Genomic DNA, 122353 nt, shown 5'->3' on the forward strand with positions numbered 1-122353 from the left:
GTACCGGGGGGTCACAGGGGAACCCGCACCCGCAGGGATCACGGTCGGCACAGGTCCCGCCGACACGGGTCCCTGGAGGCTCGCAGGTGGAAGCCACATCCGCTCTTATCACGGTCGGCACAGGTTCAGTCGACTCGGGTCCCGGGAGGCACACAGGTGAATCTGACATCCGCTCCGATCACGGTCGGCACAGGTCCAGTCGACTCGGGTCCCGGGAGGCTCACCGGTGAAACCGACATCCGCTCCGATCACGGCCGGCACAAGTTCAGCCGACTCGGGTCCCTGGAGGCACACAGGTGAATCCGACATCCGCTCCGATCACGGCCGGCACAGGTCCAGTCGACTCGGGTCCCGGGAGGCTCACCGGTGAAACCGACATCCGCTCCGATCACGGCCGGCACAAGTTCAGCCGACTCGGGTCCCTGGAGGCACACAGGTGAATCCGACATCTGCTCCGATCACGGTCGGCACAGGTCCAGTCGACTCGGGTCCCGGGAGGCTCACCGGTGAAACCGACATCCGCTCCGATCACGGCCGGCACAAGTTCAGCCGACTCGGGTCCCTGGAGGCACACAGGTGAATCCGACATCCGCTCCGATCACGGCCGGCACAGGTCCAGTCGACTCGGGTCCCGGGAGGCTCACCGGTGAAACCGACATCCGCTCCGATCACGGCCGGCACAAGTTCAGCCGACTCGGGTCCCTGGAGGCACACAGGTGAATCCGACATCTGCTCCGATCACGGTCGGCACAGGTCCAGTCGACTCGGGTCCCGGGAGGCTCACCGGTGAATCCGACATCAGCTGTTGTTGGAGGAGGGAGAGGCAGGCCTTCTTCCTTCCACGGCTGTGTAATCAGTGCAGAGAATGTGTATTCACTTTGCAGCTTCCCGGATGGGTGTGTACGTGGAGCAATCAAACGCAATCTGTGTATTTTAAAAACCGCGCGTGGAAACACTGGCTTGTCAGGAATCAAGATGGCGCAAGTGATCCAGACTGGTGCTAAAACAGAAAGCAGTATTGAAGACTCTGAAACCGACAGCAGCGGAGATGTCTTCCTACCGGGCATTTCTGAGGAAAGTAGTTCGGAAGACTGCAGCGGGGATGGTACACCTTTTCACGGTAGCAGCCTGTCGGAAGAGGCTGCGTCTCCCCCACCGCTGGATGGAGCGTTCAGCCGTGCTGCGCCCGCTGTGTCGGCCCATGTCATTACCCGAAAATCGGATGGATCGAGAGGCTACCGCACAAAGAATTTTTGCCTGTTTTGCGAGAGGCCGTACTCAAAATTGGCAAGGCATCTGGAAGCTGTACACGGCAGCGAACGTGAGGTATCACGGGCTCTCAGCCTTCCAAAGCGATCGAGGGAAAGGTCAGTGCAGCTGGGCCTGATTCGGAACCGTGGAAATTATGCTCACAATTTGACTGTGCTGCGTGAGGGCCGTGGCGACCTAAAACCAAGAAAGCAGCCTCCTCAGGCAGCTGATCCCAAAAATTTTACCCATTGTGAATACTGCCATGGCCTTTTCTCCAAGAGGAATTTGTGGCGACATGTGAAGCGGTGCCGGCAAAAAAGTAGGGGTGTCCACCCCAATCCCAGCAAGACCAGGGTGCGGGATTTGTCCAGTAATAATATACCTGTTCCGGATGGCGTTGGCCTTGGCCTCTGGAAGTTATTATCTGAAATGAAATCTGGTGAGGTCGTAAATGTGATAAAGGCCGACCGCTGCATCATGCAGTTCGGGCAGCACCTCTACAACCGGCTGGGGTCTGATGTTGGCAAACACGGATACGATCGCCAGAAGCTCCGGGAGGTTGGTCGGCTCTTGCTGCATGCAAAGATAATTTCACCGTTGCGGACTCTAGCAGATTGTATTAGCCCACCCAACTTCATGCATCTTGTGCATGTCATCAGAAGCCTGGCCGGCTACGATGAAAAAATGAATACCTACCGGGTCCCATCGCTCGCCCTGAAGATGGGCCACAGCTTGCAAAAAATATCCGCCATTGTGGAGTGTCAAGCCCTGATGGACGGCAGCCCTTCTACCGTGGAGAGTGCTAAAAGCTTCCAGAAACTGTATGAGGCGAGATGGAGTGAACTGATTTCGACTGCCGCCCTAAAGACCCTGCGTGAAAATAAATTTAATGCCCCGCTCCTCCTACCCTTCACGGATGATGTGAAGCGGCTGAACCTGTTCCTTTCAGACTGTCAGAGGGAGTGCATTGATGGGTTGTCCACCCAAAGTTCCGCAAAACAGTGGTCGATGTTGGCCAAGGTCACGCTCACACAGCTGATCCTCTTCAACCGCAGAAGGGAGGGTGAGGTTTCAAAGATGCGGCTCTCGGTGTTTGAATCCCGGCAAAGAGAAAATCTACAAGGCGATGTGGTCCAGACCCTGTCTGAGCTGGAGAAGGCTCTCTGCCGTCACTTCTCTCGAATCGAGATACCTGGCAAAAGAGGCAGGAAAGTTCCCATCCTGTTATCCCCGTGTATGAAAAGATCCATGGAGCTACTGAGTGAGAAGCGGGCAGAATGCGGGGTCAGCCCCAGCAATGTATACATGTTTGCCAGGCCGTCGGCCTTAACCCACTTCAGGGGATGTGACTGCATTCGACTTTTTGCCCGGCAGTGCGGTGCCAAGCACCCCGAAGCATTATCATCTACCCGCCTCCGGAAGCATGTGGCCACCCTTTCCAGGGTTCTCAACCTGAGCGATACAGAAATGGATACGCTGGCCGATTTCCTTGGGCATGACATTCGGGTGCACCGGCAATACTACCGACTTCCAGAAGGCACGCTCCAACTGGCAAAGTTGAGCAAGCTCTTCATGGCCCTTGAGCAGGGGAGATTGGCCGAATTCCAGGGACAAAGTCTGGATGAAATCTCCATAGATCCAGACGGTATGTGTGTCCGGGCCGGTCCAAAATTGTACCCACCGTATCTCAGTGGGCTGTGGTGACTGTCTTATCTTTCCCTTTTCTTTTTACAGAACCTATCCTGGTAACGAGTGAGGAATCAGCGGAGGAGCTGGAGAAGGAAGAGGGCAGCACGGTGGTGGAGCAAGTGGAGGCTCCGACAGGTGGGTGAAAACTGTCCCTCTGAGGAGGTAATCCTTGGTGCATCGGTATGTGTGTCCGGGCCGGTCCAAAATGGTACCCACCGTATCAGTGGGCTGTGGTGACTGTCTTATCTTTCCCTTTTCTTTTTACAGAACCTATCCTGGTAACGAGTGAGGAATCAGCGGAGGAGCTGGAGAAGGAAGAGGGCAGCACGGTGGTGGAGCAAGTGGAGGCTCCGACAGGTGGGTGAAAACTGTCCCTCTGAGGAGGTAATCCTTGGTGCATTTTTGCGGGGTGACTGACCTTTTTATCTTGCACACAGGTCAGGTTCGGGTTTACATTAAGAAACCATGGACACCGGCAGAGGTGCAGGCTGTCGAACGCCATCTGATGCAGTTCATTATCTCTTCCAAGTTGCCCGGGAAGAAAGATTGTGAAGCTTGCCTTCAGGCGGAACCACAAGCGCTGGCCTCTCGAACCTGGATGACGGTCAAGTTTTATGTTAAGAACAGGATATCTTTAATGAGAAAGAATGTGGCTTGAATATGTTTTTTTTGGTCCGTTTAATAAACTCCATGAATATCAGTCATCCCGAACTTGTGGGGCCTAGTTATTGGAGGTTGAAAAAATGGTGTCCCCGTGAGGTACTTATTGCAAGGGTCCCCGCGAGGCAAGGGTCCCCGGGAGGTAATTCTCGCACGGGTCCCCGCTAGGCATGCGTCCCCGTGAGGTATTTATTGCAAGGGTCCCCGCGAGGCAAGGGTCCCCGTGAGGTAATTCTCGCACGGGTCCCCGCTAGGCATGCGTCCCCGTGAGGTATTTCTTGCAGGGGTCCCCGCGAGGCAAGCGTCCCCGTGAGGTAATTCTGGCACAGGTCCCCGTGAGGCAGGCATGGGGTCCCCGCATGGTAAACGCGTATGTGTGTGTGTGTATGGTTATGGTTATAGGCTGCAGTGTGTATGGTTAGGGTTATAGGCTGCAATGTGTATGGTTAGTGTTATAGGCTGCAGTGTGTATGGTTAGGGTTATAGGCTGTGGTGTGTGTGTATGTGTGGTTAGGGTTATAGGCTGTGGGGTGTGTCTATGGTTAGAGTTATAGGCTGCAGGGTGTATGGTTAGGGTTATAGGCTACAGGGTGTGTATGTGTGGTTAGGGTTATAGGCTGCTGTGGGGTGTGTGTGTATGGTTAGGGTTATTGGCTGTGGGATGTGTGTGTATGGTTAGGGTTATAGGCTGTGGGATGTGTGTGTATGGTTAGGGTTATAGGCTGTGGGGTGTGTGTATGGTTAGGGTTATAGGCTGTGGGGTGTGTGTGTAAGGTTAGGGTTATAGGCTGTGAGGTGTGTGTGTGTGTGTGTGTGTGTATGGTTAGGGTTATAGGCTGCGGGGTGTGTGTGTATGGTTAGGGTTATAGGCTGTGGGGTGTGTGTGTATGGTTAGGGTTATAGGCTGTGGGGTGAGTGCGTATGGTTAGGGATATAGGCTGCGGTGTGTGTGTATGGTTAGGGTTATAGGCTGCAGTGTGTGTGTGTGTGTGTTTGTATGGTTAGGGTTATAGGCTGCAGTGTGTATGGGTAGGGTTATAGGCTTCAGGGTGTGTGTGTGTATGGTTAGGGTTATAGGCTGCAGTGTGTGTGTGTGTGTGTATGTGTGTATGGTTAGGGTTATAGGCTGTGGGTTGTGTATGTGTGGTTAGGGTTATAGGCTGTGGGGTGTGTATGTGTGGTTAGGGTTATAGACTGCGTGGTGTGTATGTGTGGTTAGGGTTATAGGCTGTGGGGTGTGTGTGTGTATGGTTAGGGTTATAGGCTACAGGGTGTGTGTGTGTGTATGGTTATGGTTATAGCCTGCAGTGTGTATGGTTAGGGTTATAGGCTGCAGGGTGTGTGGTTAGGGTTATAGGCTGCAGGGTGTGTGCCTGCATGGTTAGTGCTATAGACTGCTACGGGTGGGAGAGTATGGGTTAGGGTTATAGGCTGCAGTGTGTATGGGTAGGGTTATAGGCTTCAGGGTGTGTGTGTGTGGTTAGGGTTATAGGCTGTGGGTTGTGTATGTATGGTTAGGGTTATAGGCTGCGTGTTGTGTATGTGTGGTTAGGGTTATAGGCTGTGGGGTGTGTGTGTATGGTTAGGGTTATAGGCTACAGGGTGTTTGTGTGTGTGTGTATGCTTAGGGATATAGGCTGCAGGGTGTGTGGTTAGGGTTATAGGCTGCAGGGTGTGTGCCTGCGTGGTTAGTGCTATAGACTGCTACGGGCGGGAAAGTATGGGTATGTTTAGGCTGTGGGGAGCGGGATGGGTGGGGTTAGGCTGCAGGTGGGTGGTGAATGATTGGGCTGTGGAGGGGGTGTATATATAGGGTTAAGTCTATGGGGGATGTATAGTTAGGGCTAGGTTACTGGGGTGTGTATAACCTGGGGTGGGAGGGTTAGGGATTGTGCCCCTATTACATTTTTAGTTAATTTATTTGCGCCCCCCCCCCCCATTTAATATAACATATTTTTTTTGCCTCCAGCTTCCATTTTATTTTAACAAGTTTTATGCAGCGCCCCCCCCCCCCCTTATAATTCCCAATGTTTCAGCAATGTATAATGCCCCCCCCCCTCCAAGTAACTTACCCCTGGCACGGCAGCGGTCATTGCTGCTGTGTGTGACGCTCCGCCACTCCTCCTGGAGCCCTCCGTGCTCAGCCTCAGAGCAGACAGGAATTCACTTCCTGTCAGGCTCCAATACTGAGAGCAGCAACAGGCAGCCTTGCGATTGGCTGCCTGTTGGAAGGAGAACGTTCACCGCCGGACAGAATGGATGCAGGGCGCTGCTGCCTTTGCTTCTGCATCCATGTCTGCCCCACACATACGCGCACCTGCTGCCCTGCCATGTACCCCCCGCCACACGCGCGCGGCCATGCACAATATAAAAAAACATGGAACTCTGTCATGCCGGGCAGGCGGCAGCACCGGGCCCTTTTAACCCCTTGGCCCCGGTGCACTGCACCGTCTGCACCGGCGGTAGTTCCTCCCCTGAATGGCAGGTACATGAGAGGGGGCCATGCTGCATTCTGCAGTGATATCCGCCATCGTCCTGCATGCATGGGCGACGGTGGAAGGTAATAGCAGAAAGCTGGGAATGCAGATCAGTCCTTTTAGCTTCCAGTCCATGTTTGTTGTTTATACTAATGGTTCCATTCCTAGGCTGGCAATCAGTGCTTCTTTCAGGCCATTTGCAATAGTGAGATTTCATTTTGGGAACAGATAACCTAATAAGCTGGCACCTATATTTCTTTTGCAGGCTAGCAGTTCCACAAAGAGCATCCCTGGGCGAACATGCAAAGGCTGAAGGGAATTATTCTGCAGTATAGGAACAAGAAAATAAATGGTATCCGGTTGGCTATTAGGCAGTATCTAGGTTATGGGGAAATTTACTAATATGAATTTGTGGGAAAAAATCGTATCTTCCTAGGAAAATACGATTTTTTGGGGTGTATTCGTATTTTTGGCATTTACTATGCCAAAAATACAAATATTCATATTCATATTGATGGGACATTCGTATTTGTATTTACAAATACGAATGTCTACACAATCGTTAGAATACAACAGGAATCACCATTCAAAAGACTGGTGGTTCTTGATTTACTAAGCAGCCATATTGAAAATACGGCTGCTAATTGCCGTGAAACAGCCACGAATATACGGCAGGAAAATACACCTTATTTTCCTGTCATATTTGACTTTAGCCTGCACGGATCAGTCAGATCGTGCAGGCTTTATTGTAAAAAAAAATAAACATAAATAAATAAATGAAAATAAAATCAGCGTGGGGTCCCCCCCACGGCTGTAACCAGCACCAGGCTGACAGAGGCGGGGCCGGTAATTAAACATCAGGGAATCGGACAAATAGGGGTTCCACAATTTTTAACAACCAGCCCCAGGCCAAACCAGCCAGCAGGGCAATGTCACAGCCGGGGGACACTTATTATATAAGGTCCCGCGGCCAAAACATTCATCCCTACTGACCAGTCAGCCTGGCCAGGGGCCCTGGGGGAGTGGGGACCCCCCCAATAAAGGGGTCCCCCCCTCCAGGACTTACTTGACCAGGCCGAAGCCTGATGCTGTCCCCGGTGGCCCTGTGCGGTGGCCACCGGGCTGATTTCAGGGTAAAAAAATAGATGAAAAACTATTGTTTAAAACTGTGGAACTATGAGTCCCAACAAGCCTCCCCTGCAAGCTGGGACTTGGAGAACCACAAGTCCCAGCCTGCGGGGCATTAAAGGACCCGCTGGCACTTGTAGTTCCACAGTAATAAATATAGTAAAATAAATACACACTGACACAATGAAAATAAAACTTTAATTCACCCAAAGCCCATACATACTGATACTTACCTATCTTGAGCCTGTAGGTAGCCCTCGGTCCTGGTGTCCTGGTCCTGTGTCGGCATCCGTGTCGTCCTCCAGGTCCTTGTCGGTGGTCCGTGTCGTCCTCCAGGTCCATGTCGGTGTCCGGGGTCCGAAGTAATCCATGGTGGAGCTGTGGAAGGAAATCCTACTCACCTGGTCCTATGGCGAAGATCTCTTCTCTTGATCCGCCGTAGTCCAGGTATTCTTCAGCATGTCGGCGCTCCCCGCATCGGACTGAGGAGACACGCAGAGATGTTTCATCTTCTGCGCCTCTTCTCAGAATGATTTCTATTGGCCGCCTAGCGGCCAATCAGGACCCAAGAAAGTCGGCTCCTGATTGGCCGCTAGGCAGCCAATAGAAATCATTCTGAGGAGAGGCGCGGAAGATGAAACATCTCTGCGTGTCTCCTCAGTCCGATGCGGAGAGTGTGGGGAGCGCCGACATGCTGAAGAATACCTGGACTACGGCGGATCAAGAGAAGAGATCTTCGAAATAGGACCAGGTGAGTAGGTAAATCCCCCTCCGGAACACGACTTTGCATACGAGGTATGCAGTCGTATTCATTCGTAGCTAGAATACGAATACAATTATTTGTATTCGTATTCTTAGTAAATTTCCCCCTAAGGGTCAGTTTGTCAACACAATATGGTGTAAAGGTAGACAAAAGCAAAAAAAGCTAACATGACTATAGTCAACACATGGAAAGATCGACATGAGTTTTTTTTGGTTTGTTTGTTTGTTTTTGGAGGGGGGGGGGGGGGGTTTCTTAGTTTTTCATATTTTATTTTGTCAACCTGATATACCGCCCCTAGTTTTCAGAAAGCCGCTTTTACCTTGTGTTAGGCATGTTTCTGAGAGTAGGTGCAATGCAGAGTTTGCTCACAATCAAGCGAGCCATATCACATTATATAGAGCTCAACATACTATACGTTTCCAAAAGGTTCAAACCCTTTATTTTTAGAATTGCTGTTGCTTACTATTTGAATGCTGAATTTGTATTCCTCGGTCTCATCTTAGATACAATTCATATATAGTGCATTTGCAATCTCAGTTTTGATTTCAGGGTCAGACCTGTAGTCTTGCTAATGACTTTCACTGTAGGCCCATACACACCAGAAGATTTTCATTTCAAAAGACTTTGCCAAACCAAAGTAGTTTGTACACACTGAGCTATTTTCCCCAAAGAGCAAGAGATTTTCAGGTGACGAAAATCTTTTATTATAAAAGGCTATTTACATAATGGGTGGTGTTTAAATACCAAGGTGTGGGAGCAGGGACCATATTATTCAGTGCATTTATGAGCTTGGGTCCTGATTCAGAACTGATCGCTGTGCTGCATATATTCAGAGCCCAGCGATCAGGTAAACACCACCCCATGCTGACCCGTCCGGGCAAAAATCCCACCATGTAAGGAGAAATCTATTCACCTGCACCAGCAATGTATGTGTTACCGCCATAATTTACATTGGCTGGCAGTGGCGGCAGTAATGCATACATTGTTGGCCTGCGCCAGCAATGTATGCATTACCGCCATGACATAATATATATTGGCGGGCAGTGGTGATGGTAACGCATACATTGCTGGCCTCCAGCAACAATGTATGCATTACCACCATAATATACATTGGCGAGCAGTGGCAGTTGTAACGCATACATTGCAGGCCTACGGCAGCAATGTATGCGTTACCGCCATAACACAATATACATTGGCAGGCATCCATAACATAATATACATTGGCGGGCAGTGGCGGCGGTAACACATACATTGTATGTGTTGCCGCCATATAATATGCAGTTTTGTGTATATTCTGTATAGGATACCATTTTATACTATACACATTGGTGGCAGTGGCTACTCACTAAACAAAGTGAGTTTTATTTATTTTGTCATTTATTTTTACATTGGTGGCAGTGGGCGGGTATGGACATGCGGGAGGAAGAAATGTCACTTGCTTCTGCGGACGAGGGCAGGCGAGCCACAGACGGCGGACAGCTGCGGATGGGAGGGAGGTGACTTTGCTGCTGCGGGCGATCCGCGTACCGGGATGACAGCCTCGGCCGGGAGCTGACTGCTGCTGCGGCGGGTGAGTCTGGCGGACTGGGGCGGGAGGTCGGGGAAGGATGGGCTTGCTGCTGCGGGCGGGGGGGCGATCTGTGTCCTAGAATTCCAGCTGCGGCTGGCTATGGACGGTCGGGAGGTCGGGGAAGGACGTGCAGCCGGTCAGGTGTGGCCTTGGGGTGGTCCGCGGGCTGAAAGTGTATAATCTTTCAGCCCGGCGGGGTGTACACACACAGCGATGATGGCTCATAAACCAGCCATCATCGCTGGCATGCTTGTAAAACCAGCAGATGGGAGACTTTGCTAGCAATGATGCGGAAGCGCGCATCATCGCTAGACTCCCACCGGTGGCCCATACACACAGACCACTGTCAGATCTAAGTGTCCAGCCCAGTAAAAGGGGCAGTGCTCGAAACAAGCCCCGGGTCCACCCCAGTGGCGCACACAGGGGGACTTTCTGAGTAGCCAGAACCCCCCCCCCCCAGGAGTCTATGGGCCCTAGGCTGAAAGCTGAGAGTCCCCTCTTTCCATGGGTACAAGAATTTTAAAAATCAGCCCTTGGGAACCGGAGATATCTGACTTCAAAGCAGTGGTCCCCATCCAAGCCTATTAATTGCTTTTCCCAATTTAGTTTAGTTTTTCTGAGGAATTCTCTAGTTTTCAATTCCATTAAGAAATCTATTTCCAGGAACTGGAGATATCTGCAGTCAAGCAAGCTCTCCTCCCACCAGAAAATTATGAATAATAAGCCTACTCCACTATACACCCCTCCTCTGCATATTAAACCTCCTCTACCACTCTGGAAGTTATGTATTAGGGCCCCTTCATTCAGCCCAATACCCCCTTCTCCCACCCCACCTCCCACCATCTGTGCAGAAAGGGGTAATTAGTGGAAATTACTGATCCAGGCCCTAGTGGAAATTACTGATCCATATATATATATGTGTGTGTGTGTGTGTGTGTGTGTATGTATGTGTGTGTATATATATATATATATATATATATATATATATATATATATATATATATAAAATTTATATACATTTGGTCCATCTATAATACTTTAACTGACCCGGCATATACTGGGTCACATAAGTGCTTTGCTCCGCCCCTCTGGAAACCCCCTTCTACAAGTCCTGCATTTGTCCCTGCACCCACATGTGCCAAAGCTCTTACTTCCCACATCCAGTGTTGCCAAATTTCCACCAGCGATCACAGTCACACCCCCTACCCCAACCCTCCTTTCTCCCAAAGGCAGCATCTCTGAGGAAACCAAACAGAAGCTGAAGGTGAGCAGTCTCCACATGCAAAATAAACTGTGGCTTATGCACAATTACTTAAATTAGGTACACATTAGCAATGGTGTAGCTGGGTGCCATGGTGCCCGGAGCAAGGGCATGTTTCGCACCCCCGATTTGTAGCAGTGAAAAGGGGGCATGGCCTAAAATTATACCACACAGTAATGCCCATTACACATTTTTGTGAACTTTGTAATACCCATTACACATAAAGCCACATGCCGTAATGCCAATTACACATAAGGCCACACATGATGCCCATTACATACTATATAACAAACCGTAATGCCCATTACACATTTGACATATAAGTGCCACTTACCTATATGCTCATTGCTAGGAACTTCATGCTCGATGACAGGGGCTTCATGCTCGTTGCTATAGGGGTCTAAAATTGCTCGTTGCCAAGGGGGACTAAAATTGCTCATTGCCAATGGGGTCTAAAATTGCTCATTGCCAAGTGGGATTGAAATTGCTCGTTGCCAAGGGGGACTTAAATTGCTCATTGCCAAGGGGAACTAAATTGCTCGTTGCCAAGGGGGACTGAATTCTGCAGCAGCCCGCTCCCCGACACTATTTTCAATTCAAGTCTCCTGATGGACCACTAGCCAATAGGCACTCACAGTCCAGCAGCCACCAATGCTGCTTCTGATTGGCTGCTGGACCACAAGCGCCTATTGGTCCAGCGGGTGATGTGAACTGAAAATAGCAGCGGACAACACTCCACCCTGACACAGCGGGGAGCTGGATATGCAGGCACGGCTCTGGGGACCTGTGATCTTCCGGAGCTCATGGTCCGCCCTCGCTATGCCCCTGCACATTAGACAATGTGTACGCAGCGTGATATCAGAAGAGATAGTACCCGACTGGGTAGTCAGTGCTGGCAAATGCATACACACTTGCCGTTGCAGGGTGCAACAAACAATGGGGGGGAGCAGTGGCCTTGCTGCATTCCACAGCTTGGCTGTCGCTAGCAATATCCAGATGACAGAGGACATAGTTAATGGCCCACGGAAGTGTGCATCGTTAACGATCTAGTGCATGAATAAAATGTTGACAATCATTTCTAGTTTGATAGAAATGCGTACCAATATTTAACAATGGTACGCATCTCTAACAAACTAAAAAGGATTGTCACAATTTTATTTTTTGAACACTGAAGGCGCAGAAGTCACACCATCCTTTGTAAGTCTTCTATGGTCCTATGGAAATTAGGCCAATCTGTTGACTTTTGCTGACACTATTTTTTAATAATAGATTAATACAGTAGATATAACTATATACAACTATATAGATGGAGCTAGTTTCATCTATCCGGCCTGGAGCTCTGAAACGGAGAGATATGGCGTGGGTATCGGCTCTTTGTCTTACCAGAAGATATTTTTTAGCTCTTTGCCTCTGATTGGTTGGCCATCCATGGTGTAGTGTGGACTCACCTTTAGAAATCTCTTGTGGAAAGGGGCGTGGCTTGGCAGCCATTGAGGATGGCAGCACTTTCCCTCAGCTCCCACCTCCCCAGTGATTCTTTCCTATTCCCCCATTACCTGGCCGCCTGAAAGTGTCACCGCTGCCCTGCTGAGAACTCCGGGGCCCGGGCGGTGCTTGTCGCGGAGCCAGGGGACGGCTTCCCAGCCCTCCCGCGGGTTGCGGCCTAGCACGCCGGAAGAAGCCGGGGACTGGAGTTTGGCCGCGACGGAGGTACGCGGCGTCCCGGAGGCTCCCGGATGGTCACGCTGCCTAGCAGAGGCAGCGATTCTCTGCCCACCACCTCCAGCCCTTCCTCCAGCACGCTCCCACCGCTGCCCGGAGCCCGGGGACAGGGCCGCAGCCGGGGACTGGATTTCGGCCGCGCTCGTGGGGGCGGACACCCGCGGGTGGGCTCCCGGGGCGCATACCTGCCTGGACACCCCTTCAGTGCTGCAGCAACCAGCCTGCATCCCCCTGGCTCTACCCCATCGCACCAGAAAGTGGACCCAGCCTCTCCCAACTGGGTTTAGCCCTCTACTGCCTCCATGCCTGGCTGACCTCCTTACAAATAAGGTACCCAGTATCATCAGCTAAGGCCCTAACTGTAGGGCCCCAGGTGTGCTTGTGTGGGCTGGGCTTTGTGCACTGGGGAGGCCTGGACCTCATTTCAAGCAGTGCTTACCATACCTCCAGTCTTAGACTTTGCTCACTACTGCATTATCTGCTGTTGGGGCTCCAATGTTATCAGGCACTGGCTGTGTACTGCCTGGATCTGTATTATTTGCTGCAAACCGATAGCAGATATCCCAGAATTTGTACGATACCCCTCTATAAGGCTGCCCCCCCTGCTGTGCACAGCCTGTTTGATCCATCCATCTCCCTTGTTGAGGGAGAAACGCTGTGCATCAACAAATATTTTGATATAAATGACTGTTCCTTCTGCTTTTACACTTTCATACTTTGTGCATAACATCCAGAAAGAATACATAATGTAACCTGGTCTGGTTTTTCAAACCCCAACGGGCCTAATGTGACTCTGCTACATCCTAGTCAATAATGTGACCATCTCCACATACATCATGCAACCTTAACCCCACACGGATAGCCTTCATACCACCCTGTTTACGCTCCTCTACCTATTACCGGTACCCCAGTGCTCTCTCTGTATATGAAAAAGTTTTTGGTACCGCTTCTAATGTCCTCTGCGGATCCTGCTTTAGCCCCCTCTGACATTACTACTTGTGGACTCTCCACAGACTCTGACCGCTCCTCTACCAGATCTACTTCCAAAAACAAGTGCAAATCCACCGCCAAACCCAAGCAGGCCAAAATGAAGCCAGCTGACATCGCGGCAGTGCTTGGCCCTTTGCTGGATGAGAAACTGGCTGGGCTCAAGGAAGCCATTGACTCTACCCTCGCTCAACTGACCCACCATGCCCAACGCTTAGACGAAGTTGAACAGAGGGTTTCGTCTCTGGAGGATGATCTTACTGCGAGTCAACATATTGATGACACCCAAGCCAGAGACATTGCGGCCCTCCAGGAGAAAATAGACGACCTGGAAAACAGGAGCCGTCGCAACAACTTGAGGGTGGTGGGTATCCCCGAATCAGTGAGGGGTCCTGAACTCCTCCACCTCTTATCCACTTGGCTTCCTGAACAACTGGCACTAGATCTCAAGGGGATCCCTCTAGCCATAGAGAGAGCGCACCGCATCGGCCCGGATAGGCCCAACCGTGGGGGGCGGCCACGCCCTGTTATAATGAGGATTCTTAATTACGCAGACAAAATCAAAGTTCTGGACCACTACCGTAAAACAGCCCAAATATCCTATAATGGAGAACGCCTACTCATTTTCCAGGACTTCTCAGCTTTGGTGGCCGCCAAGCGTAAAGAATTCACACCAATCTGCAAGCACCTTATTGACTCCAACGTGAAGTTCTCCCTAATATATCCGGCTCGTCTTCGGGTGTTTGAAGATGGAAAACCACGCTTCTTTGACTCTCCCGACGACGCAAAGGCTCATTTCTCTATCCCTGATACCTGAATTTTGCTCCTCCCTTTCGTAGGGTTTTCTTCCTTTTTGTTGGAGCCTAACGGGGGCGTTGTCAACTATACCAGCTGGCCCCCTTGTCTATATCTATGTCTACATTTACATCTATTTAAATCTAATTGTATGATGGCTATGTTGTGTGACTGTTTTCACATGCTGTTCAATCAATAGGTGACCGTTGGGTCTATGTTTACTCTATTGCCAATGTTTTCTATGTTAGTTTATAGGTTATTTTTTGTTCTAGTCCGCTCTGACTCCGGGCCCGCCCCCTCTATGGGATACCCCCCCTTTGCTCGTTGGGACGGAGGGGGACTTCCCCTGTCATATACACCTTTCTTGATGATCCCGCCTACAGGCATTGGCTAGTATAACTGACCATATTTCTGCATCTATATCCTCTGAGAGGGATGTTCCCCTTCTCTCATTTAATGTTATTTCCTGGAATGTAGAGGGCTTAAATCACCCAGTAAAGCGACACAAAGTTCTCACACATTTACAACGTATGTCTCCACACATTGTTTTTTTACAAGAGACCCACTGGGTTGATGGCTCACAGCCTACACTTGGCTAGTGTAGGCTGTGAGCCTTGGCTAGGCGAATGCATTTCTGCTTCGTTTACCAACAAGACTAGGGGAGTAGCCATTCTATTCAGCAAAAATCTGCAATATTCTATAGTAAGAAAGTCTATAGACCCTGATGGTAGATTTATCCTGCTAGATGTACTTATTGATAACATTTCATATACTCTGCTCAATGTTTATGCCCCCACAAACCCCACTGATTCCTTTTTTTCCTTAGTCCTACAGAAACTGCTTTCATGGGAACATACCAATCTCATCCTTGGAGGAGATTTTAATGCAGTCGTCGACCCATCCATGGACAGATCAGGGGTAAGTGCACGCCAGCCTCTAGCGTCTTCTAATCTTCTTTCACCTTTATGCTCTCAGCTCTCTTTGACGGACCCTTGGCGCGTCTTTCACCCCTTACAAAAAGACGATTCATTCTACTCTCACCCACACTCGACCCACTCCCGTATAGATTATTTATTTCTCTCAGACCACCTCCTTCCCAGGGTGACACATACCTCCATTTATGACATTATCATCTCTGACCATGCCCCTATTTTGTTATCTATCAGACTGTCACTTCCCCAATCCTTCACAAAACATTGGCGTTTTCCGACCCATCTCTTCCATTCTAACGATTTTCTATTACACCTTAAACAATCATGGTCTCACTATACCACTGATAATGCTGCCCACGCTAATGACCCCCCACTGTTTTGGAATGCTTCGAAAGCAGTACTCAGAGGACACATCATGTCTTACGTCTGCTCTACTCGCAAACAGTTTACACTCCGATTGACGAAGTTAAGTAAGACTTTAACTGAGGCCTATAGAACATATAAACACTCTGATACTCCTGCTAACAAAGAGGCATATCTCTCCTCTAAACTGCTTTACGACACATTTCTTACAGAACAAGCTCAGTCTAGCCATAACCATTTTAAAAATAAGCTACATAGATTTGGAAACAAGTCTGGCAAGCTTCTGGCCAACCTAATTAAAGGGCCACGCTTTCGAACAAGGGTACATGCACTCAAAAAATCAGGATCACTTATCACCGACCCCAATGCCATATGCACAGAGTTTATGGAGTTCTATAAATCCCTGTATTCAGTAGGCCCAGATAACGTGGCTGAAAGTGAGGTTTTTTTAAAGGCCTCTAATCTACCCACACTCTCACAAGAAGAAAGTGATATGTTAGATAGCCCTATCACGGAAGAGGAAATATGTTCCACCATTAAATCCCTCCCTAACGGCAAAAGTCCGGGCCCAGATGGCTTTAGTGCTGAGTTCTACAAGCTACTTTGCTCTGAGATCTCCCCGACTTTGACCCTCCTTTTTAATCATATTCTGACCTCGAGAACCCTACCACATAACTTTAATGAAGCCCAAATTATAGTGCTCCCGAAACCCGACAAAGACCCCTCTCTAGTCGGTTCATATCGCCCCATATCTCTTCTAAACCAAGACTTCAAAATCCTTACGAAATTAATTGCTAATCGTCTGCAGAAATGTCTACCACGTTTGATCTCGCCTGCCCAGTTGGGCTTTGTAAAAGGGAGACAGTCTGTGGTGGGCATCCGAGCAGCTATTGCCGCAATCTCTTATACCCGTCTCCATCAAGTTCATGACAATATTCTACTAAACTTAGATGCTGAGAAGGCTTTCGACCAAATTGCCTGGCCCCACCTCCATAGAGTTCTGGCTGGCCAGCTATTTGGTGAGTCTTTTCGCGCTCTTGTTAAATCCCTATACACCAAACCCATGGCTAAAGTTACAGTCAATAATGTTACATCCCCCACCTTTCCCCTTGAAAGGGGGACCCGTCAGGGCTGCCCTCTCTCTCCCCTACTTTTTAATTTGGCACTTGAACCACTCCTCCGTTTTATTTCATTATCTCCCCACTTAAGGGGTATCTCCATAGGCACTAGGGAGCTACGTACGGTGGCCTTTGCTGATGACGTCCTCCTTTTTTTATCTGATCCCAAATATTCGGTCCCTTTTTTAATCGATACAATTAATAGATTCTCTTCCTTCGCTGGATTCTCAATTAATTTTCAAAAGTCCGAAGCTCTGGCCATATTTGGCCAGTCACGTATAGGATGGTCCACCCCTTTTCCTTTTAAATGGGCCCCCTCTCACATCACTTTTCTAGGCATTGTCCTTCCACAACATCCCCATAACCTATATTCCTGTAACATTACTCCTGTCATTCAAAAAATAAAACAGGAACTTGCTCTTTGGCAAAATCTGCCTCTTAATTTTCTGGGGCGCTGTAACCTGTTTAAAATGGCTAGTTTCCCTAAGCTTTTGTATGTTTTACAAATGACCCCAATCCTACTTACTAAATGTGATCTGTCAGCACTGAATGCTATGATTTCTAAATTTATTTGGAATCTTAAAAAACCTAGGATTAGCCTTTATAAATTAATGCAAACCACCCAAAGAGGTGGTGTCAACTTGCCCAATATTAAATATTACAATCTGGTCTGTCTTCTTCATTTCGCAGTAGATTGGATTACTGACTCCAATGTATTTACAGATTTATCGCTAGACTCCCAGTTTTGCTACCCACTCTCTCTCAGCTTTATTTTACATGCTAGACCCTCTCAATTACAATCTAACCATTATGACAACCTCAACCTCCTCATTTCATCTACTGTCTATGCATGGAGGCGTGCAAGGAAATCTCTGCACTTAAACTGTTATTACTCCCTATCTCTCCCTTTGGTTGGTAACCTAGAATTTCAGAATGGCAAAGCCAGGTCTCCCTTTACCTCTTGGCGCTCTTCTGGCATTCTATCTCTACGACACTTATTGAATACCTCACACAAACCACTAACTTTCGACGAAGCCATGCCGCGCTTTAATTTGGCCCCTCAACACAAATTTGCCTTCCTCCAAGCTACGCATTACTTAAGATCCATTTTGCCCAAGCTAACACCTCAGGACATTACGAATCCTCTTGACTCCGTCATTCACACCCGTACACATACTATATCTACACTATATGCACGAATACGCCCTGAATTGGATCCTGAATCAGACCTTCCGGGTCTTCAAAAATGGGCCTCACAGACCACGACCCTTGACCCTGACGCCATCTTATCCACATTCCTCTTAAATCTGAAACTCATCCCTGCTAGCTCTTATCAAGAAATGTCCTACAAGATTCTGCATAGGGCTTATCTCTCTCCTGAACGTCGCCATCTGATAGGCATCGCTGATACTTCTGATTGTCCAAAATGCCACTCACCTGGGGCGGACCTATATCATTGCCTATGGTCCTGCCCTCATATACAAACATTCTGGAACACCCTACATAATTTTGCTGCCTCCTCATTGAAACTGTCCTTTCAATGTAGCGAATCCTGGGCTTTATTTGGATATGTAGCAGATCAAATAACCGTCCCCAAACATGATAAAAAACTTCTTGTACTCTTATCAGCCGTGGGTAGGACGGCTGTGTTGCAGCAATGGATACATGATGTTGCTCCCTCCTTAGAGATGGCAACCTCTCGATTACTCTTCCTATTTACCATGGACTGGCTGGAGGCATCTCTTCATAAAGAATCCATGACCTCAGTCCTGTTCCAAGTATGGAGCAAATATATTCAGACTTTGCCCCCCAGGACTAAGGAGGCCATCCAGACTTGCTTCCAGTCCACCTCATCGTACAATCTTCAACTTCTTCAGAATAAAACTCCTATAACTATCTAACTACTGGGCCTATGCCACTTTTCTACATGCTCTCTTTCTCCTTTGTGTATCCCCTTCCATCTCTCCTTTTCTTTGCTGGAAGGCTGGATCGGTCCGTGGATGGGTCATCGGCTTGGAGCTAGAAGCGGATTGTTGAGGTTGTCCTTTCCCTTTTTTTTTTTTTTTTCTTTTGTTTGTTTGTTCTTGGTTTTCCTTTTTTTTTTTTTTTCTTCTGTTTATGATTATATTTGATATCATTGATAGTTTTGGGTAACCCCTTCTTTAGCGACTGGTGATACCATTGATTTTATACATGCCATTATCATTCCTGCACCAGTATTATGTCCGATACTATATTGCCACTAGAGTTACCATGTCATGTTCTATCCATTGTTCATGTATGTTATAGAAAATTTGAAAATGGTGAATTGTTCCTCTCTGGGTGCCTTTGTACTAACCTACTGTATGTACTCATTATGACTTGTGAGGATCAATAAAACATATTTTAAAAAAAAAAAAAAAGAAATCTCTTGTGGAGTGTAGCAGGGGAGGTGGTCTGACAGAACTTCTCTCAGCGCAGATCTCTCATCTTATTTCCCTTCTCACTTCCCACAGTCTGTCATCCTATCTTCTCCGTCTGCTGCCAATTTAAAGAAAGAGACTCTATGCCAGCCAGCACTCGAGATACTGGACACCTCCAGCCAAGAATCATCGCTGGAGAGTGACACAGATGAGGATGATGACTACATGGACATCTAAAGACACTACAGTGATTACTTTTTACCATCTGCCAAAAGACAAGTTTGTATTTGATTCCCAGCAAACCAAGCTTGCATGTTCCAGCTCCCGGCAGGTTGATTGTTTTTGAAGCTGCCAGTAGCCAAACCATTGTATAACAGTATGCCTGTGCTCTACGCAGTTCCCCACGACTTTACTGGTTTGGGAGCAGAGTTGGATTATGAAGAACTTGTTATTCTCCACCGTTGGTGCTGATGAGAACTTTTGTCTTAGGTGGACTTGCTGAGACTGACAGGCTTTATAGCTGTCTTTTGAGGTCCATATATTTCAATTTTTATATAACTACAGAATGTGATGTTTGTAAAATAAACACAAGTGTAAATGAAAAATAACATTTGAGATAAACAATATTCCAAGACGATATATGTTGCACAATTTTTGTAAAAATAAAACTATCATTTCCATGAGAATTTATGAAAGCGGTTTCCACTAATGTGTATTCAGTTCAAGTATCTTACATGTATAGCATTCAGAACTATAGGCTACCTACCCACCCAGCTGGTGGTCCATATAGCACATGTGGAATACGGATCTTGGTCACTATGGAGAAATACAGCATGTTCTTACAAATGAACACTGTTCGGACTGGACACATGAAACACTGGATACACTGCTTAAAATACTGGTGTCCTACTGATTCCCGTGGGGCTGTAAAAAAAAAATCGTGGATATAGTCACCGCTACAACATCAAACCCTTAGCCAGCTCATGACAAGTAGTGGGGGGTCTAATTCTAACAAGCTAAAGAACTAAACTAAGCATTTATGTTTGTGCTTCTCATTTATTTTTATGAAAAACAATATTACAGTATATTAGTCATTCTTTGCTTTTTCTGTGTTTCTTCTTTTTTTTGATACAGTGGTATATTCCAATAAGAAGTCATACCTGCTAGTCACATGCAGTACAAGCATCCCATTGGGATGTGTTTCCTAACTCCAGTACTGCTAGACCATGCTACGATTAGCAAAGAGCTGGCTTCCTATAGGCAACCATCCCCTGCCTGATCGTCAGCCCTAGCTGGCTTCTAGGGACTGCAGCTGATGCAGTCCCTAGAAGCCAAGAGTTTCATAGAAGCCAATGCTTGATTGCATATGTGCTGCTCCCGGTGCCTCTCCGCTCCATTCTGCAGTTGCTGGGACCCGGTGGCAGCACCTATCCAGATCACCAGGCACCACGGACAGCCGGAGCCTCTCTCCTATGATAGGAGCTGCCCCTGGCATCAGGCATCTTTTTATGCTGAAAAATGAATCTTATTTGCGTTGCTATGCACATGCAGACTGGTTTAACTTGCCAGGGGGCTTATATGTATGTGGACACATTTGTATATATAAAAAGGGAATATCAAAAGTGACATCTCAAGATTCTAATACAGTGAAGTTATGTGATAGGGACATGAGAGAGGAATGACAGAGTCACTGGATATCAACGGTGGTGGCGTATTATGGGATGGGACCACCACTGTTTGGCACAGCTGATAGCTGATATACAGTATTGGTCCGCTGAGCTCCCATACACTTACTTGGAGGTGGCTGAAATCACAGTTGGCCGGGTAAATGCCCACCAAGCTTGGGATCCTGACTCGTTGATAGTCTGATCGTTATTAAAATACTTACCTTGAACATCTACTTGGACCTTGCAACATTGGTTCCGGAGACATGACATTCAGGTGTGTACCCAGCCTTAGTGATACTGATTTGCAAAGAATCACAGTAAGTCCAACAACAGTGTCAGAACCGCAGATTTCCACTAATATATACAGGTGTACATACAATACTGCTCTTTCTCAGCCTCCGCATTCTCAAATATGAATTTAACTACTGAATATTTTGTGGAGTGGAACCTTGGGCTGCACACCCTAACAAATATTATATAGAGGTGCTATCATTCTGAGAATTGTAGTTTCACAAAGAAAGATAACATATAGGGGGAAATTTACTAAAGGAAATAAGGAAATTTGTAAAAAAAATAGGTGTATTTGTATCCAGAAAGAAATACACTTATTTTTGACATTTACTATCCCGAAAATACGGCAATTTGTATTCGTATTGATAACACATCAATACGAATACGAATTGCCGTATTTTCGGGATAGTAAATGTCAAAAATAAGTGTATTTCTGGATACAAATACACCTATTTTTTTTTACAAATTTCCTTTAGTAAATTTCCCCCATAATGCCCATGCAAACTCTTTTGTACTGAGCACTGCCAATCAGAATAATTCTAATAAACTCTGCAATCTAACATAGACTACATTTGGGGGTGCTTGGCATACTTTCTGGGCAAAAAACATTTTGTATTTTGAAGTATCTTGCATTTATGCTGTATAAACACATCAACCACATGAATTACACACAAATATATTTTATTTGTTTAAAAATCAAGGTTTCAAAATCTGAAACAAAATTTGTGTTGTATCTCAGGCACTGAATTTGAATGCCAAGCAATAATTTTCTTGCACATATATAGTGCCAGTTACATATCATGTCCTCAGTAGCGCTGTTACAGATGTCCCAAATAAGTTTTTAGCGTAAAAAAATAATTATTTTCAATTTCTGGAATGTATGGTTTTTGGAATAATTCAGATAACGGATATTCGGATACGGGATACTCAACCTGTACTACACAATTTGGGCCAGATTTCACCCAATTTTGGCAGATTGGGACGAGAAATTGGGCCAAATTGCAAGTGTATGACATCAGATCCAATGTGCGGTCCCGTGCGAATAGGCTCGCAGTTGCTGCACATTGTTGGTGCTAAGCACCTGCAATGTATTGCATCTGATACAGAGAGGGGTGCAGCGGGTTGGGTGCAACGAGCAGAGGGAGAATTGAAAAATCCAGTACTTATGTATTATCTGGGCTCCCATGTTAAATGCACCCCATTTTTTCATACCCCTACTATCCAACTACGCATGGAGTTGATTTTATATAGTGTGGCGAGCGCAGGGAGCCCCGCGAGGGGACGCGGTGTCATAAGAAAAACGGGAGCCCAGATATTACATAAGTACCAAAAATCCTATTCAAAAGACTGGGCAGCCACTGATTAGCTGAGAGAGCTCTCAGACTGGGCAGCCACTGATTAGCTGAGAGAGCTCTCTCAGCCAATCAGCGGCCACCCAGTCTTTTGAATAGGATTTTTAAATTCTGCTGCTTCCAGGGCTTACATGTGATGAATTGCATGTTATTTATCACATGTAAAATAATGGCACATCAAGTGCCACATCTAGTAAGCTTTCCCAGGGAGCTCAGGGGAAGTCAAGGTTACCCAACAACATGACAAACTCTAGGAGGGACAAAATTCTTTGTTCCTCCTGGAGAGGGTCATGTTGAGAGGTATGCCGTAAGACAAGTTGGCTTATTAGATTATTAGCGCTAATTAGATAGCCCTGGGCAAGCTGATTAGCAATCAGCGATCACTATGTTTAAGTGAGGGGCGTGGGACACACCAAGCCAGTACACTAGTGAGAGGCTCGGTGTTAGTAAGTGTTAAGAAGTAAAATCTATTTGTTAATGAGTGTTACAATCTGTAGGTGAAAGGAATTCATTAAAATACTAAAAGTGTTGTATTAGTAAAAAAAATAAATTATGTAATGTGTCATTCCAATGAGGCCTGTCCACACCAACTCAGGGGAACCCAGGTCCCAAACTCACCTCTAAAACGGATATATATATATATTTTTACCAATACAACACATAGCCCAGTGGTTCCCAAACTGCCAGGCTTTTGTAGGGGTGTCTTATAGTCAAAGTGGTAGGCAAAACTAGGGCTGGTGGCTGCAAATCATGTAATATGTAGACAATCTGAAGCATAACTGTCCATCACCCCATAACTGGCCCTGAGGGTGACATATAAGTAACATTTACTTATTTTTATTTTTTTGCAAACTTACCAAATTTTAACCTAGGGTTGCTGTGAAAAAAAAAAACACTGATACTCTAGGCCGCCGTGAGTTAAGAAAGTTTGTGAACAACTAATTTATATATCGCATCAAGGAATAAACATAAGAGGTGAAATTTAATAGAATGAGAGATTCAGAAAGTGCCAGATTTGGGAAGAAACCTCCAGTTGTTTTTTTAAAGCAGCAATCATTTACACTGCTAAATCAAACTGGTTTTGCAGTGTAAATGATTCTTCCAAAATCTTGCACTTTTTGAATCTCTCATCCTATTAAATTTCACCCAAAGTTTTTATCATTTTAAACCATAAAAGTTATTCTTTTTTGGAGGAATATACCTTTTTTAAATGTTTGTGAGTCAGCATAAATTCTGAAAACCTTATTCATGTTACATCCCAAATTAGAGATGCTCTGAACAAAATTATTTTTTATAAATATCTTAATACTGGAAGGATAAAATTATGTTATATTAGGCTCACCAGTGGCAAAATTTGTCAAACCCTTGTTGTGGGTACACATTAGACAACATTTTGATCAATTTGCATTATTCAGACAGATCGGAACGACAAATCATTTAAAATGTCGGTACTTATTTAATATCTAGGTGACCAATTTTTTGATTGTATGCCTTAACTTAAGGCATACAATCAGATGCGATGGACCCGATTTTTTTTCTGAAAAATTGGGTCGATCGCATTGCATGCGATGCGATGGACGCGATTTTTACTTTGGATTCAATGTTAAATGGACCCTGAGACCCGATTTTACATTGGGTACAATGTTAAATGCCCCCCAGACCCCATTTTTTATTGTATACCGACCCTGTTCATACCCCAACTATCCAAGTGGGCATGGAGTTGATTTTATATAGTGTGACGAGCGCAGCAAGCCACCGAGCCCGAAGCGTGGCGAGCGCACGCGGATTACTTAACATGTATTCCGCGTCCCCTCGCCACAATTCGGGCTCGGTGGCTCGCCACACTATATGAAATCAACTCCATGCCCACTTGGATAGTGGGGGTATGAACAGGGTGGGATGAGCGGATCCGGACGGCGACAGCGACGGTCGACATGGAGGCAGAAGACGACACAGGACCAGAAGACGACGACACAGGACCAGGGCTACCTACGGAAAGAAGATAGGTAAGTATTAGTATGTGTGGGCTTTGTATGTATTAAAGTTTTATTTTAAAAGTGTGTCAGTGTGTTTTGTGTACTATTTTTTTAACTGTGGAACTACAAGTGCCAGCGGGCCCTTTAATGCCCAGCAGGCTGGGACTTGTGGTTCTCCAAGTCCCAGCTTGCTGGGGAGGCTTGCTGGCACTTGTAGTGCCACAGTAAAAAACAATAGATTAGTCTTTTTTTTACACCATAATCAGCCCGATGCCCACCGCCCAGGGGCATCGGGGACAGAACCAGGCTTCAGCCTGGTTAGGTAAGTCCTGGAGGGAGGGGACCCCTTCATTGGGGGGGTCCCCACTCCCCCAGGGCCCCTGGCCAGGCTGACCGGTCAGGGGGTTAATGTTTTGGCCGCGGGACCTTATATTATAAGTGTCCCCCGGCTGTGACATTACCCTGCTGGCTGGTTGTGCCTGGGACTGGTTCTTGAAATACGGGGGACCCCTAGTCATTTTGTCCCCAGTATTTTGGGAACCAGCCCCGGACCTCGAGCCTGGGGCTGGTTGTTAAAAATCGGGGAACCCCTATTTCTCGGGTTCCCTGATTTTTAATTACCGGCTCCAGGCTCCGTCAGCCTGGTGCTGGTTTTGGCTGTGGGGGGGACCCCACGCCGTTTTTTTTTCCATTTTTTTTTATTTTTTTATTTTTTTTACACCTTGCACGGATCTGACTGATCCGTGCAGACTGCTACAAATAATTTGTATTAGCAGCCGTATATACGGCCGCTAATACGAATTCCTACGACATCGTGGGTTACAAAGCAGTCGTATCTGACTGCTTTGTAAATGACCCTCCGGAACACGACTTTGCATACGACTGAAACAGTCGTATGCAGTCGTAGGGAAAATACTAATACAAAAAACTCGGTTTTTCATATTAGTAAATTTCCCCCATTTTGTTATGTTAGTGTGTCAAATATATTTTTACTGAGTGAATAGTGAATATTTGCCCACCAGCATAGTATTGATATGGAATCAGAATATGGAAGCCTAGAGACAAGAGGTAGATGTATGAAACAGTGATAAGGAAGTAGAAGTGATAAAGTGCCTGGTACTTTATCACCGGCCAATCAGCTCCTGACTGGTAAGTTACAAGCTGAGTTTAAAAAGGGGCAGCTAGGAGCTGATTGGCTAGTGATAAAATACTAGGCACTTTATCACTTCTCCTCCCTTATCATTGCTTTATACTGTACATCTTCCCCTGAGGTTCTTATGTCAGCTGATAACAAGCAGTTAGTACTGGCGACTATCATCAGGAGGATAACTCCATACAAGGGCCCTAATTCAGATCTGATCGCAGCACAAATTTGTTCTCAAAATGGGCAAAACCATGTGCACTGCAGGTGGGGCTGATGTAACATGTTGAGAGAGTTACATTTGGGTGGGGTGTGTTGAAACTGAAATCTAAATTGCAGTGTAAAAATAATGCAGCCAGTATTTACCCTGCACAGAAACAAAATAATTCACACAAATCTAACTCTCTCTGCACATGTTACATCTGCCCCACCTACAGTGCACATGGTTTTGCCCATTTTGAGATCAAATTTGTGCTGTGATCAGATCTGAATAAGGGCCAATGTTCCAGGGGTAATGGCTAAGAAATATGTAGTACGAATAATGAATAATGGGTATAAGCCCAGTATTTGAAGGTGATTTATAACCCTTCCCAATGTGACAAGTAATCTGATGTAATAAGTATAATTTTACTATGTGGCGTTGCAATATTATCCCTCTGTTAGGAGCAAGGTTCAAACTCTTGTTATTTAAAAAATCTGACTAGGATGGACAATCAGTGTATACATATGATTACATAGGGTGCCCGAATGTCACCCATATAGATTTTTAACTCCTTTTGTTTCAATGTTATAATTTTTGCAGTAAAATTAATTAATTATTAAGTTATATTGTTTGCAAAATCTATGGTAGGGGCGCCTCACTGTCCTCTATAATTGGTTTTATTGTATGTGGTGTGTGGTTTTTTTCCCCCTGTGATGTATTTTTCTTGTATTATTTGTAGTATTCGGCAAAAAAGTAAAAGGGACTGTCATGCGCACTGTGTATATTAATTATATAACTTAACTTTTTTTAAAAGCCATAATTAGTAATTCCCTAATTAGAGTGTGGGAATTTAAATTCGAAAAACAGTGAAATATAAGAGTTTAAAACCACAAAACAGTTGTTTGTAGTATTATATTAATCTGTCAACTGTCGTTAACCGTACATTTTATAAAAACTAAAAGAAAAGGAAGCGAAAAAAATCCTTCTTTTAGATTAGGATTTACATGCTATATTAGAAAGTTTGTGATTACATGATAGCATGCAGGCAATGTTCCATTACACAGTAACCTGCAGGCAATGTGAAGCTGATTGGTACACGCAGCCTGTGATGTCACAAAGGATGCCTGCAACATGCAGGCAACCTGAAGCTGATTGTGACACGCAACCTTTGTGATGTCACAAAAGATGCCTGCTAGAAAAGTCAGTGCTTGGTATAGGGACACTCATTTCTTACAGTTCATGAGAACGCTTGGTATCTATCTGGATACTGTTCCTTTTCACTGTAATTCTTTCTACGTATTTGACGTCGAATTTTGTGGCTAATAGCCATGGATGTTCAGAAGACCATAAAAAACATCCTGCAAGAGCACCCAGTGTTCTTATTATATATATATGGGTTCTTTTTCTACATGAGACCCATAGAACCATTCTACACAGAGTACATGACTGGGCCTATCAAGAACTTCAGTATGAAAGAGGTCAAGGATCAGCTCCCCCAAATATGGACATACAGCCTGCTGCTTTTCCAGCTGCCAGCTCTCCTCTTTATTGACCTCTGCAGATACAAACCAGTCATCATGTATCAGGGCCTGTGCCAAGTCATCACCTACGGACTACTGTGCTTTGCGTCCAGTTTCCAGGCCATGCAGTGCCTTCAGGTTACCTCAGCTATGGTCACTGCATGTGACATTGCCATCTTTTCTTATGTATATAGTGTGGTGACAGCTGACCAGTATGACAAGGCCTTTATCTGTTGTAGAACATATAACTTGCTGGGATACACCATAGGAGCTCTGAGTGGTCAGCTCATGGTGACGTATGGCCACTTCTCCTACTACCACCTGAACATTATTTCCTTGGGAAGTGCGTCAGTGGCTTTTATCATTTCCATTTTTTTGCCCACGCCCAGCATGAATGAGCCAAGTTCAGAATGTTTAAATGACCAGATCAAGCATAAAGCCAGGAATGCTGTGCACTGCTGCTGCAAGGCGGTGGTCAGGTTCCTCAAGCAGCAACGGCAGGACATCTGTGACTGCTGTACTTCCAACACCAGATACTGGTCATTATGGTGGTTACTTGTGACAGTTGGCTCCCACCAAGCAACAGAGGCTTCCCAGACACTCTGGGAACATCTCTTAGAAAACACCGACAGCACCCTTATGCTTAATGGAGAAGTGGAATTTGTAGCAGCTGTGCTAGGACTAGTTGCATTCTACATAATGGATCGTATGACAGCAGATTGGAGCTTCTGGGGAGAGCTGGCTGTGTCTGTCCTATGCGCAGTGGACGGTTTGGCCACATTAGCCATGGCCATGACAACATCATCTATCTGGGTGGCCTATGCTGGCTATATTGCAATTAAGATATCCTACATGATCAGCAACACAATAATAACGATAAACATCGCTGTGACGGTCACTAGGAGCAGATACGCTTTTGTATTTGGGATGAACCACTTAGCATCCACTCTGCTGAAAGAACTTGTGACTCTCCTAATAACTGGTCTCAATCTGGGGATCTACGATCAGTTTGTCGCCTACAACTGCTATTTTAATATACTGACAGTGACTTTCATCAGCATCAAGGTCTGGTCACTGATTGCCAATTTGAGGAGAAGCAGCAGTCTCCCAACAACACAAGTGTAGGATGTACAAGGAGGAGAAGCAGCAGTCCCCCAACAACACAAGTGTAGGATGTACAAGGAGGAGAAGCAGCAGTCCCCCAACAACACAAGTGTAGGATGTACGAGGAGGAGAAGCAGCAGTCCCCCAACAACACAAGTGTAGGATGTACAGTACGTGCTCAGTCAGGCACTAGATCAAGATCCTTTATGTGTTATTGATAAATAAACACAAATTGACATAAGAAAAATTCTAACGTCACTCACATTTGTTATATAAATTCAAATAAGAAAGGATGTGTAAAAAAAGATTATATTTGCTATATAAGTAATTGGATTTTGGGATGTCCGCATAGACCACTATATTTCTTATTTGGTTATTAGTCATTTCCTATTGTTATACTGTTCTAGTGAATAAAATGACATTCACCAAAATTCTTGGAGGTGTTCCCAGGAATATTAAATACTGGTAAAAAGCAAGACAAGGGAAAAATTATTGGGCTACGAAAAATCGTAGGGCTAATAATCGTCTTGTAAATTCTTAGTGGACTTTAGGAATTAATTGCAGACTGACACGGTTAAAATGTATCTTTTATTGATACTAATATAAAAATAATTTGAAGTTAGCGAGATATAAACATTGATTTAACAAAGATACGAAAGTGAATAAAGTGTAGAAAAAACAAGTGAAAAGATATAAAATTTGTGCACTATGTTTGAGTTCTGTGTAATTCCACTCTGTCCTAGGTATCCTCTTTACAAGGTGATTATTTGTAATTCATAATAAAGTACTTCCACTACTAGTTACATTTGTATGTATGATTTACTGGTTTTAATTAAATCATTTATTAATATATTGCTATGTCAGGGTAGATTGGACAGCCCATTAGATCATTTCAAGTGATCTCAATCTCATGGTTTCTGACAGTAACGTGAAACTTCCCATAATTTATTTGCTCTGTACGATCACATTTATATGCCTTATATTGCAAAGGTGTGTGTTATATACAGCAACCCTAACTCATGCCCATTTCTATCTGGCATGTACATTTCTCTGTCTATATCACAGCAGAGATATGTTCTTTTTATTTAACGTGTATATTAAATGTAATAAACTCCTAGTAATCACGGGTTTCGACTTCCCCTACTCTCTCCCAGATACGCTGTAAGTCATGTCTTAGTAATGATAAATCACTTTGCACCTGGCCGATCCTGTCTGTAAGCCGCATTTCGGTGCCAGCAAGGGCCTCCAGTATTTGTTGTAATGAAACAGGAGGAGACGGTGAAGCCCCTGGGGCAACATCGGAGGTAGTGGGATGTTGTGGTGGTCTGTGTGGTAGAGCCGCAAGCAAACTTCTCCAGCTTGGCAGCAGCCTGCTGTGCCTTCCCCATGATGCGCCGGGGAGCAGAGGAAATGGGCAGAGAGTGTGGTATATAGTATATGCAGGCCTGCAGCAAGCAACAGGCTGCACACAGGGGATCTGGGCTGAGATCACCACTCCACTACGTGGAGGGAGGATGTATGGGAGTGGAAGTAGAGGCCAGGGTCTAAGCAGGATACTCCAGATGTAGGCCGCGCCGCTTCCAACAGCTCCCCAGCGCAGGATAACTACAGGCAGATCTCACAGCAGCGGTCCCGGGGGTCCCGGCGTGGCAGGACAGCAGCAGGTGAGGGGGCTCTGCGGGCAGGCAGCAGTGCAGGGATATATTTCAGGATAGAGGACCAGGGAGCTATGAGGTTTGCTTCCTACGTCCCCGCTGCCGTGGCCACACCTCCAACTCCCAGTAATCTAGGTGGATGTAAATGATGTATGCTCTGGTGTAAATATTAGGTTATATTTTAAAGTAATTGCTGTGAGGATTTCAGTCAGCAAATAATACAGGGTTTGTACAGATCATAACATTGTTCTTCAAGTCTTCGACTGGTAAAACATTAACATGAATGTTGCCACAATGCCTAATATTCATATGATATGTGGCTGTATTTAGATACAGCTGTATCTTCATATAGTGTTGCCAATTGTTAGTTTATCCTTTATGTGTTATCTGCTTAAAGGTAAACATTACAGTCATTATGATGAATACAAATGTTTAAGCATAGGTGATTTGAGTTAAGCAAGGGGAAAACTTAGAATGCTATCGCTCGTTTCAGGAAACACGGGCGATGTGCAGTCTCTGACTAGATTTATACTGCATGCAATCTCTACATCTCCCGACGATAGCGATGCGTGAGGCCGCGTATTGCTATTGGTGCTACACATAAAGCGATGTGTGCTTAATGTCTAAGTGATCTAGTCAGATCTACTCAGATCGCTTAGAAAATAGGCCAAAATGGCTACGTGTGTAGGCCCATAAAGTACAGTATATGTGCAGTAGACTGAGAGATTAAGCCAAAGAAGATGTTTATTATAGGTTTATTTTTCATTTGGTTACTTTATTCAGCTGTAGATTCCCACCAGCCAGTCTATAACATAGAAACATAGAATTTGAAGGCAGATAAGAACCAGTCTGCCCCTTTTTTAAACATGTTACCTCAAACCATATTTGATCCTTATTTTTTGTAAGGATATCAATAAGCCTCTCCCAAGCATGTTTAAATTGTACTACTGTATTTGCATCTACCACCTCTAATGGGAGGCTATTCCACTTACCTACTACTCTTTCTGTGAAGTAATTCTTCCTCCCTCTAGTTTCAGTGCATGTCCTCTTGTTCTGCTGCTCCTCTTCCTGTGAAAAATGTCTCCCACTTGTACCTTGTTAAAACCCTTGATATATTTGAAAGTTTCTATCATGTCCCCCCTTTCCCTTCTCTGCTCCAAAGTATACATATTAAGATCTTTTTGTCTTTCCTGGTACGTTTTGTGATGTAGGCCATGCACCATTTTAGTTGCCCTTCTTTGTACAGTCTCTAATGTATTTATATTCTTCTGGAGATATGGCCTCCAGAACTGAACACAGTGCTCTAGATGAGGTCGTACCAATGACCTATACAGTGGCATTATTACTTCTTTCTTTCTACTGCTGATACCTCTCCCTATGCAACCAGGCATCTGGCTTGCCTTCTTCATTGCTTTGTTACATTGCCTACCTGCCTTTAAGTCCCCTGAATTAGTGACACCTAGATCCCTCTCTTCCTCAGTAGTTTCCATTATAGTGCCATTTATACTATACAGTATTTAGTTTTGGGATTTTTGAGACCCAAGTGCATGATTTTGCATTAAACTGTAGTTGCCATGCTCTTGACCATTCCTCTAATCTACCTAGATCATCAATCATTTTTTTTACCCCTCCTGGTGTGTCTACCCTGTTGCATACCTTTGTGTCATCTGCAAAAAGGCACATTTTACCCTCAATTCCATTTGCAATATCACCAATAAAGATATTAAAAAGCAGTGGTCCAAGTACAGATCCCTCTCTTTGTTTTAAGAGTGTTTACATCAATTTACCTACTACGGATGTAAGGCTCACTGGTCGATAGTTGCTTACCTCTTCCTCTCTTCCACTTTTTTGCAGTGGGACTACATTTGCGTTCTTCCAGTCCTCTGGGATTACTCCAGTAGCTATTGACTGGTTGAATCATTCTATTATTGGTTTTGCCTACTCCCCTTTAGTATCTTTTAGTATCCTTGGATGTATCCCATCTGGCCCCATTGATTTATCCACTTTTAGTTTTGAGAGTTCTGTGAGGACTTTCTCCTCTGTAAATGTACTTGTTTCTCCCTTAGTTTTCTGACTATACTTGTAACTTAACTGTGGTCCCTTCCCTCTCTTTCAGCAGTGAATACTGAGCAGAAATAATTATTAATATGATCTGCTATTACATTGTCCCACTCAAGAAGACTTCCACTCTCTGGGTATTCAATGAGGCTGATTCGCCATGTTCTACGGCAAATGTGTGCTATTTTCATGCTCTAAGGTTAATCTATTTACTGAAAAAGTGAATCAACGTGCAATATTCGCCGACAGCGAACAGTGAATGATGGACAATTCACCGGCTGATACTCTCCACAATTCGCTGTGGTTTTTCAATGTGATTCACCGTGAGTGTATTCAATGATCAGATGGCGAATTGCTTCCTAAGTGATTTTCGCCATGTGTCACCATGTAGCAATCGCCATCTTTTTATGGTGAACTGGAATGTGAACTTTTAAAATAAAGGTTTTTATTTTTTTAAATTTGGTGTAAAAAAAATCAGGAATTTTATTATGTGAAGGAGCATGCTATTTTTATTCATGTGCTTACAGCACATGAATATATATTTAATTAAAAAATATATATTTTTTTACACATAACAGCCAGCAGAGGGCCGAGAGCCGCTCATTAAATATTCATATATTCACTGCTCCCGATCATTACATATGCATGATTAGGAGCAGTGCAAGCGGCTCTCTACCCGGTCCCCTGCTAGCTCTCCCGGGGGGCAGCTTTTGCTGTCTGGGTCCTGGGGAGCCCACCTCCCCCCACATACATTCTGGGTCAGGCAGGGAGACTTCCATCTCCCTGCCTGCCGCCATCCCCCAGCTTGCCGCAGGGGTTAGGAATCGCCGTCAGGGGCAGCGAGCCCTGCGGCATTGAATACTGTGACAGCGAGGGCTGGAAGCGAAGGCCCCAGCCCTCCGGAACACGGCGATTGTGCAGCGAATCCTAAACAGGATTCGCTGCACATGCCGAGTATTGTCATTGAATACTGCCCTCTGTCTTTAGTCTTATTGTTCCACTTTTTGTTTTTCTCCTTTCACTTATATACCCCAAAAAAGTCCCCCCCCCTTTACCCACTAACTGTGCCATTTTCTCTTCAGCCTGTGCTTTTGCACATCTGATTACCTTCTTAGCCAACTCTTTTGCTTTCACAATACTTCTTTCACAAACCACAATGGCTTCCTTTTCCTTGTGTTTTTCCTAACTCTTTTGACACAAAATTCTGCTGCTTTCAGTATTGCACTTTTAAATTTTTCCCACTTCTCCTGCACTCCTTCCATATTCCTCCACTCTGCCAAAGAATCCCTTACAGCAGTGGTTCCCAAACTGTGTGCCGTGGCTCCCTGGGGTGCCGTGGGACACTTGCAGGGGTGCCACGGGTTGTGGGTCCAGGACCAATTCAAATGATTTATGATCAATTATTTATGGACAAAACCAGAGCTGGTGACTGCCAATAATAAAATATGTGTACAAACAGAACCACATTATGCCCTTTACCACATAATGGAACCTAAAAATCACAAATAAACACAATCTACTTCTTTTTATATTTATTTTTCTGCATTTTTGGGGGCCTAGGGATTCCCTGGAAAAATTCTGATGCTCTAGGGTGCCGTGATTCAAAAAAGATTGGGAACCCCTGCCTTACAGAGTTTCCCATCTCTACAAAATCAGCCTTCCTAAAATCTAACACCTTTGTTTTTGTGTGCGATGAGTCGGTCTCTGTCTTTATTTTGAACCATACTGCTCGATGGTCACTGGATCCCAGGTTTTCACCCACAGTGCACATAAAGTGCGCCGATACCACTTGTCCCCCTCAGAACAGGTCTTTGTACATGACAGTATATAAGCCTAGTAGTAGCAGGAACTATTCTCCTACATCAGGGGAATGCTGATCCTGTGCAGCTGAAACGCAGTCACTTAGTGACTGGGTGGCGTTACAGCAAAAGCCAACACAGCAGGGGAACAAACATACCGCTATAAAGAAATCTGAACAAATCCAAAAGCACAAATAGCGCCCGTGGTTTGCAGGAATACTGTAGATGGGCAGACAAGGTTTCTATTAGGAGACAAGACAGTAAAGCACCAACCAAAGTATACCTGTGGCAACCTTGTACAAGACAGGGTAATACCACATAAAAACAGTCAATTTGTACCTGGATGGCAAGAATTTCAGCAGCAATTCTTGAAAATCAATTCTCTCCTCCTTCTTGCATTTGGTGTTGCGTACACGGGCAGAGCGTCTCTTGGCTGTCTCCCCTGCATCCTCACATATCCTCCTCCTATTAACACCCTTCTTGGTAAACCAAAATGCAATGGCCAGTAAGGTGACCACGAGGACAAACACATTAAAAGACATAGGAATTTACAGAGAAACAAGAAACACATTCACATAATGCACAGAAAATAATAATAATAATAATAATAATAATAATAATACGATATAAGTAAACATTGAAAGTTTGCCATGCATGTCTTTCCTTGTATCAAGTATTATTATTATTATTTTCTACACAAGAAACATACAAAATACTACTCTACATTGGCCCGGAGAGGTCAACTTGCACCCTATTTATTGCCAGATAGTTCACAGTGTTTCATTCGCTCTAACCTTGTAGAGTTGCGGCATCTATAATGTTTTGGGAAGATATAGCATTGCCAGTAGAGGAGAGGGAAGGGAACGGCTCAGGTACAGACACAGATGGTGTTGGTGGGGTTGAACTGCTGGGTGTGTCTGAAGCTTTGTTTGTAGGAGAGGAGGAGGTCTGGGAAACATGAAGAAGATGCTCCGGAGCTTTGTATTCTGTGAGGTCAATCCTTTTCCCCAAACTAGGGCGCGGCGGTTCACATGTTGTAAGGTGTCGGTAAGTAGTCAGCAAACTTTCCCCAAGACACTTCCATCTGGGAACAAAACATAGGCCAGATACTAATACACTGCATACAACAATTATTGTTCTTATATAATTCACTTTATTAAAACATCTTTCTCACGTTAAAAATGGGAGGGGATGGACCAGCTTTAAATCAGGCTCCTGCTTTTTTACAGTCAAAGCTTGTCTCTTCTTCCGCAAATCTAATGCTTCCTCCAAAATTCTGTTTGCCTCCTCCTCACTTACATGTACTTCATGAATGGACATGTCACTGAGCAACACAGGAATAGAAGGAAAATGATTGTGACCATTAGAAACGATCTGATAATAACATATTCCACATTACTGTCCCTGACCTATACGAATGGTCTATTTGCACGTTCTGTATTTATATCTTTGTATATCTGTTGTGTAAAGGAGAATTACAAAACATATGGAAAGAGCTGGACACCTCATGGAGAATAGCTGTAATAAGGGTTTGGGTTGATTTAAAGAATGAGTGTGCTGTATTATTAACAGGTAATAGATGAGAGCATCTCCCAGTGCTGGCTGTTCCATTGCAGTAAACAGGTCCCAGATCGCATCGACCTTGGTTACCTGTCTATACTGCACCACGATCCGGACTGAACCCGTGTTCTACCCTGCTCGCCTACCAGGTTGAAATGTCCGGTCTCTTGACCTGGCATCTTTTAAATTGGTGCATTTACACTACCTGCAAACCCGGGGTTTTTTTGACGTGCTCTCTGGATATTCAGGTCGGTGTAAAAGGAGTATTAGTAACATTACAAACTTATTTAAGTCTCTTGAAAACGGTGCTACAAAGTGGATCACTGGCATATTACAGAGAACAACCAGTTACTTATTCAGTTACCATCCTTAATAAACTGATAGACTCTGTGTTAGTGACATTGGGCTTACAAAGTGTAATTTGGTCTGATGTAACCTTCGCTGTGCTGCCATGACAAGTATATATATCAATAAATGTGTATACAGCAAAATAAAGATCAACAGGAAGAAGCCTTAATACTCCAAGGCACTAAGCCCATTACTGCAGTCTGATTCTGCACAAATACCCTGAGGAAGTGGTACTCACATGAATAAAATACACAGCTTATTATATTTATTCATACATGTTCTAAACTCACCTTATTATTCAGACCTTATCACTGCTCTGCGGAATGAAAAAGCCCTGCGATCAGGTAATCGCCGCCGCGCCCTGTGCAGACTGCGAATGGCCTGCAAATATCGCGCTGAACAGCAAATAGCTGCAAATCCACTCTCAACTCACTATCTGATAAGTTTCCAAGTCTGTGCATAACCCAGGACCTAGTCCCAAAAAACTGCAGGGTGACACCCACAAACAACAGCTTCCTGTCAATCAATTTGCTGACAGCTATCGATCATAAAGACCCTGGATTTTTTCGCTAGGTGGCCTAGCGCAGTCGGTTGATAATCGTCCATCTTGCAAAATCATAGAGCTGCGATCAGGTCTGAATAACCCCTTATACTCCAACCTCTACTTCTTCTAAATACAGGGTATGTATGTTCCAAATTATTACCATGATATATCACACTGGCCAACTCCAGTCTCTGCACTGACTCAAACACATGAGTATTGCTCTGCACCCCTTACCACCAGGTATCACGCAGATTGTATACACAGGCTATTTGTTTATCATGAATTGAGGTCTGCGAGCTCACTGGCCCTTTTCAAATCCCTTAAGATCCTTATGCTTGCTCATTATTCCGGCTGCCAGCAACTTCAGGAACTGACTGGTCACTTGCTGCTCAATATACCCCACTCTGACTAGTGCCATTGTAATGAGATAAAAGTTGTTCAATTCACTAAACACACACACACACACACACACACACACATATAGGTTTAAACTCACCATTTAACCCCTTCCCGACATTTGACGTATATATACGTCATGGTCGGGAAGTACTTCCCGACACATGACGTATATATACGTCATGACTTCAAATTGCCACCCCGTCTCGAGACGAGGTGGCAGAGGGACAATGTCTGCTGTCCCTGACAGCAGACATCCTCCCTCATTGCCCAGGGGGGGCAGCGATGCCTCCCGTCTTGGGCGATCGCTGCTATTGGCTGTTAAAAAGTGAATAGCCAAAACTAGCGTTGAAATGCATGTAGTGTAAAATTTAGAATCTGCTGCCCCCTAGCGTCCAAAAAAAATAAAGGCGGTTTAAATAATGATTTAAAAATAAAGAATAGATATGGTCTTTGTTAGTTATTAACTATTGTGAGTGATATGATTATTTGTCTCACAAGCAGAAAATGGAACATTTTGCAAATAGCAAAATGTTCCATTTTTTCACGACACTTTGGTATTTCCCCCCCCCAAAAAAAAACTGTATCTACCAAATTTCACCACTAATTTAAAGTACAATGTGTCACGGGAAAACAATCTCAAAATCACTGGGATAAGTAAAAGCAAAAAAAAGTTATACCCACTTAAGTGATACATGTCAGATTTGAAAAAAATGGCTCTGTCAGGAAGGCAAAAACTGGCTGCGTCAGGAAGGGGTTAAGGAACATATGGAAAGAGTCCTTCCTAAGGCAGGGCTGCTCTTCGAAGATCTTCTCTTTCAATACCAAACCTTTGCTATAGCGACAGTCTCTTTCTAAAGCCTTGCAAATGAAGTACAGGCAGTCTGGGAACAGAGCAGAAACTTTATTGCTTGGAATACAAAATCTATTCTCATGCATTGTTATTCTTTTTCCTCCAGAGTGCTACTTGGTATACTGTACCATTAGCTAGAATACAATAAACATCAGATACATGTACTGCCAAACAATTTGTTAACTGCACTACTATGTACTGCTTACCCTCTCTTCAAACACTCCCCTATTTTACTACAGGTTGAGTATCCCGTATCCAAAATGCTCGGGATCAGGAGAATTTTAGATAACGGATTATTCCGTATTTCGGAATATTTTTATATTTCAATGATGTATTTTGAAGTACCTTGCATTTATGCTGTATAAACACATCAAACACATGAAATGCACACAAATAAATGTTATTTGTTCAAAAAAACAAGGTTTCAAAACATGAAACAAAATTTGTGTACTATCTCAGATACTGAATTTGAATGCCAAGCAATCATTTTCTTGTACATATATAGTGCCAGTTACATATCATTCCCTCAGTAGTGCTGTTACAATTGTCCCTAGTGAGATTTTAGCAAAAAAAAAAATTTTCTTCACTTTCTGGAATGTATGGTTTTTGGAATAATTCGGATAACGGATATTCGGATACGGGATACTCAACCTGTATTGGGTCAATTCTATTTAGAACAATGTGAATAGCGCTGGGAGGGAGCTGCCGACGCTATTCTAATCAGAGAACGACTAACGCAGACTAGTGGATATCTGCTCGCTCCCCAGGAGGGTCTGACAAACCTAGCATGGCAAAGCTGTTTTGTGCCCTAGCATGGCACAAACAGCATCATGGGAACTTAACGCACTGAAAGCTGGAAAATGCGGGTACTAGCATAAACACCTGCAAGTACTGTCCCTCTACGACCTAGCAGAACACCGATTTTAATAGCTCCGGGAGCTCCATCCCGGCCCTATTCACATCATTCTGAATATAATTGACCCCATGTGTTGTAATTACTTACTGCCATAATCACTGATTGTATACAGGACAGTGATCAGGTTATCCAGACATGGCCAGTGATCAGGGTTACATTGTAGTCCTTCTTCAAATGCATGCCGTGCCAGTGGAATGCGCACTAGACGAAGAGCCAACCGACCAATCTTGTACCATAGATTAACATCAGTAGAGTCCAACATGACGGCCTGTACAGATACAAGCAAAGTAACAACGAATTATTCCTTTTGTGAATGTGCACTTTATTTATTTGAACTCCTTGAATCAAAGACTAGACTGTTATAGCATTTGGTTAGGAAGTTTATGGTGCCAATAAACACAAATATCAAACCATTTCATTTCAATTTCATATAAATATATATGAGCAATTTGTCAAAATATGTGGGCAAACAAACTGGACGGATTCAGTATCTTGGCACTCAGACCAAACAATTTAATGCTGGGGTTCAGTTTGATCTGACAGCCACTGAGTGCACACTTGAAAGAACTCTATGATTAGTCCCTTATCTGGAAAACTTAATTTCCCAAAGATCCTGAGCATGGCGAGTTGGGAGTATTGCAAAAAAAACACATTTTGGAAAAACCATGTTGCTTTAAAAAGTCCCAAACATTCTCCAAACTCAAACCTAAATTGCACTGAAAAAATAAAGCTGTCCTGCATTTGTGGGCTATGGGTCTGATTCAGAGATGTGTGAAAACTAATGGTTTATGTCTGGGGTAGCCAACCCTAGTCCTCGAGAGCTACCAACAGTGCATGTTTTGCAGGTCTCCTCACAGAATTACAAGTTAGCTAATTAGCTCCATCTGTGTATCTTTTAAAATGTGTCAGTGATTAATGAGTGCAGCAGCTAGGTTGTCTGAAAACTGTGAACTGTTGGTAGCTCTCGAGGGCTAGGGTTGGCTACCACTGGTTTATGTAATACTCCAATGTTTACTGTGTTGTGCAGGAGACTGGTTCGCACATGTGCAAATCGGGTGCTGATTCTTGCAGGAGGTGACCCCTAAGCCACAGCATGATTAACAGGCTACATCCTTTTGTGAACATGGAATGTTCAACGATAACTAGAATTCCCAAAAATGCAAGTGGCAAGGCTAATGTCTGTGTCTACCAATGTAGATTTACTGGCCCAGCTTATGGAGCAGAGATGGCCATTCTAAGCAGTCATTATCTCACCAATGCAGAGATGCAGCACTCGGATTTGCAAGGTCGGCAGGGAGCATCTTTTGTTCTCAGATGCAAATAGCGTCCATCTTTGAATTGGGCCCTACATTCAAAAATAGCCATACATGCCTTTGTACTCCTTGCATTGCAAAATGCAACTTATTGCTTCAAACTCAGAATCACCCCCAAAATGATGGTTGTGTTCTGGAACTGTCCAAGTAGGGACTGAAACTAATGAGTGGGAAGTAAATGCTTCACTATTGTCAATTATTTTTATTAAAATAAAGGCTAAATTTCAATAAATATGTCAAAAACAGTAAAGGCCACCTTACATCAAGGTTGTATTCCATTGCAGTCTCCAGATCATCTCGCTGGGCTGCAAGTTGTGCCAAGTTCTTATACGTTGAATATTTCAGCATTAACCCAGGGTGCTTTAAGCCTTCCTTTTCATCACTCAAAGGAACAGCCTGAAATTCCAGAAGAATATTTTATGAAATATATTCCACAAATCACTACAAATATATACCGGTATATAGAAATTATGTTTAAATGTATCCTTACAATAGCAGGAAAAAGTATAAGCTAGCAATTTATTCCATTCCATGAGCTTTGGAACTAATGAATAACAAATCATCAACATATAATGCACAACAGAAACCATCTAAACGTGACGAGGTAAACATACCGTGTTCCCAACAGTCGAAGACCAACAGCAGGATCCGATGGGAAGTCTTCTGACTGTCAGGATTATGCCTGCTGGGATCTTATAACCAACCCAACTATACACACAGAGCCAGCTAAACAATGGGGTGTAAGGAGCTGCAGCTGCCGGCCGCCACATAAAAATAGGCCCATTACCATGACAGCATGATGATCACGAGCTGGCCACATGGTTGGCCATAAATCATATGTATTAAAATCGGTACTTGTTTCCTAGCACGGCGCCCGACGTTAGAGGTCGTGTACCTTTGTTACGCCGGGTTGTTGTGGATCCACGGCGGTGGAAGGCCTCGGCACGGAAGAGAGGGGAGGCGAGAGGATGGCAGGTTTGATATACTGACGTCTCATGCAAGAAGTCCTTTTGGAATTTGGCGTGACTTCCAGGCAGAGGCGCGGAGTCTAACTGGGTGGCGGTTTTCGCCAGGGACCCCCGCAAGGAGATTTGGACTTCGCGGCGTCCACCCAGCAGGTCGCGGCCCTCTTATGGAAGCTTCCAAGGGCTTTGCGTATGTCTCTGGAACAGGACAGATGATAACGTAACTTAGGAGCACACTTGGTGGTATAACGAAAACTCAGGATGCTCACTTGGCAGGAATAACGGAACTCAGGAACACACTTGGTGGTATAACGAAACTCAGGATGCTCACTTGGCAGGAATAACGGAACTCAGGAACACCCTTGGTGGTATAACGAAACTCAGGATGCTCACTTGGCAGGAATAACGAAACTCAGGAACACACTCGGTGGTAAACAAAACTTAGGATGCTCACTTTGGCAGGAATAACAGGACTTAAAGATGCACTCAGGAGAGGACAGGAATCCCACAGGATACACAGCGAACCAACAGAGCACACTGGCTGTCAGGCAAGGACTGACCAGAGTCAGAAGTAGCAGCAGCACTGAGGGTTAGGCAGCCCTGCCTTTTATTCCCCTAGCCTGTGATGTCATGAGCCCAACCTCCATAGGAGGTTATATCAGACCCTGCCCCTAACTAGCTTTGCCACAACCAAGATGGCGGCGCCCATCCCGAGAGCCGGCCACGGACCTAGCCGGACCCCCGGGGGAATCGCCCCCAACCCTGGAGGTAGCTGAGGCGGCGGGGACCGACGGGGAGCCAGAGCGCTGATGCCAGGACAGGAAGGCACTCCTGCGTGCATAAGGTACACAGCGCAATACTCTGCAGGCGACGCGGCGCGATCCCCTGCAGGCAGCGCGGCCGCGCCAGGACCTGACAGTACCCCCTCCTTTAAGAGTGGACCCTGGACACTTATCGGGATTGTTCTTCCAGAATTTTTCAACTAGTCGTGGAGCATGGACATTAGAGGAATCGATCCAGGCCCTTTCTTCTGGACCGTATCCTTTCCAGTCCACAAGGAATTGTAGTTTTCCTTGACGTCGTCTGGCTTCAAGGATCTGTTTCACTTCAAATTCGACATCACGCTTGACTCTTACCGTAGAATTCCTCTGTGGTTTTCTCTGAAACTGGTTGAGGACTAAAGGTTTTAAGAGAGAGACATGGAATGTATCTGAGATCCGTAGGGAAGACGGGAGTTTTAGACGAACAGCCACTGGGTTGATCACCTTCAGAATTGCATATGGGCCGATGTACCGTGGGGCCAATTTCATGGAAGGTACTTTGAACCGCATGTGCCGGGTTGAGAGCCACACTCGGTCACCTACTTTATAGAGTGGGGCAGCACTTCTCCTCCGGTCAGCGATGATTTTGTACCTACTGGAGGCTTGCTGTAACGCCTTCTGGACATTCCTCCAGATATTTGAAAAAAACTTAACTGAAGACTGGACTGCTGGTAGTTCAGTACCAGGGAGCTTGGAAAAGTCTGGTACACGAGGGTGACGCCCATACACCGTGAAGAAAGGTGTGGTTTGACTGGAAGAATGGTAAGTGTTATTATGGGCAAACTCTGCCCAGGGTAACAGCTCTAGCCAGTTATCTTGGGATGAGGACAGGTAGAGTCGGATAAATTTTTCCAAGTCCTGGTTTACCCTCTCAGTTTGCCCGTTTGTCTGAGGGTGATATGCCGTTGAAAAGTTCAGGGTAATTTGGAAGGCTGAACACAGAGATCTCCAGAAACGGGCCACGAACTGTACACCCCGATCTGAAATGATTTCTGATGGCAATCCATGTAACCGGAATACTTGGGCGATGAAGAGACGAGCCAATGTTGGAGCACTTGGGAGACCCTTTAACGGAATAAAATGGGCCATCTTCGAAAATCGGTCGACCACGACCCATATTGTGTTGTACCCATTAGCGGAAGGAAGGTCTGTGATGAAATCCATCGATATGTGGGACCAAGGCCTTGATGGTATAGGAAGCGGCTGGAGTTTCCCTGCTGGAGACTGGCGAGGGGATTTATGTTGGGCACATACTGAACAGGAGGAAACAAAACTGTGGACGTCCGACCTCATAGAGGACCACCAATATTTTCTTTGTAGAAATTCTAACATCTTTCTTGCCCCTGGATGTCCAGAAAACTTAGAAGAGTGGGCCCACTGTAATAATCTCTTGCGAATTTTTGGATTCACATAGGTCTTGCCTCGGGGAATACTGATTATCCTGGTGGCAGCAAAAACTAAAGGGTCCAAGATAGGATAGGGCTGTTCCACATCTGAGTCAGAAGAGCAAGAACGGGACGATGCGTGGGCCTTGACGTTCTGAGATCCGGGACGGAAGCATAACTTGAAATCAAAGCGAGTGAAGAACATTGCCCATCTTGCCAGTCGGGGGTTTAGACATTGGGCATTCCTGAGATATAGCAAATTTTTATGGTCTGTAAAAATTTGGATTGGAAATTGTGCCCCCTCTAGGAGATACCGCCATTCTTCAAGCGCCAGCTTGATGGCCAAGAGTTCCTGCTCCCCTATAGCGTAATTTCTCTCGGCTGGTGAGAATTTCCGAGAGAAAAATCCACAGGGATGAGTTACACCATCTTCATATACTTGGGACAGGATCGCCCCAACGGCCTCGGAGGAAGCGTCTACCTCCAATATGAATGGTCTAGAGAGATCTGGCTGATGGAGAACAGGGGCGGTAGCGAAGGCTTGTTTCAGTTGCTGAAAGGCGGACAATGCTTCAGGAGACCATACTGCAGGATTGGCGGACTTCTTCGTCAGAGCCGTGATGGGTGCCACGATGGTGGAGAACCCTCGAATGAACTTCCGATAATAATTGGCGAACCCTACAAAACGTTAAACCGCCCGAAGTGTAGTAGGTTGGGACCAATGCCGAATGGCTTGAACCTTTTCCGGGTCCATCTGCAAACCTTGCCCTGAAATGATATAACCTAAAAAGGGGACCGATGTTTGTTCAAAGATGCACTTCTCGAGTTTACAGTATAGGTGATTTTTACGGAGACGTTGAAGGACCTCCTTTACTTGCATCCGATGAGACGCTAAGTCTTTTGAAAAAATAAGAATATCGTCCAGGTAGACCACGACTGACTGATATAGCAGATCTCGGAAGATTTCATTGACAAAGTTTTGGAAAACTGCAGGGGCGTTGCTTAGGCCAAATGGCATGACCAAGTACTCGTAGTGGCCATCCCTGGTATTAAAGGCTGTTTTCCATTCGTCCCCTTTACGTATACGAATGAGGTTATAGGCCCCTTTTAAGTCCAGCTTGGAGAAGATAACCGCTCCTTTAATCCGATCAAATAATTCCGGGATCAACGGTAACGGATACTTGTTTTTGATCGTCACTTCATTTAGGCCTCGATAATCGATGCAGGGTCTTAAAGTCCCATCTTTCTTCTTAACAAAAAAAAACCCTGCACCAGCCGGAGAGGAAGAAGATCGAATGAACCCTTTCTGTAAGTTCTCGGAAATGTAATCACTCATAGCTTGTGTCTCGGGAATTGATAGAGGGTAGATTCGACCCCGTGGAGGCATCTTGCCTGGGAGTAATTCAATGGGACAATCCCATTCCCGTTGTGGTGGGAGAACATCCGCTGCTTGTTTGCTAAAGACATCAGCAAAGGACAAATATGCATGCGGTATCCGAAACTTCTTATCGGTTTCCGAGGATCTCGGAGGAGTCACTTTAGCCAGGCAGTTACTAATGCATGCCGACCCCCAGGCCATTATCTGCATCGTGGGCCAATCGATTTGAGGATTATGTCTCTGCAGCCAGGGAAGACCTAGGACCACTGGAGACGTGGCTCGAGGGATCACCAAAAATTCTATTTCTTCCCGGTGTAAGGCCCCAATGCTCAGGGATATGGGTGTCGTGCAGGATAGAATTAGACCACAAGGAATGTAACTCCCATCGACAGCAGTCAGACGCACTGGGTTTGCAATATCTTTAATGGGCACAGAATGCAACTCAACAAAAGAAGATGAAATAAAATTCCCCGCAGCTCCGGAGTCTAGGAGAGCCTGGGTCGTCAACGTCTGACCTGTGAAACAAAGTTGGATTTGAATAACGGAATCAGATGATACAGAGGGGGTAGAGAGTTGTCCCAATCTTACCTCTCTATTCTTGCCTTGGACTACCGGATTGGGACGGAGAGAGCACTGGGCGACTTGATGCCCGGAATCTCCACAATACAGACATAGTCTTTCCTGGAAGCGGCGCTGACGCTCTTGGGGTGTGAGCCGGGCTCGGTTTATTTGCATGGGTTCGTCCGATGGAGGTGAGGTTGATGCTTGGAGTAGTGGAGGAATGGGACCTCTGTAGCGATCTCCTCTAGCTTTCTCTGCCTGACGTTCCCTGTACCTCATGTCGATCTTATTACAGAGGGAGATAAGGTCCTCCAGTGTGGCCGGCAGGTCCCGAGATACCAGGTCATCTTTCAATCTATCGGAAAGACCGCTCCAGAAAGCGGACACCAATGCTTCTTCGTTCCAGGCAACTTCTGAAGCTAAAGTCTGAAATTGGACGACGTACTGTGCAACTGAGCGATTTCCCTGCCTCAGGCGCATGATTTCTTGGGCCGCCGAGGTAGAACGACCAGGCTCGTCGAAAATCCTTCGAAATTGAATTATGAAGTCGTCATAATTTGACAGGAGTGGGTCGTTCCTCTCCCAAAGGGGAGACACCCAATCCAGAGCTGCACCCGACAAGAGGGATACGATGTAGGCTACCCTGGATTTATTGGTGGGAAAACTGGAGGCCAGCAGAGAGAACTGTACGTCACATTGGTTGAGAAACCCTCTACACAATTTAGGGGTCCCATCAAATTTACTGGGCGCAGACAGATGTAAATGTCCGGGAGAAGGTGTTGGCAAGCTCACCAGTCGAACCGGGTCTGGAGTAGGCGGAACAGGAACCTCACGGGAGACAGAAGCTTGCATTACCTCCTGACGGTGGGCAATATCTTGAAGACCTTGGGTAAGGTGTCCTTGCGAAACCTCTAGGCCCTCTAGACGGGCCACAATCCTTTGTAGTAACTCCGTGTTGAAGTCAGCCCCCGCTGTGGAATCCATTTGGCTGCTGCTAACTGTTACGCCGGGTTGTTGTGGATCCACGGCGGTGGAAGGCCTCGGCACGGAAGAGAGGGGAGGCGAGAGGATGGCAGGTTTGATATACTGACGTCTCATGCAAGAAGTCCTTTTGGAATTTGGCGTGACTTCCAGGCAGAGGCGCGGAGTCTAACTGGGTGGCGGTTTTCGCCAGGGACCCCCGCAAGGAGATTTGGACTTCGCGGCGTCCACCCAGCAGGTCGCGGCCCTCTTATGGAAGCTTCCAAGGGCTTTGCGTATGTCTCTGGAACAGGACAGATGATAACGTAACTTAGGAGCACACTTGGTGGTATAACGAAAACTCAGGATGCTCACTTGGCAGGAATAACGGAACTCAGGAACACACTTGGTGGTATAACGAAACTCAGGATGCTCACTTGGCAGGAATAACGGAACTCAGGAACACCCTTGGTGGTATAACGAAACTCAGGATGCTCACTTGGCAGGAATAACGAAACTCAGGAACACACTCGGTGGTAAACAAAACTTAGGATGCTCACTTTGGCAGGAATAACAGGACTTGAAGATGCACTCAGGAGAGGACAGGAATCCCACAGGATACACAGCGAACCAACAGAGCACACTGGCTGTCAGGCAAGGACTGACCAGAGTCAGAAGTAGCAGCAGCACTGAGGGTTAGGCAGCCCTGCCTTTTATTCCCCTAGCCTGTGATGTCATGAGCCCAACCTCCATAGGAGGTTATATCAGACCCTGCCCCTAACTAGCTTTGCCACAACCAAGATGGTGGCGCCCATCCCGAGAGCCAGCCACGGACCTAGCCGGACCCCCGGGGGAATTGCCCCCAACCCTGGAGGTAGCTGAGGCGGCGGGGACCGACGGGGAGCCAGAGCGCTGATGCCAGGACAGGAAGGCACTCCTGCGTGCATAAGGTACACAGCGCAATACTCTGCAGGCGACGCGGCGCGATCCCCTGCAGGCAGCGCGGCCGCGCCAGGACCTGACAACCTTAAGTTAAGGTACACGACCAACGCAATGGACCCGATTTCCTTTGAAATCGGGTCCATTTAGCTGGCAAAGGCTAAATGCGTTGATCGGGTCCGTCGTGTGCCGTTAACATGGCACACGACGCGATCAACGCGATTTTTCCATAGGTCTCAATGTTAAATGAGCTTTCAATGTTAAAATTGTGTTCATCGCGTCCGTTGTGTGCCATTATAATGATTAACGCGATTAACCCGATTTTACATAGGAAACAATGGGAAATGGGCCAATATGGCCAATTTCTCATTGTGTATGCCCCTGTCATGGGTATTAATTAATGCCCCCCCATTGTTAACGCCACCACGCTATTGACGTCAACCCGAAGCGTGGCGAGCGCAGCAAGCCCGCGTGGGGCGGCGGTACGCGTCCTCTGACCTTTTCATACCCCCACTATCCACGTCGGCGTGGAGTTGAGAATAGATTAGTGTGGCGAGCGCAGCGAGCCACCAAGCCCGAAGCGTGGCGAGCGGACGCATATACCTGTGAAGTTATGCGCTGCACTCGCCACGCTTCGGGCACTAATCTATTCTCAACTCCACGCCGACATGGATAGTGGGGGTATGAAAAGGTCGGAGTACGCGTACCGCCGCCGCTCGCCACGCTTCGGGTTGGCGGCAATCGTGGGGTGGCGTTAACAATGGGGGGGCATTTGACCCATCAGGGTGGCTGAAATTGGGGTCTGGGGCCAATTTAACATTGAATCCAATGTAAAATCGGGTCCCAGGGACCATTTTACATTGGATCCAATGTAAAAATCGGGTCGGTCGCATTGCATGCGATTTGGTATGCACGCAACGCGACCTACCCGATTTTTCAAGCCCCGATTAATCCGACCAAAAACGTGGGCGCCGTGCTAGGAAACAAGTATCTTAAAATCAAATTTCTAATTTCCACACAAAGTTATGCAATTTTTATACTTTTATATATTTAGGGTTCTACATGCCACTAGCCTCACCTGCTCCACTTTTAAAAATAGGCCCTTGGACAATTCCAGCTCCAGGCCCATGAGGCCCTTAATCTTGCTCTGCTTACACATAAGCATTTCTATTGGACAGATCACAGATGAGGGATGCTGTGCGATTCTCCCTTATGGAGAATATCCCCACTACATGCAGGTGCATTTAGGCCTCCAATGCTGTAGCAAGAATGCAGCACATAGTACACTAATATCTACCCACGAGACACTGTAGCATCTCTAATAAGTGTAAGATGGATCATGTATATACTGTATTACTATTTTCTCCCATTCACTATCAGTGCTTTCATGTTAGGCTTATTTATCACCCAGGAAGGACCCAGAAAGTGATAGCTTAACACCAGTGGTTTATAAAAGAATTACCTTTCATGTATACTCAATATGCCATAATGAATATCATGCAAAAATCATACAAACCAAATCCTACATAGCTTTTCATTTTAAAACCAAATAAAATAAAAAATAAATTGCCAAGATAAAGGCTGCCATTACTGGTATGTAACACTACTAAAGATCCCAGCCGGTAGGAACGTTTGTATGCTAGTGCTACTGTACTGTATAACTAATTGCAGTGTTCAGCAGAGGATGAGTGAAAAATATAGCTAAAACTTGAATCTGAGGTAATAACAGGCCATACAGTACATCAGAACAATATCAGGCCCCAACGAACAATTTTGATTGGTCGTGTAATAGATTGTGTGCACATTGGCCCTTATTCTGGTTGATGCGGTAATATCAGCGTGCATTCGTGCCGCCGATGTTTTGTGTCTGCGCATGTGCAGAGGCGTCTCTGTGCATGTGCGAGCGGGGCGTACGGCCAAATTCCGCATGAAATGTGAACACTCCGAACAGGGGGTGGAGAGGGGCGTGAAGGGCTATTTGGGCTCATTACCATATGCATACGCCCTGCGTTTCATGGGCGTTCCCATGCAAACGCTGGGCGTACGTATGGTAATGCAGTCGTGACGCACGTGTAGGGGGCGGACATATGACATCGCCGGATGTCAGCTGCCCGCCCAGATCCCTGCTTTTGCACGGAGAAATGCCCGTGGGGTCTGAGGTTGCGGGAGCTGGTGGACCACTCGGTCCTGCATTCGATGGTCTGCGACCATCGAATGATGGGGGAAGTTCCCTGAGATGGAGGAGGCGTATTCCATGAGAAATACACGTGCGGTCCGTTCGGACAGCTTCTCACCATGTACGGACGGAGTTGGCGAGCCGTATGGAAGGCGGGGTTTCAGACGCACGGTCCTGGCCGCATATCCGGATCCGGCCGCACCGATCAGAATAAGGGCCATTGGGGCAGATGTATTAAGCTTTAACAAGAGATAAATGCAATGGTGATAAGGAGAGATAAATGTCCAGCCAATCACCTGCTAACTGCCATGTTACAGCCTGTGTTTGAAAAAAGTCAGTAAGGCGCTGATTGGCTGGACGTTTATCTCTCCTTATCACCCTTGCATTTATCTCTTGTTAAGGCTTAATACATCTGCCCCATTGTGAGGTACATCAGTACAATGGCCCTTATTTTGATCTGAGCGGTACGGCCCGCGTGCGGCCGTACCGCCGATGTTTACACTCTGCACATGCGCAGAGGTCACTCTGCGCATGTGCAGGGGAATTCGCCGAGTAAAAAATTTAGACGCCGCAAAGGGGGCGTATAGGGGTGTGAGGGGCTTAATAGCCTCATTACCCTATGTATACGCCCAGCGTTTCATGGGCGTTCCCATGCAAACGCGGGGCGTATGCATGGTAATGAGGCTATGACGCCAGTGATGGGGGCGGAAAGCTGACATCGCCGGATGTCAGCTGCCCGCCCCAATACAAGCTTTCACACGGACGATTGTCCGTGTGCTCTAAGCTTGCGTGAGCGGGGGGAGCGTGCGGCCCTGCCTTCGATGGTCATCGACCATCGAATGCAGGGGGCAGCTCCCAACATGGTGGAGGCGTACGCCCCGCCATTTTCATGCGGATCGGCAGCCGTCCGTGTACGGACGGCCGTGCCGATCCGTCTTGTAGGCGGGGATTCGTCTGGTGCGGTCGGAGCCGCATATGCGGCTCGACCGCACCAACCAGAATAAGGGCCAATGTGCGGTCTCACAGTTCGAGAGGTCGATCCTCAGACCATACCTGCTGCAATTATGAGCCATTGGCTTTTGCTTGCGATCGTAAGCAGATCGGATGTGCTTTTAAAGCACATCCGATCGCTCGCTCGATTGCTTGTACGACCTGCATACGAACAGGTCACATGCAGGTCGTTCTAATGTATGGCCAGCTTTACTTACCTGGGTTAGGTTAGGAAATGATACAATACTGTTATTTCTCAGCTCACTCCAAGCAGTAGGGTTTTTGTGATAACCATAAATCCTGGGAAACATCCAGCTTATCAGGAGTGAGGAGAGTTCCTTGGTGTCTAAGCACTTTCTATGCCACTAGCTACCTGTCCTTTGTTCAGACAGGCGCTGTGTTGTCAGTGAGCTAAGCAGTAACAAGTACACAGAGGACATCAGTGGGACCATTAGAGTAATCTTTGGTGATCAGGTTTTACTTATTTTATAAAATTTTGGTTAGAATTATCCTAAACTTAGAAAACACCAGAGAGCCAATTAACCAAGATTCATCAAATGAAATACAATGTCCACTGTACACTATTGGTCCTATGAAAATAGTCAGTGTTATCATGAATAATTAACGAATAAATGTGAGGTAAATATAAACACTCCAAGAGTAGCTGATCTTTAGACACTTGCATCACTGTACCTCCTGCAGAAGACGGGTGTCCAGTAGCTGGTGATAAGCCTGGGAGGACTCATCGTAGTGGTCAAGCTTCTGCAGGTCCAAGGCCTTGTGGTAAATGTTGCAGTCTTATGCGTATTAACATGCCATAGACTTCAATCTCAACATATTAATTAATGATGAAGCTCATCTCACCTGAGCCTCTTTTGTCTGCGTTTTGTGACTTTTGAAAGTGTCTTCATGGTCTCCCTCTACAGCAGAAGTTGCATTTAAGGCTGCTATGCGGATCTAGAGGAAAAGAACACCAGCAAGTTATCTATAGCTACAAACATTTATTTAAAAGCATTGTTACATTTGAAATGTTTAGAAGTTTACCATTCTGGATAATTTAGTGTTAATACAGCAGCAGAAGGGTATCTATTCTAAAAAGAATTAAGAGAAGAGGATATGTTATTAGTTATTATGTGGAAGCAACTAAATATTCATGCTACCTTATATATATTTTTTCATACATGTTGTGAAAGTGACTGTATATTTTGCATAAAGTAGAACAGCTTTGTAGCCTAGTTCTCCTATTGTTACGAGCTCCTGCAGGTTGCTATTGACCCTACCCCCGGTAGTCTGAACCTGCAGTCAAATTATGACTATATCACCAACAACTGCATGTTCAGCGAGGGCCAGATGATGTCATTGAACAATTTAGTGTGTTTGCCCTTCATCACCGGATGTCAGCTGCCCGCCCCCTTCCCCCAAGCGAATCATTAAGAATAACCCCCCATGTGCAATATCCAATTAGCTGTGCTAAATTATGGCAGTAATTGGATATGATTGGGGATATCAGTTAATCCCGATAACAAGGCATGTATCCTGGATTATGTTTTGGGTGCTACAAAGCATAATCCCAGCCAGCAGATCCGCAATAACATATGGGTCCGGTAGTTATACTGGATCTCATGTGCTATCACCATAAAATGGGACCTATTTTGTCCAAAAAAGGGGCAAATTGGACAACACGTTAGTGGCCATTGGCCATACATCATGCTATCAACCCATTTTTTCAGGAGAGAAAGCATTGGGGATAATTGGATACTGCGTTAAGGGCCGATTGAAACTTGCCTCGCTATTTAGCAATTCCTGCATTTCTGCGATGGACACTAGCTGGAGCACGCATGTGGAGGACCTGGAACTGCGATCATGGCCCATAACAGTTTCATAGCCAGTGGCAGGACTTTCTGTGGGAGTGATCCGGGCAATGCAAGATTGTCCGGACCGCTCGGATGGAGAGCCGCGGCAGCTGCGTGACATCATACACAGCCGATGCGGACCAAAACATGGTCAGCCTTCATCGATTTTGCAGCTAGGGGGCAACCAGTGATGTGCAAGCATGTCGCTATGTAGCGAAGTTCTCGCACTTTTCCAATGTGCACACGGCGAGCGGGTTGGCCTGGCTTTGTGCTGGGCAAACCCCACCTCCCCGCAGCTAAACTACAACAGACTGTAAATCAGGCCCTAGGTCCATCCTGTCACAAACAAATTATATTGTTTGTCTTTTTTGCTTTTTAAATTATTATAAATATTGATACAGCTACAGGAAATCTAAAAGGTCATTATCCAATTAGATCTAGTGTCTAGGACAACAGTCAAAAGAATGACAACTATAGGTTGACATGAGTTTTTCTAGTAAAAAAAATGTATACCAATATATAATTGAGATAAACCTTTAAGTGGCAACGTCTCTGTGAGAGATGCAAAATATCTGCTAAAAATGGCAGCATAGCTCACATTTGTTATATAATTCAAATAAAAATGTTGTCTAAAAATAGATTATAATCAGATATCTGATTTTTTATGTACAAGGATTGACTAAATCTTTTTACTCTTCTGCATTCTCTTTTAGTTATAATAACTATAAACTACCTCTGATATCCTTTTGAATTTCCCTGATATACCGATACCGACCCAAAAATTATTGGGATCAGCAAATTTTGTCATTCAGAATATCCACAATTTAACACTGGAGCCCCAATCATCTTTTTTCACCAGCAAAACAGACTGGGAATCATGGTAAACTGGCGCAGATGTATTGGGAATTTTTAAATGGAAATTTATTGAGGTGTATCCAATCAGCTGCGATCATTTTTCGTCTGATAGCGAGATTTTTGACCAATGGCCATTATCTGCTTATCCATTTACAGACCATTTGTATCGTCTGAAAAAGGACTCACTATCATGTGTTAGCACATAAGATCAGGGATAAATTCCCAGACCTGTGTGTTTTCCCGGCGGTTGTTGCTATCAGGGATTATACTTTGCATGCCTGAGGCACCTGAAGCATAATCCCCGATAAGTGCCTGTTATTGAGGTTAACTGAATACCTCCCTTAGATGTGTAGTAGGACCATCTAAACAAGGCTATATAAACAATGTCAGTTTAATCAGAATTACACAATACTTCATTATATTTTGATCACCACTTTTGACAGTATTCAGCCCAACAATTGTTTAATGAACAATAAAAGACAATAAGGGGGAATCTGTTTGACGGCAAAACCTGTGCCAAATGCTGCCATCCCCCACCAGTGTCACTAGGTTTCTTGCAATTAGTCTTTATCAGGGGACCCTTGCTTCATTATCATACTTAGTTATTACACTGCTACCTGTATCTTTGCAACAACAACAAAAATATGAATAATAATAATAATATTATAAAAATAATAATGGCTAATGAGAAAAACCAAATACAGAAAGTAACAGCAACTAATATACCATATATATACTCTTTAAACATAAAGAACGTTAAAGTGCTGCATGGTATACTGCCACTATATAATGTCACAATAATATAAATAAATGCAATGCTGATGCAAGTTACTCTGTAAACGTGGTTGTAAAACCTTAGTCTGCAGCCCACATTGCAAGTTGTGCAGTTACACACAATGAATGAGGCAGACACTGCAGATGTAGCTAGAGATGCTGGCCCTCACAGATAAGTGTCCTTCCATAAGGGATTGTCCGCCTGTGAAGATCACACTGCTGAGCCTGGGCGCATATCCTCTCTGCAGCACATCACAGTGGGGTCACCCGGGGATGCAGAGTACAACCCCACTACCAGCATGGACGATTACCGGGAGGAGACCGTGGCACTCACCTATGGTCACCAAGGCAACCGCCTCCTCCAGGTCCCGCACTCATCCCCCCGTGCAGGACCTCCTGCACCCAGCAGTATCATTGCCACCCGTAGGCTAACCTCACCTCCAGCTGCCAATCACAGGATTCCTTTTTACCGAGAGACCTGGCTGATGGGTGGAGGCGGAGCATAGAGGAATTTGAGCAGCTGCGTTTTTTAGAAATACAGCTACTATCGAAGCGCCTGGATATTCCCAGGGACCATAGAGGGAGCCTTGGAGACCAAGAGTGGACCCGGCGGTGGACGGAGCGCACTAGCGCAGCAGCACTGTGTGACTGACAGGTAGTACTGTAGTGCCTCCCCCTCCTGCTATGAGGATTGGTCACCCAGGGGATTGGAGGAGGGATCCGGGTTTATGCGTAGGCTGTCACTCACTGACCAACTCACTCACTGCTTCCGGAGGGACAGAGTAGGTAGGTTAGAGCAGAGGACCGTCGCTTACTCTAGTAGCCGGGAGCCCAGCCAGGACTATGTGATGTGAGTGCTGTGTGTGTGATTCAACGGCCTGGGGGGGGGGGGGGGGTTGCGCGGTTGGGTTTCCTTACTACGCAGTAATAGACTGCTGCTCCTCCATCTCCTGCTTCAGGCTCTGACCATTACCTACCTAACCTGCTGCTGTGTGCTTCACACTGCTGCCTCAGCCTGGTGCATCTATTTTGTTGGTGAGTTAGTAGTACTCCTAGTAGTATGCTGCAGAGAACAGAGAAGTTATTTCAGTGATGTGGGGCCTGGGAGCAGCAGTATGTATAATGTAGTATCATTGGTGCCTGGGGGACTGGTTTAAAATGGGTCATTTGTCCAATTGTCTTTGTCATATGTTTATTAATGCTGGTTGGGTGTGGGATTACATAGATGGGGAGGGGGGGGGGGCGGAGTAGCCCAAGTTGGTTACTGACTGTAGGTCGCTCAGGGGGAGGGCTGAGGAGTGGGTCATGCTGTGTCTCACGGGGGGGGGGGGAGTAGATATGATCACTGGGGTAGAAGGGGTAGCCCTTTCTACCCCCCATGATCATATGTACAACCCCCCCCCCCTCCCCCAGTGACATACAGCACCCACCCTGCTACCCCACCCCAGTGACATGCACTACCTCAGGCATGTCCACACTATGGCCCTTCAGCTGTTGTGAAACTACACATCCCAGCATGCCTTGCAATAGTTTTAGCATTCCCTATTAGCAAACTGTGGCAAGCCATGATGGGAATTGTAGTTTCACAACAGCAAGGGGTTAGTGTATTTCGCTGTGGAGGGGTTAGGGCTGGTGCGGTATGTTACTTGGGGGGAAGGAGCTACTGTAGTGGTTCCCAAACTTTTTTGAATCACGGCACCCTAGAGCATCAAAATATTTTCAAGGCACTTGAGGTTATTAGCATAGTAATGGCCATTAGTATGGGCTTGTCCACCGCATCCAGGGTACCTCAATAGGACAAGTCCCTTTTGAGGTAACCTGGATGCGGTGGACAAGCCCATACTAATGGCCATTACTATGCTAATAACCTCAAATGCAATATAGCAAGATATTAAAAGGTCTAGCATATATATTTAGTGTGCACCTGCAAACTCCTCCTCCTGCTTGCTGCACTACAAGTCTCAGCAGGTAGCACCTCATATGTCCAGGGTGTGCAGTTTAGGGCCCCTTCCCCTATGTATTTTCAAGGCACCCCTAGGCCAAATGCTTCTTATCGAGAAATTCAGAAAAAAAATTGAATGAAGTGCATTGTGTTTATACAGATGTAGCCATCCTCATCTAGCCCTGTAATAGGATTAAGTAAGTAATGGGATTACTCTGCTTATCCCGCACTGTATTGTTCTATGTATTGTGTTGCAGCTGAGAACAAATAGGCCTTGGTGAACCATGGCTATCCAGAGATGGCTAGATGAGGATGGCTCCATCTGTATGTCACAGTTATCTTGTGAGGGACAGGATTTGCTTCTATTTGTCCACATATATTATGATTGGCAGCCACAAGCACTGGTTTTGCCTGGTACATTGACCATAAATAAAATGAATTGATCTTGGTCCACCAACCCAAGGCACCCCAGGGTGCCTAGGCACACAGTTTGGGAACCACTGAGCTAGTGTATATGATCACTGGGTGTAGAGAGGGACAACTTGTCCTTCATTAGATTGCAGTGTTGTCTGCTCCACTCACTGTTTACAATGTCATTGTCACCAGTCACCATTTAAATGAACATTTCCATAATTGTTCTTTTCATGTGTGAAAGTATTCCTTTGGTTCTGCTTATCCCAAAAGAACAAAAAATGTTGTGCTTAAATATACATGTGCTGCTTTATTCCCATGTATGCTGTGTTGCTTTAGCACACCAAAATTTAGCATGTGATTGCAGAAAGCAGTGAGAGTAAAATATTGGTGGCAGCAGATCATGCTGTTTGGTGCGGCGCTTTGTTCGCACGGGGACCTATGTTAGAGGCTGGGGGAGGGGGGGGCAGCCATCTGACATCACTGGATGTCAGCTGCCCGCCCATTTCCTCCCCAGCGTGCACGCATATGTAAGGTTTCACAGAGCAACCTTACATATGCGTGCACATTCCACATCATTCGATGGTCGCCGACCATCGAATAATGTGGATGTTCCCCCGCAGCATGCGAATGGATGTTTGTTAAGCATCTATTGGCAGCCTGTGCATGGGAACATTTGTGGTGGGAAAGGGGTAAGTTTGTCACGGTGTGGTGCACCTTAAGAGGAATTGATACGATACATAAAATATAGCTTTTATTGGAGATACATTAAAATTGCGAAATAGGACATACTACATAAAACATGTAACATAGACAAAGGTGAAGAATGTGCTTTAAAAGGACACATACAGAGTCTCCCTGTGTACGTTGACTCCTAAATAATGCTGATGGTCCTTTGTTACTCACAATGTAATCACTTTAATTGGAGGGTAGATGGAAGTGACCTTTGGCGCACTGGGTATAGGGATTTCTTCCAATTAATGGTGGAGTAGGTTGGTTGGAATCCAAAATATGTTTTATTGAGACACAAAATTGATAAAAAACAATAACAATAACATCAAAATATCCTTCCTCACCCAGCTAGAGAGGTGGAGCCAAGGATGGCAAAGACAGAGTGCTCCTAAGGGTGCACCCTGTAGGCTCCACAGGCTTTAAACTGGGTAGTATTAGGCACAGAGTAAACATCAAATATAGTGAGTATTTGTGTCTCAATAAAACATATTTTGGATTCCAACCAACCTACTCCACCATTAATTGGAAGAAATCCCTATACCCAGTGCGCCAAAGGTCACTTCCATCTACCCTCCTATTTCAGTTTTTCGGTGCCTTGTGGGAAGACACCAGGAAGTTCTTTGACCCAGGCAGCAAGGGGGTGCGCAGGAAACACAAGATCATCACCCTTTCTAGAATGTAATCACTCTATTAGTTACCAAATTGATGGCTCTGACCCAGGGCTGGGCAACCCCGGCCCTCCAGATGTTGATGAACTACACATCCCAGCATGCCTTGCATCAGTTTCAGCGTGGCCACATAGCAAAACTAATGCAAAGCATCCTGGGATGTGTAGTTCATTAACATCTGGAGGGCCGGTGTTGTACAGCCAATATTATAGCAGGAGGTAGAGACGTGTGAGTACCATATTCAACTTGTTTATATATAGACTTGAATTGGTGCGGGGGCCTGGGGTGTGGTATGACACACCGACAGTCGGGATTCCGACAGTCATTATACTGACGTCGGGATCCCGACTGCCTGGTCTCAGACAGCGTGGCCAGTGCAACAAAGCCCCTTGCGGGCTCGCCACGCTGCGGGCACGGTGGCGAGCTACGCTCGCCACCTATTCTATTCTCCCTTTATGGGGGTCGTGGACCCCCACGAGGGAAAATAGCCGCCGGCCGCCTGTCGTTGTTTTAACAGTCGGGATCCTGACGTCTGGTTAATGACTGTCGGGATCCCGACTGTCGGGACCCCGTCCGGCACCCGGGGGCCTGTGCATCTAATGCTCTCAGTCAGTTACTTTCAGTATACTAATTCAGTCATCTGCAATTCTTGAGTCACAGTGTGATAGAGCCACAGTGTGTGCACTATCCAAGATTGGCACTACACAAAATTGGTGCAATTTAGCAATTGAAGCAGCTGTATACACACTTTGCTCCGAGTGGGGGGATCAGTATCCCTTCAATATCTCTATGGATTGCCACTTCAGGCTAATGGTGCTTGCACTGTTGTGTGTTGGTGCAGAACAGTATCAAATCAAATTATTGGGTACTCTTTACCTAGAAGGGCGCCCATCGCGGTGATCGCGGGCATCGCGGGTAGTACATTAACGGCACCCGCGATCACCGCGATTTCCCATAGGGTTCAATGTTAAATTTATTGGTGATCGCGATTTTACATTCAATGCTTCAATGCCCGCGATTTGGACATAGGAATCAAAGTTAAATGGGCTACAGAGCCCAAATAGGCACAATTAACCCTTAAATGTCCCCCCAAATTTTTAACGCCACCCCACGATCCACGCCAACCCGAAGCGTGGCGAGCGCAGCGAGCCCGCGAGGGGCGGCGGTACGCGTCCTCCGACCTTTTCATGCCCTACTATCCACGTCGGCGTGGAGAATAGAATAGTGTGGCGAGCGCAGCGAGCCACCGAGGCCCGAAGCGTGGCGAGCGCAGCGAGCCCCGCGAGGGGACGCGGATACCTTCAGAGTTATACGCGTCCCCTCGCGGGCTTCACAGGTGTCCGTGGCGACGCGGACACCTGTGAAGTCCGCGAAGGGATGCGTTTACCTGTGAAGGTATCCGCGTCCCCTCGCGGGGCTCGCTGCGCTCGCCACGCTTCGGGTCTCGGTGGCTCGCTGCGCTCGCCACACTATTCTATTCTCAACTCCACGCCGACGTGGATAGTAGGGCATGAAAAGGTCGGAGGACGCGTACCGCCGCCCCTCGCGGGCTCGCTGCGCTCGCCACGCTTCGGGTTGGCGTGGATCGTTGGGTGGCGTTAAAAATTTGGGGGGACATTTAAGGGTTAATTGTGCCTATTTGCCCATTTAACATTGATTCCTATGTCCAAATCGCGGGCATTGAGGCATTTTACATTAAAATCGCGGTCAATCTGCCTTTTTAACATTGTTCCCTATGGGAAAATCGCGGTCATCGCGGGCACCCGATTTTGATGTACCCGCGATTTACCCGCGATGCCCGCGATGACCGCGATTTTTTACCCCCGACGCCCGCGATTCAAATCGCGGGCGCCGTTCTAGGTAAAGAGTACCAATTATTGTTTAGACGCTGTGAGTGGGTTTCACATTTGAGTCCTAAACGGACTGATACCTCAGCAATATGCCGCAGTCTATATGCCGCTCACAGTGGGTGCTGGATTCTTAAGTAGCTTACTATAAAGGCATTGTTGCCAGTGATCGCGAAAAAAAAAATGTGGGTCCCTGGGACCCCTCACTTACAAAAATCGGGGGTCCTACCTGACCTTTTCTGGGTCCCAGCGGAATAAAGCCTCCTCTCTCCTCCCCCTGTTATGCCCATTATGCCACACACCATTATGCCCATTACGCATTATGCCACACACTGTTATGCACATTACGCCACAAAGTTATGCACATTGCGCATTATGCCACACCATTATACACATTCCAAAACATGGAATGCCCAGTACATATTGTGCCGCACACCATAATGCCCCAGTACTCTTATACATCAGGGTTCGCAAAAACGCGCTATATCGCGTATTTTGCCCTAAAACCGTCCCCGGGGACTCAGATTTTAAAACTAAAGGGGTCCCCGAGGACGCGCTGTACTAAACCTGTGAGCCGCTGTGAGCCAATCACAGCAGCAGCCACCGGGACCAGTGAACAGTGGCCGCCCGGCAGCCAATCACTGTAGGTTTTGCGGGTTGCTGCTGCTGCGCACCCTTAAGCCGCGCGCCCTGCATGAGAGCAGGTTACCGTGTCAGAGTCACTGTGCGTCCTTCGGCCGCCCCCCGCCATGTAAGTTAATTCCGCTGCTGAGAGCGGGGGGGACAGGATGGGATGCGGCTGTAACAGAACTTATTTTTTTTCATTTGGTGACCAATATCTGGGCAAAGCTGGGGTGTAAAGTAGTCTTTTTCAGCAAAGCCACACCCCCTTCCAAAGTCCACACCCCTTTCGGTGGGGGCGCAATTTTGAACTTCGCCCTGGACAACAAATAGTCTAGAAACAGAGCTAAGCTCCATTATCCTCTCACAGTGCATGACTACCGTATTTGTGCCCCTCCTTAATGCATGAGGCTCTGTTGTTTCCATAGTTGTTGTTGCTCGTCATATTGAAAGGTTCAGTGACAGATTGAACATGTGACTGGCTGAAGTTGTCCCTTATACCATAGTTCCATTCATGTTATTATTTTGTATGGTACTAGTTTCCCTGCACGGCGCCTGTCGGGTCCCATCGCATACCCTAACTTAAGGTATGCGATGGGACCCGACCGACCCGATTTTGGGCTTTTAAAGAGGTTTCCTTACAATTTTAAAATCGGTTGCATCGCATGCCATTATAATGGCATGCGATGCGACCGATGCGATGGATCCGATTTTGCATAGTACCCAATGTTAAATGCCCCCCCAATACCCGATTTTTGATTGTATACCCACCCTGATGGGTAATTTGTATGTGACATGCCCCCCCCATTGTTATCGCCACAATCAACACCAACCCAAAGCGTGGCGAGCGCAGCGGTACGCGTCCTCTGACCTTTTCATACCCCCCACTATTCACGTCGGCGTGGAGTTGATTCTATATAGTGTGGCGAGCGCAGTGAGCCACCAAGCCCGAAGCGTGCCAAGCGCAGCAAGCCCCGTGAGGGGACACGGAATACATGTGAAGTAATGCACGTCACGCTTCGGGCTTGGTGGCTCGCTGCGCTCACCACACTATATAAAATCAACTCCACGCCGACGTGCATAGTGGGGGCATGAAAAGGTCGGAGGACGTGTACCGCCACCCCTCGCAGGCTCGCTGCGCTCGCCACGCTTCGGGTTGACGCTGACATAGTAATTACCGTACTTGTTTCCTAGCACGGCGCCCGTCGAATGTGATCGCATACCTTAACTTAAGGTATGCGATGGACGCGACCGACGCAATTTCAGGGCTATTTTTAGCCTTTTCTATGACAATTAAATAATCTCGTCCATCGCATGCCTTTAGTTAAGGCATGCGATGCGACCGATGCGATTTTACATAGGGAACAATGTTAAATAGGCCAATGGACCCGATTTTTCATTGTATACCCACCCTTATGGGTATTTGACATGACAAATGCCCTGTGAAATCAAGAAGCCGGCGCCTTACCATCTGAGCCATAGCTCCTTGTACATACAAAGGTAGAATAATTTGGTATACTCATTCCTCCAAGAGAGGTGTTTTTATAACTTTGAATGCTTATAAAAAATGTTACAATTCATGCAGTGCAGTGATTCATATATCAAATGAAAGAGAATTTAATGCTAAATTCAAAACAATAAACAGAGGTCAAATATTTCCATTACAAGAGTAGTTATGCAGTAAAAACTACCCTTAGGGTGAAAATCCCTGTGTACTTATGGTGTCACTGTCATATCAGTCTTTCATTGGGTATCTTTTATTTTTCAAGACAGCAGCACAGCAACGTGGCATTGAGCCAACCAATGTCTGGAGCTCTTCCTTCTTTATTATGTGGTGCCATGACACAATTATAACCACAATTCTCTTTTATTGGATGGACGCCTCAGATGTACCAGTTTTTTTCAAACAGAACCACAAATGTTCTATGGGGTTCAGGTCTGGGCTGTTTCCTGGCTATCCCAGCACGTTTATGTCATTCTCTGTGAACCACTGTTTGTATATCCGTACATTGTACTGATGTTGTCACATTCCACCAACCTCTCTCACAATTGCTGCATACGAAAGAGTATCTTCACATAAAACAAAAATCCTAGATCCCTTTCTGGGTGACACGTCACCACTTTCCCTGGATGACATTGTTTTATTTATTTTTTACACTGTTAATAGCACTAAACAATACACACAAACATCCAACCATAAATGCACTTCAGTAACCAACTTTATTCTACAAAATGAAACAGCCAAACTGACCTTTCCCATCTTTGAACATGACCTTGCACCTGCTCAAATACAACAGCTGATCATTGGTCCTCAGAACGACGATTCCGATTGGCTAGTAGTAGCTGTTACTACAATCTGCTTCTTGAATCTCACTAATCTGTGCTTCTTTGTCTGACTTGAAAGTAGCATAACTTCTCTTCTAATGCACATATTTGACCTCTTTAATTTGATATATGAAGCATTGCTGTGCGTGAAGTGTAACAGTTTTTATAAGCATTCAAAGTTGAAAAACATTAATATTTCAAAAAGTGTCCGCAATTTTGGCCACCAGTGTATATAGATATATATATATAATCTCTCCACAGAGACCGCACTCTGCTTTTCTAGACATTTACTTTGTTGTATACTGTGATATTAGGCATCAGCACAATACAATGATGGCGGGATCCCAGGTGGAACGCAGGCTCTATGTAGTTGGAGCGCACACTGGACTTCCAGGCCCAGCGGCCACTGTCCAGGTGACACACCATGTGATGTGACTGAATAGTACTATTGTATTATAGCCCAGTGTATTGCCGGGTGGAACGCAAGCGTCACTTCCGGCTTTTGAGCTGGAATGCAAATTGGACTTCCGGTCCGGCTGCGCTTGCTTTCTGTTCACATTTGTGCTAGTTTCAGGTAGCGTCTGTGCTGCTATTTGGGCCACATAGAAGGAGCCTATTACACTTTATGACATATGTACTCCATGAAACGATCTATTATGATTACATAATGTTTTTGTATGATGAGAGAGATGATAGGAGGTGATGGTGTCACTTTCTGTCACCTGGGGCGAAATGTAATAGGGTGTGATTTTTGGACATGTGCGATTTTTGGTCAAAAACGGCCGAAATCGCACATTTTACCGCGAAATCGCACATTTTAAAGATGCTATTTTCAGTCACACTGAAAATCGCATCCAGATGTTTTCCCATTGTAAACTATAGAACTCGCATATGTAATAGGATGCGAGTTCTAAAGTCGCATATGGGACCTTACCAAAAAACGCAAAAAAAATAGACCAGCTTCTTGCTGGCGATTTTTACAGAACCATGCACAAATCTGTGTGATCTGTGCATGGTTCTGTCCAAAAAAAGGCTAAAAGTTAAAGTTAAAAAAAAAACGGCGTGCGGTCCCCCCTCCAGAGCATAACCAGCCCCGGGCTGAAAGAGCCGGTCCTGGTTTCATAAAATCACAGGAACAAACAAGTTGGGGTTCCGTGCATTTTATAAAACCAGCTCCAGGCTCAAGGGCCGGTCCTGGTTCCCAAAATACGGGTGACAAAAGGACTAGGGGTCCCCCGTATTTCAAGAACCAGCACCGGGCCCAACCAGCCAGCAGGGTAATGCCACAGCCGGGGGGAGACTTTTCATACAAGTTCCCATTGGCCAAAGCATTCAGCCCTCTGACTGGTCAGCATGGGCAGGGGTCCTGGGGGAGTGGGGACCCCCCCAAAGAAGGGGTCCCCCCCCCTCCAGAACTTACCAGCCCATGCTGAAGCCCGGGGCTGTCCTCGATGCCCCTGGGCTGTGGGCATCGAGCTGATTAATTGTGTAAAAAAATAGAGAAAATCCTATTGTGTATTGCTGTGGAACTATGAGTCCCAGCAAGCCTGCACCACATGCAGGGACTTGGAGAACCACAAGTCCCAGCATGTGGGGCAATAAAGGGCTGTGACGTCACTCCTCAGCGACGCGACCTATATACAATAACAGGACTTACAGGACAACTAGCAGTAAAGATATTCATATATAGCAGTTAAATAAGCAGCGCTATAAACCCAAGCATAGCAAGATATTGGTTGTTTTGAACTGTATATGCTTGGGTTTATGGCGCTGCTTATTTAACTGCTATATATAAATATCTTCACCGCTAGTTGTCCTGTAAGTCCTGTTATTGTATATAGGTTTAAGATGCACTTTTTTGTATATAGGTTTAAGATGCACTTTTTGTTTACTGGTTGCCCTGACAACGCGCCCGGCGACTAATGCGGCGGAGGCTGCGCGTCGCTGAGGAGTGACGTCACAGAACCGGACTGAGGTCAAAAACTGAAGTTTTTGGAGGTAACACCCCATTTTCAAGGTGCAGAATGCACCTTGAAAATGGGGTGTTGGTACCCTGAAATGTCGGTTTTTGATGCTCTTTTATTCATAAAAATTGATGATTTTTACAAAAGTCTGAGAGCTGCCATCTCCATCCTAATAAATATATATATATATATATATATATGTATATATATATATATATATATAGCAGTTGGTGTCCGGCACTCCGTTACCAGAGTTTAACTTGCTGGGGTGCCATCTCGATTTCCCTGGTTAGGGGATCCATGTAGATGCGTGAATTAGAGGCACTCCACAGACTTGCTTCAATGTCAAATTCCTTTATTGTCGCCCGACGGCGTTTCGGGGAAGAGTTCCCCCCGTTTTCATGCGCACAGGATACAAACTGACATATTCTACAAACAACATTTATACAGGTGGAACAATGCATGTAATTAAAATAATTTAAATAACGTGGTGCTCACCTGTCCGGCGCCGCCGCTCTGCTGGGATCTCCACACGCTGAATTCCACGTGTCATACGTATTTTGCATGAGACGGAGGCACGGCCAGTGACATCACCGCAATGCCCTCAGTTAGTTGCCAGGTAACCGCTGTAAACAAGAGTAAGATATTACTGACGCGGACCTCGGCAGGGCTGTTGCTGATTAAAAAACATGGATATATACAATAAAAACATATTTACAAAAAGCGGAGCCTACTGTCCAAAATACTGCCATAACTATCATACAGGTATAAGTATTTATAAGATGATTACAAACATATTATCAATAATAAAGCAGATGTCTGTGCTTCCCGAGCAGACCTAACACATAGACAAGATAACTAACTTTGCTGCATAACATGATCTAACTTAGGTCATGGAGTAAATATGGATAGAAAATGATTGATGAATTTCATATTAATAAACAGATAATATAAGATTAAAAAGGGGTTGCCACTAACATTTATTGATGTTTATAAGAAACACTGTAAACCCAGCGATTCATTTAGGCCCTTGGGGGCCAAGGTGTTGAGGTTATGAATCCACCTGCTTTCCCTCTGCAGGAGGATTCTGCCTCTGTCTCCCCCTCTCAATGAGGGTGGTACATGGTCTATGATTATTGCTCTTATGCTGGGAATATTATGTTTCATGATAGCACAATGCCGGGCAACAGGCTGTTCACTAGTACCACTGATCAGTGCGTGTTTTATCGCACTTCGATGTTGGGCCATGCGTTCCCGGAATTGTCTTTGGGTTTTACCCACATAGGATAAACTGCATGGACAGGTCAACATGTATATTATGTAGGTGGTAGTGCAGGTTACTGCTTGGGTGATGTTGATACGTTTCCCTGTATGGGGATGGTTGAATGATTTGCCTGGGGTCAGTGAATTACAGGTGGTGCACCCCAGACACCTGTAGCATCCCGATTTTTGTGTTAAGAAATGGGACTGCTGTTTCTTCATGAGAGGGGTGATATCTAGTTTTACCACTTTATCTCTTATATTTCGCCCTCTAGTGTAACTGGGTAAGAGTTTATTATTTTTAAGTAATGGTAGGTCTTTATCGGTGGTGACCATTGGCCACCATAGTTTAGCACACCTAACTGCTGCGTTGGTTTGTGTGGTGTACTTATTGACCCAAGGTACCACATCTTTGTTAACTTTTTTTGGACGGGCCACCATGGTTTCAGATCTCGGAATAGATAGCACGTTACGTTTGATGGTATTTAACTCTGCTTTGTTATATCCCCTTTGTACAAATTTATTAACCATTTTGTCCATGGCTTCTTCCACCTGTGTAGAGTCTGATGTTATACGGCGGACTCTTAGAAGCTGGGAATGGGGCAGACCCTTTTTAAGGGGTTCAGGATGGAAACTGTTAGATTTTAATAACGTATTCCTATCCGTGGGTTTTACGTAAATGGCTGTGGATATGGACCCTTCTTTAATGATTATGTCCACATCTAAAAAAGGAATGTTGGTATCACTTATTTCAAAGGTGAGTTTCACCTCACTAGTTGTATTATTGTGTGTTTCCAACAATGTGGTGAGCTGTTCCTTTGTTCCTGACCAGAATATTATAAGGTCATCAATAAACCTCTTAAAGAGGTATACCTCCGAGATCATGACACCACTATTGTACAACATGTCTTGCTCTGTGGCATACATGAAGGCGTTGGCGTACGATGGGGCCACTGAGGACCCCACTGCACACCCCGCCACCTGCAAATAAAACCGACCATTATATGTAAAATAATTACGTGTCAACACCAACATGAGCAATTCCAAAAATACATGTATTGGTGGACCCTCATAGTCATTGTTGTTGGTTATGAGGCACCTTACTGCCTCTACACCTGCTCCATTAGGGATACAGGTGTAGAGGCTGGTCACATCTGCACTGCACATTAATAAACCTGTAGGTAATGGTCCCAAGTTGTCAAGAGTTTGTAATAGGGCCGTAGTGTCCTTAATATAGGACGGAATTTTTTGAATACAGGGATTCAAAATGGCGTCCAAATATATGGACGTGGGTTGGTATAATGATCCCACAGATGACACTATGGGTCTCCTTGGTGGCGCTATTAATGTCTTGTGAACCTTAGGGACCATATAAAATAATGGCACCCTGGGGTTGTCCACCCTGAGTGCATTACCTAGTTCCATCGATAGGTCTCCATCTTTGCAGGCTCTTGTTATAGTCGCTTCTAGTTCTTGCTTGTACACTTTAGTGGGATCGTTTGCTAAGGGGCAGTAAGTGGCGGTGTCTGATAGGTGCCTCCTACATTCCTGATCATAGTCCTTGATGTCCTGCACCACCACTGACCCCCCCCCTTGTCAGCTCCCCGAATGACTATGTCAGTCCTTTTCGATAATTTTTCCAAGGCCTGATGTTCACCCTTCGAAAGGTTGGATCGATGGTTCGGTACGTTTCCTGATGCATTTATCACAGGTTGATCTTCTAAAAGCCTAGTGAATGACCTGATGGTAGGGTTTGTGCTGATTGGGTCAAATTTTGAACGTGGCAATATTTTCTTTAATTGAGGTGGAATTTCCTCTTCACTTGTGGTAATCGTTTTTTGTTGTTTGCCGAAGTGTTCCTTTAATCTTAATGTTCTGTTGAGTTTGAATACTTCAATTTTATGCTGGAAAGGATCAGCTGGAGTCGTTGGTACGAACGATAAGCCATGAGATAAAACTTGTAATTCCTCTTTGGTCAAGCTGGCATTTGAGAGGTTAAATACTAATTCCTCTGTATTTATTTTGGCAACATTCTTTCTCTCTTGTCTCTGCCACTGCTTCGCCCGCCGCGTCCTCTTGGCAGTATTGGGTTTGCTGCGCGGGCGGTCACCCCTAAAGGGGGGATACCTTGGCGTGAGGTAGATGCTTGGCTGTCCGACTCACTATAGGAGGTGCTGGAATCATCTTTGCGGGACTGCTGTTGTCTTTGGCGGTAGCTTTTTTGGGGGTATCTCCTTTCTTGCCTGGGTTGGCCGCTCGTAAGCCAGGAGTATACTCGCCTCTGTTCATAGTCCTGCTGCACCTTCGTAAGTTTTTCTTTTTTGAAGGCCACTAACTCTCTTTTATATTTCGCCATCTGGGTTTCTAATTTCTGTACCATGGTTCAGTGGTATCATGTTTGTGGGCCACTTCAAAGGTCGTCAGCTGTTCTTTAGTGTTGTTCAACTCCCTTGTAGATTCATCTATTACCAATAACAACAAGTCCATTGAACATTTATTCAATATGGCTACCCACCGTCGGCAGAAGTTGACATTATACCTGCCGATGGTGGGCATATTGTGGATGCGGAATCCTCTGGGGATTTGGTTGCTGCGGTAATAGTCTGACAGACTTATCCCTTGGTACAGATAATCACATTCTTTCTGTTTGAGTTTTAACCACTGATGGAATAGGCTGTCACTTGTGGGTTGAACGGCATCATCATCCATTTTCTGTGTTATTAGGATCTTATGTGCCTCAACATCCGAGTAGCTAAATCGGTCGCTTGCATCCAGACTGATTAGTTCCAATGCTTGATCCATATCTGTGGAATCTGTCATGAGTGCTGCTGGGTCTCACACTGACTATATATATATATATATATATATATATATATATATATATATATATATATATATATATTGGAGGAAAAGGGCACTCACCAATTTGGTAAAATATTGGTATATATATATAGTGCTCGAAGTGGGCTGGTATACAGCGGTATGGTACCGGCACTTTCTTCGAGCACTGAATTTTTTTTTTAATCTTCAGCGCGCAGAACCTGGCTCCCCTGCTCACAGCTGTCTACTCAGCTCTGCCCCCCCCCCCCCCTACTAGCAGTAGCCGATGGGTCACCCAGCAGCGCACTGTCTCAAAGCGCTGCCCACCCCCTGGCATCGCCCCCTCCCTGTGCAGGCAGCAGGACTCGGTGTCTGGGGCTGGAGGAGGCTGCTGCGCTATAGCCCAGCCGCTCCCAGCCACACACACACACAGCAGGGGAGTGGGGACCGGGAGGAAGGCAACGGCTGCAGGAGGTGGTAAGAGGCTGGGGATAGAACCCAGCAGCTGCTATGGGACACGAGGCAGTGTTGCCTACCTTCCCACATTTTCTCAATCCTTCCTCCAGCTCCCCTGCAAGCCCCTCCGTTCCTCCTCGTTTTCTGTGCCGTTGCCTTAAATAAATAAAAAACTGACTGCGCATGCGCAAACCAAATGCCGGCCACCGCTGGACTGTGGGGGGCCATAAAGAGAAAGTGTAGATTCGGCAGCAGGGGCAGGATAGGGAGTGTCAGCAGCATGAGCACCAGTGCTGTCCCCCTCCAGGATTGAGGAAGTGTCAGACAGACAAGACAAGACACAGACTCAGACAATGGGTAGAAGAACGCTGCTGCCAGAGAGCTGAGAGTGACAGAGGGAGGCTGACTGCCAGGGCTGGGACACCACAGCACGCTCACTGCTGCTAAGTGTCTCCCACGTGTGTAGTAAGTAACAGACTGTGGATGACAGCTCTGCTGCAAGCCTGTGCAGTTGCTGGGGACATAGAGATATTCTGTATAATGGCATGTGCTGGGTAACAGTTAAGGGACTCTTAACGTAACTTCCTGTGACCAATTCTGTGCCTCCTCCTACCTGTGACCCATCCTGTGCCTCCTACCTGTGACCCATTCTGTGTCTCACCCTACCTGTGCCCCAGTCTGCACTCCATCCTGTCCCTCATCTTACCTATTCACCAGCTTGTTCCCCATCCTGTGCCTCATCCTGTACTCCATTTATGCCCCATCCTGTCTCCAGCTCGTGCCTTATTTTATAATGTGTAAGGGGCACTAGTACTAGATAGTACAGTATATGGTATCCTCCTACTAATAAGGGGTATGTGGTGTGGTACACTACACGTAGACACACCCCCTTTTGAGTGACCACGCCCCATTTTCCAGATCGCGCATAACTACTTTAATTTTCCATACCCCCACTTTTAAATTTCCACTTCGAGCACTGTGTGTGTATGTATGTATGTATGTATGTGTGTGTGTGTGTATATATATATATATATATATATCCTGATGAAGATGTTTGAATAACATCGAAAACGTTTGATCACCAAACTGCTTGAGACTCTTTATTTCTAACTCCAGGTGCCGCCGATATATATATATATTTATTATACACACACATAGTACCAGTAACAGAATAGGGACATTCAGAGTTCTATACTACCCCCTCAAACTGTACAGTACACACATATAATATAAACACTAGAACGTCTCTGTTCCTCTGCTGCTGCCCGCTGGCGTGTCATTCCCACTGACAGTACTCACCACCTCAGACATTACACTCTGCATGTAATGCGTGTCTATAGTACCTGCGTGTGTACTCTGTACACATCCTGTAACCAGTCACAGCAGCCTCCTCCTGATTATGATACCTGCACCCCTCTTATGCCCTAGTGTGCAGTATAAGCCGCACTGACTGGGAACCGCGGCTAGTACAGTCTCAGCATGTCCCCATCTTTATGCGGTCACAGAATGGAAGCTGTGGAGAGAGATGAGAGGGGAAGCCACTCCTCCTCACCTCAGCACAGAATGCATCCCAAAATCCAAGTCACCACACCTGGAGCAGTCGTGCATCCCATTGTGCGTCCTCCGGCAACCTGGTATTGTTCTGCTTGGCAGTGTGACGGTTGTCAGTAGTACTAGGGTCCCTAAAATAATACATAGGAGTCACTGTATGTTAAATCCAGCTGGCTGTACAGGCTTACTGTACTGTGTAAGACACACATAAAATGGAATATTGTTTAAAACTTTATTCCATGCTACTTTTTATACAGTATTTATATAAATCCACTTTGGTTTTCCAGCATATTTAAATAGCATTTATGATTTTCCTAAGGAGTGGGAGGAGAGACATAGAAATCAAGGGAGAGATAAACACGGGTCAGAAGGAGAGAGATCTGCTTTCTCTGCTGCAAGGATGGATCTGGCAGCTACAGTATGTAGACACAAGCCATGAGCCCTAAGGTTTAGAATTGTACAAGGCTAATCCACCCCCAGCAACCACGGCACCACTTTCCCCATGGTACTTACCCCACTGCTTCATTTATGGATGCTAATCCTGAAGCTGAGGTGACACAACAATTCAGTACATGAGTTAGACAGACTCCCAGTAGTGCTTTGCATAGGAGGCTAAAGGCCCCCATACATTAGTCCGACTTAGTCCCCTGCAGCTCCCCGGGAGGGGGAAGCACGATTAGGCACTTGATGTGCCAAGGTTTGCATATGATAAATCTCATGGATTTATCATATGCAGTCCCCGGGGAGCTGCAGGAGGAGGGAGTCGTGCGGGGGATGGCAGCGGGATGCCGGCTAATTGAGAGCCGAGCAGGGAGAGGCTACATAGGGACCCGGGCAGGAGGAAGCTGTTGCGGGGGATGCCGGCTATAGAGAGCCAAGCAGGGGGAGGCTGCATATGGCGCCGGGCTGGAGGAAGCTGTTGCGGTGGGGTGACAGCGGGAGGCGAGCAGGGAGAACTTGATGACATGACGCTGGCTGCCGGGCAGCGCCGCAGCAGCGGGAGCCGGGAGAAACAGATAACTTAAAAAAAAAAAACGCCCATAGAGATGACTTGCAAGCCATTGATTGGCTGAGACCTCTCTCAGCCAATCAGCGATTGGCTGAGAGAGGTCTCAGCCAATCAATGGCTTGCTAGTCATCTCTATGGGCGTTTTTTCCCCCCAAGTTATCTGTTCCTCCCGGAACAGATGGGGGGCCTTTACTCACACACAGCCTGGAGAATGGGGGCGGGGCAAAGCCAGTAAGAGAAGAAAGGAGGAGCAGTGGGGAAAGCCAGTACTGATTGGTCAGTACTCGTGAGAGCTCTCTCCCCCTCTGCACAAGTGCTGCTGCTGGCAGACGTGCAGATGCTGTGTCTTGGAGCTCTGCCCGGGCCGGCTCTACTGGCACTGCGCGTAAGCCGGCAATCAGTGACAGGAGGAGGGTGCAGTCTGGACTGACCAGTCTGCGGCAGTGATCACCCTATTTGCATCCCTGCCTGATTGGACGGCTGATCCGTCGCTTGGAAGCCACTGCCAGTGCAGCCACAGTCCATCACTGCTCAGCAGTTCCACGGGTGTCAGTTTGTGAGTTTGGAGTGGGCAGCCAGTTGGGCTGTACTGTGGATCAGGCAACATCAATTCGTTAATGAATTCATCATGCTGGCCCTGCCTGCCAGCGCCACTTCCCAAAGCACTATCCCGGCTTGTGTCTGGCGTCGATCTCAAATAATTGGGGGATGCGGAGGGGGGGCTGCAAGCTGCCCCCTGTTCTGACGCCCCTGACCCAACCCCACTCTCACACCTACACCACCGACATACAACACACCCCTATACCTACACGGCAGGACAATGACCCTGCCAGCACCCAGCCCTGACAATAAAACACAGACCTGCACAGCGGGACAGTCACCCCAGCAGTCCAGCTCCATGAGCCCTTCACCGCTCGTTGTAGCTCAGCCGCTGTCTCAGTGAGTCAGTGGGACACTCACACTGCGACCATTGCACACATCCCTCCATCCAGCATGCGCTGCGGAGGGGTGTCAGTCAATCAGGCCGGGTGGGCGGTTGTTGGGGCTGCAAGGCAGCGCTAGAACATTTCCGGACATTTTATAGGTGCTTTGGGCCCCTACCATTTTGGGGCCCCTGGGCAACTGCCCTTCATTCAAGCCCATACGTTAAGATGGCCCTGGGTTGGTCCCCTCTCTGAGGAGGACTGGGAGATGGGTTTGGGCAGCCCGCTCCTATCAACTACAACCTCTAGATTCCAGCAGATACAGTTATACCTACTACATAGAGTATACTTAACCCCTGTTAGGCTTTTTAAGATGGGAGGTAGGGTGGATTCAAATTGTCCTAAGTGCAGCGCACCGAGTGGCACCTTTTGGCACCTACTGTGGAATTGCCCTGTAATTTCGGCATTCTGGCAGGAAGCAATACACACAATGGTAGCCACGGTCATCCCAAGGGATGTGTTTACTCCAAGGCTATGTACTTTGGCAATATGGGCAGAAGACATACTAGAACACTGGTGGCCAACCTGTGGCTCTTGAGCCTCATGCGGCTCTCCCCCTTGTAAAGTGCGGCTCCTGCTGCCCGCTGCCCACCGTCTGTCCCAGTCCCCCCTGCCGCCGGTTCCCTGAATCCCTTCTCCTTCTGAGGGGAGGAGAGTGCACATAGCGTATCTCTCCTACCCCTTACTGTGCATCCTTGTGACTGGGCCGTCCGCCAATCAGAGCTCGTGGGCCAGCGAGCTTTGATTGGTGGGCGGCCCAGTCACAGGGAAGTGAGGGGGAAGGAGACGTGCGGTGTGCTGTGCTCTCCTCCCATCTGTGACATGACAGGAGGACTGCAGGGGGACACCAGACTGTCCTCTCCCTGCCTGGCAGCAGAAACAACAATGGTGAGTGCTGCTGCTGGGAAATTTACACTGTGGGGGCATAGCAGTTTGTGGCACTGTGGGGGCATAGTTTGTGGCACTGTGGGGGCATAGCAGTTTGTGGCACTGTGGGGGCATACCAGATTTTTGGCACTGTGGGGCATACACGGCACCGTGTGGTGCATACCTGGCACCGTGGGGGGCATATGTGTATCTGGATATTTGGGTTTTGTAGTGCTGCGCTCTGCCTAAGTATTAAAGTGTGTGTGTGGTCATAATAACAGTCCGTTATTGAAATTGAAAAAAAACACACTTTACTGGTAAATCAAGGTGCGAATTGACATGCACATGCAAAATTTAAAGATAAAATATAGATGAAAGTCAAATCATAAACTTAAATACATACATAGTCTGCAAGTATTGTTGCAGCACAAGTGGATAATAGTTTAAATAAGCAACAGTTGCCGATATGTGCACAAACTCCCAAGGAGTCAGATTGGTGATCTGTCCTGGTTGGGCAGTGTGTACGCTCTTGCGGTGCTGTTGCTTTGAAAAGTAAATTTCACGTCAGAGATGAGACACAACCTTAGGTTGTTAATAGCAACGGGGGAACAACCTAAGGTTGTGTCTCATCTCTGACGTGAAATTTACTTTTCGGTACTTGTTTCCTATCTGGGCGCCCAGGATTTCTACGTACGGCACCGTAATGAAATCGGATCGCATTGCATCGGATACCACAAATGCACATACACGATATTGAACGATGCGATGCGATCCGATTCGATTTCCCAATGAAATCGGATCGCATCGGATACCACAAATGCACATACACGATATTGAACGATGCGATCCGATTCGATTTCCCATAGGAAACAATGTTAAATGGATCAATTTACCCAAATCAGCATAGGGAAGAATGGTAAATGGGCCAGAAACCCCAAAAAAACCCACAGAGCAGTGGAATGTCCCCCCAAAAGTAGTTGACGCCACCCCGCCATCAACGTGAACCCGAAGCGTGGCGAGCGCAGCGGTACGCGTCCTCCGACCTTTTCATGCCCTACTATCCACTAGGGCGTGGAGTGAGAATAGAATAGTGTGGCGAGCGCAGCGAGCCACCGAGCCCGAAGCGTGGCGAGCGCAGCGAGCCCCGCGAGGGGACGCGGATACCTTCACAGGTAAACGCGTCCCTTTGCGGGCTTCCCAGGTGTCCGCGTCGCCATGGACACCTGGGAAGCCCGCGAGGGGACGCGTATAACTGTGAAGGTATCCGCGGGGCTTGCTGCGCTCGCCACGCTTCGGGCTCGGTGGCTCGCTGCGCTCGCCACACTATTCTATTCTCACTCCACGCCCTAGTGGATAGTAGGGCATGAAAAGGTCGGAAGACGCGTACCGCCGCTCCTCGCGGGCTCGCTGCGCTCGCCACGCTTCGGGTTCACGTTGATGGCGGGGTGGCGTCAACTACTTTTGGGGGGACATTCCACTGCTCTGTGTTTTTTTGGGGGGTTTCTGGCCCATTTACCATTCTTCCCTATGCTGATTTGGGTAAATTGATCCATTTAACATTGTTTCCTATGGGAAATCGAATCGGGTCGCATCGCATCGTTCAATATCGTGTATGTGCATTTGTGGTATCCGATGCGATGAGATCCGATTTTTATACGGAGAATAGCATGGTGCGCAATTAACTTAGCGGGCGCCCAGATAGGAAACAAGTACCTACTTTTCAAAGCAACATCTCCGCAAGAGTGTACACACTGCCCAACCAGGACAGATCACCAATCTGACTCCTTGGGAGTTTGTGCACATATCGGCAACTGTTGCTTATTTAAACTATTATCCACTTGTGCTGCAACAATACTTGCAGACTATGTATGTATTTAAGTTTATGATTTGACTTTCATCTATATTTTATCTTTAAATTTTGCATGTGCATGTCAATTCGCACCTTGATTTACCAGTAAAGTGTGTTTTTTTTCAATTTCAATAACGGACTGTTATTATGACCACACACACACTTTAATACTTAGGCAGAGCGCAGCACTACAAAACCCAAATATCTATGTACAAGCAAAGGATTAGTCACCCTTAAAGTGCAGCTGCTAGCCGAACACGATTCAGTGCGCTGATTACAAACCCATTTCTATATGTGTATCTGGCACTATTGGGGGCATATGTATATATGGCACTGCACTATTGGAGGCATATTTGTATCACACCCACCCAAGGGGTCAAAATAGACTACGCCCCTTTTTTTGGCGCATGTGCCTTCGGCGCACGCATGATGTCGGATCTTTAGCTTGACTACCGATATTTTTCGGCTCTTTACCTCTGACTGGTTGGCTACCCCTGTACTAGAAGAACCCACCCAAAGTTATGTTACTCAGTTATGTACCTTGATAAAAGTTTGCATTGCCAGGTCATGGTTGGCCTCAAGCGGCCCTACATGGAGAGAATGGATATCATTGTCCAATGAGGTGGCACTAAATTAAAAAATTCTCTATCTCTCTAGAGGTTCTGAGAAAAAATATCATGCCATATGGAACAAATGATTAGACTCCCCCTTCGTGCACCAGGGTTAACTCCCCGGTGGACAACCTGGGTCTCCCCTCATTGCTATCCTGGGGCATGCATGCCCTTGCTGTGTTGGAGAGTTCTGGGTTTCCATATTAAACCTATATAAATGCATGTCTGTTGGCATGTATGCATCCCTGTTAACATACATCCCATCAAAATTGCGGTGAGCCCCTACCGTTTCCCCACCTCGTGCAGAGCCTACTCATTAAGCGAGAAGTGCCTTGATCGGGCTGCGAAAGAGCAACACAACAACCTTAATGCGATGTATCACAACATGTTTTTCTCTTTCCTCCAGTCTGGTGACACAGCTTACGATGGGATGTAGGAGGGTCCGCCAGGAGCCAGGCACCTATGCTTCTAATTCTTTGGGAGCAGGCTCCTCCCTACTGCATCCCATAATGCTTCAGTTAGTTTTAGGTGCCCACAGGAGTGGGTGCTATGCTTTGCAGCTGCGCTGCAGCTGCGTTTTTTTCTTCGTATTTTTTTTTTTTTTAGATTAGTTAGGCTTTTTATTATTTTATTAATGCACTAGCTAGAGCAGGTTTGCCAGTGTGTCGCTTCTCACAGAAGTGCATACACACTGAGAGCGCAGCAGAGGCTGACAGAAGCGCGTCCTGTCAGCTCTCTGTGTGCAGAGGGACACCTTTTTATTCCCTCTGCTCAGCGCTTAGTCTCTTTAGGATAGAGGCTTTCCTGGGCCCCGGGGGTGTCCTAACCGGCTCCTTGCAGAAGGGGATCGTGGGGGACGGACCCCCCGCGATGGCGCCTGCCATCTTGAAGGGTTTAGGGACGGAAATCCCGCCAGGGAAGTGAAGTCCCTTACAGGAGTCCAGCGCTGCTGGACGACTCCATTGTGGTCCCATTGAGGGAGGTACAAGGAGGTGAGAGAGAGACAATGCGGGAGCGGCCGAGGGGGGAGAAAAGCACCAGATGGGCTGGTCTCCCTACTGAGGCAGAGACTTGGTCTCTTCCTGCACTGTGTTTGGCGCCTTTTTCACCGCGCTGCGGAGCTAACAGGGTGATTTTATACAGACTACAGTCTCTTCTCAGAAGCGCTTCCCTCGCTGATCGCTGACAGGATTACCAGCTCAGATAAGTACTCTGATACATTGCTCTGTGCGGTGCCTGTTCATTTTGCATTGTGTTTAGATACATGGCTGAGGGTTTTACTTCTGCTGCTGTGGAGGAGACATGCTGCTGTAGGCTGGACATGTTTATTTACTGTAAAAAGTGTGATGCTAAATTTACATGTGAACATGAGGATCAGGGGGATTTATGCCCGTCCTGTGAGGCTGTTCCCTGTGGATCACGCGCCCCCAGACCAGAGATAGCTGAACCTGCGTGGGCTTTGGCTCTGGGCAGGTCTATGAATGCTCTTACTGAGGCTTTGAATAGGCAGAAGGATTCTTTGATAGGGTCTCCTGGCCATTTTACATCGTCTCAGGTGTCTCGGGGGTCACTTACCCCGGCTCAGGGGGACCCCATTTTGCTGCAAGCTATGCAGGATACTGCCCAGGGGGTTCATAAAATGACTGCACTGATGGAGCAGTTTACAAAATGCTCTGATGAGAGTGTGCTTAGGCACCCTGTGTCTACACCACCAATTATGGGTGTGATGAGAACTGGAGTTGGGACATCAGTGAGGAAGCTGAGGCGTTAACTTAAGGCATTGAGGATTTGATTGTGGCTGTTAAGCAGACTTTGAATCTTACAGAGGAGGAAAAGACTCCTGTCTCTTGTGTGTTTAAAAAGAGTCGCAGGGACCCTGTATGTTTCCCCTCAGATGAGGGAATGTCATCTCTTTTAAATGAGGCAGGAAAGACTCCTGATAAGAAATTGTTGATAGCAAAAAGGTATGCTAATATGTACCCTATGCCAGAGGAGCATACCAAATTATGGGAAAAAGCCCCATTAGTGGATGCATCAGTTGCTAGGCTGTCAAAAGCCACTGCCTTGCCGGTCCAAGGGGGTGCTGCCTTTAAGGACCCAGTGGACAAAAAAGTGGAAGGCTGTTTGAAGGCTATTTTTGAAGGCGTGGGTTATACCTTGAGACCCATTATTGCATCTGCCTGGGTCACAAAAGCCATGATCAAGTGGGCGGAGGAGCTTGCTGGGCTGCTCCACCAAAACTCAGAGGCTTTTATTCTGGCAGAGAAATTGAGATCTGCCGCAGAGTATGTCTGTGAGGCTGGTGAGGAAGGAGCTAAAATGGCATCCGGAGTGTCTGTAATCTCAGTGTCTGCTAGAAGGGCTCTTTGGCTCAAAGCTTGGGAAGCTGATAGTGAGTCTAAGAAGTCCCTGGAAAGCTTGCCTTTTAAAGGGGAGTTATTGTTTGGCTCGGAGCTGGAAGCCATTATCAAGCAGGCTACTGGGGGCAAGAGTACTTTTCTTCCCACTACTTCCAAGAGTTCAGGCTCCAAGTTTGGAGTTTTCAAGCCGTCCTTTCGGCCGCCATTTCAGGGCGGGGCGTCCAACAGAGGCCAGTCTGGCCGTGGCAGATTTCAGGCCGGCAGAGGAAAGGTTCCCAGAGGCCGTTTTGGTGCCTTTACAAAAAAGCATGTAGCTAAAGGGGATGACAAGTCCTCTGCATGATGGGGCGGGGACACCCCGTTCTGGGCTCTCCTAAGGTTTGCAATTGGAGAAGACCATTGGCAGTTTCAGGCACTGCCGTTTGGTTTGGCAATGGCTCCGAGAGTTTTCAGGAAAGTGATGGCGGTCATGGCTGCAGCTCTCCGTCTAAGGGGAATAGTAATTATTCCTTATTTGGACGACCTTTTATTCAAGGCGGAGTCGGCGGGAAAACTTCAGGAACACCTGAGTGTTGCGACGCAGTTCTTGCAGGAACAGGGTTGGGTGCTAAACCTTCCCAAGTCACATCTAACACCTACACAGAGTCTGCAGTTCCTCGGGGTTATTTTGGACACACACCTTCACAGGGTGTTCTTACCTCACCCCAAAGCGGTGGAGATTCGGCAGATGGTGCTGACAATTCTCCGGGCCCCTGCACCGACGGTGTGGCAGGGAGTAAGGCTGCTGGGCAAAATGGTAGCGACCTTCGAGACGCTGCAGTTTGCCAGATTCCATTCACGGTCCTTCCAATGGAACATACTAGCAGGCTGGTCCGGCAATGCCAAGACCATGAAACAGGAGCGGCTGGCCTTGTCTCAGGAAGCAAGAATATTCCTGAAATGGTGGACGGATAAAGAGACTCTGCAGATAGGGTGGTCCCTTTGCTCATGGGACTGGTTGGTCATCACGACGGATGCCAGTCTCAGGGGCTGGGGGGCAGTGGTGCTTCACCTGAGATTGCAGGGCCTTTGGTCAGTGGAGGAATCCAGTCTTCCCATAAATATACTGGAACTGAGAGCAGTATGGAATGCCTTGTGTCAAGCAGAGGAATTCCTGAAGGGTTTGCCAGTACGAGTACAATCCGACAATGCCACTACAGTGGCATACTTAAATCACCAGGGCGGTACTTGGAGCAAGATGGCGATGGCAGAGATTGTGAAGATCTTCACCTGGGCGGAGGTTCAGGTTCTGGCACTGTCAGCCGTTTTCATTCCGGGGATCCGGAATGTGGAGGCGGACTTTCTCAGCAGGGCGGACCTGATGGAGGGGGAATGGTCACTCCATCGGGAGGTGTTTCAGAAGATGGTAGACAGATGGGGACTGCCAGACATAGATCTTATGGCGTCCAGGACCAATTGTCAAGTACCGAGATTTTGCTCTCGGTCAAGGGATCCGTTGGCTTGGGCAGTGGATGCCATGACAATTCCTTGGTCTTTCAATCTGGTCTACATCTTCCCCCCGTTCCCAATGATCTCGAGGGTGTTGAAGAGGATAAAGAACCAGGGAGTACTGGCCATTCTGGTTGCACCAGATTGGCCCAGGAGGTCATGGTACTCAGACATACTGAGATTATCGACGGAATCGTGGCGACTTCCTCTTCAGCCGGACTTGCTAAGCCAAGGGCCGTTCCTGCACCAGGACCTAGCTTGTCTAAATTTGACGGCGTGGCATATGAATCCTCCTTATTGAGAAAAAAGGGGTTTTCAGAAGAGGTCATACAGACCATGCTAAGGGACAGAAAACCGGTGTCTGCGGCCAATTACCACAGGGTGTGGAGAATCTACATCAGGTGGTTCATACCTCCAAGTTTAAGGTTGCGAGGCTTCTGGAGTTCTTACAGGATGGACTGTCGTCAGGGTTAAGTTTGCAGTCTCTGAAAGTGCAAATTTCGGCGCTTTCCATTTTCTTTCAAAAGAGAGTGGTTCTGTTGCCGGAGGTACAAACCTTTTTACAGGGTGTGGCCAGGATTAAGCCTCCTTACAGGCAGCCAGTTGCACCATGGGACTTATCTCTTGTTTTGTCCATGCTGCAGAAACCTCCTTTTGAGCCACTGAGATCGGCTGATCTAAAGTACCTTACCTGGAAGCTTACTTTTTTATTGGCCATTGCCTCGGCTAGGCGTGTGTCAGAATTGGGTTCCTTGTCTTGCAAGTCCACTTTTTTGATTTTTCATGATGACAGGGCTGTACTTAGGAAAGTACCAAAATTCTTACCTAAAGTGGTTTCCTCTTTTCATTTGAATCAGGACATTGTGCTTCCAGTTTTTTCCCCGCCTGAGGGAACGAGGAATAGGGACCGTTTGAAAAAGTTGAATGTGGTTCACGCATTGCGAATCTATATCAGTAGAGTAAAGGATGTTCGCAAATCAGATTTGCTGTTGGTTTTGTACGATGTACATAAGCTTGGGTGGCCTGCTTCAAAGCAGACGATTGCTTGTTGGTTGAGATCAACTATTGCGTTTGCCTACTGTAAGGCAGGTAGGCCTGTGCCATCTCGCATAAATGCCCATACTACAAGGTCCGTTGCGTCTTCATGGGCAGTGCGTCATGGGGCCACAGCGGAGCAGCTGTGCAGGGAAGCCACCTGGTCCTTTGTTCACACCTTTACAAAATTCTACAGGTTTCATGAGTTCGCGTCGGAGGACGCTTCATTTGGACGGGCAGTGATGAGAACTGGCAGTCTGAGCGTACCCTCCCAAAGGACCAGCTCGTGAACGTCCCATCGTAAGCTTTGTCACCGGACTGGACGAAAGAGAAAAGGGGATTTTTGTAAGAACTTACCATTTGAACCCCTTTCTCTGAGTCCAGTCTGGTGACACAGCGATCCCTCCCTAATGCTCAGTAAGTTGTACCGTTCATGGTTGCCATGTTATGTGTTATAAGTTGCATATATGATGTTCAGGCATTGTACTGAGTTATGTATCCTAGTGTGCTGTTGAAGTTTAACTGAAGCATTATGGGATGCAGTAGGGAGGAGCCTGCTCCCAAAGAATTAGAAGCATAGGTGCCTGGCTCCTGGCGGACCCTCCTACATCCCAAGGTTAGCTGTGTCACCGGACTGGACTCAGAGAAAGGGGTTCGAACGGTAAGTTCTTACAAAAATCCCCTTATTTAATCCATATATGCATAAGTTTATAATCACAATGTTTTTTTACATATATACCTCTGTCTAATGGAAATGATTGTTTGAAACACAAGCAATTTGTTATATGCATTATTAAACAATTGATCAAACAAAATAGTAAAAAAAAAACATGAAATTTTTTTTTGTCATGCCAGTTTATTGCCACAATTAATTTACAACAAAATACAATGCAATTTTTTTTTTTTTAACTTCAATAAGTATTTATTGGAAAAAGTTTCACATTACAGTGTATAGACATATGAAATATGAGGGAAAACAATGTCAGGGGGGGGGTTAGGAGAGCAGGGGGGGTGGGGGGGGGTGGGGGGAACGGACTAGTGATCGAGCATACACCTCGCTACGCAGAGCGAGTTAATTAGAGCAAACAATCATAAGAATAGGGTAATTATCAATGAGAGCGGTGGTAACCATAGGAGCAGTAGTAACAATAAACAGCAGTGAAAACATTGAAAGCCATGAGAACAAGAAAAACCATAATGGAAGGCATATATCCTAGGGGGGGACCTAAGTGGACCTCCTGACTCTTTCACGTCTCGTCAGGTTCGTTGAGGCTGAACTGTCGGGGGTCTGAGGCGGATGGGGGGGAGAAGAGTCTGGATCCTTCACCCTCTGTTATATATGTGTGCCAATATCGCCACTGTGGGGCAACAGAAGAGGCAGGGGGCATGCTAAGGGAGGGGCCAGTCTCCATCATAAAGTGGTAGTTTGTCTTCGAGACCACCTGTAGTAGGGATGGAGGGTCTGGTTGCTTCCATTGTTGTGCCAGAGTGGCACGCGCAGCTATAAGGATGTGTCCTAGCACCAGCCTCTTCTCCTTAGGTATCTCTTGTGGGTAGATGTGTAGTAGGGCTAGGGAGGGATCTGGAACAACTGGGGTGTTGATTACTGCGGATATTAACTCAAATACATCTGACCAGTATTTAAGGATATTGGGGCAAGACCAGAATATATGAAATATGTCCCCTGTTTGACCACACAGTCTCCAGCATTTATTGGGACAAGACGGCCAGAAGGAGTGTAAGCGCACTGGAGTCATATAGGTTCTGTTTATAAGCTTAATATGCATTTCTGTGTGGTTCAAGCAACGGGACATGTCAAAAGAGGTGAGGAAGATTAGACGCCATTCATCTGGGGAGAAGGTTCTTCCAAGGTCGGCTTCCCACTTCTTATGCGCTGGGGCTTTCGAGAAGGAGTGAGGCGTTATAAGAATCTTATACCAGAAGGATATATCCCGTTTGGTGTAAGGATTGAAAGGTCTGGAGAAGATATGTTGGAGAGTAGGTTGTGGGCGGGGTAGCTTCGCAATGGAGGAGTTCCACCAGTGTGTTACTTGGATATAATGTAAATATTCTGATGTGGGTAGATGGTAGCTGTTTTGTAGGGAGACGAACGAGAGGGGGGCGTGTGAGTCGAGTATGTCCCCCAGAGTGTTAACGCCGCGGGCTTTCCAAGAGTTAAGGTTAAGGTTTGGGATTAATTTGGCTACGGTCGAGATGGGAACGGAGGGGAGGTTGTTTGTGACGGTGTCTAAGGTGGAGAGGAGCTGGTCCCAGGCGAGAAGGGAAGCCTTGGTGGCCGGGAGGAGGAGTGGTAGGGGCGGCCTGAGTTGTCGGGGGATTCTGAAAAGGTCAGCCAGTGGGATGTTGGGGGAGAAAGATTGCTCGATGGAGACCCAGCTTGTCGGTGTGCTAGGTTCTGAGAAGTGTTTAATTGGGGCCAAGAGGGACGCCATCTGATAGAGATGCAGATCTGGGAGGTCCAGGCCACCAAATGCCCTTGGGAGGTGGAGTCTGGCTCGAGCAATCTTTGGGGGCTTAGACGCCCATATGTATTTTGACATAATGTTTGTGCACGTCTTGAGGGCCCTCTTTGGAAAATTGTAGGGGATGGTCCTGAACAGATACATTAATTTTGGCAGAAGAGACATTTTGAAAGCCGCCATACGACCCATCCAAGAGATGTCGAATGCGGACCAGGAGTTGGAGATGGTGGACAGGGTGTCTAATAGGGGGGTAAGGTTAACTTCGAAGACTTTGGATGTGGTGGAGGGGATTTGGATCCCTAGGTATTTTATGGAGCCCCTTTGCCAGTTATATTGATATGACGCTTGTAGTTGGTGGATGTGAGGGAAAAGGTTGATGGGGAGTGCGTCAGTCTTGGTTGTGTTGAGTTTGTAGTACGAGGCCCTGCTGTATGAATCTAAGATGTCGTGGAGGTGAGGTAGTGTAGAGATGGGGTTGGTTATGAACAACAGGACGTCATCTGCGAAGAGGCTGCATTTGTGACGGTCGGGGCCCATCTGTAGGCCTTCCATTCTAGTGTCGTTTCGTATGGTGATGGCCAGGGGTTCAATTGAAAGAACAAATATGAGCGGGGAGAGGGGGCAGCCCTGTCTGGTACCGTTTGTGATTTGGAAAGGGTCAGAGAGGAACCCGTTGCTAAACACCCGGGCTGAGGGCGAGCTATATAGAGTCAGTATGGACTTAAAGATGTGGCCTGAAAAGCCAAATCGCCGCAGGACCTCCTGCATGTAGTGCCAGTTCAATCTATCGAACGCTTTTTCCGCGTCTAAGGATAGTAAGAGGAGGTCCTGTTCGTTGGCTAGAGAGTCGATTAGGTTGAATACCCGCCTGGTGTTGTCGGAGGCCTGTCTTCCTGGTACAAACCCGGTTTGGTCAGGGTGTATCAGGAGCGGCAGGACTTGGTTAATGCGTAGGGCCATCAGCTTGGCGAACAGTTTAATGTCACAGTTCAGTAGGGCTATGGGTCTATAGTTCTGGCAGAGGGATGCGTCTTTCCCAGTTTTGGGTATCGTGACTATGCGTGCTTCTAGAAGTTCTGGGGGGGCCGATCCAAGGAAAGAGAGTTCGTTAAAGAGATTTGTTAATGTTGGAGTCAGTAGGTCCATGAATGTTATGTAGAAGTCGGTAATGAATCCGTCTGGGCCGGGGGCTTTATTGCGTGGGAGGGATTTTATAGCTGCTTGGATTTCCGTTTGTGACCAGGGGGCGTTAAGGGCTTCTAGCTGCTCAGGGGTGATAGAGGGAATATGGATTCTGTCTAGGAATGTCGAGATCGATTCAGCAGAGGGTTGGGGGGTGGAGGTATCAGAGGACAGGTTGTAAAGCTTGGAATAGTATTGGGCAAATTGATTCGCTATGTCTTTAGGGTTGATAACTTTGGTGTTATCAGGAGTGATAAGGTGTTTAATTTTGTTCCTAGCTTGTTGAGCCCTCAACTTTCTGGCTAACATTCTAACTGATCTGTTGCTAAACAAGTAGAATTTATGTCGCAATCTGTTCAATGCCATTTGTGTGCGGGCTAGGAGGAGTTTTTGGATCTGGCTACGGATGCTTGAGATCTCCTTTTTGAGATCTCTGGATGGGGATGTTTTATTTTGAGCTTCCAGATCCTTCAGTTTGGTCTCCAGCTCCTGCTGGGTCTTAACTGAGCGTCGTTTCAGGGAAGCTCCCACTTGGATTGCAGCTCCCCTGGTGACTGCTTTTAAGGCACACCAGTGGTTTATGGTGGAGGTGTCCTGGGGGGAGTTGGTGGAGAGGTAGTTGTTAATGGAGGTTAGTATAGAGAGTTTGGAGGAGGGGTCTTTGAGGAGATGGGGGAAGAGTCTCCATGGTCTCGGGGGGTTTTTAGAGGAGCGGACATTCCATTGCCAAGTAACCGGTGCGTGGTCTGACCAAGTAATGGGTAAAATGTCTACATCTTTTGTGTGCTGTAGGGTCCACTTATCACAAATTATATAATCTATCCTAGAGTATGAATTGTGGACTGGCGAGAAGAAAGTATATTCGCGGCCAGAGGGGTATTTGGATCTCCATGTATCGTATAGGTCAAACTCCAGGAGGAGATTACGGAAAGCAAGAGATGGGCCAGATTCGCGTGTGGAAGTAGGAGGGGGGGGGGGGGGGGGCGGGATTTGTCTAGTTTTGGGTCGAGAGCTAGGTTGAAGTCGCCCAGCAGAATCAGAGGGCCTTTCCTGATTCTCTGTGTCAGGAGGAGAAGTTTACGCAGGAATGAAGTTTGGTTGGAATTGGGGGCGTATAGGCAGACAATGGTGACCTGCTTGTCTTCCAGTAGGCCGGTTAGAATAATATATCTGCCACTTTTGTCTTGTACCTTGGTCTGTAGGGTGAAAGAAATATGTTTGCTGAACAGGATGGCCACTCCGTTTCGCTTAGTTGGGCCGTTAGCGTAATATGCTGTGGGGTAGTTTGCGTCTCTAAGTAATGGGGGGTTCGAGGAGTTAAAGTGGGTTTCCTGGACAGCAACCACATCTGCCTTTTGTTTATGGAAAAAAGATAGGGCCAGACGTCTTTTATTAGGGGAATTCAACCCCTTCACATTCAGAGACATAAAGTTAGGCATATCAGCTTAAGGGGGTTTACGATGGGGACTGTTGGTAGGCGGTTGGGGGCGTTCGCTCCTAAGGGGAAAGTCTAGACCGTCCGTTGGGGGTCGGGGGGAGAGAGCAGGAGTTTGAAAAATGTGAATGTGTGGGGGAAAGGCGGTAGGGGCTTGGGGAGCGGGGGAGAGGGAATGGGAAAAAGGTCCGGTATATTGGACCTGCATGACTACTGCAGAGGAGAGGGGGGAGAACAGGGGGAGTTGCAGTAGTGTGGGTAACTTCGGGGTGGTGGCTTGGGTCACATGGCGGATGGCCGCCACTCACATGCAAACAAAGTGTGAACAATAAAGAGGTGATATAACAATGTAACCTGATGAACCAACTAAACCTACGGTTTAAACATAAACAGAGTGTCCAACAAGTAGGAACCTAGTTCTAGCATTCTAACCGAGCAGCCGGGTTGTTATACATCCTGTGAACGAAGAAAAGAAAGAACCAACATAATATGATACTTAACAGTCAAGTCCCGACCCGGTGGCGGGGACCACAGGAATGAAGGCAACCGGTTCACCGTCGTAGTAGGCTGGATACACAAATCAGTGGGGTTCAGGTGGTGGTCCAGTCTTGTTGCGGTGGTTTCTGGCGTCTTGGTTCTTTGGGGCTGGTGACCGAAATATCCCAGTCCATCAGGAGTCTAACCCCGGCGTCTAGGGATGAGATCGAGTAGGTGGTATCTTCGTGGTAGACTAGCAGCTTGACCGGGAATCCCCACCGGTACCGTATGTCGTGGTTTCGAAGTGCTGTTGTGATGGGGGCAAGTGCTCTCCTGTTGGCCATTGTTGCGGGAGAGAGGTCCTGGAAGATCTGCAGGCCGCCCAGGGTGTCTGTGTTCTTAGACTCTCTGGCTGCCCTCAGGATTTGCTCTTTCATGGTGAAGAAGTGCACTCGGAGGAGTGTGTCTCTTGGGAGATCTGAGGGGACCGTTTTGGGGCGTGGAAGGCGGTGTATACGGTCGATTAGCAGATCTTTAGGGTCTGCAGAGGGGAGAAGTTTGCGGAACAGGGTAGTGGCGAAGTCCTCGAGTTCTGAGTTGGCTACTGAGTCGGGAATGCCTCTGATTTTTATGTTATTGCGGCGGGACCTGTCCTCCAAATCCGCCAGCTTGGACTTGAATTGTTCAAGGTCCCTCTGTTGAGAATCATAGGAGGTGATCAGGTCATTATGTGACTCAACCAACTCATCTAGTCTGCGTTCCAGTTGGTCGGTTCTCTCCCCTATAGCTACAAGCTCTGTCTTAACCTCTCGGATAGCGGACTTCAGATCTTTGGTCAGCTCTGCTTGAAATGCCGAGAAGACTTGACAGAGGGATTTCATTGTCACTGGAGCATCTGAGTTAAAGTCTACTTCATCTAGCCCAGGTGTTGAGGTTGTCTCTTTTGGTGCACCCCTGGTGTGGGGGGACAAAGTGGGAGGGTTTCCCTGGGCTGAGGAGGGTGGGGAGGCTTTTTTGGGGGGAAGTGGGATTTTGGAGAGGACGACTTGTTTGATCCTTTTAGGGGGCATGGCGATGGCTGAGAGCACTTGTAGGGGTAATAGTTAGCTCTGGAGAGATGGTTCTGGTACCGGAGGGGGGGGAAGCTAAAGCTGGTTACTGGGTCATGGTATCCTCATGGCCGGAGTAGCTGGTGAGTGGCAGCCAGTATATAGTGGTTTCACATCTGGGCCTGTAGTTAGAGGGTTGGGATACAATCAAGAGGCTTGTCTAGGATCAGGAGTGCTAGGTAGTGTGGGCTGCAAAAGGGTGGGTCTCCCAGCCGAGAGACTGCAAGCTTATGCAGCAGAAAGGGGGTTCTGGAGGGTTGCAGATCAGGTTGGTGCTGGGGAGGAGGCACAGCTTAAGAGCAAGAGGTTGAGGAGGTTTCACCCTGGCCTGAAAGATGCAGCAGATTCCCCCAAGGGAAGTGAGTGGCTGTACTGTGGGGCCACCCCTGGATGTCTGGGCTGCTGGGGTGTGCCCAGCGGGTACTCACTTTGGTTGCGGTGGGGGATGCAGCTGGGTCTGGTGCTGAGGGACTTCACTGTGCTGCGCCGGGTAAGATGGCGGCGCCTCCGGCCTTGAACAGGCTGCAGCTAGTTGTGGGCTGGAAGGGGGTCCGACCGGGGGCCCAGGGTCTCCCCAGGGCTGTCCGTGGGCTGGGGCGTGCGGTCCTCTGTGTTCCGGTGCGTCTCTTTGGTCGCTGCGGGCGCTTCGGGAGTCCGCGTCGGCGCCCGGGCCGAAATCGAGGCCCCGGCTCCGGCCTCGCGCCTAGGCCGCAACCCGCAGAAGCGCTTAGAAGCGCTTCCCGGCTCCGCGGACGGGGCAGCGGGCGACCGGAGCACTAGGGGGGATCAGGGGAGAGCCTGGGGCTGGTTGTGGGGTGCAGTGTCCGGCGAGAGAGGTCTCTAAGCTGGCACAGGAGCGGGAGCTCGATACAGGTGCGGCCGCTCTGAATGGCTGCCAAGCCACGCCCCCAATACAATGCAATTTTAACACTGTTTGCTAATTTTTTTGCAGATCAAACTACACAATGTCGTCCAGCTGGCCACAACCCACCTCGTGGACACGTGCCACCAGAGCGAGCTAGTGAGTATATTTATAAATGCACACAAACGCACTATTCTAACCCATAAAAAAACATTTGTCTGCTAGACACAAAAACAAATCCACCAGACCTGACGCCTGTGAATAACAAACCAATCATCTAAATCTGTACACCATACAAAACACATGGTGAAGGAAAATCCCTATACATGCTGCGGGCCTGCTATTGGACACTAATTATGTCCGTTGAAAAATGGCAGAAGTAAAAAAATATTTTTAGGGGTAAACATGCACATTATACATGATGGGCCAGATGCATGAAACATTTTTTGGTAACATGATGAGCAATACTCATAGGAGAAACCACACACCAGAACAGAACAACACAATAATTGTTAATCAAGTACATACATCACTATAACTATCCATCACATACAGTATATGGACCATTTTTTTAAAAAACCCACAAGGAGTGTTGTCAAAGAACATTTGTAAACATTGAGCAACATTTCACTACACCATAAAACTCCACAGCAGTATTGCAGCATTTACCAATTTGCAAATATTCACAGGAACATCTCAAGAACTGGTACATCAGGAAGAGGACCCACATCCTGACCCACCAATGCTGGAGTTTGATGGGGAAATAATGCTCCACACAGTGGACCCCTACGAGGCAGAGGATATCCCTACTGAGCCAGCCAGCACAGCAAGGCAAAGAAGTACCCACCATGTACACCACTCCCCACTTCAAGACCCTTACCCTACTGCGCCTACAGGCCCTGCAACCCCTACTACAGATGAGCTGGCCAGATCCTTGCATTCCTTGCGATATCTGTACTTTGGTGTGTGGGGGGTCTCCTCTCTGCCGCCTCCTGCTGCCTTCACGCCGGGGACAGCTAAGCAGGCTGTCCCCGGCGCCTCCTCCTCCCCCCTGCAGCCGGAAGGACGTCCGGCTGCGTTTCTAGGGGGAGAAAGGGCTTACCTTCCAGGGTCCAGGAGGACCTGCAAGAAGGTAAGCCCAAGGGAGGAGGAAGAGGGGGGGCGGGTATCGCAATTACAGTTGATGAGTACGCTTTGTATATTTATCTATAATATTCCTTTTCACTAATTCTTTCTACGTATCTGACATTGGGTTTTGTGGCTAAAAAAACGAATGGCAGGCAGTATCGACACTCGCCCTGGAGACATTACTCGGGCCCTTAGGACCCAATATTACTGCATTAGGGCCCAAACTGAGACCATTTGCAGTTGGGATGTATTCAAATACATTGCCGCCTGCCCACCGCGATGTCAGCACATATGTACTAACATATATGGCTGGCATTGCGGTGCGGTAACTGAGACCCCCCGCGATACCTGTACTGTGGTGTGCGGGGGGTCTCCTCTCTGCCGCCTCCTGTTGCCTTCGGCGCCTCCTCCTCCCCCCTGCAGCCGGAAGGACGTCCGGCTGCGTTGCTAGGGGGAGGAAGGGCTTACCTTCCAGGGTCCAGGAGGACCTGCAAGAAGGTAAGCCCAAGGGAGGGGGAGAGAGGGGGGCGGCGGCAGTGTTCCCTCTAAGCTGTGCGCACGTGCGCGCGCACACAACTTGACGAGTGTGCGCACAGACATTACAACAGAGCGCACAAAGCAGCAGTGGTCCCTTTTTGCAGTTGTTGACTCAATTAATGTGTTTCACCCATTAACTACATTGTGTGTTGTGTTTCGAATGTTTAAATGTTTAATATTATTTTGAAGTAAAGTTAACACAAATGCTGAATGTCATTTTCCAGTTATATATAAGTGACGCACAAACATTTAAATTTCCTTCCAAAGTTGCACAGCCAAAATCTTTTGCCGCACACAGTCTTCGAAAAATTAGAGGGAACATTGGGCGGCGGGGGGCGAAAAGAAGCCCAAAGGCTGTAAGCATTTGTTATGACTGTTTGTATGGTTTGTTCTTTTTGGGGGGGAAAAGGATACAGAATAAAGATAGGGGGAAGGGGGGGTACGGAGACAATGCTGTAATACAATACAAAAATACAATGCAATATAATAACCATAATCAGAGAATAAATACAATATTCATACCCTATGTTGCTGAATTCCACCCAAGATAGCCATATCTTAGATGCGGAAGGTGATGGCGGTGTACTCTAAGACAAGCCAGCTGTTTTGAATTCAAAGTGAGATTGCACCGCTGCCTCAATCTCTGTAAGACTAGGAATATTAACAGTCCTCCAGTTACGAGCTAGTAGGCGTTTGGTAGAGGACAATATATGGCCAATTACGTATTTATCCGAAGATGGGGTGGTGTCTGGGAGAATATGGAACAATGCAATTTTCGATTGTGGGGCGATAGTCTCATGTAATATAGTGGAGATGAGTCGGAAAATTTGACTCCATAAATTAGTCAGTAAAGGGCAAGACCAGAATATGTGGTATATTGATCCCACTCCTCCACATTTACGCCAACAGGAACAAGTGTTTGTGTAGCTTATTTTATGAAGGAGGGTGGGAGTCACATACAACCTGTGTAGGAGTTGGAAATATTGTTCAACATGGGAAATACACTTAGATAATTTAATGCTCATCTGGAACACAGTTTGCCATTCCTCCTCTAATAGATTCAGGCCCATATCTACTTCCCATTTAACTTGAGAGGAAGTTTTTGAGAAGTATTGGGGTGTGACTAGGGATACATACCACCTAGATATTGCGCCTCTGCTATTTGTCTTTTGCAGTAACGCCCATATCGCATTGGGTAATGGCTTTAAGGCCTGAAGGGATGGAGAAGTGGTTCGCAGCCAGTGTCTCACTTGTAAGTATTTGTAGAACTTTTTCCAAGGTATAGAGTATTTTTTTTGAATTTGGGTGAAGGAGAGCAATGTTCCTGAGTCAATCATGTCCTTCAACGATTTAATGTTATTAGATGTCCACAAATCAAGGGACAAATTTGGGATCAGGCGTGCCAGTCCCCCTCAATGACAATTCTAACGTTAGTTGTGACCCTTCTAACAAGCGGGATCTCAGCATATTCCATGATTTACATACCGCCTGGACCACTGTGGAGGGTTGAATGATGTGACGTACTTCTGATGGGGGCAACCACAATAGGTCCATGAGAGGGAACCGAGATACCAGACCTTTTTTCTACTATAAGAAGAAACAAAAAGGACTGCCCTAGGGTAGTCCGAGGGCGCTGTATATGGGGTGAGTGTCAAAAAAGCTGCTACTTAAAGGGACTGAGTAGGTCCCTAAAAAAGAAGAGAGGCAATGGAGAAATGAAGTAGCGCTTACCAATGAGAAATAATCAAAGTAAAAAACATTTAATTGCATATATAATAAACATAATTCATATACACATTAGAACAATAAAATGGTACCATAAAATATGGGGGGAATAAAACCTCTCAAAAAATACCATATTTTATGGTACCATTTTATTGTTCTAATGTGTATATGAATTATGTTTATTATATATGCAATTAAATGTTTTTTACTTTGATTATTTCTCATTGGTAAGCGCTACTTCATTTCTTCATTGACTTTTTCTACTATAACCCAGGGTTTGGTTTATCGGTTGTCATCCATGCCTCTAATGAGGAGAGTATAGAAGCCAGTTGGTATGTTTTAGGTCTGGGTACGCTAGACCCCCATGAGATTTAGGTTGAACCAAGACCTTACGTGCTAGCCTTGGTTTTTTACTTTCCATATGTATGAAGTGAATAAGCTATTCAATTTTGCAAGTATGGGTTCGGGTAGCAATATGGGTATTGTTCTAAATAAAAATAGCAATTTGGGAGCAGATCCATTTTCAGAGCCACTATTCGGCCCATCCAAGAAACGTGCTGCATCATCCACTCCTGTGTTAATTTTTTGAAATTAGTTAGTAGAGGGAGGTAGTTACAGTAGAATATGTCTTGAGCCCTTGCCGGGACGTGTATGCCCAGATATTTAATGCTAGTTTCCTGCTATGCATATGGGTATTTAACTGGATTCAGTATTAAATCCCGGCAGTCGGGATCCCGGCATTCAGAATCCCGACCGCCGAAATCCCGACAAGGGGGGGACGCCCCCCCTTGGGGGCTCGCTGCGCTTGCCACGCAGCGGGCCCGGTGCCTCGCTACGCTCGGCACACTAATTTATTCTCCCTCCAGGGGTGTCGTGGACACCCACGGAGGGAGAAAGTGTCGGGATTTCGGCGGTCGGGATTCCAGCGTCGGGATTCTGAACGCCGGGATCCCGACCGCCGGGATTTACACTGCATCCCATTTAACTTTTAGCTGGCTTAGTAAGGAAGTGGGGAAATGGATCGGAAGTGCCTCAGTTTTAGAGCAATAGGATACTGATGAGTAGTCCTGTAGGACTTTGTGTAAGTCTCTTAAAGAGGTGCTTGGGTTCGTGAGAGTCAGCAGAACACTCTTTAATAGGCATATAATAGGCACTCTTTGTATATTTTATGCGGGTGACCAAACAGGGAGGGGCCTGTTATTGAAGGTGTGGCCCTGGTGGTTTCAGCCAATGGTTCGATTGCCAAGGCAAACACCAGGGGGGATAGGGGGCAGCCCTGGCGCGTGCCGTTGGATATAGCAAAGGGAGTTGAGAGCATTCCATTTATGAAAACTCTAGCTGATGGATTTGAGTACAGGGCTAATATAGATGATAGGGCCCTATCTGTGATGCCAAACTTCGTTAGTACTGCTTGTAGATAGCCACAGTGCAGTCGGTCAAATGCCTTCTCCGCGTCCAATGAAAGCAACAGCAACGGCTCGGGGCACACGGAGAAGGCATCTAGGACATCAATCACCCTTCTACTATTATCCGATGCCTGGCGGCCACTCACAAACCCCACCCGGTCATGACAGTTGAGGGTCGGAATCAGCGGCGCAAGTCTATTGGCAATAAGCTTGTCATATATTTTCACATCTGTGTTTAGAAGCGCAATGGGACGAAAGTTGGCTAACATGGAGGGATTCTTTCCCGGGTTTCGGGAACGCAACAATTCGCGCTTCCAAAATTTCTATTGGAAAGGTCCCTTTCGTGGTTGCCTCCTCATACACTTGTTGCAGTGGTTGGGTTAGTGTATCTCTGAACACTTTGTAAAATTTATTGGAGTAACCGTAAGGGCCTGGTGCTTTTTCTGACGGAAGATCCAATATAACCTTACTAATCTCATCTATTGTCCAGGGACTCTCTAGTAAAGTGAGGGTGGCCGTGTCTAGGGAGGGTAGAGAGTTTTTTTCCAAAAAGGCTGCAATACCTTCCATAGTAGGTTGGGGTGTCACAGGCTCATCTTTTAAATTATATGGTGAGGAGTAATACTCAGCGAATGCATTCGCTATTTTGGATGGGTCCATCACTTTCGTACCTTTCAAATTTACAATATCTTTTACTCTTTCCTGTGCTGTTTTGCCCCTGAGTTTTCTTGCTAAGAGTCTACCGGCTTTATCACCTTGAGTGTAAAATTTTTGCTTCAATTTGAAAAGGTTCTTGTGCACCTCTTGAAGGGATAGCACATTCCATTCCTCCCTATTTTTAAGTAAATCTTTATATATTCATTTGTCAGTGGGGGAGAGTTTAAGTTTAGATTCTAATTCGACCAGGCGGGTCTCTACATCCTTTATTCTGTTTCACACGACGCCTAGCTGCGGCTTGTATAATTGAACCTCTGATCACCGCTTTTAAAGTACACCAATAATTAAAAGTGCATGGGTCAGCTGGATCATTGGTGTCTAGAAACAATTTCAGGCTTTTTTAGTATAGATTCCCTTATGTCTGGATCATCTAAAAGATAGTCGCCGAGGCGAAAATGGATGATAATAGGTCAAGTCCCATCTTAGAGTTAGAGCAGAATGGTCGGACCAAGATATGGGGACTATACTAGCCTTTTTAATCTGTTGGAGTACCCATTTATCTGAGAGAGCTAAGTCAATTCTGGAAAACAAGTTGTGCACCGGGGAGTAGAAAGGATAATCTCTGCACGAGGGATTCCTTGCCCTCCAAACATCGTAAAGGGCAAATTCATTAAGTATCCTTCTAAATTGGTGAGATTGATCTTTAGGATTGGGTCTGGTTAGTGTTCAAAGAGGGGAGGATTTGTCCATATGGGAGTCTAATACCTGGTTGAAGTCACCTAGTAGTAATAGAGAGCCCGAGCAGTTAGCTTGTAGTACCGTACAGAATTTTTGAATAAAGGGGATCTGTTTAGAATTAGGTACATAAGCATTTGCTATCGTGACTTGTTTATCCTCCAATTTGCTCCAAGTAGCGACTCTCTGTGTCCGTTATTTGTTTTTCCAACACGAATTTGCATGTTGACGAAATTAAGAGCGCTACTCCTGCCTTTTTCTTGGGGCTGTTGGAGGTGTAGGACGTAGGAAATTTAATGTTAGTGAATTTAGGTGCAGAAGAGGCCATAAAATGAGTCTCCTGGACTGCCACCACATGTGCTTTTAATTTAGCAAAATGGTGCAATGCTAGTCTCCTTTTATTCGGTGTATTAAGACCTTTAACATTTAATGATAAAACATTAACCATTATGTAGTTGGAGATAATGATTGCTGTCAACCAGCTTGTTATTCCTTTGTTGGTCTGTTCCCAACACCAAACCTAGCATGTGGTCAGGAACAGGGTCGTCACTGTATATAGTCAGAGGGGTGGGCCATTCAATAAAGATTAGTAAAGGCCATACCGTTTGGTTAGACGGGGAAAAAGAACAGGGGCAAAAAGAGGGGGTTTGAGTACCCAGTAGGTACTACTAAATAAGACCACCATGGGAGGCGGTACATATAGGAGGCGTGGAAGAAATATATGCTTCTGTCATTTTTTGGTCTGTTAGGTTATATTGAATGAATTAGTTCAAGCTTATATTATCAATAGCTAAGACTAAGACAATTTTGGCATAACATCACAACTATGACACTACAGTGTACATTTCTAGGTAATATAATGAGTTATAAACGTAACAAGAAAAACAGCATCCGTCCTACCGGCCCGCTCCTCCCCATAGCTGACCGAGCCACAAAGTGGGGTAGCAAAGGCATACTCCCACATCTATACCAGGAGCGGGCCTGATCTCCAAAGCATAAACTATAAACAGCCACCATTTATATATGGCAATACTCAAAAGGATATACTCTGTGTAAAGAGAAGCCCAGTTCAATTCGCCATGGACCATTCATTAGACAGCTTGGGATGTTTTGAAGTAGCTGCTGAAATACCGTCCAGGTTCCATTTGACGAGGAGTTTGATGCCATCCTCTGGCGTCATCACTACATCTGTAGAGCCATTTTGCAGAATGATTAACTTGGTGGGGAAACCCCACCTATACTGATTTCGGCTTTTTGGAGTGCTCTAGTTACTGGCAAGAAGGTACGTCATCAGGCTATGGTGGCAGCCGAAAGGTCGCCAAAGATTTGGAGATGACCTAGAATTGGTGCTGCCCGGTCTATGGATCTCGTAGCTTGTAGTACTCTTTCTTTGATATGGTAGAAGTGGAATCCCATTATAGTGTCCCTAGTTGCATCTTGTGGTGCTGTTCTTGGTTTAGGAAGTCTATGGATACGATCCAATAGTAAGTCTTGACTACTCGCATCTGGTAGTAACCCCTTGAATATTTCCGTAACATATTCTTCTAATTCTGAATTGGTCACCGATTCCGGTATCCCTCTGATTTTGACATTGTTCCTTCTTGATCGGTCCTCAAGTTCCCCTATTTTATTCCGTAGGAGTTCAACCTCAGCAAGCAGCTCATGTGAGGTGAGGAGGGCATTATGAGAGGAGACTATTTCCTTACATTTATTTTCCAGATGATCCGTTCTTTGCCCGATCTCATCAATTGACTGCTAACACGTTTGCAGAGCTGTTTTAAATTCCGCCATGATATCTGTCTTAAAGGAGGCAAGAAGTTGTTTCATCAGACCCACCGTCAAAGGGGCATCGTCTCCCATAGCGGAGTCGTCCGGCTGTGGGTTCCGTTTGGGATCAAATGAGGTTGAGCCTCCCATCAGAGCTAGTAGAGCAGGGCTGGGCAATAAGCGGCCCTCCAGCTGTTGATGAACTACACATTTAAGCATGCTTTTTGGCCATGCTTAAACTGATGAAAGGCATGCTGGGATGTGTAGTTCATCAACAGCTGGAGGGCCACTTATTGCTCAGCCCTGTAGTAGAGACAGTAGAACAAATAAAACACACTTGGGATAGGGCTAGGAATATCCTTACAAGATATCAGAAGCAAATCTGGCTGATGTTACCAAAACGGTAAAAGAAAAATGGGCAGAATAGATGGAAAATTCTATGGGGTAAATTTACTAAGATGGGAGTTCTATTGGACATGGGATGTTGCCCATAGCAACCAATCAGATTCTACTTTTATATGTAGCTCCTTCTAGAAGATAATATATGGAATCTGATTGGTTGCTATAGGCAACATCCCATCAATAGACCCATTTTAGTAAATGTACCTCTATGTTTTTATACATACCATACACTCCAATGTCATATACCCCATGTCTGAGGCTAATCACTGCACATTCTCTCTGACTCACCCTTGCTGTTTCCTATACTCTTAGCAATCTTCTTATCATTGTCCCCACTGCAAAGGCGTAGGGAGGGTGGAGACTGCAAATGGCACCGGAGCCGTGCAGCCTGCTCCCTGCTCTCTCCCCTGCCCGCTCCCCGCCAGGGCCGGATTTCTAAGGCACCTATCATGGGCGGCAGGCTGTGACCAGACAGCCGCTGCCAACCAGGGAGAAGTGACAGCTTCTCCCTGGCTGTCCCTTCTCCTCCGCCCCCCCCCCCCCCTCGGCAGCGTGCCGCGTGCAAATGCCTAGGGCCTGTTCAGTAGCTGGGGCTGGCTGTCGAGGTTGGATCAGGCAACTCACCCAGGAGCCGGCAGAAGCGGTGTGGGGGGAGTGAGTCGGCGGCTGGCCTGTCTGCTCATAAACACCCAGGAACCACTGGCAGCTAGCAGGGCCACAAGCAGCAGTCCCCTGGGCACTTTGCCGCTTGCCGGGAGATACGCTCCGCTGCGAGTCTGCAACGCATTAATTAAAGGGGGGGCGGAGGAGAGAAAGAGGAAGAGCTGCCGCCTTTGTAATTCCCCAGTGGGAGCGAGGGGAGGAGGAACTCACGGAGCATCTGGCGAGGCTGTGGACTGTCTGCAGGTGAGGTGAGGTACTCCTAAGGGCTTGGGTATGTGGATTGCTGCACTGCTGCCATAGGTGCCGATTCTGTGGGTGTTCAAGGGCCCGAGCACCCATGGAACTTGATGAGCACCCACGGGCCCTAGTCCCGCTGCTGGGCCGCCATATTAACTTGCTAATTTGTGGCTGCAGCACCCACATTGCCGGACCCGCCACCTGGGAAACAGTATGCCACGAAGAGTGTATTCTGTCCGCGGAGTACCTGCATTGTAGGGGCATTTATGTATGTGGAACTCTTGCCGTAATTTGAATATTGGAGACTAGAGATGGCTGCCGATCCCAAAAAGGTGAACCTGTGGCAGCTGAGCTGTACTAACTCAGGAGACTGAGTACAGTGCTGCGACCAAGTTAATGAAAGAATAACAAGGCTGCTGCTGCTAGGGATGGCCATCGGTGCAGATGCCATCGATGGCGATTCTGCACCCAGCCATCGATCAGTGTTTTACTCGGTCATGTATATTCCTATTTGTTCAGCTCACTCTTTTAAAAAAATTAAAAAGTAAAAAAAAAAATGGCAATAAATGATTGTAAAACAAATTATGCTTCATTATTATCAGATTACCCCTTTTTTCAAAGTGAGCAGAGTTTCTGTCTAAAAGAGCTGGATCTTTTCACAGAGTGATCCGTTGGGCCCGACTCGTCTTAGTGACCCGTTTTGCCCAACTCTATTGGAGACAACTGTGCTCCATTTTGTGGTCACACCCCTTCCCCATGAAGCCACTCCTCTATATTTTTGGCATGAGCACCCACCAGCAAAAACATAAATCGGCACCTATGACTGCTGCTACTATGCTAATGTGATTGAGGGGAAAGAAGTGTGTGTGCACATATATAGTGCTAAGTGATAGCTGTGTGCGTGTGTATAATATGATAGATGTGTGTGTGTGTGCGTATAATGTGATAGATATGCGTGTGTGTGTATAATGTGATAGATGTGTGTGCGTATAATGTGATAGATTTGTATGTGTATAATGTGATAGATGTGCGTGTGTATGTGTGCGTATAATGTGATATATGTGCATGTGTATGTGTGCGTATAATGTGATAGATGTGTGTATGTGTGTGCGTATAATGTGATAGATGTGTGTATGTGTGTGCGTATAATATGATAGATGTGCGTATGTGTGTGCGTATAATGTGATAGATGTGTGTATGTGTGTGCGTATAATGTGATAGATGTGTGTGTGCGTATAATATGATAGATGTGCATGTGTATGTGTGCGTATAATGTGATAGATGTGTGTATGTGTGTGCGTATAATGTGATAGATGTGTGTATGTGTGTGCGTATAATGTGATAGATGTGTGTATGTGTGCGTATAATGTGATAGATGTGTGTATGTGTGTGCGTATAATGTGATAGATGTGTGTATGTGTGTGCGTATCATGTGATAGATGTGTGTGTGCGTATAATATGATAGATGTGTGTGTGTGCGTATAATGTGATAGATATGCATGTGTGTGTGTGTGTATAATGTGATAGATGTGTGTGCGCATAATGTGATAGATTTGTATGTGTATAATGTGATAGATGTGCGTGTGTATGTGTGCGTATAATGTGATAGAGGTGTGTGTATGTGCGCGTATAATGTGATAGATGTGTGTGCAAATGCGTATGTTATAGATGTGTGTGCGTATAATATGATAGATGTGCGTATGTGTGTGCGTATAATGTGACAGATGTGTGTGCGTATAATGTGATAGATGTGTGTGTGCGTATAATGTGATATATGTGCATGTGTATGTGTGCGTATAATGTGATAGATGTGTGTATGTGTGTGCGTATAATGTGATAGATGTGTGTATGTGTGTGCGTATAATATGATAGATGTGCGTATGTGTGTGCGTATAATGTGATAGATGTGTGTATGTGTGTGCATATAATGTGATAGATGTGTGTATGTGTGCGTATAATGTGATAGATGTGTGTATGTGTGTGCGTATCATGTGATAGATGTGTGTATGTGTGTGCGTATCATGTGATAGATGTGTGTGTGCGTATAATGTGATAGATGTGCGTATGTGTGTGCGTATAATGTGATAGATGTGTGTATGTGTGTGCGTATAATGTGATAGATGTGTGTATGTGCGTATAATGTGATAGATGTGTGTATGTGTGCGTATAATGTGATAGATGTGTGTATGTGTGTGCGTATAATGTGATAGATGTGTGTATATGTGTGCGTATAATGTGATAGATGTGTGTATATGTGCGTATAATGTGATAGATGTGAGTGCGTATAATGTGATAGATGTGCGTGTGTGTGTGTACGTATAATGTGATAGATGTGTGTATGTGTGTGCGTATAATGTGATAGATGTGTGTATAATGTGATAGATGTGCGTGTGTGTGCGTATAATGTGATAGATGTGTGTGCGTATAATGTGAGAGATGTGTATGTGCGTATAAAGTGATAGATGTGTGTATGTGTGTGCGTATAATGTGATAGATGTGTGTATGTGTGCGTATAATGTGATAGATGTGTGTATGCGTATAATATGATAGATGTGCGTGTGTATGTATGCGTATAATGTGATAGATGTGCGTGTGTATGTCTGCGTATAATGTGATAGATGTGTGTGTGCGTATAATGTGATAGATGTGTGTGTGCATATAATGTGATAGATGTGCGTGTGTGTGTGTGTATAATGTAATAGATGTGTGTGTGTATAATGTGATAGATGTGTGTGTGCGTATAATGTGATAGAGGTGTGTGTGTGTGCCTATAATGTGATAGATGTGTATGTGCGTATAATGTGATAGATGTGTGTGTGTGTGCATATATTGTGATAGATGTGCGTGTAATGTGATAGATGTGTGTGTGTATGTGTGCGTATAATGTGATAGATGTGTATGTGCGTATAATGTGATAGATGTGCGTGTGTGTGCGTATAATGTGATAGATGTGTGTATGTGTGCGTATAATGTGATAGATTGGTGTATGCGTATAATATGATAGATGTGCGTGTGTATGTGTGCGTATAATGTGATAGATGTGCGTGTGTATGTGTGCGTATAATGTGATAGATGTGTATGTGTATGTGTGCGTATAATGTGATAGATGTGCGTGTGTATGTGTGCGTATAATGTGATAGATGTGCGTGTGTGCGTATAATGTGATAGATGTGTGTGTGTGCATATAATGTGATAGATGTGTATGTGCGTATAATGTGATAGATGTGTATGTGCGTATAATGTGATAGATGTGTGTGTGTGCATATATTGTGATAGATGTGCGTGTAATGTGATAGATGTGTGTGTGTATGTGTGCGTATAATGTGATAGATGTGTATGTGCGTATAATGTGATAGATGTGCGTGTGTGTGCGTATAATGTGATAGATGTGTGTATGTGTGCGTATAATGTGATAGATTGGTGTATGCGTATAATATGATAGATGTGCGTGTGTATGTGTGCGTATAATGTGATAGATGTGCGTGTGTATGTGTGCGTATAATGTGATAGATGTGTATGTGTATGTGTGCGTATAATGTGATAGATGTGCGTGTGTATGTGTGCGTATAATGTGATAGATGTGCGTGTGTGCGTATAATGTGATAGATGTGTGTGTGTGCATATAATGTGATAGATGTGTATGTGCGTATAATGTGATAGATGTGTGTGTGCGTATAATGTGATAGATGTGCGTGTATGTGCCTATAATGTGATAGATGTCTATGTGCGTATAATGTGATAGGTGTGTGTGTGCGTATATTGTGATAGATGTGCGTGTGAGTGCGTGTAATGTGATAGATGTGCGTGTGTATGTGTGCGTATAATGTGATAGATGTGCGTGTGTGCGTATAATGTGATAGAGGTGTGTGTGTGCCCATAATGTGATAGATGTGTATGTACGTATAATGTGATAGATGTGCGTGTGTGTGCGTATATTGTGATAGATGTGCGTGTGAGTGCGTGTAATGTGATAGATGTGTGTGTGCGTATTATGTAATAGAGGTGTGTGTGTGTGTGTATTAAGTGATGGAGGTACGAGTGCGTAATACGTGATAGAGGTGGGTGTGTATTTCAAAGCGTGTGCTTATTTTACAGTGAGCATGACCAGCAACAGCTCCTCCTCTGCCCAACCTCCCACCCTCACCTCACAAAACGGTGAAAGCATAGTCACAGGTTCTGGGAGATCACTATATATACATAAACTGTATATAACAACAACTGCTAGCAAATAATGTGGGGTGTGAAGATACAGGTTCTTCAATCACTCAGACACCGAGCAGATGAAACCAAAATATGGTTTATTTTTATCACAGCACACACATGTAGCTAAAGACAGGAACAAGAGGCAAATGTAGCATATAAATGTTATCGGGTAGCAGTCCAATGGCAGTCCTTGTAGCAGCCGTTCCAAAGCACAAAACTATCACTCCTCCACACAGAAGTGATAGCAGATAAGTCCACACGATACCTTGTAGCAGCAGTTCCAAAATGGCAAAACTATCACTTAATCCACACAGCAGTGATAGCCGAAACCTGTGTAAATCCACACAACACAGACGCTCCACACCAGAGCTTGGTAGGATGCCCCCTTCCCGGGCAAACGATGTGTTCCACAAGATCCAGTGAAGGGTAGGACCCCTGAGACCGAATTGCGACTAACATACTGAGCTGGCAGGTGTACAAGTCATTTTAAAAACTTCCAAATTCCCACGGTTCACAAACCAAAAGTGGGCTTGCAGTGGATCTTGATTGGTGGATTCAAGAGTCAGGTATCATCCCCTCCCAGCTACTGCTGCTGCCCCCCCCCCCCCCCCCCTGCTGGGGTCGGTTCCAGTAAGTCTGCTAGTGACCAGAGATATGCAAGGGAGTATCAATACAAGATACAAAACACAGTCTGATTACATTATGTCCTGATTACCCCCTGTGAACATTTCCTGTTGGTAGCAGGGGAATTGGATCACCCCCTGTGAAGATTGTCCCTCAGCTACCACCCTCCTGTGATAGCAGGAACAAAAGTATGGTAATTGGACATTCAACATTTTGGTGAATTATTTCCTGGGTATTTCCTGTCCGACCATATTTGCTTAACAGCATCTAATACTATGGTACACACAGATATGGGGGATATAAACATCTGAAGTGAACAAGAGACCTAAAATGTACATTAATTACTGTGGAGTTCTACAGCCTAATACTATATGATCTGGAAATACACACAGATTTGGGGGATAGAAACATCTATGGAGAATAAGAGGGTACAGACGGACTAAAATAGTACACTAATTACTACACCTAATAAAATATAATAATTACAGATTTACAGTGAGTCTGATAACCTCACATTCCTTCCCCTACTATTTTAGTTCCTGTACAAGTTGTTCAGGCAACCTGGAGCAGTGTGATTCAGAGCAGAGAATCTGGGCTAGAGGCGCACCACCTGAGTCCCACAGAGTGACATCATACCAAACCCATCTTGGAAGAGGCGGCTGGTTTGCAGAATCAGCAAGGGCAATATCACAATATAAGTTATGCATGTTAACTAACAAGTGAGTTAGCAATCCCCCGTCTTCAAATGTTGGGTACCCCCCCTCTGCAACATCGTAAACGTTCACACCGGGCACACCTATAGGGTGTGCTAATACTTTTGCCTCTGGCACAATGGGGCAGGGAGCAGTTTCCACCTCCCCCTCTTGCCCAAGGAACATCTGCCAAACGGCAGCCCAATATCGGAGCCCTGGCACTTCCGCCACTCTGTCAAGTCCTTCCTCCCTCAAACCCAAACTAGGGGCATGGCAAATTTCAGTACAGCATTTGGTCTCAATGCCCAGGGCTGAGAAGGGACCCTCCATCAGGAACAATTCCGCTGGTGGCTGCAGGGCAGGCTGGTTCAAGGCCAGTCCTACCCCCTCAAAAGCCTGGGTCTCACCTGCCGCTTCCTCTGCGCAGTCCTCAGTCTCCAGGATAACCACCTTCCCCAGCTGAATATGCTGGGCAGCCTGAAACAAGACGTCATCTGCAACTGGTATGCTTGTGGCCTGGATGTTGTCGGATACTCCTCTAACCACGGTGATCTCCTCCTGGACGCAGTCCTCATAGATCCCCTGGCAGCAGGTTAATAATTCTGCATCTCCCACCTCAGCAAAAGGGAAGCTGTAGTGCAGCTCCTCCCGGGGTGCCTGGCTCAGAGGCCTCACTTCCTTCACTTTGGGGATAACCTCCCCCTGCAGAGAACACTGAGCAGCTTCCTCCCTCGGACGGGGGAGAAGCAGTTGCAAACGGTGCCTTTCATCACGCCCCCTGCGACACTGATCTTGCCATGCTGGGGTATCCAGGAGCCCCCGATCAATCGCCTCTTCCTCTGCCACCACGAAGCACTCCTCCAGACACTGCAATTGTTCCCACACACTCAACTGTGCACCGAAATGGAGGATACATGCCCGATAATCGGTAAATGCTTTTGTAGGATCTCCCTGATCGTGAAGGATCTGCTGAAGGATTTCCCTGCGCGTGCAGGATTGAACTGGTATACCTCGCAGCTGACATTCTGCTATCAGCTCCTCCATACTCATTTCTTCAAGGGCAGTTAGGGGCCCCCCTGACAACGACCCTTCTCTTGCGGTAACAATTAATTCTGTGGCAGACCCCTCGGTTGTCTGCCCAGATTGCAGTAGCCCCCTTCTAGACCTTTCCTCTGGTTCTATCTGGGGCATCAATTTATTCTGGACTTGTCCTTCAGCCTCAGAATATTGTCCTCTTTGTAGCATCTGGGTAACTGTAGCAATCACTTCCTCTGTAAATTCTACAAACTCTGGCTCCCCCAGCAGATTCCAAGAAGTGGCCTCACCTTTACAGTGCAGGAATGCATCCCCCAGGTAACACAACTTGTCCTGAATGCTGGATACTCTCCACCCGCTGATCATCTGCTGAGCTTCTTCCCAGTACTCCCAGATGGAATGGGATCATTCGTCAGACTGCATTTAGGTCTACAGTCATTAGGTCGACCCCACTAGGTCGACTGGCAGGAAGGTCGACCTGACTTAAGGTCGACATGGGCCAAGGTCGACATGACTTAAGGTCGAATTTGCATAAATGTCGACATGAGGAAGGTCGACTGGTCATAAGGTCGACATGGGTTTTTCAATGTTTTTTGATCCGAATGTCGACACCGTCGACATGGACACAGTTGGCAATGAGAATCGGACCCTCGCATCGCTCGCTTCGCTCGCAATGCTTCGGGCACGGTGCCTCGCTGCGCTCGGCACACTATTTTATTCTCCCACCACGCCCTAGTGGATGGTAGGGCATGAAATACCGCCTGTCGGCACATGTTGGCTCAAAAAACAGTGAAAAACCCATGTCGACCTTATGACCAGTCGACCTTCCTCATGTCGACCTTTATGCAAATTCGACCTTAAGTCATGTCGACCTTGGCCCATGTCGACCTTAAGTCAGGTCGACCTTCCTTCCAGTCGACCTAGTGGGGTCGACCTAATGACTGTAGACCTAAATGCAGTCTGACGAATGACCGCATCCCTCCCAGATATACTGCATTTTTCTGACAATAAATAACAGATCCGGCTTCCCAGCCTGCCGATACACTGAAGAACCTCCATCCTTGAGCTCCTCTGCTCCAGGGGTCTTGAGGCATCGATTTTCTTTCCTTGGAAACATTTTCCCTTTCACAGGACTGACACCTGCTCACTTGCTGAACATCACCTTATTGCATTTTCCGTTTCCTTACATATGGTCTGATCCTCTGTTCTCTGTGCTTTCTGTGCTCGATGGTTGGTGTCTGAATGATCCCACTGTCGCTGCCGCCAAATGTGAAGATACGGGTTCTTCAATCACTCAGACACCGAGCAGATGAAACCAAAATATGGTTTATTTTTATCACAGCACACACATGTAGCTAAAGACAGGAACAAGAGGCAAATGTAGCATATAAATGTTATCGGGTAGCAGTCCAATGGCAGTCCTTGTAGCAGCCGTTCCAAAGCACAAAACTATCACTCCTCTACACAGAAGTGATAGCAGATAAGTCCACACGATACCTTGTAGCAGCAGTTCCAAAATGGCAAAACTATCACTTAATCCACACAGCAGTGATAGCCAAAACCTGTGTAAATCCACACAACACAGACGCTCCACACCAGAGCTTGGTAGGATGCCCCCTTCCCGGGCAAACGATGTGTTCCACAAGATCCAGTGAAGGGTAGGACCCCTGAGACCGGATTGCGACTAACATACTGAGCTGGCAGGTGAACAAGTCATTTTAAAAACTTCCAAATTCCCACGGTTCACAAACCAAAAGTGGGCTTGCAGTGGATCTTGATTGGTGGATTCAAGAGTCAGGTATCATCCCCTCCCAGCTACTGCTGCTGCCCCCCCCCCCCTGCTGGGGTCGGTTCCAGTAAGTCTGCTAGTGACCAGAGATATGCAAGGGAGTATCAATACAAGATACAAAACACAGTCTGATTACATTATGTCCTGATTACCCCCTGTGAACATTTCCTGTTGGTAGCAGGGGAATTGGATCACCCCCTGTGAAGATTGTCCCTCAGCTACCACCCTCCTGTGATAGCAGGAACAAAAGTATGGTAATTGGACATAACATTTTGGTGAATTATTTCCTGGGTATTTCCTGTCCGACCATATTTGCTTAACAGCATCTAATACTATGGTACACACAGATATGGGGGATATAAACATCTGCAGTGAACAAGAGACCTAAAATGTACATTAATTACTGTGGAGTTCTACAGCCTAATACTATATGATCTGGAAATACACACAGATTTGGGGGATAGAAACATCTATGGAGAATAAGAGGGTACAGACGGACTAAAATAGTACACTAATTACTACACCTAATAAAATATAATAATTACAGATTTACAGTGAGTCTGATAACCTCACATGGGGCATACCTGTATGTGTAAGATACAGATGGAGACGGGCTCCCTCTTGCTGGCGAATCGCCAGACTGTCTCCGCTGGCGATCCGCCAGCAGCCCGGCGTCCATCTGACTGAGACGCGCGTGCGTCTCACGCGCACGCGCGTCTCAGTTTCCGGGCGGCGGGGCGACGGGAACCCTGTCCGTCTCCGCTTCAGGGAGACGGACAGGGTTAGGGGAGGCGGTGTGGGGGTGCGGGGAGGCGTTGGGGAAAAGCCAGCGGGGACCCGGGGGCAAGCCAGCGGGGACCCTGGGGAATCGCCATCAGAAGTGGACGCGCGCGCATCTCGTGTGCGCGCGTCCCCTTTCGCAGAGCATATGGCGGCTGGCGGGGGATGGCGGCTGGCGGGGGATGGCGGCTGGCGATTCTGCCGCCATCCCCTGCAAAGACAACGCCGGCTCCATCTGTACATTACATTGTGGCATTATGTGCATAAGAAGTGCTATTACTGTCTTATGTAGCTTGCATAAAGATTGCTACTGAGTTGTGAATTGTGTACTGTGAATAATAATCAATACAGTGTTTTGTACTGTCATCAAGGAACAATACCAGTGTTTTGTATTGCTGATAAGGAGCGATACGGTGAAGGTAATGTCAACAAGCGAGCGGTGTGGTGTAACGTAAATAAGGGGCACTATCTATGAGAAGAATTGTGAATAAGGGATACCAACGTGTGACATAACATGAATAGGAGACACTTTCATAGAGGGAATGTGAATAATGTTGCAGTAGTGTGTGGTGTATCTTAAATCGGGGGTACTATTGTGTGGCCACCTGCCTTCCCAGCAAGGACACACCCCTTTTTGGCCTATGAGAGTTCAGTGTGCACTGTCCCTTTTAATATATGGGGGCACCATTGCTCTTGCTGGCATAGGGTACCAAAATTAAGATTGCTATGGGTGAGGGAGTGTTGCTGGCTGCTGATGTGAACTGTGCTTCTTGGTGATGGGTACTTTGCTGGGAGAGCGGTGCTTAGCCAGAGATGCTACTAGTGGCTGTGGGGTGTGTATGTGTGGTTAGGGTTATAGGCTGCGGGGTGTGTATGTGTGGTTAAGGTTATAGGCTGCGTGGTGTGTATGTGTGGCTAGGGTTATAGGCTGCGGGGTGTGTATTTGTGGTTAGGGTTATAGGCTGCGTGGTGTGTATGTGTGGTTAGGGTTATAAGCTGTGGGGTGTGTGTATGGTTAGGGTTATAGGCTGCAGTGTGTATGGTTAGGGTTATAGGCTGCAGGGTGTGTATGTGTGGTTAGGGTTATAGGCTGCAGGGTGTGTATGTGTGTGTGTATGGTTAGGGTTATGGGCTGCAGTGTGTGTGGTTAGGGTTATAGGCTGTAGGGTGTGTATGTGTGGTTAGGGTTATAGGCTGTGGGGTGTGTGTATGGTTAGGGTTATAGGCTGCGTGGTGTGTATGTATGGTTAGGGTTATAGGCAGTGGGGTGTGTGTGTGTATGGTTAGGGTTATAGGCTGCAGTGTGTATGGTTAGGGATATAGGCTGCGGGGTGTATGTGTGTATGGTTAGGGTTATAGGCTGCAGGGTGTGTGTCTGGTTAGGGTTATAGGCTGCAGGGTGTGTATGTGTGGTTAGGGTTATAGGCTGTGGTGTGTGTGTGTGTGTGTGTGTATGGTTAGGGTTATAGGCTGCAGTGTGTGTGGTTAGGGTTATAGGCTGTGGGGTGTGTGTGTATGGTTAGGGTTATAGGCCGCAGGATGTGTGTGTATGGTTAGGGTTATAGGCTGCAGTGTGTGTGGTTAGGGTTATAGGCTGCGGGGTGTGTGTGTGTATGGTTAGGGTTATAGGCTGCGGGGTGTGTGTGTATGGTTAGGGTTATAGGCTGCAGTGTGTATGGTTAGGGTTATAGGCTGCAGTGTGTGTGTATGGTTACGGTTATAGGCTGCAGTGTGTATGGTTAGGGTTATAGCCTGTGGGGTGTGTATGGGTAAGGGTATAGCCTGCGGGGGATGTGTATGGTTAGGATTATAGGTTGCGGGGTGTGTGTATGGTTAGGGTTATAGGCTGCGGTGTGTGTATAGTTAGGGTTATAGGCTGCGGGGTGTGTATGGTTAGGGTTATAGGCTGCAGTGTGTGTGTGTGTTTGGTTAGGGTTATAGGCTGCGGTGTGTGTGTATGGTTAGGGTTATAGGCTGCGTTGTGTGTGTGTGTATGGTTAGGGTTATAGGCTGCGGGGTGTGTGTGGTTAGGAATATAGGCTGTGTGGTGTGTGTGTGTGTGGTTAGGGATATAGGCTGTGGGGTGTGTGTGTGTATGGTTAGGGTTATAGGCTATGGGTGTGTGTATGGTTAGGGTTATAGGCTGTGGGGTGTGTGTATGGTTAGGGTTATAGGCTGTGGGGGGGGTGTGTGTATGGTTAGGTTTATAGGCTGTGGGGTGTGTATATGTGGTTAGGGTTATAGGCTGTGGGGTGTGTGTGTGTGTGTGGTTAGAGTTATAGGCTGTGGGGTGTGTGTGGTTAGGGATATAGGCTGTGAGGTGTGTGTATGGTTTGGTTAGGGATATAGGCTGCGGGGTGTGTGTGTGTATGGTTAGGGTTATAGGCTATGGGGTGTGTGTATGGTTAGGGTTATAGGCTGTGGGGTGTGTGTAAGGTTAGGGTTATAGGCTGTGGGGTGTGTATGGTTAGGGTTATAGGCTGCAGGGTGTGTGTGTGTGTGGTTAGGGTTATAGGCTGTGGGGTGTGTGTGGTTAGGGATATAGGCTGTGAGGTGTGTGTATGGTTTGGTTAGGGATATAGGCTGCGGGGTGTGTGTGTGTATGGTTAGGGTTATAGGCTATGGGGTGTGTGTATGGTTAGGGTTATAGGCTGTGGGGTGTGTGTAAGGTTAGGGTTATAGGCTGTGGGGTGTGTATGGTTAGGGTTATAGGCTGCAGGGTGTGTGTGTGTGTGTGGTTAGGGTTATAGGCTGTGGGGTGTGTGTGGTTAGGGATATAGGCTGTGGGGTGTGTGTGGTTAGGGATATAGGCTGCGGGGTGTGTGTGGTTAGGGATATAGGCTGCGGGGTGTGTGTGTATGGTTAGGGTTATAGGCTGTGGGGTGTGTGTATGGTTAGGGTTATAGGCTGTGGGGTGTGTGTAAGGTTAGGGTTATAGGCTGTGGGTGTGTGTGGTTAGGGTTATAGGCTGTGGGATGTATGTGTATGGTTAGGGTTATAGGCTGTGGGGTTTGTGTAAGGTTAGGGTTATAGGCTGTGGGGTATGTATGGTTAGGGTTATAGGCTGTGGGATGTGTATGTATGGTTAGGGTTATAGGCTGCGTGGTGTGTATGTGTGGTTAGGGTTATAGGCTGTGGGGTGTGTGTGTGTATGGTTAGGGTTATAGGCTACAGGGTGTGTGTGTGTGTGTATGGTTATGGTTATAGGCTGCAGTGTGTATGGTTAGGGTTATAGGCTGCAGTGTGTATGGATAGTGTTATAGGCTGCAGTGTGTATGGTTAGGGTTATAGGCTGTGGGGTGTGTGTATGTGTGGTTAGGGTTATAGGCTGTGGGGTGTGTGTATGGTTAGAGTTATAGGCGGCAGGGTGTATGGTTAGGGTTATAGGCTACAGGGTGTGTATGTGTGGTTAGGGTTATAGGCTGCAGGGTGTGTGTGTGTGTGTGTATGGTTAGGGTTATAGGCTGTGGGGTGTGTGTGTATGGTTAGGGTTATAGGCTGTGGGATGTGTGTGTATGGTTAGGGTTATAGGCTGCGGTGTGTGTGTATGTGTGTATGGTTAGAGTTATAGGCTGCGTTGTGTGTGTGGTTAGGGATATAGGCTGCGGAGTGTGTGTGTATGGCTAGGGTTATAGGCTGCGGGGTGTGTGTGGTTAGGGATATAGGCTGTGTGGTGTGTGTGGGTGTGGTTAGGGTTATAGGCTTTGGGGTGTCTTTATGGTTAGGCTTATAGGCTGTGGGGTGTGTGTATGGTTAGGGTTATAGGCTGTGGAGTGTGTGTATGGTTAGGTTTATAGGCTGTGGGGTGTGTATGTGTGGTTAGGGTTATAGGCTGTGGGGTGTGTGTGTGGTTAGGGTTATAGGCTGTGGGGTGTGTGTGGTTAGGGATATAGGCTGTGGGGTGTGTGTGTGGTTTGGGATATAGGCTGCGGGGTGTGTGTGTATGGTTAGAGTTATAGGCTATGGGGTGTGTGTATGGTTAGGGTTATAGGCTGTGGGGTGTGTGTAAGGTTAGGGTTATAGGCTGTGGGGTGTGTGTGTATGGTTAGGGTTATAGGCTGTGGGGTGTGTGTAAGGTTAGGGTTATAGGCTGTGGGGTGTGTATAGTTAGGGTTATAGGCTGCAGGGTGTGTGTGTGTGTGGTTAGGGTTATAGGCTGTGGGCTGTGTGTAAGGTTAGGGTTATAGGCTGTGGGGTGTGTGTGGTTAGGGATATAGGCTGTGGGCTGTGTGTGGTTAGGGATATAGGCTGCGGGGTGTGTGTGTATGGTTAGGGTTATAGGCTGTGGGGTGTGTGTGGTTACGGATTAAGGCTGTGGGGTGTGTGTGGTTAGGGATATAGGCTGCGGGGCGTGTGTGTATGGTTAGGGTTATAGGCTGTGGGGTGTGTGTATAGTTAGGGTTTTAGGCTGTGGGGTGTGTGTAAGGTTAGGGTTATAGGCTGTGGGTGTGTATGGTTAGCGTTATAGGCTGTGGGATGTGTATGTATGGTTAGGGTTATAGGCTGTGGAGTGTTTATGTATGGTTAGGGTTATAGGCTGTGGGGTGTGTATGGTTAGGGTTATAAGCTGTGGGGTGTGTGTATGGTTAGGGTAATAGGCTGCAGTGTGTATGGTTAGGGTTATAGGCTGCAGGGTGTGTGTGTGTATGGTTAGGGTTATAGGCTGCAGTGTGTATGGTTAGGGTTATAGGCTGTGGGGTGTGTATGTGTGGTTAGGGTTATAGGCTTCAGGGTGTGTGTGTGTGTATAGTTAGGGTTATAGGCTGCAGTGTGTGTGTGTGTGTATGGTTAGGGTTATAGGCTGTGGGGTGTGTGTGTATGGTTAGGGTTATAGGCTGTGGGGTGTGTGTAAGGTTAGGGTTATAGGCTGTGGGGTGTGTATAGTTAGGGTTATAGGCTGCAGGGTGTGTGTGTGTGGTTAGGGTTATAGGCTGTGGGGTGTGTGTAAGGTTAGGGTTATAGGCTGTGGGGTGTGTGTGGTTAGGGATATAGGCTGTGGGCTGTGTGTGGTTAGAGATATAGGCTGCGGGGTGTGTGTGTATGGTTAGGGTTATAGGCTGTGGGGTGTGTGTGGTTACGGATTAAGGCTGTGGGGTGTGTGTGGTTAGGGATATAGGCTGCGGGGCGTGTGTGTATGGTTAGGGTTATAGGCTGTGGGGTGTGTGTATAGTTAGGGTTTTAGGCTATGGGGTGTGTGTAAGGTTAGGGTTATAGGCTGTGGGTGTGTATGGTTAGCGTTATAGGCTGTGGGATGTGTATGTATGGTTAGGGTTATAGGCTGTGGAATGTTTATGTATGGTTAGGGTTATAGGCTGTGGGGTGTGTATGGTTAGGGTTATAAGCTGTGGGGTGTGTGTATGGTTAGGGTAATAGGCTGCAGTGTGTATGGTTAGGGTTATAGGCTGCAGGGTGTGTGTGTGTATGGTTAGGGTTATAGGCTGCAGTGTGTATGGTTAGGGTTATAGGCTGTGGGGTGTGTATGTGTGGTTAGGGTTATAGGCTTCAGGGTGTGTGTGTGTGTATAGTTAGGGTTATAGGCTGCAGTGTGTGTGTGTGTATGGTTAGGGTTATAGGCTGTGGGTTGTGTATGTGTGGTTAGGGTTATAGGGTGCGGGTGTGTATCTGTGGTTAGGGTTATGGGCTGCGTGGTGTGTATGTGTGGTTAGGGTTATAGGCTGTGGGGTGTGTGTGTGTATGGCAGTGTCGGACTGGGGTATAAAGGGCCCACCAGGGAAATGCACTCATAGGGGCCCACCTAGGGGCGCGGTCATTTGCTTTAAGGGGTGTGGCCTCCTGACTGAAGGAGTGTGGCCTTCTGACCTGAGAGGTGCGCCTGCCCATGCCTTTCCTGTATCCTAGGGTCCTCTTCCTCTTCGGGCTGCACAGTCTCTTGAGCCTTGTTTCGTATTCCCATGTTTCCATTATGCTGCTGACAGAGGAGGGTGACTGCAGGCCCTGCTATGATAATTGGCTGCACACATACTGTGGCTGCAGCAGTTGGCTCCGGCCGTGCACTGCTACCCTTTCTGCGGTTGCATACCAGCCAGATTGCCGCACAGACTGCATGGGCTACACTGCGCCAGGCTTCAGGACTGAGACTGAGCATAATATAACATAATTATTACCAGCCCTGCTCGCTTCTCTACCCACTGCTTGTAATAATTATGTGGGTGAGGTTATGCAGGGGCTGGCTGGCAACTTTCAGTCTGGGGGACAAATGATACGAAGTGGCCCATGGATTTTCTACCAGCCCATCGCGCATATCTCCCTTACTGCACACTCCATAGCTGTCTCATATAGGGGGGTATTCGATCTGTGCCAATATTTCCTGACAGGGGAAATATCAAATATGGCGAGTATTTGCGAACCCTGCTCGCTGCAAAAATTTACACTATAATGCCAATTACACATATGTAATGTCCTTTAACATAATGCCACACACCGTAATGCCCATTACACATAATGCCACATACCGTAATGCCCATTACACGTAATGCCCATTACACATAATTCCACACACCATAATGCCCATTACACATAATGGCACACACCGTAATGCCCGTTACACATAATGCCACACATCGTAATGCCACACACTGTAATGCCCATTACACATAATTCCACACACCGTAATGCCCTTTAACATAATGCCACACACCATAATGCCCATTAAATATAATGCCACACACCGTAATGCACATTACACATAATGCCATATACTGTAATGCCCATTACACATAATGCCACACACCATAATGCGCATTAAACATAATGTAATGCCCATTACACATAATGCCTATATATATATATATATATATATATACACACATACATACTGTATATGTAGCTTGATCCTGGCACTCCTTGCATTAATAAGTAAGGTGCTCTGTTATACCCATAGTGCACTTTTAATTGAAGCATATCTGTGTGTGTGTGTGTGTATGTGTATATATATATATATATATATATATATATATATATGCACACACAGATATGCTTCAATTAAAAGTGCACTATGGGTATAACAGAGCACCTCAGTTGGAACAGATCAGAACCAAAATTCCTTTAGGGACCCTAAGTTAGGGTCAGTGAGTAACATTATCTGACAGGGACCGAGTTTATTTATGAACATACCGTCTGAAGGCGCGTGGGCTCTGTCTGTGCCTTAAGTGGGCCAGGCAGGTGGGCAGTGCACTGGGTAGCAGTGGTGTAGCTAGGTGCCATGGCGCCCGGAGCAAGGGCATGTTTCGCGCCCCCTCCCCCCCCAATTTGTAGTAGGTGAGGCTCCTGCGCAGTGAAAAGTGGGCACGGACCAACATTATACCACACACCGTAATGCCCATTGCACATTAGTGAACTTTGTAATTCCAATTACACATAAGCTCATAAATGATGCCCACGACATACTATATAACACTCCGCAATGCCCATGACATACTATATAACACTCCGCAATGCCCACGACACACTATATAACACTCCGCAATGCCCACGACACACTATATAACACTCCGCAATGCCCATGACACACTATATAACACTCCGCAATGCCCACGACATACTATATAACACTCCGCAATGCCCACGACATACTATATAACACTCCGCAATGCCCACGACATACTATATAACACTCCGCAATGCCCATGACATACCATATAACACTCCGCAATGCCCATTGCATACTATATAACACACCATAATGCCCATTACACATTTGACACATAAGTGCCACTTACCTACATGCTCAATGCCAGGGGCTTCATGCTCGATGCCAAAGGGCTTCATGCTCAATGCCAAGGGGGACTGAATTTGTTCATTGCCAAGGGGGACAGAACTGTGCAGCGGCCTGCTCCCGGACGCTATTTTCAATTCAATGCACCGCCGGTGGTGTGCAGCAGGGAGGGAGGGTGGGAGCGGTGGTGTGCAGCAGGGAGGGAGGGTGGGAGGGTTGGTGTGCAGCAGGGTGGGTGGGTGCAGTAGTGTGCAGCAGGGTGGGTGGGTGCAGTAGTGTGCAGCAGGGTGGGTGGGTGCAGTAGGGTGCAGCAGGGTGGGTGGGTGCAGTAGGGTGGGTGTGGGAGGGTAAGTGCAGTAGTGTGCAGCAGGCAGGGTGGGTGCAGTAGTTTGCAGCAGGGTGGGTGTAGCAGGGTGGGTTGCAGTAATGTGCAGCAGGGTGGATTTGCACTAGTGTGCAGCAGGGTGGGTGCGAGGGTGGGGTGCAGCAGGGTGGGAGTACACCTGACCTTACTCACCCCCCTGCCTGTGCTGCGTCCTGCTCCATCCACCCCCCTCCCCTCTGTGCTGCTGTAATGCCTTCTGTGCCCCCGCTCCCCCCGGGAGAGAGACGTGCTGCTGCTATGTAAATTCATTCATATCTCCCGCTGGACCGCTAGCCAATGGGCGCTTGCGGTCCAGCAGCCAATCAACTGGTGGCTGCTGGACCGCGAGCGCCTATTGGCTAGCGGTGCAGCGGGAGCTATGAATGAATTTTACATAGCAGCACGGACATCTCTCCCGCACACAGCGGGCAGGGGAGCAGGCGAGCGAGCGAGCTGGCGGCACAGCTCCGGCGCCATGCTATGTTCCTGCGCCTGGAGTGTGTGCTCCGCCGGCTCCAGGCTCGATACGCCTCTGCTGGGTAGGCAGTTAGGCAGGCGAGCGAGTAGCTCTCAGTGTGCTGTGCGGTGCGGACGTCTCCATCTGACGTCACACGCCGGCGCCGCACAGAGCACACGCTGGCTGGCTCCAATATGGCGGCGCCCTGCGCGACCGTGCACAGCCACATGCCTGGAGCCAGCTGCAGCGCTGACACTGACAGGCGAGTAGGCGGCGGGCTGCGGATGGTTTGTGCGTGGGTTCGGCGGTGGGGAACACTGCTGACGGCGACTTCCCGGGCTGACGGCGCAGGCTCCACCCCCCTTTAAAAGTGGGAGGAGTTCTGAACCAATGGGGCCCACCGGGGAATCTCCCTGTCCCCTGCCAGGCCAGTCCGAGCCTGGTGTATGGTTAGGGTTATAGGCTACAGGGTGTGTGTGTGTGTGTGTGTGTATGGTTATGGTTATAGGCTGCAGTGTGTATGGTTAGGGTTATAGGCTGCAGTGTGTATGGTTAGTGTTATAGGCTGCAGTGTGTATGGTTAGGGTTATAGGCTGTGGGGTGTGTGTATGTGTGGTTAGGGTTATAGGCTGTGGGGTGTGTCTATGGTTAGAGTTATAGGCTGCAGGGTGTATGGTTAGGGTTATAGGCTACAGGGTGTGTATGTGTGGTTAGGGTTATAGGCTGCAGGGTGTGTGTGTTTGTGTGTGTATGGTTAGGGTTATAGGCCGTGGGGTGTGTGTGTATGGTTAGGGTTATTGGCTGTGGGATGTGTGTGTATGGTTAGGGTTATAGGCTGTGGGATGTGTGTGTATGGTTAGGGTTATAGGCTGTGGGGTGTGTGTATGGTTAGGGTTATAGGCTGTGGGGTGTGTGTGTAAGGTTAGGGTTATAGGCTGTGAGGTGTGTGTGTGTGTATGGTTAGGGTTATAGGCTGCGGGGTGTGTGTGTGTGTGTGTGTGTGTGTATGGTTAGGGTTATAGGCTGTGGGGTGTGTGTAAGGTTAGGGTTATAGGCTGTGGGGTGTGTGTGGTTAGGGATATAGGCTGTGGGGTGTGTGTGGTTAGGGATATAGGCTGCGGGGTGTGTGTGTATGGTTAGGGTTATAGGCTGTGGGGTGTGTGTGGTTAGGGATATAGGCTGCGGGCGTGTGTGTATGGTTAGGGTTATAGGCTGTGGGGTGTGTGTATAGTTAGGGTTTTAGGCTGTGGGGTGTGTGTAAGGTTAGGGTTATAGGCTGTGGGTGTGTATGGTTAGCGTTATAGGCTGTGGGATGTGTATGTATGGTTAGGGTTATATGCTGTGGAATGTTTATGTATGGTTAGGGTTATAGGCTGTGGGGTGTGTATGGTTAGGGTTATAAGCTGTGGGGTGTGTGTGTATGGTTAGGGTTATTGGCTGTGGGATGTGTGTGTATGGTTAGGGTTATAGGCTGCGGTGTGTGTGTATGTGTGTATGGTTAGAGTTATAGGCTGCGTTGTGTGTGTGGTTAGGGATATACGCTGCGGAGTGTGTGTGTATGGCTAGGGTTATAGGCTGCGGGGTGTGTGTGGTTAGGGATATAGGCTGTGTGGTGTGTGTGGGTGTGGTTAGGGTTATAGGCTTTGGGGTGTGTTTATGGTTAGGCTTATAGGCTGTGGGGTGTGTGTATGGTTAGGGTTATAGGCTGTGGAGTGTGTGTATGGTTAGGTTTATAGGCTGTGGGGTGTGTATGTGTGGTTAGGGTTATAGGCTGTGGGGTGTGTGTGTGGTTAGGGTTATAGGCTGTGGGGTGTGTGTGGTTAGGGATATAGGCTGTGGGGTGTGTGTGTGGTTTGGGATATAGGCTGCGGGGTGTGTGTGTATGGTTAGAGTTATAGGCTATGGGGTGTGTGTATGGTTAGGGTTATAGGCTGTGGGGTGTGTGTAAGGTTAGGGTTATAGGCTGTGGGGTGTGTGTAAGGTTAGGGTTATAGGCTGTGGGGTGTGTATAGTTAGGGTTATAGGCTGCAGAGTGTGTGTGTATGGTTAGGGTTATAGGCTGTGGGGTGTGTGTAAGGTTAGGGTTATAGGCTGTGGGGTGTGTGTGGTTAGGGATATAGGCTGTGGGCTGTGTGTGGTTAGGGATATAGGCTGCGGGGTGTGTGTGTATGGTTAGGGTTATAGGCTGTGGGGTGTGTGTGGTTACGGATTAAGGCTGTGGGGTGTGTGTGGTTAGGGATATAGGCTGCGGGGCGTGTGTGTATGGTTAGGGTTATAGGCTGTGGGGTGTGTGTATAGTTAGGGTTTTAGGCTGTGGGGTGTGTGTAAGGTTAGGGTTATAGGCTGTGGGTGTGTATGGTTAGCGTTATAGGCTGTGGGATGTGTATGTATGGTTAGGGTTATAGGCTGTGGAATGTTTATGTATGGTTAGGGTTATAGGCTGTGGGGTGTGTATGGTTAGGGTTATAAGCTGTGGGGTGTGTGTATGGTTAGGGTAATAGGCTGCAGTGTGTATGGTTAGGGTTATAGGCTGCAGGGTGTGTGTGTGTATGGTTAGGGTTATAGGCTGCAGTGTGTATGGTTAGGGTTATAGGCTGTGGGGTGTGTATGTGTGGTTAGGGTTATAGGCTTCAGGGTGTGTGTGTGTGTATAGTTAGGGTTATAGGCTGCAGTGTGTGTGTGTGTATGGTTAGGGTTATAGGCTGTGGGTTGTGTATGTGTGGTTAGGGTTATAGGGTGCGGGGTGTGTATCTGTGGTTAGGGTTATGGGCTGCGTGGTGTGTATGTGTGGTTAGGGTTATAGGCTGTGGGGTGTGTGTGTGTATGGCAGTGTCGGACTGGGGTATAAAGGGCCCACCAGGGAAATGCACTCATAGGGGCCCACCTAGGGGCGGGGTCATTTGCTTTAAGGGGTGTGGCCTCCTGACTGAAGGAGTGTGGCCTTCTGACCTGAGAGGTGCGCCTGCCCATGCCTTTCCTGTATCCTAGGGTCCTCTTCCTCTTCGGGCTGCACAGTCTCTTGAGCCTTGTTTCGTATTCCCATGTTTCCATTATGCTGCTGACAGAGGAGGGTGACTGCAGGCCCTGCTATGATAATTGGCTGCACACATACTGTGGCTGCAGCAGTTGGCTCCGGCCGTGCACTGCTACCCTTTCTGCGGTTGCATACCAGCCAGATTGCCGCACAGACTGCATGGGCTACACTGCGCCAGGCTTCAGGACTGAGACTGAGCATAATATAACATAATTATTACCAGCCCTGCTCGCTTCTCTACCCACTGCTTGTAATAATTATGTGGGTGAGGTTATGCAGGGGCTGGCTGGCAACTTTCAGTCTGGGGGACAAATGATACGAAGTGGCCCATGGATTTTCTACCAGCCCATCGCGCATATCTCCCTTACTGCACACTCCATAGCTGTCTCATATAGGGGGGTATTCGATCTGTGCCAATATTTCCTGACAGGGGAAATATCAAATATGGCGAGTATTTGCGAACCCTGCTCGCTGCAAAAATTTACACTATAATGCCAATTACACATATGTAATGTCCTTTAACATAATGCCACACACCGTAATGCCCATTACACATAATGCCACATACCGTAATGCCCATTACACGTAATGCCCATTACACATAATTCCACACACCATAATGCCCATTACACATAATGGCACACACCGTAATGCCCGTTACACATAATGCCACACATCGTAATGCCACACACTGTAATGCCCATTACACATAATTCCACACACCGTAATGCCCTTTAACATAATGCCACACACCATAATGTCCATTAAATATAATGCCACACACCGTAATGCACATTACACATAATGCCATATACTGTAATGCCCATTACACATAATGCCATACACCATAATGCGCATTAAACATAATGTAATGCCCATTACACATAATGCCTATATATATATATATATATATATATATATATATATATATACACACACATACATACTGTATATGTAACTTGATCCTGGCACTCCTTGCATTAATAAGTAAGGTGCTCTGTTATACCCATAGTGCACTTTTAATTGAAGCATATCTGTGTGTGTGTGTGTGTGTGTGTATGTGTATATATATATATATATATATATATATATGCACACACAGATATGCTTCAATTAAAAGGGCACTATGGGTATAACAGAGCACCTCAGTTGGAAAAGATCAGAACCAAAATTCCTTTAGGGACCCTAAGTTAGGGTCAGCGAGTAACATTATCTGACAGGGACCGAGTTTATTTATGAACATACCGTCTGAAGGCGCGTGGGCTCTGTCTGTGCCTTAAGTGGGCCAGGCAGGTGGGCAGTGCACTGGGTAGCAGTGGTGTAGCTAGGTGCCATGGCGCCCAGAGCAAGGGCATGTTTCGCGCCCCCTCCCCCCCCCAATTTGTAGTAGGTGAGGCTCCTGCGCAGTGAAAAGTGGGCACGGACCAACATTATACCACACACCGTAATGCCCATTGCACATTAGTGAACTTTGTAATTCCAATTACACATAAGCTCATAAATGATGCCCACGACATACTATATAACACTCCGCAATGCCCATGACATACTATATAACACTCCGCAATGCCCACGACACACTATATAACACTCCGCAATGCCCACGACACACTATATAACACTCCGCAATGCCCACGACACACTATATAACACTTCGCAATGCCCACGACATACTATATAACACTCCGCAATGCCCACGACATACTATATAACACTCCGCAATGCCCACGACATACTATATAACACTCCGCAATGCCCATGACATACCATATAACACTCCGTAATGCCCATTGCATACTATATAACACACCATAATGCCCATTACACATTTGACACATAAGTGCCACTTACCTACATGCTCAATGCCAGGGGCTTCATGCTCGATGCCAAAGGGCTTCATGCTCAATGCCAAGGGGGACTGAATTTGTTCATTGCCAAGGGGGACAGAACTGTGCAGCGGCCTGCTCCCGGACGCTATTTTCAATTCAATGCACCGCCGGTGGTGTGCAGCAGGGAGGGAGGGTGGGAGCGGTGGTGTGCAGCAGGGAGGGAGGGTGGGAGGGTTGGTGTGCAGCAGGGTGGGTGGGTGCAGTAGTGTGCAGCAGGGTGGGTGGGTGCAGTAGTGTGCAGCAGGGTGGGTGGGTGCAGTAGGGTGCAGCAGGGTGGGTGGGTGCAGTAGGGTGGGTGTGGGAGGGTAAGTGCAGTAGTGTGCAGCAGGCAGGGTGGGTGCAGTAGTTTGCAGCAGGGTGGGTGTAGCAGGGTGGGTTGCAGTAATGTGCAGCAGGGTGGATTTGCACTAGTGTGCAGCAGGGTGGGTGCGAGGGTGGGGTGCGAGGGTGGGGTGCAGCAGGGTGGGAGTACACCTGACCTTACTCACCCCCCTGCCTGTGCTGCGTCCTGCTCCATCCACCCCCCTCCCCCCTGTGCTGCTGTAATGCCTTCTGTGCCCCCGCTCCCCCCGGGAGAGAGACGTGCTGCTGCTATGTAAATTCATTCATATCTCCCGCTGGACCGCTAGCCAATGGGCGCTTGCGGTCCAGCAGCCAATCAACTGGTGGCTGCTGGACCGCGAGCGCCTATTGGCTAGCGGTGCAGCGGGAGCTATGAATGAATTTTACATAGCAGCACGGACATCTCTCCCGCACACAGCGGGCAGGGGAGCAGGCGAGCGAGCGAGCTGGCGGCACAGCTCCGGCGCCATGCTATGTTCCTGCGCCTGGAGTGTGTGCTCCGCCGGCTCCAGGCTCGATACGCCTCTGCTGGGTAGGCAGTTAGGCAGGCGAGCGAGTAGCTCTCAGTGTGCTGTGCGGTGCGGACGTCTCCATCTGACGTCACACGCCGGCGCCGCACAGAGCACACGCTGGCTGGCTCCAATATGGCGGCGCCCTGCGCGACCGTGCACAGCCACATGCCTGGAGCCAGCTGCAGCGCTGACACTGACAGGCGAGTAGGCGGCGGGCTGCGGATGGTTTGTGCGTGGGTTCGGCGGTGGGGAACACTGCTGACGGCGACTTCCCGGGCTGGCGGCAGGCGCAGGCTCCACCCCCCTTTAAAAGTGGGAGGAGTTCTGACCAATGGGGCCCACCGGGGAATCTCCCTGTCCCCTGCCAGGCCAGTCCGAGCCTGGTGTATGGTTAGGGTTATAGGCTACAGGGTGTGTGTGTGTGTGTGTGTGTGTATGGTTATGGTTATAGGCTGCAGTGTGTATGGTTAGGGTTATAGGCTGCAGTGTGTATGGTTAGTGTTATAGGCTGCAGTGTGTATGGTTAGGGTTATAGGCTGTGGGGTGTGGGTATGTGTGGTTAGGGTTATAGGCTGTGGGGTGTGTCTATGGTTAGAGTTATAGGCTGCAGGGTGTATGGTTAGGGTTATAGGCTACAGGGTGTGTATGTGTGGTTAGGGTTATAGGCTGCAGGGTGTGTGTGTTTGTGTGTGTATGGTTAGGGTTATAGGCTGTGGGGTGTGTGTGTATGGTTAGGGTTATTGGCTGTGGGATGTGTGTGTATGGTTAGGGTTATAGGCTGTGGGATGTGTGTGTATGGTTAGGGTTATAGGCTGTGGGGTGTGTGTATGGTTAGGGTTATAGGCTGTGGGGTGTGTGTGTAAGGTTAGGGTTATAGGCTGTGAGGTGTGTGTGTGTGTGTGTATGGTTAGGGTTATAGGCTGCGGGGTGTGTGTGTGTGTGTGTGTGTGTGTGTGTATGGTTAGGGTTATAGGCTGTGGGGTGTGTGTAAGGTTAGGGTTATAGGCTGTGGGGTGTGTGTGGTTAGGGATATAGGCTGTGGGGTGTGTGTGGTTAGGGATATAGGCTGCGGGGTGTGTGTGTATGGTTAGGGTTATAGGCTGTGGGGTGTGTGTGGTTAGGGATATAGGCTGCGGGCGTGTGTGTATGGTTAGGGTTATAGGCTGTGGGGTGTGTGTATAGTTAGGGTTTTAGGCTGTGGGGTGTGTGTAAGGTTAGGGTTATAGGCTGTGGGTGTGTATGGTTAGCGTTATAGGCTGTGGGATGTGTATGTATGGTTAGGGTTATATGCTGTGGAATGTTTATGTATGGTTAGGGTTATAGGCTGTGGGGTGTGTATGGTTAGGGTTATAAGCTGTGGGGTGTGTGTGTATGGTTAGGGTTATTGGTTGTAGGATATGTGTGTATGGTTAGGGTTATAGGCTGTGGGATGTGTGTGTATGGTTAGGGTTATAGGCTGTGGGGTGTGTGTATGGTTAGGGTTATAGGCTGTGGGGTGTGTGTGTAAGGTTAGGGTTATAGGCTGTGAGGTGTGTGTGTGTATGGTTAGGGTTATAGGCTGCGGGGTGTGTGTGTGTGTGTGTATGGTTAGGGTTATAGGCTGTGGGGTGTGTGTAAGGTTAGGGTTATAGGCTGTGGGGTGTGTGTGGTTAGGGATATAGGCTGTGGGGTGTGTGTGGTTAGGGATATAGGCTGCGGGGTGTGTGTGTATGGTTAGGGTTATAGGCTGTGGGGTGTGTGTGGTTAGGGATATAGGCTGCGGGCGTGTGTGTATGGTTAGGGTTATAGGCTGTGGAGTGTGTGTATAGTTAGGGTTTTAGGCT

The 122353-nt window shown here is 47.0% G+C and overlaps 3 protein-coding genes and 1 long non-coding RNA gene across 4 annotated transcripts; 3 read left to right on the forward strand and 1 right to left on the reverse strand.

Annotated features, from left to right (window-relative positions):
• The first annotated feature begins 1802 nt into the window (after positions 1–1802).
• LOC146049665 (uncharacterized) lies at positions 1803–3644 on the forward strand. Its single transcript, XM_083166225.1, has 3 exons — positions 1803–3075; positions 3208–3297; positions 3378–3644. The coding sequence occupies exon 1, from the start codon at positions 1888–1890 to the stop codon at positions 2953–2955; it is 1068 nt and encodes a 355-aa protein (XP_083022351.1). The 5' UTR covers positions 1803–1887; the 3' UTR covers positions 2956–3075; positions 3208–3297; positions 3378–3644.
• A 23512-nt stretch (positions 3645–27156) lies between these two features.
• On the forward strand, positions 27157–28392 carry LOC146049542 (thiamine transporter 2-like). The gene has a single exon (XM_083166073.1). It carries the CDS (start codon positions 27157–27159, stop codon positions 28390–28392), a length of 1236 nt encoding a protein of 411 aa, XP_083022199.1.
• A 6094-nt stretch (positions 28393–34486) lies between these two features.
• LOC146049641 (calcineurin-binding protein cabin-1-like) lies at positions 34487–51062 on the reverse strand. The gene is made up of 6 exons (XM_083166204.1): positions 51033–51062; positions 50853–50945; positions 40075–40209; positions 38588–38768; positions 35058–35207; positions 34487–34967 (listed from the first exon to the last, which is right to left on the reverse strand). Exons 1-5 carry the CDS (start codon positions 51033–51035, stop codon positions 35179–35181), a joined length of 441 nt encoding a protein of 146 aa, XP_083022330.1. The 5' UTR covers positions 51036–51062; the 3' UTR covers positions 34487–34967; positions 35058–35178.
• Positions 51063–54224: 3162 nt separating this feature from the next.
• Positions 54225–89450, forward strand: LOC146049642 (uncharacterized). The gene is made up of 3 exons (XR_014466164.1): positions 54225–54320; positions 87908–87976; positions 88507–89450. It is a non-coding gene; the product is annotated as an uncharacterized LOC146049642 (long non-coding RNA).
• Positions 89451–122353: the final 32903 nt, after the last annotated feature.

This window comes from Crinia signifera, chromosome 12, assembly GCF_055691185.1.
Source record: "Crinia signifera chromosome 12, ASM5569118v1, whole genome shotgun sequence".
Taxonomy (NCBI): Eukaryota; Metazoa; Chordata; class Amphibia; order Anura; family Myobatrachidae; genus Crinia; species Crinia signifera.

Coding starts and splice junctions, on each gene's coding strand:
- LOC146049665 (XM_083166225.1), top strand. CDS start 1,888: ATGCATCTTGTGCATGTCATCAGAAGCCTGGCCGGCTACGATGAAAAA.
- LOC146049542 (XM_083166073.1), top strand. CDS start 27,157: ATGAGACCCATAGAACCATTCTACACAGAGTACATGACTGGGCCTATC.
- LOC146049641 (XM_083166204.1), bottom strand. Junction 40,210..50,852: donor CGCAGACAAAAGAGGCTCAG/GTGAGATGAGCT, acceptor CTGGAATTTCAG/GCTGTTCCTTTGAGTGATGA. Junction 35,208..38,587: donor TACAATCAGTGATTATGGCA/GTAAGTAATTAC, acceptor TGTGTTGCTCAG/TGACATGTCCATTCATGAAG.